Genomic DNA, 144,179 nt, shown 5'->3' with positions numbered 1-144,179 from the left:
GGAAAATTATGCAGATTTTTCATCCATTTTCTTGTCATGATATAGCCTTCTTTACTGTGGTCCAACTTAGATAATGTAATACATAACTGATATTTCAAATACTGTTTTTTAATAAGATCTAGTGAACAGTTGAGTAATGTGCTGTATAATATTATATTTTTCTGTGCTGTATACTACCTCTATATGCTGCCACATTGATCGACTTTCCCCACAGGAGTAACCAGAATTTCATTTCACTTTAAAGGTGTCTCTGTTGTGTCAGTGATCATTTTTAATGTGTGTTTCTTACTGAATTAGGGTGAGTCAGAAAACAGTACTACACATGATATCACAGTTACAGTCCTGTCTGTTCCCCCCCTCAGGCCTGATGTCGCCCACCCTGGCTCCCACTGCTGCCCCAGCTCTGGCTCCAGCCTTGGCTCCAGCTCCAGCATCGGCTCTGGTGCAGAACGACCTCCTCTCTGAGTCGAGCTTTGACGCCCTGGGCTCCCTTACCTCTCCGACGCCACCCGTACCTGCTGCAGCACCAATAGTTCCAGCTGCAGCAGAACCCGCAACCGCCACACCGGCTCCCTCTGGTGGCTTTGACGCTTCAAGTAAGAGGATCATGATATGATATAAATGATATCTTTTCCTTTTTTTGTGTAATTTATGAAATCTGCCTCATTGTCATGCATTCATTGGAGAATTTCAAAGAGTATTTTGTTCATGTTTGCACAGGTCATCTGCTCGATGCACATTCTTCCCTGGTTCATTAAAACTGAGCAATCTTAACCATGACCTGTTTATCTCTTCCTACTGAGAGCTTGACTACTGCATGAATGACACACTGACATGTGCTGCTGTCACTGTCCTGACATACAACGATTGTTTCTGCTGACTGCTTAACTCCTCAGTGCTGCTGCCTCTCTCGCAATGACTTTTCTTTATCTTTTCTCTTGTACTTTTCACATTTTCACAAATGCTGTGCTTTCTCCACCTCCTGCTTACCCCACCCCTCTCTGCAATCTTTCTTTCTTATTGCCACATATCTTTTCTCCTCTGCTTTTGCCCTCTCCGTCTCTATCCACACCCCTTCCACTCTGCTGGGTCATTTTTTGCTTCTTCTAATCTGTACTTGGTGAGTTCCACCCGGCAGTGCATTGAGCATGTGCAGTTAGGACAAGTCTCCCCCTCTGTATCTTTGCATGTTGCAGTATGGACCCTGATTGTCTCCTGCATGAGACAAGACCTACTGTACTATTGTTTATTTGCCCTTGGTCTTTTAGAGCAGTGGCTCTTATAGTAACCACATTTCATCAAGGCGAGACTGCAGTAGAGTCTGCAGGTTTTATACATTTTATATCTTAATATTTTTTTCAAGTGGCCTATTACACCTGTGACACCTCTTTAAAAAAAATGTTCACTTTATCTCATAGTGCAGTGCTTCTCAACCAGGGGTACTACCCCAGAGGGTACTTTTTCGGGTTGCCAGATGGTACATGAAAAAACTGTAGAGAATTTTTTCTTCTTAGTTGTTTTCTAATTCCTTATACTGATTCAGTTGTCAGTTAGTCAGTCATTTTCCGTAACCGCTTGTCCTTGTAAGGGTCGCGGGGGGGCTGGAGCCAATCCCAGCTGTCATTGGGTGGAAGGCGGGGTACACCCTGGACAGGTCGCCACTGATTCAGTTGTAACACTTGAAAATATGCTGTGATGACATGACAACTAGCAACTAGCAAACTTACAGAGAAGTCTAAATATCTAAAGAGTCTTACCTAAAAGTAATGGATAAATGGCTGAAACAGTTTGCTTGAACTTAAGTATAAATGATTGAAATAGTTGGCTAGAAGTAACAAATAAATGTTTGATTAGTAGCTAATAATAATGGATATATAGTTAAAACAGTTACCTGGAACTAAAGGATAAATGTTTGAAACAATTAATTAAAGGAGAGTATGGTTAAAATAGTTAGCTCAAAGTTATGGACAAATGGTTGACATAACTGGATAAAGGTAAAAAATAATCAGCTGAAAGTATTAGCTGAAATTAATTGAAAAAAAATAAAAATAATGAGCTGAAAGTAATAAAAGGTTGATATTATTGTCGAAAAGTAATGTATAAATGGTTGAAATAATCATCTTAAAATAATTGATCAATATTTGAAACACTTAGCTATAAGTAATGTACAAATTGTTGAAATACTTGGCTAAAAGTAATGGATTAGCAGCTGAAATTATTAGCTAAAAGTGATTTTTAAAAAATGATTGAAATAGTTATCTTTAAGTAATGGACAAGTGGTTGAAAAGAAATAACAGGGTATGTGGATAAAAAGAATTATTAGTTGAAATGTCTGTCAGTCCCATTGATAGCAGTACAAACACAAACTTGATCAAACCAACCTAAACCCTGTCAGTTCAACTGTACTGGAGTGAAATGCTATTTTTTAAATATTTAATTTTGTTAAATAACATCCACTTTAACATAAATTCAAAGAACACATTGGAACATACATAAGACAGGATTGGAGGCCACTGCTTTAGCGAATACATCCTCAAAATATCTTGAACACAATACTTCCGTAGAGGTTAGTTTGAATGAAAACCTGTAAACTCTTTGGTCTTGATGACACCTGGTTTAAAACCAGTGTTTTATTCCAAAATCAGCCAGTATTTATGTTCCTGAGATGTGACCCTGTAAACTGTCTGAGCAACTTGCCGGTCAGTGCAGTTGCTGTGGTTCTGCCCCTTTGAATGCTCAAATATATTTACAGGACAGTCATTGTGCATGTGATGCCCAGCTGACGTCTGATGCCGTCACAGCTGGATGTTCCCCTTCACTGTACTGCCTGTCACACATCTGCCGTCTGCTCATGTTAGATCTAGATTAGGGATTTGCAGGTTTGTAATCCGTGTTGTTTCTCTGCTGTCCTGCCATTCTCATCCTCTCTCCAAGTGTTTGACGGATTAGGCGACTTGCTGATGCCTGCCATAACGCCACAGAGCACCGGAGGCAGCACAGGTGGAAGCACAGCAGGAAGCATGGGAACTCCCATCGCAGCGGGAGGCATTGCAGCCGTTCCCCCCGCCACCCCACCTCCTACCAAAACGGTCACAGGAGACCTGGACTCGTCACTGGCCAATCTAGTTGGAGGTAGACTGCAGCGTTGATTGTCTAGGGGCTCAGTCATTTCTGTTTCTATTAAATCTTTAAAGAGAGTATTAACTTGTTTTTCTTGTTTTTCTTCTGTTTAGACCTCGGTGTAAAGAAAAAGTAAGTGCATTTAAAGATGTAAATTCTATGCATAATGCTTGTGTAGCTTAAACATGTACGCATATTGAAATGTATGTGAATTTATGAAACAGTAAATTAGTTTTTGAAAATTAAAGACACTTTTTAAATTATTTAATCATATGATAAAAGCGGTGCAACACTCTGAAGGCTGATCAGGATCTGTAGGTTTGAGCTTCACAAATTCAATTTTTATTTCTTTTTTGGCCTTGTATTAGATTTTATTATATAAACTGTTCACTTTTAGTTTGCATCTAATTCATTTGTTTTGAACTCATTTTGGGGAAGTGCGGTTTTGTTAAATCATAGCCACCAACTACATCCATCTGGATGTTTTCATGCCTTCGTGCCAGCAACTTGAAATCTAAAGAACACCCTGAGAAAATTTCTACTTATTTTGCACACACTGATTAGAATTTGGTGGTCAAAGGTCAAGGTCACTGTGACCTTGCATCCATCTCATTCTCTTGGACGCGATACTACAAGAGGGCTGTCAGGGAACATCCCTAAATTTGGCACATACATCCACTTGGACTCCAGAATGAACTGATTAGAATTTGGTGGTCAAAGATCAAGGTCACTGTGACCTCACCAAATATGTTATTAACCATAACTCAAGAATTCATACGCCAGTTATGACAGAATTTCACATCTATATGTAATGGATTAAAATGATGAGGTTATGACATTTTATATCCAAAAGGTTAATTAGATTGTGACATCATAAAGTTCTCATTACTCAACATCACATCTCAGCAACAGCAGAGGAGACAGTTGGTCAGACACTGAACTGTTGACCCTAATTTTGGGTGTCCACCTTGAAACTGTGCTGATTGTGCAGATCATCTGTGCTGCTACGGAGAGATGTGTGAGAAGCATCCATGTTTTCACAGACATGAATGTAAACTATAAATTCAACTTGACTGATTGGCAGAGACATACAACAACAAGGCATTGATTCTTGTTTTAAGCCAGGATCAGAACCTACATATTCTGTGATGAGTGTTAGTTTTTGTTAGGATTTCTTGGGAGCAAAGTCTTCTTATATAAGCAAATGATAGTAAAAGTCCTGGAATTTGAATCTATTTTAAATAAAAGACTGTTGGAAACATCTTCCTGTTGTTAGCACTGCAAGCATTAGCAGTATAATGGGATGGATAGCACAGTGGAGCTTGATGTGTATCCTGTGTTTGATCTTCTTCAGGGATCCACAAAGTGAGAAGAAGCTGACGGGAGGCGCCAACTGGATACCACATGTAGCTCCCACAAGCTGGGCTAAACCAGGAGCCCCCATGGTAAGAACAGCATGGACACCGCACCCCCTCACCATGAAATCACACCTCATCCAAAAGGCAGATTTGCTGCAGACTGTGTTTAGTGTATACTGCCACAGACATATGACTTGGCAAACAACAAAGATAAACATGACAAAAGAGAAAATGTATTGTTAACTATTGTCACTATTTGAAGTTCAGTATTAATCTGTAGTTGTTGTTTTTTGGCAAAGATTTGAAAAACATACAGGCTTTTTCTGATGCACCCTTCTTTCCAGGCTGGTGCCGCCCCTGGAGCTCCTGGGGCACCAGGAGCAGCCATTGTGCCACCAATGAGCGCACAGCCTGGCTTTGGCATGGTGAGCTTTATTTTATGCTTAGAAAAGTATCTAGATTTTAACTGTGAACCTTTATCAGCTTTTGAATCAGCAGGGTAACCCTTGTCACAGTTAACAAACTATTATTTTCCAGACCGTTTTAAAGACAAGTGATGATTAATCTGGATATCAGCTCCAACCATGAGTCTGAAATACACTGGGTAAACAAAATTGTTACATTCAGACTGTTAAGTGCAAAAAAATGTGCCACTGAAACACATTCAAACTGCAATTTTTGACCCCACAGCCATCAAAACATAATAAAACAGGCATTGTATTATTTCTGGGTGTCCCCGATGATATAATTTTTTACCATGTTTGGCATATGGAGAAAATACATGCTATTTCCACTAGGTACTCTGTCAAAATCAGTGCTGCTGCAAATTGTTTACATATCCCAGGCTATGATAATCAGAAAAAAATGAATTTGCATGTAGTATATTGAAAATAATTTTGTGTGTTTTTTTTTCATCTAAAACATAGTGGCATCATGACTGAAATCTGGTATTTACAGGGTTAAAATTCTGAAAAAAAGTAATATTTATGATGAGGAATGGTGTTGGGTACATAAACTCAAGGAAAGTAGAAAATCATATTAATTCTATTTTATAGCCCCGTTTTGAAAAGTACATTTTGTGTGCAGAGCGATTTGAGTGTCTATAACATTAAAGGGTTAAAATCTCTGATTTAACCTTTTCCTACCAGCCTCCTGCAGGAGGGCCTGGAGCTCCCATGATGCAGCCAATGATGGGGCAGCCTATGATGGGACAGCCCATGATGAGACCACCCTTCACTGGGGTGGCTGGAGCTGCACCCGGAGCCGCTGCACCAGGAGCACCGGTGATGAACCACACGTAGTAAAGGCCTAGTGAACAATATGGCCATTAGTCTATACATACAGAAACTAGTTTTATATATACATCACATTTCCCCCACCTTTTTTTCAGCTTCCTACAGGACCTGCAAGCCAGAGCCCCAAGAAGCCCAAGGACCCTTTGGCAGATCTCGACCTCAAAGACTTCTTATAACGCCCCAGGTAGGAACTCAGAACAGTACATATAATACATTATAGACAGAACAGTATCTAAAGACTTCTGGAAGACTTGTGGTGGTTGATACATCACTAGCTGCTAAATGGGTGTTTAATAGAGTAATGCCTCACTGAAGGCAATTTGGAGGGTTTTTTCGGAATGGAAGACGTTGGTAACCTCTGCTAATGTTTATCACTTCATCACACCAACTCAGCTAAGAGGTGGAACACCTGCAGATTAGGCAGGTGATCCATCTTTCCAACCATTCTGCTTTAAGCAGAGTAGATAAAGAATGTATGAGCTCTTTACTTCTCAACGTCCCTTTTCAAATCTTGGTTGGGTTCAACTGTTTCAACTGGCTGCCTTTTCAATCCCATAAAAATGTAGTTTTGTAATTTTTAGAAAGTGCACACATTTTGGGCACAATTTAATTTATCTAAAGTGCATGGAATGAGTGAATTTAGGGTATTGCTAACTTCACTTTTGCAGGTTAAATGGTGCGTAATCTGCTCGCAAAGTATGGTGCAAGAGTGAAAGGAGTTGCATTTAATCCCTTCATTTATCATAGGTGTGTTTTAGGTGTAACATTATTTCACTCAGTCAAAAATTCATCTCCCATTCTCTTTAAAAGCCAAGTGTGACTGCACCTGGTTTTTATAGCCTGTAATGTAGCAAGAGCAGTAATGTCACTGCAGGAAATATTACTAAACTCTGTAGTTATGAACTTGACAGAGGAAACTGAACTAAACTTTTAGCATCTGAAATAATAAAGTTATGCTGTTTCTCATGCGTAAATGTGCACAGTGTTTCTGTTAACGGGGAGTCCAGCAGCAGCTCTGCTCTGATCTCTGCAATGTTCACATATTAGAGAATGTGATTAATATTTTCCTCATTAATGATATATTATTTCACCCACCTGGAACCCATCCACGCGTCCCTGTGTGAGTAACAAGCAGAGTGTACATATGTTGTGAACCCACCTATGTGGGTGCGTCTTACTGTGTGAATAATGCACCCTTTAAATAAAAGGAAAATACTGCGCCTCAGTGCGCCTAAACACACCTCATTTTAAGAGCTACACATCTATGGGCACACAGATGAGCGCAAGTACATTTGCTACTTGTACAACGTAGATTTTGGCTGTGAAAATGACTGAATTGTATTGCACCTTGCGCTGGTTTTTGCTGGGTATAAAATAGGGCACTTTGCATTTAATTGGAATTAATAGTCTCAGAATCGCTTAGACTGTAATGAATCATTGTCAATTCATCAGTGCAATTTGAGAGAACGTTTTGAGTATATGCATGAAGTGCTTGAACCTCTTTTTGTAATCATAAGTCCTTCTGCTGTGTAAATGCAGCATCAGTATTCATGGACAAGAGGCTTTGCATTATCAAAATTTAGAAACCCAAGTGCCACTTGACTGTTCTGTTGAAATGTTCTCTATTTCCTGTCTTCCAGCTGCTTTCTTCTCTGGAGCAGGGCCCTCTCACCTTTTACCTGGCGTCTGTCAACATCTCAGGATGTTCAGCTTCTCAACCTTATAAGAGCCTCTTATCTCCACCCAGCCCATCAACACCCCACCCTTTCTCCCGTGTGATGTCGTAGCACAAACTGTGAAAGTGAACCATAGCGGATTATATTATATATATAAATATATGAGGAAAAAAAATACAAGCGTGTGCTTATGTAGATGTACTAATCTTTTGTCTTAACAAAATCACTCAAAACCCAGACAAAAAAAGTCCACAGAAGTAAGTGAAAGAAAGTGAAGGCGTTTGTGTTTAGATTTCTTTCTAGTGTTGAGTTGAATGATGGATGTGCTTTGGTGTCCTAAGCCCCACCCACCGCCCCATATTTGTCCCCGCCTCCTTGCTAAGGGGGAGGAGCTCTTCTTTGTCCCACTCTGATTGGATGAGAGTGGTAGACGAAGCCCCGGTAGATTTTTGGAGAACCATGTTGTGTGTTGTTTACAGAAAGGTCCTCGTTGATGTACATAGATTTCTCTGGCGAGGATTCCGTCTCTATTCTGTATGTCTGTTGAAGAGAAATATAAATGTGAATCTGACATGAAATTGTAAGAAGTCGTGTGAGTAACCTTCTATTCCCCGTCATCTTTTGAAAGTATTTGGAAACAAATATGAATACCGCTATATGATTAATATACTGTATATTAAGAAACAACTTCCATTGGCTTCTGAATCATACCAGACCAGCAAGTGATCCTTTTTGTTTGTTTCTTTTTTTTTACTTGTGGCTTATTTTTCTATGTTTCTTTATTTGTCTTTTTGTCTAATGTTATTTATATGTTCTGTTTCTGTTAAAATAATCCTCCAGACTGCTGTTGATATTGCTGGCATTGCTATTAAAAACATATCTTACAACTTACTTCCAGAGAAAATACTTCAATTACTCGTCACGGAGGTAAACTCAAACTGTCCCTCAGTATAACTGTACAGGTTTCTTACTGCAGTTTTGACACGCACCCGACTCATGTGGATATATCTGTTGCCTGTGCTTTCATTATAGCTATGACCAGCTCAGTGTGATTGTTTTTGTATTCAGAGTAAGATGTAACATTGTGAAACCAAACTCCATGTTCAGACAGATCAGATCAAAACAAATTATTTTAAAGAATACCAGAAAACCAATGTGGCAGTCCAACAGGAAAGAATTAGGTGGCTTGACTCTCTTTTACAAAAGTAAGTCAGGAACATATTAAAGGTACCCTGCTGAGTATGGGTTTTTTTTCTAACAAAGAAGTTCAGTTTGGACTCAGTGTTTCTCATCAAATAAACTTTGGATGTTTCCTTCAGGCTTAAAAAATATTGTAAATTTATCAACTAAAAAAGATTTCAAAATCGTGGTTTATTGATACATATTAATTCTGAGTACCACAGAATTGGTGTATTTGTGACAGTTTTTTTTAAATGCATGTGTGTCCCTATATGTCATTCTGTGTCCCCTTTCTAAATTTGGTGGATTTTGCAGGTTCGTGAATGGAGCCAGGCTGAGCTCCCCATAATTGTTTTTTATCCTCAGCAGCAGTTTGTGTCTAGTGGGATGAATAATTGATCTGTCGATCGGGTCTTACCTGATCAGATCAATGGATGAGAGAAGCAGCTGCTGTAAGTAAATACAAACTTTTAGACCCAGCAAAAGTCACGTTTCACTTTCATAGTGCCTGACGTTCTACTGCTCCATCTGTGCCCAGAGTACGCTCTGCAGTCCGAGAGTGTAATGCAATGCATAACTGAGTTGTACATATATTTCAACAGCGCTCCTAATGAACAGTCCAGCTCCAAAAATAGAAAATGTATTCATGATGGCAGATGTTTTAATCATAGCGTGCTGCCACAAACAAATGACTGTGGAAAACCCTGGAATATTTGAAACGTTTTCCATTCTTATTACAGTATCGATACACAGGTAGAAGCTTTGCTTTATCACTCTCTCTAATTGTTAATGTTTACTACAGTGTTCATGCTCTTCTCTGCTACTAACCAAAACAAGTAAAGCCATCGTTGTCATGTTGTAGCCTTGTTGTATCTACGTATATCTTTAATGAAACTTAAATTTGATATGCTGAAGGCAATATTTCCCTGTGGAATCGAAAATGTCGTTGGATATGGACATGTTTCAAGGTATTTTATCGGAGTTAGAATTTCCAGCATCATGACAACACTATTTTGGAAAGCTATTTATTTTTTAAAGCCTTGACACCTAAAATGTTTATATGCAAAACGGGGGGCTGCTCATTAGAGCATTGCCCTGTAGCGTTCCCAGTGGTCAAAAACTCCACAGGGTACCTTTAAGTTAATCACCTGTTGCACCCAGTGCTGAGCTGACAAAATGACAGTGTGTATGCCTGCACTGCTGCTTTGACAATATTATAATTGCAGCAAATGAATGAAGTTCGCATGAAACTGCAGAGGCAACCAAACAAAACAACAAATTTGAGAATGATTGCTGTCTGAGCATATTTTTTGTTGATTGCTGACCTTTTGCCCATTGTGATGTAATGTGCACAGTTTGTAAATCCATGGGAGGCCACTGTCTAACCATGATCTTGTTTCCAAAAGCATCTCACTACAAAGCTCCTCTGTGCCCGCAGACTTACAATGGAATCAATATGTTGATACGCGTTTTGGACAGCTGTGTAACAACAGAGGCCTCGGTCGTGTGCTGTAAATCAGGCTGATTTAACACTTAATCTGTGTGTTGTCTTTTCAGTGGACTGAATAAGCAATTGGTTGTGAGAATCTGATATGATTCAGAGAGAAATAATGGGAGATTATTAACATTTTTCATGACTGAATTATTAAAGTTGTATTTTTGTTTAGTTGTAAATTTATTTTATTTACGATGGCCCTCCCCAGTGCATGTAAGCCCTTTGAGGTGCAATAAATTCAATGACGGATTGAACTGCCCATGAAGGATTTCTTTTCTTCTATATCATGAAGATTATAGAAACATCTGTTTGAAGGATTATTTCAAGAATCTATGTACAGCACATCGACATCATGTGTATGAGACCAGATTACCAACTTGGTTAAGTGAACAAATGCCCCTGACCTTTAGGGGTGTGTCATTTGGTTTTGGGCCTTACCATTAATTACAAATTCGTTAGGGAATTTGCACCACTTAAGTACAATACAGACTTATGCAGATCCTGCATTTTACCCGTAGAAGTGTCAAAATATATTTTTTACACTTCATTTTAGTCATTGATACATATTTCCCACTCAAATTACCACAAACTAATTACAGGATGGTTTCCGGGGCTGGGCGTAGAATGACGTGAGTATGTTTTTTTCTTCCTTAAAGCATTTTTTTTCAAGCAAAATTTGGATCTGCAAGAAAAGACAACAGGCATTTCTTGTTCTTTTTTTTTTTTTAAACAAGAAATGTCCGCTGTTGCTTTCGCACTTCTAAGGACGCCTAAGGAAGATCTTGCAGATCAAAACATCACCTTAAAAAAGAGGAAAATGCCTCAGAACTATGGTTAGACAAACAAACTGTACACAACATTTGCATGTTTTTAAGTGGACACTGTGTACTCACACATCTGACAGACACAGAGCAGCTCCTTATGCCTAACAGGCCAACATAAGTCCAATATTTACTCTTCTTTACTTTTTCATTTTTCAGTCTGTCACCTGAGAGAAATCTCTCTTCAGCCATTAAATGCTCCACTTATGATCCCCAGCTTTGTCTGGGCTCTGATATAATTAAAATTTGATATATTTCCGTTGATGTTATTCTATTTACCTAATATTCACTCATAGCATTGAAGATCACGCTAACTTGGCATTGTTATGAATCATCATTAACATCATCATCATCAATCGTCAATATTATGAGGATTTTGATCTCTAGGGGCTTGGTTTTCAGTGTTTCTTTATTGCGTAAGGTTTCTTGTTTTACTCCATTATATTCTCCTTATGTGTCATATTCTGTTTGTTTGTCCTTGTTTATTCCATTATGTTTTGTGTTTCCTGTTTTATTTTGTACATTCACTCCTCATTTGTCATGTGTGGTTTTTACTTCCTGTCTTAGTGTGTTTCCCTGCCTTTTTTGCCTTGATTAGTTTCACCTGAACCTCACTGGTCCTACAGTCCTTTCATCTGTTCTCGCTTTCCCTTTAGTTCTTTTGGTCTTCTGTTCCCTGCCTGTTTTCTGTCACATGTGTCCTGCATCAGCGTCGTTAGTCCTCCCTGCTCCTCAGTTTCTCCCAGCCAATCAGCTCTCTGCCTGTTCTTCTGCCTCATCACCTTATTCCCCTCACCTGAGCTTCTCTGCCCTTTTTCTCCACCTGCACTTCATCCCCTCATCATCCTAGTTTGTATTTAAGCCCTGATTTACAGTTCAGTCTTTCTGGGATTCTTGTTTTGGTCGAGTGATGTTCAGTTTGCTTTTTTTTGTTCTGACCTGGAATAAAGAGTTATCTGTGTGAGCTCCAGTCGTCTGCAGTCTCCTGCACCACCTGCTCCACATTACATGACGACGATCTCAGAGGAACTGCAGAGTCAACCAATAATTCTCTGCTTGTTCATCACTGTGAGTAACATCTTTTACACAGAAAGACACAACACAGTACAGCAGCTATTGTTGGTCGTGCTCTTATAATAATTGTCATCCATAAATGATTAGATGTTAGTAAATATGATATCTTTTTCCATTACAAACACACACACACACAAGTAGCAATCTTGGTTTAATGGTTGGTAGTCTTCAATCTGCATCATTAATTTCAGGTATTTGGTATTCAAAACAGAAATTTTTGGAACATAAACATAAAAAGTAAAAAATATCACATACCAGATTTAAATTTGCTATTATTAACAATATTGCCTTTGCAATCTCATTAACCCTTAGAATTAGAGAAATCTCAACAGCTCAAGTAAATCATTAAATGGTTCAGTCCCATCTTAACACAACTCAAATATGTAGCCTCACATCAAATACATAGTTACAGTACTAGGCTATCAAAATATATTCTGAGAAGTCTTTCCTCCCCCCCGGATAAAAGTTTACAATTCCATAAATTAGCACCACGTCTTCTGGATAAGCACCGATATAATTATGTGCACAACAATGAAACCACATTTCACTGTGTTGCAAAAACAGAGAAAAGATAGCGTGACTCACAAATCAAAGAAAGAATCCTATCCAGGATCCATAAGGACCCTTACTCTAGTTAGACAGAAAAACAGTCGTTTTTTTAAAAAGGTAGTTGTAAAAAACAAAGTTCTAGATATACACAATGCAAAACACCAGCTCATTCAATTAAAATGTTTATAAAAAGTCTCTATATAGTTCATTTATAAAACAAAAGTTACATTAATTTCTTCTGGGTCTTTTGTCAAAGCCAATGCACATGCTCGTCTTTACAGTGGTGGAGAACTCTTAAAAATTTTCTCCTTACAAAATCTAGTTAGAATATTTAAGACGAATGTACCAGGGGGCATATCATACACGCTTTCCAACATTGAATCCATAAAGGTCAAATCTTTTAAAAGAAAGAGTCAAAATAGAAAGCAAAACTGCAGATCTGAGTGATCTGTAAAAACAATACATATTTTTTTTCTCAGTTGTTTTTATAGCAAATAAATTAGAAAAGCTGAAAGGCCACAGTTCTCTAGATGCGCTGACGAGTTCCTGTTGTAGTCAACACTGAGTCTGTATGGCTGTGTGTGTGGAGGTCAGTGTAGCAGGAGTCACTGGTAGGCACAGGAGGTAACAGGGAGGCAGGAGGAGAGGCAGTCATTGGGCCCCTGGTTGGTGGTGAGAGTGGGTGGTGGGGTTGAGAGCAGGTAGGGTGTCCTTTGTATGGTGTTGGGTCTGAGGGTTGGTGTTTAAGAGGGCATCCTGTGTCTTAGGCTACTTGGCACTCACTCGAGTCCCCATGGACCCAGTAGCAGATCTGAGCATATTTGAGAGGTGTTATCCGCACCGCCACGTTGTAATCCTGCTGCATCCCATTCCCATTAACATCCACCCACTGGTGACCAGAGAAAACTCCAATGATCTTCCTCTTCCACTTCTTCTTGCCAGACTCTTTGAGGCGAATGTAGATCCCAGAGCCGCTGGAGCCGGGTTTGGCATCACAGTATTGGTACAACAAATCACTGGACTCCTCAGACACGGAGCAGAACCGGTACACCAGGTTGCCAGGACGGTCATCGTCAAAGCCAGAGAAGTGGATCCTCCCGGCAGGGAGCTTCTTGACCGAGGGGATGACACCCAGATCCATGTGCTTGACTTTTGGAGCTCTCTTCAGCTCCAAAACAGCATAGTCATAATCTGCAGCCAATCCGTCAGACACACCTTTGAACCAGCCTTTTGGCACCTGGGTCTTCTTGACCCCGGTCCACCTAAACGAAGGTTTCCCTGATTCTGCACTTCGCCGACTCCGGCTCTTTCTACCTTTCCCTTTCCCTTTGCGCTCGCCTTTCCCACCATTCTCTTCCTTTTCCTGCACTTCCTCATTTTCTTTGTCTCCCTTTCTTCTTTTGCCCTTTCCTCGTCCTCCTCTCCCTTTGCCTCCTTTACCTCGCCTAGACTTCTCCTTCAGAATGCCAACACGCAACTTCTGCACCCCATCTAGATAATCCTTCCCATCATGAATGCAGTGGGCAGCGGTCAGTACATGTTTAGGTGACACGAGAACCCCGGAGCATCCTGTGGAGATCTTCACAGAAGTAGAGAAGGGGTATTTGGTGGAGAACTGCTTATCAGAGATGGTGAAGCGTGTGTCTGTGCCGTACACCTCTCGTTTGTGGCGGGACCTAGACGAGGTGTTCCTGGACCAGGCGGTCACCTCATTAAGGCCCTGCACATAAACTGAGGTATATGTGCGTGTTCCGTTGTCATAAACCGTCTCATAGGACAGGAACTGCTCCAGGTCGTCCAGAGAGGCAGCAGGGAGGCGACGCTGACACTCGATCCCACAGGTCCCACTCAGCTCTGGGGGAGGGTGGGCCGAAAAGCTTGGGCTGCTTAGCGGTACGGTACGTCTCTTCCTTACCAGAGGCACCTTCCACTGTGGCCAGGTGTACTCGTCATCGATTGCATTCTCCTCAGCAGCTACAGCCACCACAGCCAGCACCGTCACCGGCAGCAGCACACACAGGGGTATGGGGCCCATTGTTAAGTTGGGCCTGGCTCTGAAATATAAAGAGTAAAGACGAATACTTAGAGACACATTGTAATTGAAAGACACAAAGATTAATAGTTATTGAGTACGAAACTTGTTAGCTATGTGTGGCTCTAGGATTAGCAGAGGCACACAGTTAGTTGATCAGTTAGTCCAAAATATTTGTCCAAATATGCCAGTATAGGATTGATTGCCATTTAATATTGTACATTTATGTTCCCTGAACAACAAATCCTTCTGCCTTTTTCTTTTGCACCTACAAGAGGTTTACATTTTTGCTTTTTTACTGAGATGTATGGTAAACTATAGGATGAATTGCCATAACATTTAGTGCAGTTAGTGCCCAGAGGATGAATCTTACAGACTTAAAGGTACAGTTCAACACAAAATCAAAAATACATATTTTTTCCTACTAACTGCAGTGCTGTTTATCAGTCTAGATTGTTCTGGTGGGTTTTGCAGAGTTTTGGAGATATTGGTCATAGAGCTGTCTTCCCTTGACCAAACTACACCCATCAACCTTTTCACTGTGCAGAAGAAAGTCTGCATCTACATCCAATGCACTTAGCACTACTGAGTTTGCCACCATTACAGCCCAATCAAGGAGGACACAATTAATGATTTTTTCATCTCTAGCTGTCACCAGCATGAGCCTCTTGTCCATGAGTATGCACGCTTCCATCTGTGTGGTGATACTGTTGGTGGCTGTGGTTTGGTAGAAAGAAAATAGTTCCTTCATGAAACTGCTCACAATAAGGTCTGTGGATAATCTTGGGTAACCGGGTTATATCTGTGGTCCCGGGTTCCTGCCAAGGGACCACAGATGTAAATTAGCTTTATAGCTAACTGTGGCTCAACAGCTGTGTTGTGCACGGTCCATGTCAAATAAACGAACAAAATAAAATGAAAAAAATGATTGCTGTTGAGTTTTTCAGATGTATGTCTTTGGTCTTTTAAGCACCACAAGCCAAGTGCCATTTAGTTCCATTATATTTGGGGGAAGGCAGACATTTTTTCAGCCAATATTGCCAACTATCTACGACTCACACCAAAACAACCTTGACTGATAAACTGCAGTGCAGTTAAGAGCAAAATAATGTATTTTTGATTTTGGGTTGAACTTTCCCTTTAAGTACCCTCCACCCCCACCTCTAAATTTTCACTCATCACTGAATTACCTCCATCTCTATTAAACGAATTGCCACTAAATTTAGTGCAGACATTCATGGTTCCCAGAAGATGAACTCTAATCACTTTGGTGATACCACCATAAGAATGACGTTTGTAATTTTGAGTAAAAATCTCTCAACAACTACTGGATGGACTGCCATGAAATGACAGTTTTACACACACTGGTGCACACATCCCTGTGCCCCTCAGGACAAATTATAATCGCTTAAGTGATCATCTGACCCTTCCTCAAGTGCAAGCATCAGACTCTTAGCCTTGCATATTTAAGCTTAGCAATCACATCACCATTCAAACATGTCAGCATGTAATTGCCCCACCTTTTAGAATATTTTGATAGTGCCTCAGACCACCTTTACCTCAGTCTCAAAATGAGTTCCACCTGTTTGCTTGTTTTTCTTCTCTTCCATAAAATTTCAGGTTATCAGGTCAAAAACCACCTTACTGCAACAGAGTTTTCACATCATGAGAGCATGTTTTGATTTGTGACACTGATTATTCAGTGATACTTTCATCATTTTCTCACATCCAACATGTGAGAAAACTCAGTTCCCCCTGAACTGAGAAGGTCTCATATCTAATGTTGAGGCCTCAAGGTATAGAAAATATCACCAAAGATCCATACATGGCCACAGGGAGGCAGCGTGGCCCAGAATATTAAAGACATCTAATCATCCAGAGCTCAAGACTATCATTAGAGCAGCTCAACACACTCAATACAGCCCAGATTTTTTTTAAGTGCATTCCTCAAAATGCTCAAGTTTGCAGAAAAGATTGTTGCCATTATGTAAAGAACCACCACACTGTATAAAATATATGAAACATTCCTTTGGAGTTTTTACATTAGCCATGTGGTTGAGTGGAGATTTATGCCCTCTGAGTGTTGCTGGAGGCTGTGGGCAGTGAGGAGGAGAGGATGAACCCTGATCCTCTGAATGGGCTGAGACAGTGGCTTGGGGGTTTGCCACAATGGTTAACCTTCTCCTTCAGTAATGACCATATCTGGTTTCCCTAGCTCCACTCCGCTCCTTGTCATGCACACAGATGACATCAAACACAGAGTCTACGTGGGCTGCAGACAGCCCACTGCTTCTTGCTCCTACTGTACGAGTGTGATGCTGCCAATAGTCCTGATAACCCTATAAAAAATTACAATCTGGGTGAGTTTTAATACATTCAGCAGACCATCACTTAACTACAGAGAAGGAGAGTTAGATTTCGTCAGCATGGCTGTGGCAATGAAGTCACACAGGCAAACACAAAATCATTTGGAAGCCATTTTTTGAGGAGAAGGAGTGCACATCCAACAGTTAATGTCAAACAGGAGTCCAGAGTGAAAAGTCACAGTGATTGCATTCATTCTGGCTGTTTGAGGGGGTTAAATGGTGTGTGACAGACAGGCTGAGATGTGGGGAAGCCAGCTGGAGGGACATTGGCCAGGGGGTTCACAGAGACACATTCTGTTACAATTGGATGAAAGTGCAGCATGAAAATGAGACTGTGCCTGGTTTGGCAAAGCTCACAGGAGACTCTACTGAGAGAGAGAAGGTAAAGCATCACCTGGACCACATCAGTGTATCAGCATCCACTGCAGAGACACTGTCAAAATCCCTTTTTTTTGTTGAAACTACCAACATTACCTTTTAATTTTAGTTTTTTTGCCAGTAAGTGCATTGTCATCCAATTGCAAAGGAGACTATTTGGCTTCAGTTTACCACAAAGTCCAATAAAACATACCCAGTGGCCAACATCTAACCAGCCCCAAACAGACGGTCATAAAGTACAAGCCCACAAGAGCTGTAAAACAGACTCAATAAATGAGGATACAAAAATGACCCTTAAGTTTCTGTTCAGCTTCACGCTCACACAGCCAGACTCAGACATAACACAAATCGAGGAGAAAGCCTACAATTATTCAGCACAGAGTGGAAACTGATATGCTGCCATGATGACTCTTGGTCACAGAAGGCGCTCATTTGGACAATTTTTCCACTGCAGTCAGCTGAAGTAGAAGCAGTGCCCTCTCTATCTATCAGTGGAGGGAGTCACAGGAGGGACCCAGGAGACACAGTGGCCAAAGGATGGCGCTATGGCGCAATCAACCAGCAAACTCAGCAGGGTCACCATGAATTGTCTAGTTCAACTCCATGTTTAATGAAATTGTTTTGGTTTTTTTTTCATTCATTTTGACCTATTTTAACAGTTCTTGAACTCACAGTTCCCAGTGTAACAAGGACGGGACCAGACACTGTTGGTGCTTTTTAAGAAGAAAATGTGCCCAAAAAAGTCAAATTTAGATGCAATTAAAAATGCATTATATAATCTAAGCCCTGTATTTCCTCATCCAATAATAACAAATATAACTTGAAGCATTGCAATGCAATTGAACATACCATAAAAATTAGATATTCAATGAAACGTGAAAAAAACACATCTGTAATATCACATCTGTTACAGCATCGCGACTGTATGTAGAAAGAAGAGCATCAATGCAACATGAGTAAAGTGTCTTTAAGATGTTTTCTAATGCACGGATTAAATAACGAAACTTATTATCATTAATAATAATGCTCAAAAAGCCTAAAAAAAAAGTTATAAATAAGGCATGTAGAGCATCACTTAGGGTACAGAATCCATTTAAGTCCCCTGGGAAAAAAACAAAAAGTGCATCCACAAAAAAAGAGGCAACAATCCAAAACGGAAAGAAATCGATGTGAAAATGAAAACATAAAAATATGACATAAACTAAATAATAATAATAATAATAATAATAATAATAATAATAATAATAATAATAATAATAATACAAATAAAGAACAAACTTCTCATCAAATGCAAACAATGACAAAGGGTTCCTACCTGCTTGCATCCGATTGATGGATACGCCAAATCCGCAATGTATTGTTTGTTTTCCCTGGAAATATACAAATATGATCCCACTAGAAAACAAACTGCATCCCAGACAGTCCTGGTATCAGCAGGGCGACGGCTCCCTTCTCCTCATTGCTCCTTCTGAGAGAAAGTCACAGCCGGGACGCTGCGCTCAGGCTGCACTTGATGCTGAGGAGGAGGGAGGAAAGGAGGAGAGGAGAGGAGAGGGGGGAGGAAAGGGGAGGCAAAAAATCTGAAAAGAACTTTCTTTTTTCACTTGTGACAAAAGCTGTTCACATATGGGTGGGACCAGACCAAGCCATCTAGCTAAAGGCTGAATCGGGTGAAGTCAGTGGTCTATTGAGGAGCAGCGCAGTGGGGAGGTGCGCCAGTGTACAGCAGGCTGAGGAGCAGCCAGCCGGAGGGAGGAGGAGAGACAAATGAAGGGTGCCTCAGTCAATGAGACTGTGAAGGCATTAGTTCTACTGCTCTCTACAATAGATTCACAGGCGTTTCCATTCTGAGCCCTGCGAGCCTCAACATCTGCAGCACTTTATTCTACCAGTCCAGTGAAGTGGAAACACTAGGGATGGATACTTCTAGCATAGTATATCAGTATTCTAGCATATCAGTGTTTTTTCTGTAGGTGAGAACTTTACAAAGCATATATATATATATGAATTTACATTAAGTCATTAATTGTTGCCATCGCAGCATCCTGAATGGACTGTTTTTAGGTGGCTTGGGTGAAATATAGTCATTGTCAACATCTTATGGTTTCAGAATACTACTATACTATACTATACTATACTATAAAATTTATTTTCCTTAGCAACCAAATGTTTACGATTGTCATGGTCTTGCTCTGTGTCCTTCTGAAGCCCTCAGACATTTGCTGAAGAATTTTTGTTGAAGATTATCAGACATATATCTTTAACTTATATTAGTAAGCTGTGTTTTTGTTGACACATTCCATTATTATGAGGATTTTGATCTCTAGATGTTCGGTTTTCAGTGTTTTTGTTACCTGTTTTATTCTGTCATATTCTCCTTGTGTCTGGGTGGTCTGTTTTTTGTGTGTGTGTGTGTTTTATCTGTTTCCTGTTTTATTTTGTAGATTCACTCCTCATGTGTCATGTCTCGTTTTACTTCCTGTCTTTGGTTAGTTTTTTTCTGCCAGGTCCTGATTAGTTTAACCTGCCCCTCACTAGTCCCACAGTCAGTCTGTTTCCCACCTGTTTTCTGTCACACCTGTCCTGCATCAGCCTCATTAGTCCTCCCTGATCCTCAGTTTCTCCCAGCCAATCAGCTCTCTGCCTGTTCTTCTGCCTCATCACCTTATTCGCCTCACCTGAGCTTCTCTGCCTTTTTTCTCCACTTGTGCCTCATCGGCTTGTCAGTCTAGTTTGTATTTAAGTCCTGGTTTTCAGTTCTCTCTTTGTTGGATCCTGGTTTTGGTCCTATGATGTTCAGTTTGCAGTTTCCCCTCATCTGACCTGGAATGAAGCTCTTTTTGCATTGAAGTTGTCTGTAGTGTCCTGCATTTGGGTCCACCTGCTGCACATTACACAACATATACAGTATCTATATAATGAGAAACTGTGAGGGATATTACCTTATATTATATCAAAGTGTTGTTTATTTGAAACTGAAAAATGTGCACAGATGACAGAAATCCAACAACACCACGTCAACTTTTATCTCTGTTTTCATTCTGTCCAACTTCACTCAGGGACACTACAGCAGATTTGGTTTTTTTGAATGATTTCACTGATATCCACTGACAACCTCTGGTTGAAGGACTGCATCTGCCTCCACAATGTAACAAGATGGCATGTGAGATCCACTCAAACAACTTGATCTGTTTAGTCTTTCTGTTATGCAAGGTCTGGGGAAGAAAGCGGGGCCTCTGGCCAGCAGAGGATGAATGCCACGATAACTAGTTGAGGTCTCAATGAGCCAAGAAAAGGCACGGAAAATATGTGTGTAATGAGGGAGAGAAAGGGAGAGAGGGAAGAGGGGAGAGGAAGTGTGATGATACACATCTGGTTTCAGGGGGAATGTAGAGTACAGGATGTCATTTGGATTTGAAATTGATCTTTGCATAATCACTTCTGTCAGTCACTGTGATATACAGCAGACTTCACGCCACTTCTACTGATTTCAACAAACTGGTTTTAAAATTACACCTGTTCTCAAAATTCTCTCTCTCTCTTTCTTTGTGTGCGTGTGTGTGCGTGTGTGTGTGTGTGTGTGGGAGATTGAGCGATAGTGAAGACTTGGGTGGCCTGCACACCTGACCAGCATGTTAGGGATCATGATGGATGCTCATCCACGTGGGTGGTGATCGGACACACGTGTGTGTGTACATTGCCCATACAACTACAAAGCTTGATTTTTCTGAGGAGTATGAGCTAGAATAACTCTCTCTGGGTGTGGTCCCGATTCCTCCCTCAGGCTTCGCGTATTGATGAAACACCTACATTTTGGTAGACTGACCCATTGGTCAATGAAAACACTGTGTAGGGACTGTAAACATACAGCGGTCCCTTGAGTGCATAGACTTCTCTATAGTCATACTCACGTTCAGCATATTAAATTATACAGAAGGCCACACAGACTGTGGAAAAACATTGTTCATGTGACATTACCCATAACTTTCTGAGGGGACGTTTTGAAGCTTAAGTTGGGTTCACCACCCACCGCCATCTTTGTCAAATTACTGGAGCCACAATATCCAAATCATGTTGGCAATGAGGCGGGAGGAGCAGAGGTGGGATGAACAATGCAACCGCCTCAGTTAGAGTATGATAGCTTGAAACTATTAAGAATGCAGTAAACAAGCTCCCACTAAGATCCTGAGGTATTGTGGAACAAAATAACACAATTTGGATGTTTGGAGAAAAGCTATATGTTTTCCTGTTAAATGTCTCAGAGTTCTCTTGGGGCCAGCATCTAGTGGCCATTAGAAGAACTGCAGGTGAAGAACCTAAAAAGCCTTGTTCCAGTCAAGCAGCGTGCTTCAGTTCATGTGATTTCATTACACATTAAACTGATTATTTTTGCCTTTCTATTGTCTAAAGTAGTAGTATACCAACAGAACCATTCCATTTTGCCCTGTGTTTTTGTTATCCCCCTGTTGAGGTACCAGGCACTCTTATCCTATACTAAAAGGGGGAAAATAAGAACACTATAGTTTGCTTATTGGTCAAGAAAGAACTGTCACTCTTGCTCTGCAAGGACTCAGTGCACTAATCTGCAATTTTAAAATATCTTGTCAATTTTGACAGTGCACTTTGTTTTTGTTAAAAAAAAAAGGTTGTTCAGTCGGCAATCAACAAGGTACTGGGGTTCTTCTGTATTGTCAGTGAACAGGAAATACAGTGAGAGATGGATAGAGCAGTGATACAGCTATTACTATCCAGTAACAAACCCATCTTCATTTGAAAGTACCTTTGCGGTGAAAACATGAAACAACAACAACATGAAAATATCCAAGCCAACATTTGTATTTGGGGTCCATGTGGGAAGTAAATGGGCTGAAAAATGGGCTCTATATGGGATTGTCCATGGGTTTCGTAATAGACCCTTACTAATTGCCCAAGTTTACCCAAGTGGGCTCCAGATTCTGGACCCATACCCACTTGGTACTCAAGTAGCCCTAGTGTAACCAATGTGAAGCCCACTTGGGTAAAGCCACCCATCTGGGCAATTGGCATGGAGCCATTATGAAACCTATGGACAATTCCATATAGGGGCCCATTTTCAGCCCATTTACTATCCACATGGGCCCCATATCCAAATATGGCTGGGATCTAGGTATATGTCCAGTTCTAAGGGTGCTTTACCAAAAAGTGTTTGGTGAAAATGCAGCCCTGTGGAGGTTTTGATCTTTTGTAGCACTATGGAGAAGTTTGTATTGGGAGGGTCTTTGTTTTATTTGTCTCGTGCATGGATACGAGGATGCTCAAGCACATGCGCTTGGGTGACAGGATAGACAGTCCTGCCAATTGTTTCACATTATTGCAATGATCTACATCTGACGGCTCAACACAATTAAAGGATCTTTTGAAGGCAGCTGTCAGGGAAATCCGACTGAGCAAAAAAACTGCAGCTGACCAAAATTTCTGACCTGAGAAGAGCCAGATCGTTTATCAACTCATCAGGCGTCGTGGTCTCCCTTAAACTGCACATCAAGCAAGATCCGTTAGAAATTCAGCCTGGTTCTAAAATTAGTTGGGGTCTTTCTTCCTCTGAATACAAAACACTTGTTCCATGTAGTCATGGCAGCAGGTGCAAATAATCTACTGTGGATACAGGGATCATTTTGTTGGTCACATTCTTGTGACCAAATAAGTGAGCTGACAAATGAGCAAATTGTACAAAAAACTGTTTTGTATTATTATTGAGTCCTTGGTAACTCACTCTCCTCCTTTTAGAGGCCACTCGACATCCCAGGACCATAACAAACTGTGACCACTGTTATCACAACCTTCAAAGATGCAGACAGAGAAACTGAGTAAATGTTCCTGTTTTCAGTTAAGTTCAAGGTCAAAGGTCACAGAAGTGGAGTAAAAGAAGAGAGAGAATGAGAGAGAGATGCCTATGGTCTCAGCCCCGTGGCTCCCAAATAGAAAAGCAGTGAGTGATATTTCTGGTAGGGGTCAGGGCTGTGGATAGAGGGGCTTTTGTGCCGGCCGTCACACCCTCACGAGAAGTGCTCCCTTTGCGCTCTGCTGTGGTGGATGGATGCTTATTGGTGGGAGCTAAGTTTCAGGAATTTCATTAGATGTGTTTTGGTGTAGTGGATGAGACCTTGCCCACCTCACAGCAGTAAACCAATGGGTGCGGCTCTTAAAGGGTTTCAGTGAGACTTTCATCCTTGAGCAGTCATCTGCTCTGCTCAAAGTATTTTAAAATGCCACTGTTGAGTTCTCGTTGGGGATTCATCCATGAGATTTGTTATTTTTTAGGAGATGGTGAGCTTGCTGATTTGTGATAGGACAAATTTAAGACACTGAAACTCTATCTGAGACGACCTTATTGCCCTTTTTACTGCATGTAGCAGTCTACATTAAAGGATGCCAACTCCTCTGCACAGACCGCACTAATAAACCAACTCTCAGGGCTGCAATGACCCACAGTTCACTTCCACAGGCTTTATTTTGACAACTGAATGGTCTTTTAGCTCTCCTCCACGCTAAACAGACCATCATTGATATGATAGCACTCTCTACCTCACTACCTCTCTCTCTTCACATGCACAAACATTAATGCAGTATATATAGGTAATTTATATATATATATACTGTATATACACTGTAATGGGACAGTTAGTTACAGGTCTCGCTTAGATCCACATACAGTTTATAACCTTTTTTTGATAGTAAATATTTGGGTAAATGGTTTGCATGCCAGCTCTCAGAGATGAGACTGTATGTGATGAAAGGCTGACTGAAGTCACACGTGCTCCTCTGAATCTCACACGCAAATTAACAGGCAAACACAGTCCAGCTGCAAAGACGCACTTTTGTAGGCAGGTCATAGCACTGCCATCGGTGCTTTCAACACACTTTACCTTTGGGAAAAGTTACATTTCTGCATATGAAATTGAAAATATGCTGGCTTGCTTCCTTCAGGCAATACCTAAGCACCAAGTGAGATATGATATATATGAGAGTGAGAGACAGATTGGAGCGGCATCAGTAGTAATGTGGACATTGCACTGGACTGTCATAGTGATGAGGGAGCAGAGCCTGAAGGTGAGGGTCTACCTGTTGATCTGTACCTGAACCTTCACTTATGGTCATAAGCTTTAGGTAATATGCCAAAAACCTTTACATTGCTGATAAAGATGTCAGAAATTAATTTCCTCAGCAGGGTGGCTGGGATCACTCTTACTCCTCTATTCCACCAAAACTAGTGAAAAAAATAGACTAGACTGTGGTGACGGTCATGAAGCTAATGCTAATTGTAAAGAAAGCAAAACTGTCAGCTACACAAACCAAAGTACTCAACAACAAAAAAATTTTACCCAATAATGCAGCAGGTGAAAAGTCAAGGTTTACAAAAAGCATGAATGTTTGCACCAAATTCCATGGTAATCTATGGGGCACTTTCCTATAAACCACAAATGTAAACCTGTTGTTGGTGCTAGAGGAAAAGTGCCAGTGTCACCAAAGTCGCAAGTATATATCCCCTGGTGACTGTTGAAATATGTACCAAATGTCATGCCAATCCACCCAATAGTTGTTGAGATATTTCAGTCTGGACCAAAGTGGTGACCAGCCGACTGTAAAACAGGCCTTGGAGCCACATCTCTAGCATGGCTACAAATTGCTATGTCTAAACTGTAATTGTCTAAAGCTGGAAAACAAACATTCAGCAAAACCAGCTGCTTTTAGCTGTATATCTTTCCACTGAATTCTTGTCATAGATTCTTTAGATTTCCTGCTTTTAGAAAAGCTAATCAACAAGCTAACAAGAATGAAAAGGAAGCCTCCTTGGTTTGCAGCACTTTGATATGCAGGTTAGCACGCTAGACTGAGCCTGTCCTGTACAACAGATCATACACCTTTATCATCATCTATGACTCTCTCTCTGTGTGGCCTTATGTGTACACAGACTGGCCATAATCCCCTCCTGCAATAAAAACATAAAAATAACTAAAATAGCATGCCTGTATGCACCTGAAACATTCCTTTAGATGATCAACCCATCTCCACTAAAAAACAACAACAAAAAAACTCTACAGGTAGAAAACAGAGTGCCTGTTGCTTTTTTTCACGACTAGTGATGGTATTTGGACTCTTGAGATTTTCTGCCATAATTGATGATCTTGTTATTTGTGCTCCAGTACCCAAGCCCAAAAGTGCATGAAGGAAATGACATTTAGGAGTCGAGCTTCCTTTGAAAAGGAAAACTAAAAATAGGAGGCTCCCTCACTGCTCTTTCAATGACCTTTCTGTCACATAGAGGTCTATGCTGCTGCTATACATACATGGTGGTGTTCTACCATAGATTCTCCTTTAAGCAGCCTTAAATTCATTCCTGGTTAGAGAATCAGCCTGTAGAAATGTCTTCTCTCCTCACCTATCCCACCAGTGTCAAAACATTTAGCACAGCTGAGAAATCTGGGCTTGACAAAGAGGAAGCAAAACAAACATCCCAAATCTCTTATCATGATAATAATGTGTACAAACCAGGAGGGGAGATGTTTTAAACAAAAGTTTGCACAAGAAGTTGGCTGACATGGAATTAGTTCCTCCACTTTGCAATAACTTTAACACCAAACATATATTTTGCAGATTATACAGTAGATGCATCATCAGTGAGGCTCATTTGGCAACACGGGAGAAAGTGGAACCAACAATTCAGGCCTGTTATTGAGCTGCAGATCTGCAGTGTGTCCGTACTGAGATGAAACTGTTTAGACATGCTGAGACAAACACGCTGAAATGTGACATTTATCCCTTACAGAGCTCGTGTTTACAGTGCGGATTTGGACAGAGGAGGTGTTTTCATTTCACAACACGCTGCCAGGGCTTCAGACATGTGAGAGGAGGGACGATACAGGGAGGAAAGGTATTTGTTTGAGCTCGGATGTAGCAGATATTAGTCAGAGAAACCAGCAGATGTGATCAAAGAAAAAACAGCACACGCTCAAATGCAAATACAATCTATGCTGCTGAAGACTCCCTCACAAAAAATCTGATCTGAGTTTATTATGATAAATTATGGACATTTAAAACATACGCTTTTTTGTAAGGGAACACACACAGAGAAACATAAATATGCAAACAAATGCTCACATGTTAGGAATGATTTCATACAATAAGAATGAAGTGAAAAAAGCCTCCGTGTGTTTGCATGTTGAAAGACAGAGAGACTCACATATTCTGCAGGGTCAAAAAGGTTACATAAACACACTGTGTGACTCGGTTAACACACTAATCTCTGTCCTCTTTCCAGGAGAAGAAAGAGGGTTTTGTTGAAGTGCAATCATGACGCCTCTTTGGCTCATTCTGCCAAATGCCATTTCGGAGTTTAACTGGAGAAATTACACTGTGTCCATGGCTGAATCTTTGCTCTCTGATGCCTCAGTACCTCACTGAGTTCTGTTTGGCAAATGTTGACCTGCCTGCTGCACAGCTTTGTTTCCATTCTGCAGTCACTGTGTTCAGTGGTACACCTTGTGTTGTAGGTACAGTCAATATTTTTTTAAAACCAAGAAAAAGACCCTCATGTTCATTCATGCAAGTGGAAACATACATACATACATACACACACACACACACACACACACACACACAACCAGACTTTGTATAAGAACGACACACTTATTGCTCAACACTATTGTGGAAAAGATGCTTTTAAAATAAGTTTATTACTTGTTGAAAGTGGAATTCACCTTACATTTTATGAAAGGAAATTTAAACTACTGCAGCCATTGTGCATGTTTTTATTTTGTTTTCTAAGGGAAGGTAAAAATGTTTGTGGACAAAGTGTTTTAGTGTGTACTTGCCTTGTGTAGCCCACAAATGTAGACAAAAGACACTTTTTCCCTTTTTTCCAACAAGCACATTAAGCTTTTCTCTGTCAGCAATCTAAGCTACATGTCCCTTTGCAACATTCAGCATTTGTAAGTACCTATTGTATGGCTAAGTCTCTATTCCACTTTCAAAACTGAAATATTGTTAGCCTAGCTTGCCAACTTTATCACTAATTGGGGTCCACTCTTCCAAAAATGGCAAGGGTCTAGGGGGCAGTTTCTAGGAATTGAAGAAATTTGGGGCTTTGCCCGGACCTCTGCTAGGGGTCTGGGAGATTCTCCACTGGCGATTTTCTGGTAAACATGCACTATTTTGATGGTTTTTATGCACGCTGGCACCTTTTATTCATATTAAAAGTTTGCGGTCACATCATCTATTTCGGTCATCTGGTTTTGCTTCTTTATTGACTATGCAAATAAAAATGAACAAAACTAACTATGGTGATTTCTTAAAATAAATTAAAAAATAAATAAATAAATAAGAAAGCTAGCCTCTAATAAACTTTTTATACTGAAAAAAGTTTCTTTCATCAAATTCTAAAACATTCTGTCTAGTATAAAGCCAATGATTGTTTCAGTGACTCCATCTTTAAAATCTGTTTTCTGATCTTTTATCAGTTATACTTGACCATGTTTTCAATTACAAGAAACTGTGGAGGCCTTTAACTTTTCTCCATGTCTTTTTAGTTTGCTGAAAAACATAAATCAGGTAGCAAAAAACTGAACTACAATAACTTAAAGAAACTTTTTGCTATAAAAAACTGAACTCAGAAAGCAATACCATCACCACACCTGACACATTCATATAACCTGTTACCACAGTGGCTCAGTCGTACCTTCCTCAGGATATGTTCAGGGCTTCCTCGACTCAAGCCGGCCTATTCTGATCAAGCGCCTTCTCGCAGTACACTCATGTCTACTCAACTTTCTCTAATAATGTAAGACAGACAAGCTGCAGCTTAAAGCTCTCTCTTTTTCCACCTCCCCAAATATCCGTGGGCTTAAACAGTGGGTCATTATGAAGAGTGATCAGTGAAAGGGCCCATTGATTTGGGGGGCAGGGGGAAGGTCATGTATGGCCTCGTAGGAGAGAGAGAGAGAGCGAGAGAAAGCAAAGGAGCGAGGGCAATCATGTATGTTTGGCAGCAGACTTGGAAGTGCAGCAGCGTCCCTCAGGAACCCCTCCCAAAACATCCACCCATTTCCTCCGCTGGTACTGAAGGTGCTCAGCAGGCCCGACGCCTCTCACCTCTTTTGTGTGTGTTCTGTTCAGGGTCCAAACAACAACTGTTATAGCTTCATAAAAGTACCTAATGGGAGGAAATGTGGTTGTGGTTCAGATTTTCCTCTACCAATGATCAAACTTGAGATCTATGCTGCCAGGCTTTTGAAAACCTTGGGGGATTGTGGAATGGTTAACTATGGGAATGTTTGTTCTATAAGTCTGTGAATCCACTGCGGAAATAAACCAGAGTTTATTGGTCCAACACAATGATGATTAAATAGGCTGAAAGGTCAAAATGCCCCGGAGGTTAAGGCAGGTGCGCACCTACACGTGAGAGACTTTTTCACCTCAAAATCTCGTATTACATTTGCACTTCGACCTTTGTGTCTTTTCATCCATTGGCTCAGGATTTTATAATCAAAATCTACTGTTCCCAAAGTCTCATAAACATATGTCACAGCAACAGTAGCTTTTTCAACAACCAAAGAAAGAAATCCCACATTTCTATTACTTATTTACAGAAAGTGACACTGCTCATTTTAGTCAGGCACAGATGCTCAAAAGGTGTTTTGCACCTTACTTCTTTCTCGATCTATAGTATTAGAATTATGTATTAACTTGCTGATGAATTAAGATATTCTGTCCTTTTATCATGCTGTCCACTGCTCATATGACCAAGGTTCCCCTTCTGAAAACAACAATATTAAAATCGGGCAAACTAAATTTCAATAACTCCTTGTAATTGTTTATCTTCTCCCTTTGACATAGGAATGTAAATTACCAAATACATAAAGAAATGTTTAAATGCTTTTACAGTCTAAAACATTGTCAATATTGATGAGTCTATGCTCTAAGTAGAAAAGTGAAATTATTATTATTATATGGAGCTCAAAATAAATAACTTCAAGTTCAATTTTCTTTGTTTGCTGTATTTTTTCTACTGAGCAGGATTGACAGCTCTCTTAGGGGTAGTTTTTTTTATACGGGGTTGTATGAGGTACTTCAGTTGACACATGCCTAGTTTAGAGAAACAGACAGGAGTACAGGAGTGTACTTTTATTATATATCCATTTATGCTGTATTCAAAGCAAAACAAAAACAGTAATTTTACGTCACAGAGCAGCACAGTGAGTTGCTGGTCTACTGCTGCCTTGATTGGTTTATAAGTTTGTGTTATTGTTTGACTTTGACAATTGAAAGTTTGAGTTTGGGTTTACCAATGACCCAGTAATATAGACAAACTATCCAATCAGGGCAGTAGTAGACCAGCAACTCCCATGTTCGGCAAAGTAAAATTACTGTTTTTGTCAAAAAAAGTCTGGTGGTTTTGAAGAGAGCAGAGATAAGACAGCCCTCCCTCAGAGAGGGCTGTCTGATTGCAATGTAAAGTGGTAAAATATTCTAAATATAGCATATGCTTACACTAATATTGATCTTTTTAGGTGGCTAAAATATGTTTTGCTGCTGTCAACACCATTACTTTATCAGATTCTGTGATGGTATACCTGCTTCTCCAAACTGGGGGCACATTGACCGACGTCTTCTGTAGGTAGGCAAGGCAATGCAAAGCAGCTTTATTTGTATGGCACATTTCATACAACAGGGCAATTCAATATAAAACATGATAAAGGATACAGATTTACAATAGAAGAGTAAAGAGATATGCTATAAAAGGTAAAATTATTTACTAAATTAATTACATTTAAAAAAATAAAAATCACTATTAAAAACAGCAAAAGTGCAGATAAGAGAGGCAAAGATATAAAGATTATTTGAAATTATTTAAAATCAAGTTCAAGAGGTTATACACTGACAATGGATACGTATACAATCCCACTTCAAAACTTGAAACTATCCCTTTAAAGAGCTGCTAACTAACCATGTAATCCTTAAAAACCCATATTGCTCAAACCTTCAAATGCACGCACTCTTCCCTATAGTTTATACAGGCAGATTTCTATGCAATCAGAAGCTATGGTCTACCCTGTCCGTAGAGTCTGGCTGTAATTACATTTAACGACCACGTTTGTGATTCCTTTACCATCAGCTATGGTGCAGGAAGTACGGCCAGGTGTTGCTGTCAGTGTGCCGCAGAATAAATGGAGGTAAGAGAGAAAACCATGTGTTTGTGGGTGATTTGATTCTCAGTAATTGTATTTGTCTTTGTCTGCTGCCTCCTCCTCTTCCTGACCAGAAAAGCCCCACAGGGATAAACAAGAGTCAAAACACAGACTAGAAGAAGAAAAAAAGACAGCTGTGTATGATGCAGACTGCATGGATCCAGATCATGCATTAAGACAGTTCCTCTACACTGTTTGTGTGTGTGTGTCTATGTGTTAGTCAGCACCGCGTTATTAACTGCAATAACAGGAGATTACCTCTATAAAACATCTGGTTCAACAGAGTCATGAAAAGTTGATTAGGAGAGGTGATGAGATGAAATAAAAGACCGACTTTGTGTGTAACCTCACTAGTCAGCACATGCATTTCATAATCAATCATTCTGTGAATATTGCAACTATTTATGGCTGCAGGACCTTTTATTTTACGTCATTACATCACCAGCAATAATAGCTAGGTTTTATCTTTCATTATCTGCAGAGCCTATGAGATTGCAGCAGGTCAGCTCGACAGTTATCCCTGTCACTCTCATGGCCTCAACTGTGTCTTGTTCTCATTCTCTCTTAAACTGAGATCAAACGTATAAGCATTTGTTTGTCCCCAGTCCAGCGCCATATTGTTTCCTGTAGAAAAATTGACAGGCTTGCACTACTTCTCCCACCAGTAGGAGCATTTATTGGTCCAGTGTGCTGCAGTGCATTCTGGTAGTTGTAGGGTTTCTAACTCTTGTGCAAAAGCAAATTCCAGTGTCTTTTTCCTTTGTTTTCTCTGACCATAAAACTCTGATTTCAAATGTATTTGTCTTTCTACTGCATAGACAGCCCAGTTTTATGCAAAGCATTCTCACAGCATTCTCTTTTTCTGTCCTCTGATCTTGCAGTAATTTTTTAGACAAAGTACCTGCAAAACTAATGACATTACTCATGGGATAGTTTGCACCTGGCTCCAATTTTGTATGCGTTAGCATCCTAATAGCCTATTGTAAAATAATAAGCTGCACATGGTACCTGCTAAAAAGCAGGACATTAACATAGTAAGCATGTTAGCATGCTGACATTAGAATTTAGCTCAAAGCACTGCCATACCAAAGTACAGCCTGACAGAGCTTCTAGCATGGCTGTCTCGGTCTTTCTCTTTTCATCGTCAGGCTGTCAGGAGTAGCCTTTCAGCTGTTGCAGCCCAAGTAGGCATTATTTATTTGTTAGCTAAGGGGACATTGAGGTGCTGGGGTATAAAGGATTACACAAAAGGCTTGTAATACTCATCTCCTGAGGGAGCCTTTAATATACACTTGGTTTTCTAAACACCTGTTTTATAGTAGACCTGTCCTGGGGCACAGGAAATCAGGCTGTTGCATTTACAAGACCAGTAGCTGCACTTTAACTGCAGTGAACAGAGGAGGAACTGGGCACGGACAGTGATAGCCACTGCATATTAACAGATACTGAAAAACATTTTCAAAGACATCACAAACAGAATGCATTGTTTTATTGACAAATGATCGACAGGCAGTAAAGTGTTAGCTGTTGGATATTAAAAAACATTTTAGAATCGGAATGTTCTCTCTCAGTCTGTACAACACACTGACATTATCACCAGGTGGATACCTTCCTTGACAGCATCCAGCTGTTCCAGTGCTCTGATCACCTTCACTGGGTGGGATGATGGTGCTTCCAAAGTCTCCCCACATTCCTAATTCCGTCCCTCTGCCAACTGGCGTCAAGCCTGAACCCGAGCAGATGTTTGTTATCCAGATTAGTCTTTCAAACACAGAATTAAAATGTGATAAACAAGGTGATCAGATGGAACTTGGTTTTGGTCCCCTTTATATGGAAGCGCTTTGGTTGGAGACATTGATCAATATCAAATGACGACATACACAAAGCAGCTGCTACTACTACTTCAACATTCCCAGGGCTTCTTTAGAACCTTCGCTATCAGCCAGTGATACCATTTTCCATTTTACCAGTGTCTGGTGTTTGAAAAATATGCGTTGATAATATTAAAGAGGACGTTTGAAAGATCCTTTGTGGGTCGCTGCTACACATGCCCATCCCAAATTGTCAAATATCGCAGCTTGGTCAATGATGGTCACATCTACATATTACGTGCTAGGTATCTTCTTGCATGTGCTGTTGATGTTCCTGGACACGTGTCAATTTAAGCCTGTTAAATTCATTGTGCCCTTTTACAATACACTTTCTTTGTCACAGGAAATGTACAGTGTCTGCTTGTTAGATGGATGGTCTTTTTCAAAATAAACTTCAGTGTTAGTAAAACATGTGTTTACATTTATTTCCTTGACAAACACAGGCACATGGTTTAGAAAAAAACATCATATGGGAAGTGAACAGTTGGCCTCACGGTGGAAGTCTGGGGTTTGTTGAGGTCCAGCTCCTTATATTTTGACAATAGAGGCAGTGCTTCAAACTGATGCTGTCCGGCGACATATCATATTACCACAACATGTGCCATCCGGCCATGTTATGAACTAAAACGTGGCTTTTTGCATCAGGGTCTGACGCCACCCAACACCATCTAATTCAAAAATCATATCAGAACGGGCTAGTTTTTGAGCCTAGAAAAAGGTTAGTTTTAAATTCCTGAAAAACTGATATTTTGGAGGTAAGGTGCACATTTTACAGGAGATTAATAAATTACAATAGACTTTACAACCAAGCAACTAGAAATCATTGCCCAAAGACTTTTTGTTATATTGTTAATTTTAAATTTTACCCACTGCTTCCATATACAATGTCTCAGCTTCTTACAATGACTGTTAGTGTCCTAAAAAAACACTTTTTTTTTGGCCAAAGTTAAATAAATCACGAGATTTTGGTTTGTGCTGTTTTTTAGTTGGCATAAGGTTTTATCACCAATCAGAATTTCACAACATTTTAATCAAAATGTTTTTGTGTGTTATTTACGAACATATGGCTGTGTTCCACTAGCAATCACACAGTTCTGATGAGTTTATGAGTTCACAGAGCTCAGCTGTTTCTGTGCATTTGGCTGCAGCAGCAGTCTGATGTTGACTCAAAGTAGCCTGTCGCTGAGTCTGTTGGCAAAGTGAGCCAACACAAACCCCATCTGACCCCATGGGACCCCATGTGAACCTCAACAGCAGTTGGGGCCCTGTGTTTTCTACTCCTACAAACAGGTGCCCAAATGCACTGGAGATGATAATGTATTTTCAGTGCAGCTAAAATTACGTTTTTTGGTCATCCAAAACATCTGCAGAAGACTTTAAGCCTGAAGTTTCTTATCATACTGTACCTGCTGTTTTAATACACGTTCAACAGTGCACAAGTATTGCAGAAAAGACAGAGATAACAATCTCTCCACTAATAGTAGTGTGACAGGACCAAACTGACACAAAGCCACAGGATAACATGATTTATGTGAGGATATGATGTGTAAATGCAGCAAGTTCAGACATATTCTCCACACTGTTAGAGAGTAGAATGACTGTAGGGGTTATAGATGGCACGAAAAGGTAACTAAATCCACATGCAAGTGCTGGAAACCTTGACAGTCTCATATACTTTAACACGGTATGAGGACCAAGGAGCTAAACTATCCCTCATACTCTCTCTAAGCTCTTATCTTCTCTGTTCTGCATGCACTCAAGATGACTTTATCTGTCTGACCATCTTTACACACCTCGACACGAGCTCGACCTTGACATAAAATCACTCCTCACATGTGTTCACTCAGGGTTCAAACTCCCTTTATCTCAGTGACACACATTCACAGGGAGTCCTTTGTTTTAAAGGCAAATATATTATCAAGTAAATCACCTGAAAAAGTGAAACTAGTCTGTCCTTGTAAATGCCGGTGATTCTGCAGGGACATAATTTTCAAACCAGCTGGTTTTAAGGTACGGCTGTAGTGATTTTGGAGCCGCCACTTCATTAACATGAGGTATGTGGAGCAAGGGTTAAATAACCGTTCTCCCTCTCCCAGTATGCCATGTTATTTCTGACTGTCATACTCTCTGCTGTCTAATGTTGCATAACTCTGCTCCTGACACATGAAGGCTGAAGGTTGACCTTGGTTTCAAATAACCTCATGCCTGTCAAATCCCTCACGCACACACCGTGTCCTAAAGTGATCTTAGTTATGTGTTTGTAACAAATGTCAATGAGTCATCAAAAACTTGGGGAAAATTTGCCTATCATATCAATCAAAAATGGTAAAATATATTAAGTGTTTAATTTAGACCTAAAAAATGTACGGTAATTCCTGAGAATGCTGATATTTTTGGTGTGTTTGCTTCAATACTACATATAATTACGTTAAGGTAAAAAGTTGTTTTTGTCCTCTCTTCATTGGGAAAATAATCAATATGAATGAACTTTTCAAAGATAGTGGTAGGTTATATAAGGTATCTCAAATTTACCTTAGTCATACAGACACAAGTTTACTACCTTAAAACCCCTTAAACTTACTTAAAGAATAAATTAAAGTATTCATTTTCAGCCAAGATTTTCATGATCTGGTCAGATTTATTTTATTGGATTTTGTCAAAACATGATGAACATTTTAACATTAATATTCTGGTAGTCTAATCAATACACAGGAGTCTTTAAAACCTCTCAATACTTATAAAACAATCCCCATGAATAAACCCAATACCCCATACTATAATACTGGTTAAAGTGATGTCCTTATTGATATTTAATAGTCATTTAATATAAAAATGAAGGCATAAAAAAACCCAATTGTTCTACATTTCTGTGTTCCTTACTCCAAGAAAATCACCTTAACCTCTGATTACTAACTTAAGTGTTACTTTTACAACTTTTTTATGGATCTCTGTTATATTTCTATGAAGAAAATGTTGCCAAGAAAAATAATTTTGAAACACATCGAGAACCCCTGCCACACTCTAATGACATGTTGAGGTAAAATGGGACAATAAGGTAAAATGGGACAGTCAGGTTTATTTGTTCTTCAATGGTTAAAACAATTGTCCAACTTTTCTGCCATGCTTGTCCTGTTCATTTGCTACCTGTTTCCCTGGTGCCATATTGTCTACAGTGGATGTGTTTTTGTGGTTGCACACAGTTGCATAACTCATGCATTATGGCATGTGCTAGTCTAAGAGCATGCTGGTTTCACTTCAGAAAAATGAAATGTTTTGCCCCATGTTACCTGAATGTATTAAAAGCCCCTTCCCATAAAAAGTAAAGTTTATTTGTGAAAATAATCTGATTAATATTAAAATATATAATAAAATGGAAGATCCTAAAACCATTTTTGTTGTTGTGCTCTCATTGTATGAGCTCCACATCCTAGTTAGATTGTCTCTAACCAATAAAAATGATTGTTTCATTTGTTTAACAATTTAACATGTTCAATAAATGGCTGCTTTTACATACACTGTAACAAATTTTCCTGTAAAATTATGGTAAACTACTGGCAGCTGTAGCATCCGGCTGTCATTTTACAGTGTCACTACTGTACATTACTTCAACAGGAATTATCTTGACATTTATTACAGTATTCTGCAGTAGAAGTTGTGGTAAACAGTGTAATATTGTCTCCCAAAAGCATCCACATTTGAAAAAGAAATTGTAGATTTTTGTTAGAATTTGGTTGTATTTTTTTTTTTACAGCAATTTGTTTCAGTGTAACCAAAGATGTAAGACCTTTACTGTCCCATTTTCCCTGATCCCAGTAATCACCTGCCTCCATCATGCACCTGTTGTCTGGTGAAAGTACAGGCAGGCACGTGACACATGACAGGACCTTACTGTAACGATGAACCAGTATGATAAGGACACTCAAGCTCGTCTTAAATGAAGTGAGTGAACAGTCAGAGAGCGACTACAGCTCAGCGGTCAGACCTGCGCATCCACTTGTTGAGTTCACAACAGTTCACCGTCGCTCTATTTAAAGAGGCAACAACATGGCACGCGCTCTGGTCAGACGGGAGTCGGTGGAAACGGAAATGCACAAGTCCGGAGACACAAGAAAAACCTTCGTTTACACCAAGAAGAGGGGCTACGATGTTACCCGAAATCCCCCGCTGAACAAGGTCAGTGTGGGAACTCGGCTGTGTGTGTGTTTTTAGCTTGTTAGCTTGTTTCCATTAAAGACGGGGGTTGACAAGCTAGCTGCTGCCTTCAGGCACTGTAGGAAATATGATAACTGTGAAAACTCAAGTGTCAATATGAGCGAGGAAAGATGGGAGTGGTCTGCAATAGCATAATTAACGAGATTTAGCTGACTTTTATTGTGTGAAAATGCTCAACCAGTGACAAGTTACAGGCTTACAGCAACGTTTTGCTAATAAGTGTTTATAGCTCATGTGAAGGACTGACACCTAGCTTACTAAAGTGTGATTTCGTCACACATTTCGTGACGTTCTTCTTAAAATTACCACAAAACAATAACTATCAATATATTTAAGATATGTGTTTTCAATTTTATTTCATCCACAAGTCTTATTTATTATGTATGTACGGCTGGTCTGAGCCTTTGAGAAGCAAGTGAACCCAACATTAGCCAGGAGGTTTAGGTATCAGCTTTAGACGCGGTTATATTTAGATTTAAAGAGACCAAACAGCATTGGCACACAACGAGGGGCTTTTGTTAGTATTGCCCAGTCACGTATGACTTTACAAAGACTGTGGCGGTGTAGTAGTGCATTATTTACATGATTTATGGCGACTCAGGCCCATCTTCCCTCAGTAAATATGTGATTCAGCATATTGTGACAAGCTGCTGTGAGTTCACTGTGGATATCTTGAGAAAGATAAATCATGGCAGACCCCGTAAATGCTTAAGATTAAAGCTTGTTCTCACTTTCTATTCTTAGTAAAATGAGGAACAGTGCTGGAAGTTGCTTAATCATGAAAGAAAAATGCTGAGTAGCTTTCCTGCAGATCATGAGATAAAGGGAAGACAGCATGTTCTTATGGTTGGGAAATGCTTCTGAGATTTCTAATATGATTACTCTAACTGGTTGTTCCTGTTGAATTAGCCTGATGTATTTTTTCCCATGCTTTTAAATCCTTAACAAAAGAGCATCTGGCAGCCGTTGAGCCGTTCCAGTGTTTTCTCCTGGTTTGTGTGGTGGGATGGGGCCCCAGAGGTCAAGCTGTGGTGACAGGGTCTCTGTCCATGGTGCTGACTGACCATCAACAAAACTTGCTGAATTCAGGGCCACGCTTATGTTAAGTGTGCCCTACGAGCAGAGCAGGGTCTGACTGCTCTTTGTCAGACTAATTTTAGCACACTTGAGCGCTCTATTTTTGCCCTCTGAGAAGTTTTCTGCTCTTGGAAGCAACAGGAAAACAATGTCTAATCTTTGAGGGATTCTAGTATATTTCACTATGGATTTGCAGGTCCAGTTGCTATATGTTTTAAGTTTAAAAGCTGCACCACTCTGATAAAGGTTGCAGTCAGTTCACCAAAGTTGACTGGTGTAAACAGTGAGCTGATAAGTGAGACAGTGGAGTTCCAACAGGCCAGTGTGTGTGTGTGTGTGTGTGTGTGGAGTGAGGGGTGGCAAGCTGGTGGCTGCACAGAGGCCGGTTTGTTAGACGAGTTAATAACTCCACTCCTGAGACTGCCACATGCCACACATCAACTCTGTGTGTTTGTTTTCATGTGTGTAACTGTGCATGGCGTGGTGGGGTGAGGGGAAGCGGGAGCACAGATGCATTATGAGTAATAAGGACAAATTAGGGAACACTTTGTAAACTAGGTGGGTTCAAATGTCATGTTTTGTTGTGAGAGATGGCATTTAAGTTTAAGTCATGTAATCGTTCATGCTGTGTGTAGTAACATAAAAAAATTGCATTGCAAACTGCATTAAAATTTGGAATAAGTTGCAAAAATGGTCACCTCATGTTGTGTGACACTTAGCAGGTCTGTTTGATTTCACTGTAGCACAAAACAGAAGGAGATTCTGTTCCCATATAGCTCAAATAGAGCAACATCCTCTTTTGACATTGAGTAATATGGTTTATGGGAAATATGACCCTAATTTGGAGACAGAAAAGCACAAGAATGCCAAGATTTCACAAGTAAATTCACAATGACGCATTCTGCAGGTCCTGCAGAACCTGATGACTTTTGAGCATTTGTGACAGTGGATTGAGTTTGTCATCTAACTACATTGTAAGGTTATCTGCCATCTCTGTCACTGTCTGCCAAAGTTCTTTCACGTCAGTGTCTAGATTCATTCAAGGGCAGCTACACTATTATGTATTTGTATCATTACGTAGCTTTCAAGGAGTGTTCCTGATGTATTAAAACCATCAAATTCAAATGTTGTATGTATTTGTAGGCCCTCAAAATGCTGTTTTCTCAAGCCTTTCTAAAAACTTTTTTCCTTGTGTCATGACCTAAATTTCTGCACAATGTTGTTGCTACATTATAAACCTGCACACTGCTATGGACAACACGCTAGCTTGGTTCCAGAAGTGACACAAAAGCAAACAAACTAAAAAGCAACTTTCAATGTGCTGTAAGTCAAATTTACAGTTTCTGTCTATAGATTCTGGTGGCTTTGAGGGAGCGGAGTTAATGTCTCCAGTTCCCTGTTGGAAAGAGCTGTCTGATGGCAAGGTCAAACATTAAAATAATCTAAATAAAGTGCTTTTTGATAACAGCTGAGTGGGTGTTTAAGTTTAATAAACATAGAAAAGAATGCACATGGACCATGGTAAAAACTTAAGGCCTTAGCCTACTGCCAGTGTTAAACGATATTCTGTGACCAATCAAATTCTATGGCCTGTATCGTTACAATTTGGCTTCATGAAATGCAAAGTGCATTGTGCGAGAAAAAAGAGGGAAATCTGCAATGTATTTACTTAAATTTTCTTGAATTAGAATGAAAATTATTTCCACTGTGTTGTTTTTACTCCTGCAGCTGTAGTGCAGTCCCCCAGTGAAAAGCAAAAGCTGTTTTCCAGTGTAGAAAAAGGAAAAATGAGTCAGGGCTAATAATGTCCCAGAGCAGTCATTACAGTGTGACTCAATATGTCACTACGCTCTTTCAGCACAGTGGAATCTCTGTGGTTTAGGTGTAATAATGACTGAAATACCAACAATACATATTTTTGAAACTAAGATGTTCTTTCATGCTCAAGAAACTACCCAAAAAAGAATACATTTGAAAGGGATATGAAAGGTTGAAGATTTTTTTAAGGCAGATTTGAAACTGAATTCAGATTTGATAATATGCTACCGTTTTTTCCTATTAGAGCCATTAACTACTTACTACTTATTTACTAATTGTAATCGTGTATCTTCAAATATAGCCACAGGATATGTCCTGAGCCTGGGCTGTTGATTCAACGCAGCAGGTGTTTCTCATCATAATGTTTTTTTTCAGAATGCTTCAGAAAATAAGCAGCATCAATGTTCATGTTAATATTGGCACCATTTGATCCACTGTGGCTTCATGTTAGAAAGCTTTCGTGGTTCAGGGGGATAGTTTCTTCTGATACTGGCCGCTTTTTGAATTGCCACCTCGAAAACCCCCTTTGAATTTATATAATTAAGTTTTAATACGATCAAAGAACTTTTTAAAAATTCATATATAATCTCTTCAGACTGAGGTGATGCTGTTTGTAACAGAGGTCAGTCTGGGACCTATAGCTTCAACGCTTAAACCTGACCCAGTAAACTGTTTGTTTACATCTCAATTTACACCTTGAGGCTTTGAATGGAGCCAGTGTACAAGAGGGCTCATAAAGAGGGCTACATAGATTGACCTAAATTCATGTGAAAGCACGACCGGTCTAGCACTTACGATGTTACACTATATTTTGTCTGTTTTAATAAAGCTCTGTTGACAACTTGACCTCAGGCATTTAAATCTGGAGCCTTCGATGGAACAGTGACATAAAGTGCCACAGAGACACAGGAATATCATTTTACTCACAGTTTTAAGACGAACACTCCCTCATACGTTTTACTTACTCGTTTCTTTCTCCATGTCCTTAGTTTTTCTTCTGAGTGATGTTAAGAGTGAATGTTACGAGAGCCACAATGCTTTGTTCCTCTGTTTACAAGAAGTCTTTTTTTCTCCCTTTTAAAATTGGCCATCCTAAATGAGCTCTCAATTTGTGCTGTAACATTGTTTTGGAAAAAAAGTGTGGTTTTATAAGATTAATGACATGAGAACAAAAACTGGGCATGAAACTTTCAGCAGCAAGGATCTGAGGAGCCTGCTTTGACAGTTTTTACACAGCACAGTAGTTTGTCAAATCAGACCTCTAAGAAAAGGGTGAATTTCTAAAACCATGGTATTTTTTTACAAAAGAAAATTAAAGATCTTTTTTTTTCAGGCCTTTTATTGCCTTCCGGACATTTTTGCGGGTCCATGAATGAAGCTCATCATGAGTTCTTTTTCTCAGCAGCGGTTTGAGGAGCTTGAGTCACAGGATGGATAATTGATCTGTCAATCCGATCAGAGCTGATTAGATCAATTGATGAGAGGACCACTGTTACATTTTACCTGCTTGTATGACTAACCTCCATTCTAAAGCTGCGATTAATCTTTTAAATTCTTTGTAAATGTTTTCTTTAAATGGGTTTCAGTCTGAAAAAAAAGTCTGAATCTGATTAAGTAATGGTCCTGCTCAAAAAAATACAAGATCAGTATGTGGCGGTAGATGTTTTAATTGTGTCAGGCCGCCACAAATAAATGAATGTGTGGGAAACCCTTCATTCTCATACTAAGTTATTCTGCAAAGCAGGTATTTAGCTTATCCTGGTTGGTGGTTGTATCTGATCAACCTGAGCCTCTCATCAGTTGGCTAAAGTGACCCCAAACACAGGCTCCCTCACACAAACACAGGTTGGCGTCACAGTAGAAAAAAAAGGTTTCTTATGCAGCCCGGTGAACCGTCCACTGTCAGCCCTGTACATGAACTGGGGCGAGGAAATTAGAGGAGAAGGTAGGAAATGACTGCTAAAGAGTGTTAGTGGCCAAGTACAGGCAGGCTTCTGTGGCTCAGGCAGTGGCACATTGTTGCCCTCCTTCTGATTTTAGCGAGCCCCGGGGATGAGGTATGTTTACCTCCCTCAGCTGACCCACTTCACCTCTAACAGGGGCCAGTCACAGCACAACCTGCTAATTGATGCTGAGGGATGCAGCGCTGAAAGCAGCCTGTCCTCACATCGACAGGCTTCGATTTCCTTTTAATCTCTCCACTCTCTCACTTATACATGAGCTGATGCCTGCACACACAGCTTTACCTCACTCTTTGGCTCCCTCCTTCCTCTCCAGAGGTGGAACCGGATATTATAGGTGTGTTTTGTGTGTGTGCTCACTGCGCAATAAAGAGATGAAATGGGGTGCGAGGTGTAGAAAGGGTTCTCTGTGGCAAGGAAGAGAGTGCTGGCCACGCTCCACAGACGTCCTCTGTCTCTCCGCTTGATCACACATTAATGAAGCATCTGTGTGAATCCTGGCCCTCAGTGCGTCTCTCTGACGGTGGTTCCGCCTGCCACGGCCTTGAAAAACAACAACAATAACAACCTCCTTAAAAATGCTCTTAGCACCCAATCAGGGATGCTGTTTCACCTCAAACACTGAACTGAGCTGTCGGTGTGTCGGCAGCAAACAGATGCCCATTCACTGGCCCCATACTGTAGGGGAAGCAAGCGGCAACTCTTATGCTAAAAAATGAAGGCAATGCGGAAGTGCCAAAAACTGCAGTACATCAAAAGGCCACCTGAGGCTCACTTTAAGAGCAAGTCAATCCCCATAGACAAACGTTAAAATGCCAACCTTAATTGCAGAAATACATGTTTACAGCCTGGTCCCTAATTTATCCATTCTTGACTGTCCAGGGTGCAAATTTTTACATAACTCAGCCGTTTACATTTATGCAAGGCTTAATAACTAGGGTGTTTGAGTGACAAGTGGATACCATCTGTTCACACATTGCTACTGTAGTTGGTCTGGTATTGTAACCGTAGTGTAACCCCAGTTTCAAAGTATAGTTGTTTTCAGTTCATGAAAGTTAGCTGTAATGTTTGGTCGCCTAATAAAGTGGTATTGAGCCTTTGGTTGTGCAAAGATGCTGGGTATTGAGTTTTTTCGGTAGTAGTAATCCTACATTTTGTTTTAATGGTTTAAAGACTGTATTTTGCTGGTGAAAATAGCATTTGCATTAGCATGAACACAGTTAACCATAGCTGTAAATGGACCATGCTAGGCAGTAGTGTAGTGATAGCTGATGACCTGGATGCATTACTTGGTAGATGGGTATGTTACTGAGGAGGAAGTGGGTGTATTTGCCTGCATATTCTAATGACTTTTTGGCTGATAGGTGGGTACACTATAAATGGCCGGGAAAAAAACGGTGGGTATACCCTGTATACCTGCATATACCCTCCACTACACCACTAATGCTAGCTAAGTTAGCAACTACTGTTAGGGTTATCTTCATGGGTGTATTAAGAGAACTGGATACAGTGTTGAAGGCAGTGCCGTATTCATTCCTATTATAATTGCTTAGTGGCTCATGAATCCAAACTGGTCCAACTGTAGCATTTAAAATGACCCAGATGCTCAACACTATTTCTCCTCTGTGTGGCTCATAGAGCAAGCGCTGGAGAAAATTCTGATGGCTGAGTGCGTCAGAGTGGCAAACTCCAGCTGGCCAAGCATCTATCTTCTCGTTTAGTGCTCTGCTAAAGGGTTAAAATGATGGATCTAGTCCTGATAGTGAAACGAGCCACTTTGTGGGGGTAATGGCACTCACAACAATGTATGATTTACAGACTGATTAACAGACATCTCTTTTGCCATGTTAGTCAAAGGAAAAAAAGTATTTCTGGGCTGCAGCATTTGCAATTACATAGTTTGGCCACTACAATATTGGCTTCAAAGCCTGGCGCACTTCCGAGGGGCCTGTTTATCTCTGCCCAATTCTCCAAATACTATCTCTTCTGGATCTATGTTTTAAGATGTTGCTGGCCAAACCGCCAAACTTCAAAATAAGTGACTAATAACTAAGGCTTCAAAATGGGAGTCTACAAACCAGTGGATGATGTCACGGTGGCTATGTCCATTATTTTATATAGTCGAGGTGAAAGTGACAAGTGCAGTCAGTCAGAAAGGGTGGAGATTTTAAGAGCTGCAGCTCCCCTCCAGTCTGTTTGTTGACCTTTTTTACAGTTTCACAGCAACTGTCTGGCAGGCTGCTGTACTTGTTTGCACAAAAACATCAAACCTGACGATAGTGAATAGTAGACTCACAAAAACTTGTTTTGTAATATAGCAGGCCCCTGAGTGAGAAATGATGTTGTCAGTCATGCTTTTAGCGCTAAATCCCAAGAACTCATATTGAGCCCCTTGATTAAACAGTAATGTTTTGTTTATTGAGGTTTTTTAAAATCACTCACGGTATGCATCATTTGAGCCTATGAATGCTGAATAAAATGGAGAGCCCGTGCCCAGACAGCGCTGCAATTGGATGCCCCATTTGTAACCACAGGCTCCACACATGACATTGCAAGATGGCCCTTCAGATAAAAGACAAAATGTAAGAATCTCTGTTCTCAGTAAGTGCTGAACAAACACTGTATCTGGTTGGGCATTGAGGATGTGCTGGTATGCCAAATGGCGATGTTCCTGATAACCTTCTGTAGCGACTGGAAGTAATTAGGCTCTCATGTTAGACTGACTCTGGTTTGGCTGCTTCACTCATGGACTGTAGCCCCCAGAAAAGATTTTTTTTCCCTCACCGGGTTTGCATTTTCCTTTAACCAAGACCAACGTAAATAAATTTAGCAACAAACGAAGAAATGAGAACAAATATGCTTAGCTCTTAATTCCTAAATGGGAATATTTCTTTATCTTTGTGACTCTCTGAATCCTTCACTTGGGGAATGTGTCATGCTTTGTTGGTTGCTCCACAGCAACAGATCTGCAGAGCTTTCCATGTGAAACCTAATGCGCTCCAGCCGCTCTGTGTTTCTAGCAAGGCCTGATAAGGGTTTTATAACCGTGCATGCACTCTAACAGAATTATGTCACAATTGGTAAAAGGTGCCAGTGAGAAAGCAGCTGGATGACCTGGCACTGACTTTACTCAATGCAGTCTGGAACTTTGGTTCCCACTGAGTCACCATGTCAGCACGACACAAGGATAAAGTTCTGCAGAGTCAAGACTTATAAAAGCTTTGTGCTGACAGTTTTCTGTGGTGGCGAAGCATTACAGCCATGCTTTATTTGTGCTGCTAGCCAAGTTTCCCATGAGCCTTGGTAATCTTTTTACATTTATCAATCTCTTGGCTTTCTGGACCTCATCCATTGTCCCATCAACATTTCACATCTGAGGGAAAAACCTCTGATGGATATTTGTGATAATAGAGCTGTGGTTTTTATGTCAATATTTTTGTTATTTCTAAACTGGTTTAGATAAGGAGTAAACTATGAGCCCCTAATGATGCTAATTCTGACAAATGTCAAGCTTTATCCCGTTCATTCCCCAGTCCTTAAATAGTTTAAATTTCTGGAAATACAGTTCTTAACTTTTTTTTTTTTTACTGTGAGTTAGATAAGAAGACCACATCAACTCTCCAAAATAGATATGAAGCTAGAGCCAGTGTGTGACTATCTTAGCTTAGCACGAAGACTTAAAGCAGTGACACCTCGTGTTGACAACATTAAGTCACTACACATTACTCCCTGTAACAGCAACTTTTTAACATTTTGGATTTTAAGAAATGAGGTATCACATGTTAATTAGTAAGTTGTAGGATAAAGCAAAGGGCAGTAGAGTTTCAGTCAAGTAGTGGTCCATCAATCCCTTTTTTTCCAGACTAAAATATCTCAACAAGTAGCCTATTACATGGAGTGTTGTAGACATTAAAGGTCCCCAGAAAATGAAGCCCTTTGCTGGTTCCCTTCATTTCCTTTAGCACCACCATGAAGTTGATATTTTTAGTTTGAGTGAAATCTCTTGATAAATACTGGACGGATTGTATGAAATTTCCCCATTCCTACAAAGTGAATGTTATAATTTTGGTTAACCCACTGACATTTCACCAGGCAGTTCCATTAGGTCAAAAAATATGAATGCAGTATGTCCAATACTTTTACGTTTTACAACCAAAACCTGCGAAACCAAAGACATTCCCATCATTTTCAGTTGTTCTTTGTGTCAGTGCTAATTATCAAGTCTTAATTATGCATGTTAACACGATTAATTAAGATATTAAATGTCAGCATGTTAAAGGGTAACTTCAGTGTTTTTCAACCTGGACCATTCTTCCTCAATGTTTCAATGTTTTTGTATCTGAGTGACTAATGGAGACAACAATATTTGAAACTGGTTCAGTATTGAGTGAGAATGCAGCAGCCAGCAGTGTCGAAGTACAGCTAAAGTAACCACTCAGGGCATGATCGCTGGTCAATTAACGTCCAGAAAAAGTGTTTGTTTTTGCGACTGACTTACTCAGATTATTATTATATGTGTCTGACAACTAATGAAAAGGATCCCTGGATAAAGACCTTTTTGATAAAGAGTAACATCCTAAACTAAGCAGTCACAGCCCTGAAACCTTTATCACTTAAACTTAAAATTACTTAAAAAAAGTAATTTTATCAGAGTAAAACACACTTCATTCAATGACGAGCAAAACGACTTTTGTTTTCATTAAAAATAGGTTAAAATATGCTAGCTCTAGGCACATCAAAATTACTGTTTATTTAAAAAGAGTCTGGTGGGTTAAGTAATAGCGATTTTGTGATTGTATCTGTTGGTGTGTTTTTTATTTATTAATTTTTTTCATCTTTCTCTTTAACAAAAAGGTCTGTCTCTGTAAGATTCTTTCCATAAATGGTCAGAGACTTAGAAAAATTTAAAAAAAGGGTCCGTTAGTGGCAGAAACAAACACTGAGTGGTTATAGCCTATTGCAACCTGTTTCATCAGAAAAACATGGCAAAAATAGGGTTGAGGTTAAAAAATACCAGAGTTACTCTAACTTTGTCATTGTGAGTACCATATAGCTCAAAGCATCACTGTACTTTAGTACAGCCTCACAGAGCTGCTACCATGGCAGATGTGTGTGGAAAAATCAGCTTCGTTGCTACTCACATTTTAAAAAAAATCTCAATCATGTGTGAGTAACTTTTCCAAAAACCGTGGCACAGGAGATTCTGACATCACTGCAGTGTTTCTGGGTGGGGCAAAAATGATGTGAAAATGCTGGTTGTGTGAAGGCTGTTTAGAGCGGGATGACAGTGGTTATGTGAGGTTGAACTCGATGATGTTGGCAGTCAGATTACAAGCCTTCGTTTAACTGAGCAGTGAAAATGGAACAAACCTTTCTCTGTTCAGACTTTCTGCAGAGCAGCTGCACTTGTCAGTCCTCCTCACTAGGTGGACCGCAGAGCTCCATGCATATGTGTGTGTGAGTGTGTGTGGGGGGGTTGTCCCAGGTGTGGCCAGGTGTTTCAGGTTGACCGCACGCATTGCTGGTGACCAGACATTCCTCTGATGGACTGGAGTGGATCGGGCAGACAGAAAGAAAGTGCACCCTCGTTCCCCTCCAGTAGCCAACCACAGCTTGAGCTTTACACACATACAGACAGAAACACATACTCCAACATGTCCATAAACCAGTTTAAAAAACATTTTAACCTGCAGCCCCGAAAGTGCTTTTATTAGTGTTTTCTTTGGGGCTGGCTCAGAAGAGTGTAATTTGATCAGATGGTCACTTCAGCTGTCTGCACACACACATGTGATTGTGATGCTGTTTATTCAGCAGCAGGTCCTAAATAGCTCTGCCTCCTCAGCTCACCTTTGTGTGTTTTTGAAAGGTGGTCCTCATTCATGGGAGGACAACGGAGAAGCCATTAACTTGTCCCAGACAGAAAGCAGGAGACAGTCTGAGCCTCATCACCTTCCTATGAAGCTCATCTCAAGCATCCCACCTCTTTCAGCCTCTCCTGTCTTTTCCCCCTTCTCTTTTCCTCAATGCTGCTTTTGTCTGTTATTTTGCTGGAGGTCCTGCCATGTCTTAGCAGCAATAATTTAAAGGAGTATTTTGTTTCAGCGTTCTGCAATGTTTTGGATATAGGAACACGAAGTAGTACATATAGTATTCCCAAGATCAGAGAGATGGTTATCATTAGGACTTATGCTGTGTTGACTTACAGCCCCATAAAAATGCTGTGGAGGTTTACATTAATGGACTTTAATGGTGTGATAAAGAACCATAAATCTGTTAGTTGATGGGTCTGGTCACACCAGCATTTTAAATCCATTAATTCCAGTGGATTTCACTAGAATCGCTGGATTTGCCTGTGGGGAAAAAGTTAATTCATGCAAATTTTTCTCTCAACTTTTGTGGACTTTGTAATGATTATGTGCTGCTGACAAATTTTAAGCCATTTTAACGGATTTGATCTTTGATTGAGTTGAGAGCTATTGGAGGAAGCTGTTGTAGCTTGTCACAGCATGGTTCAGGATGTAGAGTGGCTCTTTCTCTCTTTTTCTCTCCTACAGTCAGCATGTTGGAGTATCCTTGGGCAAGACACTGAACCCCAAACTGGTCCTAATGGCTGTGCCATCGTAGTGTGAGCGCATGTGAATTTTTAACTGACGAGGAGACCATCATTATGTAAACGGGTGAATATGGCATGAAGTGGAAGAAGTGTTTCGAGTCTTTGGAAGACTAGAAAGGAGCTGTTATTAATTTATTTATTATTTTTTATCTGTAGCTTATCCTATTCAGGCTTGCAGGAGGCTGGAGCCTGTCGTGGCCACATTGGGCCGTAGTTAAACACTGCACTACTGTGCCGCCCAGCCTTATATCAGTGCAAGTCCATTTATCATCGCATATTAGCTCTGCTGCACCATAAACGTTCCTATAGCTTCCTCTGTCGCTTGGTCAGTAGATTGGTCAGTTGGTTGTTCAACAAAAATCTCCCCACCCACGCACAGTTCTCACCCTATGAGGCTAAAATTTGGTGTCATGTCTAGTGTGTCTGTGTGTGTATGTGTAGGTGTATGCTTGTAATTATGTCAAATGGCTCAAAGAGGGAAGTGGCAATGAAAGTGGCCTTTGGCCAAAAGGCACATCATTTCCAAATAGACTCATTTGCACAAAATTTTGTGGAAAGACTAGTCATGAGCAAAAGGACAGCTGCATGAAGGCATAGATTAATGCACATATCTGGTTGCAGCTATGCAAATTTGGACTTGTATTTAATCCTTCTCTGTTGGATTACTTCATGAAAAAAGAATGGCTTGCAGAAGTTATGAGACAGGGCCTGATGGTACAAATATGTTTTCTGAATAAACATATTATTAAGAACTTATTTTGCTGTTGCAAGTTGACTAGTGTGTTGCAGATCTGATTAGCATCTCATCAGCTATGGAGGTGTAAAAACCAGCCCTGTGAGGTGTCCCTGGATCCCCAATTTTTAAACCACTTAGACAAGTGGATGAATTTTTGCTGTGCCACTTGCTGTTGTAATGAGGCTCAAATCTGCATTTTCAACAGGTTTTAAAAACACTCTTACCAATATCTTTCCCTTGACGCCAAATGCTCTTATCACCAACACAAACATGGATGTTTAAAAAAAACAGCAAACAACTAGCTGTTTCTCTCTGATATGAGGAGCTGTGCCCTTTATCATTGACCATGAGCTATAGCTTTACTGGTGACAGTGTTATGGCCCTTCCCTGTGTTTTAAAAGCTGTAATGTTTGCTTTGTAAAGTTCTTTCCTTTCACATTTTTACTGTCTGGGTGCATTTAGAGAACCAGTTGCCGAGTAGGTGGTCATTTTGTCACAAGAAATTTCTGTCGTCACAGAAACAAGCAGTGACAACAGGAAAGCACGTTTCAATGGAGCCTTTATGTTGTGATGCACCCCCCCTTCAGTCACAGAGGTGAGCAGACAGACAGAGTCACTGTTGTTTTATTAAAATCTTTAAGAGGATGCTATTCTCCAAATGCAAAGTGAGTTGTAATTCACCTGTTTGCTGATTTTTAATTATTTATTTATATATATGCTTGGCACTCTTATCTGTGACTGCAAAATCATTCAGGAATTTTGAGACAGCCTCTGGAATTGGGTTGGCTCTCTGTGAGACCACAAACAGATTAATTGGAGATTTCCAGTGCCAATATGATAGTTCAGTCAGCGGACACTTCACTGTGCAAGTCAGGACATCTTGTTGTTTTCTCCGTTTTAATGGCCTCTCTCAACATGACTCAGCTGTGGAGCATTTCTAGATGATTGCTCCAGAGAAAGGACAGTACAAATGTGTCTACATTCGAAGAGAATCACAAACACCTGTAATGTCAGACAGACATGGCTGTCGAAGCCTGAACTCGGCCAGTGAATGCTGAAGCACCCCTTGCCGAAAGTGAATTGGCTTGGAAGGCTTGGATATTTTCCCGGCAGCACTCAGGCTCCTAAGGGACCTGGATTGAGGAGCATAAAAAGGCTGCCTCAAGGGGATTGGCTGCGTTTGAAGAACCCTGCGTGTCCGCTACCTCCACCCACTCAACACTGCCCTCCCTGAGTCAACAGCGGCTCGGTTTCCAAGGCTGTTTGACCAACAAGCATGTCTGTACATTCACAAGTTGACACCTCCTGATTTAAGGAGCCTCGTGCTTTCATATTTGCTCAGCATAAGGAATTTAAGACGCTCCTTTTGGTCGGCCTCAGGGCTTGGTGTAGCTAGGTGGGGATCATGACTCATGAAAGTGAGAGGTGAGTTAGAGGCAGAGTCACTGTCTGCTGTCTAATGGCAGATTAGGACAAGAGATGCGCTGTTGTAGTTCATCTTGAAAGATTTTCAATAGATACAAAGGAAGCCAGGGGAGTTAACGTCTTCAAACACTGTTTCTCAGGTCTATTTCTTGTTTTGCCAAGATTGCTACTCTATTTATTATTTAAAAGAAAAATAAAACAAAAATACAGCTTCTAAAATCAAGCAAAATGTAGTGCAAGTAAATCCAAAATTCCATGTTTAAAATATGTTTATATTGTACAGGAAATTATATGGCAAAAATACATCAGTATGCCTTCTGTTTCTGCCCAGTAGATGCATAACTACAGTAAACACACATCAGTGGCACCCATACAAAAGAGAAGGAAAAAACAAACTAAAAAAAAAAGAAAACGTTGCCTTTTAGCATCCATGTATCTCTGGTACTAGTCATTAGTTAGCTCAGATGTTGCAAAACAAACACAGACAAAGAATCCTGTTATTACTGATAAATACATTGTGTTACTGCAAATACACAGAGGGAATACTGTAACATTATTACAAAACACAGTTCTCTATCAAAGTTCCCACCATGATGTACATAGGAAGTTTCTCTCTGTCTGCACTGGAACCTAATAATAAATTCAGATTTCTATCAGAAATAAAATAACACACTCAGAGGACATTCCCTTTACAAAAAATGAACTACTTTTTCATCATCATCAGCAGCAGCAACCCTTACTCAAGTAAAAGATGTGCCAAAATTATTTCCTGTTGCTCCCTTAACTCTCAGTAACCACATAGTCAGAATGCAACAACAATTGTCAATTTTTTGTTGTTGTTATCTGTTTTTTTTTTTTTTTTACCTGGTTATAGTAGTTTAAGTACCCAAAAGTGACTGCTAATCGCTGCTGAAGCTCATCATATGGTATTGAGTCTTACATTAGCCAGAAAGCCTTTTTTTACCATTGGAGAATCTCTGGGTCTAAAAGTGGAGTCAATTAGGATGCGCCTTACACCGCCATTCTTTCTAATGGCCAGCAGGGGGTGGCTCTACTGGTTGCAAGAAGAGGTCTGAATGTGTAGAATATTTTGAGAAAATGACACTTCCTCCAACTGGATTTATTACATGAGTAAACATTTTCCTAATGGGTAATGGGTTGGCTGTTGCTAGTATCATGTCTTCAATACATCATGATGTCCATTTTATAAAATATAGTTCCATTTAGAGAAAATAGTTGATAAGTAAAGTTGATAATGCTTTAGGGTGTGGCTACCTTGTCCTTGACATGACTCTACCACAGCGACGTGACAATACATATACCCCCCAAAAAACCACTGGTTAGTCAGATCCACCTTCTTATCCAAATATGGTCACTTCTGGCTTCAAAACCCAGGGTAGCAACAGACAAATTGCCCAACCCGAGACTTCAAAACAGTAACCCACAAACCAATGGGTGATGCCACGGTGGCTACGTCCACAACTTTTATACAGTTTATGGTTTTGTCAGAGGCAAACTGTTATAAGTTAAGCAAAGTCGGGTCATTGTTAGTGTATGAATCGAGTGCAATGTCTTTTTTCAACAGGAAAACACTTCACTGTTATATAAAGTCCGTTAATCAAACAAACAAAGAGACAGGCCAAACAATTTTTCTCATCCAAAAATGAAATGAAGCTTAAAAAGCCGACACACAGAGTTCTGTTTCTGCCTTGATTGCTCCTCATTTTGTTGTGAGCATGCTTTTTCTCAGTGCTGCCATCTGACAGCATTATTAGCAGTGCAGTGCAGACATGTTGATAGAGAAAACACTAGTTATCTTTCTGATTAATGGTGTTTGGCCCCCTGAACAAAGTGTGAGCGCCATAGTCCTCGGTCTGCTAATGACTGAAGTTGTTTAGGAATGGGAATGCACATGCAGGCCCTACACGGCACATTTGTTGGGAGGCATTCATTGGGAAAAGCTTAGTCAGGCAGTAAGATCCTGAGAAGAGAGGGATCAGAGCTGATGTGTGCTCTTTTTCCTCCTCCTGAGAGGAAGGGATGGATTTAAAGGGCTTTATTAGCAGGGCAATCCTCTTGAACCCTGCTACGGCTGCCATTCTAGCAGGAAACAGATGGGGGGCATCTGGCCTTTTGCTGAGAAAATCTACAGGATTTGGACACAATAGGACAACCTGGTAGTCTATAGCTCCACTGTGAATACAAAAATATTCAGAAGTAGGAATTTACACAGGCAACAGGTTGATACTGTTTAGCCATTTAGCTTCATATTCAGGCTTAAAGGAATACTTCCCCCCCAAATAAACCATTTATATAAATTCTCAATATATCCTCATACAACTGCTCATATAATATCTTGCACACAAAACGGTTTGCATGATATCTGACAAATCAGCAAATCAGCATAAGTTATTGTGGTTAGTATTAGAAAAGAAACATGGTGACAACATGCCTTAAAAACTCACACTTTTCCTGGTCATGTCAACGCATTGGTCATGTGATCACAGCCTTCCCAAATATGTGGATTATACACAAAATACTAGCTCATTATTACATAGGATATGTACATTTTGTTGCATTACTTTTGTTAGAAAAACACTGTAATAGTGCATGAGAACAGCCTGAAATGACCTAAACTGTGTAAAGCTGAATATCTGAAGAAATCTTGCATGCCTCCACAGCAAATGAAGAATTCAAAACCAGAGGAAGTCTTGATGAATTGAAGTCATAGGGTCTGTGTTAAACACTAGCAAAATTATATTAGAACATCTATTTACAAACGTTCACAAAATTCGTGCAGTAGTCTATTTTCTAAGTCTGATTTATCAAGTCGTATGCTCAACATTTCTGATACAGACAGCCCTTTCTGACAGGGAACTGACATGGAACTTTTCTATGCTCTTGTCAGGGACAGACCCAACTGACAAAAACAGTAATTTTACCTCGCTGAACACAAAAGTTGCTAATCTAACACTGCCTCAATCAGTTAGTTAATTTTTTTTTTTATTACACAAACAAACTATAATTAGTAAATTCAAATGATCAAGGCTGCAGTAGAGCAGCAGCTTCCATGTGTAGTGAGGTAAAATTGCTGTTTTTGTCAATGGAGTCTGGCCTTGAAGTGCAAAGGCTGTCTGTTTGGGAAGTACTGAGCACAGGACTGGATAAAAGAGACCTTTATTGTACTGCATGAGTTGTGTTAGAGTTTTTAATCAGATTGTTTGATATAATTTTGCTGTTGTTAAACTTGGACCGCTATGACTTTAATTCATAAAGAATGTTCTTAAGAATGGTCTCAGTTTTTTAATTCTTCATTCACCATGGAGGCATGTAAGACAAACAAAGTCAGTGTAACAGGAGGTGAGTAATTGATATAAGATATATGAGGTAAAGCATTCTATTAACAAGTCAGAATAATGGCAATCAGTGTAATAGAACCAGCAAAATTGCTATTATTATTCAGTGTCACTGGCTTTCAAACTTTTACTGAACTTTACCTTTTATTATCTTTTCCTTAAAGGTAGATTAGCCATTGTGAGATATCTACTGTATCAAAGTGTAAGCCTTGTCAATCATAAGAACAAAAAATATATATCTATCTATACTGACTTTGAGACAAATGTTTGTTGAACTCATTGGCCTATTTCCAGAGGCATTGAACAGTCTGCACGTTGAGGCCTTGTTTCCGTTCTGCTCTATAAATTATTAACGGTCTCTTTGTGTGTTTCATGTGACATTGAGGCCCTATACATTCCTGTTTTTTTCTGTGCCTTTTATGAAAGATGGAAATAGCAAATGCAATGATTAGACACGGGCTATAAATTCTAACCTTCCTGTATCAAACTACCTAATACCTCAAACAGGCTCTAATCGTAGACATATGATTTACTGTAGATATATGGAACGTTTTCAAGCCTATGTCCCACTTTTAAGTAATGTCACACATACAAGGGGTGCACAGTATTGTGCATTCTTTATCTATAATATCATAATCAATGTATCTTTATTGCATTATATTGTACATTCAGCGTACACTCTCTGACTTGGGTCGTCTCTGGGGAAGTTCAGCCTCGGCTGTTGTCTCACATCCTGCTTTGAATGACCCGTTTGTCTGGTGCTTTATGCAGGTGGTCTGGTGTTCCTCCTTCTGGCAGGTTTATTGAGCTCAGTGTGCAGTCCTGTCTGTCACTGATGGTCCTCTAACATATGGAGGAGAGGGACAGGAGATAATGAGCTCTCTTTGATTGCCTCTAAGCCACAACAGGATACAAGCCATTACAGTACGTCATTATGTAACAGTTCAAAAAACAAAAAAACAAAAAACAGCACAACTCCTCATCCATAAGACTGTTACTATCCATGCTAATGTATATGTACCTACGATACCTGCATGGATATTTCGTGAATTTCATGCTAAATGTTCTACCAAGGGTCATACTTAAACTGGATCTCTGCATGCACCATGGTACCCATTTTTTGCATGCAGGTGGTACATCTTCACAAAGATTTCTAACGCACATTGAAAATAGCCCCAGGTTTAAGACAATGCCAATCACTTAACTTAACCACTTAATGAACTTTTACACTGAGAGGTCGATACTCTACCACAAACAAGCCACACAATCAAGTTTTCTCTTTTTCACTATAGGTAACGCGCTGTCCAATTTGGCAACTTGACTGTCAGTGACAGGTTGTTTTTCTTATAGATCAGATGTAATGGATGATAACATTTATTATATGCCTTCCTGCAGCAAAATGAAAGGTATTTTTTCTGAAGACATTTTGACATATCACAGTTGGAAAAAATCGGGTTTTAATGATGAAATGAACAATGGCTGAATTTCATTTGGCTGCTTCTTTTACAGGATCCTGGATATTATGCATGCTGGCTTAATCTCATGACATACTGGGACACTTAGATAAAGCCATCTTTAATGTTAATGGCAGTTTTTGATGCTGGAGTTTGCAAATTCTTGTGTAATAAATCCTGCTCTAGTTAGCAACAGATGGCACAGAGAAGGTGGGTGAACACCGCTATCACTGACTTTTTTGGGAGCAAATTTTACTGTATACTTTTACACTTGCTAGACATTGATGGGAATGCAATTCAGGTTTTTAGTTTTAAAACAAACTAGAAGACCAATTAACATTTTGACCTGATGATGGCACAAGATGAAAAGTTAAGGGATCAACAAAGTTATCACAACTTATCCTGAGGAGCACATGAATGTTGAAACAAAACTTCATGTCAATCTATCAAATAGTTTTTGAGACAATTTGTAGCCACAAATCAACCTGCTGGTGGTCCTAGAGGGAAAGTCAAGGCAACGTCAAAGTCGTTAAGATTCATCGTCTGAAAACCATGAATGTTTGTAGTGAAAGTTTATGCCAATCTGTGCGAAAATGTGCTGGTGGTGCTACAAAAAAGTCAGAGCTGAAATTGTTACATCTTCTAGGAACTATGAATGTTTGTTCAAAATGCCCAAACAACACAATTTAATCGACAGACAGACAGCCCTACATTACTATCCCTAAAGCCGCACAGTGAGTGTGGCAAAAGAATGGAATATTGCTATAAAGTAGCACTCATTGAGTTACTCATTTTATTGCCCTTTCATGATCTTATATATTTCACTGGTGCAATACAACTGATACTACAGCATTCCAAAATCAATATTTGACCTAATAGATGGGTCAAAAAATACATTAAAGCCTGTGAGTGTAATGATTTCCAGATGTAATGACATCACATCATTTTAGGTTAATGGCTAATTGTACTTTTTTTTTTTGAGGGGTTAAGGTTTTGGGTAGTTCATACATTATTTACTGAGGTCTACATATCTGGTTTTCTTGTTTTTCTGTACAAGAAAAGCTTTTGCACATAGGCTAAAGATGTTAAATGAAATGCAGAAACAAAAGTGGCATCTCTCTCTCTTTTATGTGGTCGTTATGGCTTTTGAGCAAACGCTTGTGTTACAGTGAAGTTGTTACAGGAGATTCATTGTGGTCATTTGTAATGGAATTTCCACCAGAGAAGGAACTTCCATTTTGACACAGTGGACCGACCTTAAGGTAGTTCTGGAGTGTCTCAAGGTTCCCCTTAGTACAAACAGTCTCTCTTTCTCACTGTCTCTAACACACGCAAATATGTGCACATGCAGTCATGCATACAAGCATGCACATACAAACTAATGTGCACCAGGGTGTGCAGGGTTTTCCATTCTTCAGTGCTACACCTGCAGGCAGGGGCCATAAATAAACCATCCATTCACTCTCTGTGTACGATTAGAAACATTTAGGAAAACCTTCAGTCAGTGACAGAAAACCCTAAAAGACCCTCAAGTTGGCTTTGTAAAATGGTTGCATCTCTTCACTGAGCTTGTTACTGTGTGGTTTTATGCCTTCGTGCCAACAGTACTGAACGTCTGTGTGTACATCCGTATGTCCCACTGTCGTGAACTCAATATCTCAAGTACACCTTTCAGGAATTTCTTCAAATTTGGCACAAGTGTTCTCTTGGACTCAGCAGTGAAATGTTTAGATTTTGGTGGTCAGAGGTCAGGGTCAATCTGACCTTGCATCTGTCTCATTCTCTGCGTGATCTCAAGAACGCCCTAAATGAATTTTTTCAAATTTGGTACAAACGTCCACATGGACACAACCATAAACTGATTAGTTTGGTGGTCACGAGTCGAAGGTCAAGGTCATTGTGACCTCAACTTTTTGAATTTCGCACAAAAGTGAGATTTGAGAATGATCTGTTTAGATTGTGGTGGTCAAAGGTCAACTTTACTGTGACCTTGCATCTGTCTTATTCTCGTTAACATGTTATCTCAAGAACATCTTGGGCAAATTTCTTCAAATTTGGCACATATGTCCGCTTAGACTTAAGAATAAACTGATTACAATTTGGTGGTAGAAGGTCAAAGGGTAATGTCACTGTGACTGACCATAACTCAAGAATTAATACACCAATTCTGAAAAGAAATCCCCACAAATGTTTAATAGGATATAATGATAAAAGAATATTTTTTTTCTCAAAAGGTTAAAGTTCAAGTTCACTGTGACATCATCACGTTCTGCAAAAACACTTTTCAATTTTGTCAGTCACTGAGGTGATTTGCGTGAATCCATCCATGTTTTTACAGACATACATGTAGCTGTAAGTGTAACTTGACTGGTGCATGGAGGCATAAAACTACAAGGCAGTAATTAAACTTTAGGTCAGATGCCGTGTCATCTTGATGAAAAATTGAAAAGGTGCCAGACGAAAGATTTTTAGGGTAATGCTGTTGCACCTGTCATGTGTTGAAGAGAAAAAAACAGTGAAATGCATCAGAGGGCAGAGGGCAGCAAGCGTATGATTCTCTGGCATGTGTGGAGCTCTGAAATTAGGGAGTGTGTCTGGGAGAGAAGGGTCATTTGAAGGCCTTTTTGTTTGCTTTTAGGGTGTGCATTAGTGCTTCATCTCCTTGGGAAATGAGCACAGACATCTCTGACCTTCATTGTCACGTTGCTGCTTCAGACTGTAGAACTCCTGAATGTTGAGACTTGGAATGTTCAGTTCTGCTTTGACTGAAACGTAGCAAAGCAAACGTCTAACCCAATCGTCCTCTCAGAGTTTTCTGACACACTGTGTACATTCTTTGAACTTTACAAGTGTTTTGGTAGTCGTGAGCTTATGTTTGTTTTTGGCTTTCAGTGAACATGTGCTAACCGTGTGTCAGCCTAACCAATCTGCTTGCTCCACTGAATAATTGGATGTGCTTCCCTGGCTCTAGTTTTAGAGGGATCACTGATCGAGAGATTTCCAGAGCAAAGCCACAGAGATGATTCTATTTCTCATGCTTGTCCCTGATTTAAACATAAGATCTGAGGACTGTAAGCAGAGGACATTTGTAGGGGAGTGGGTCAGAGAAATCAGCAGTGCTGGATGTGTATAGATCTAACTCTGTTTGACAACACTTTGATGAAAATAGCTGCAAGTACACTGGCTGCAGAATTGGCTAGTGAGGTCAGGTCGCAGCGAAGGGGCTCAGGTTTCTGTTCCGCCAAAGTAACCTCGGGAAATTACTTAACCTCTATACTCACTCCAGGGACACCTCCACCTGGCTGCTGCTGCTGTACAAGCAAAAAAGTGAATTCTTCCTTGGAAAATGTACATATTTACAACGGTGTTATAGAAGTAGAAGTGTAAACTGTTGGAATGCACATAATGCAGTTCATTAGGTTGCAGTTCATACTTCTCTGCAAAGGTGCAGGTCTTTTTGAATAGTTTAAGTGGCCACAAAGTGCACAGTGGCTGTAATGTTGTTACAGTATAGAATTTCATTCAGTTTAGAATCTGTAATGTGGTATGATGAATGACATCTTTATGTACGCCACAATGATGGGTCCTGGTATTCCTCTGTATTTTAGATGCTCAATTTAATTTCATGTTTGCTTTGTACCATTTACTAATCTTACTGTAAGTATTCAAATAATATTGTAGTTTGCAATTTTGTACAAACCAAAAACCAGGCCAACAGATGTCAATTAAACTGCCAGTTTTGACCTATGATTCACTTTTTTTTCATTTATTTATTACTATTATTATTGTGGTTTAGTATAATGACAATTCGTAGGTCACATTGTTGTGAGGCCATATATGAGCTGCTGTGCAGCCGCAGCAGGATGACTGTTTCAAGATAGATGGCCTTCTTATGTTGCTGCTGTTTCCACTTGATTGCTGTTGCCTGTGGAATTGATATAGTGTAGGATGACTGCTATGTCCATTTGGAACAATGAGTGCAGTGATGCCATTAGACTTGCTTCCTCAAAATCAGGAAAGGCATTCCTGTGAAGCGTGGGCCCAATATGTAGCTCTTTAAAAAGATGTGGTTTAAGTTTACCATGAAACCCGCAGAATTTGCCTTTTTGAAACCAAAGAACATCTGTGGACCTTCTCCATATGGGTGTATAATTGAAATGATTGACACCCACACTGATCCCAGGACCCCCCAATGTATGTGAGATATCCCATCATCCAGTGCACAATGATTGACAGCAGCCCTGCTTTCAATCGTGCACTCTCTCCTCCCTTTCTGTCTTTCTAAGTGGTTCCTAGAAAAGAGAGAGAAGATGGACAGAGATCATTTATAAACAGGGAGGACAAAAATTTGTGGGCGCACTGTAGAGTTAAAGGGGACAGGTCAGCAGTTTGAGCTTGGGGGTCAGTTTTGTGTTTGACAAGAACCAGTCCGTGCTTGCCTTCATTCAGATTCATGACTGCTGTATGTTTTACAGATCAAAAGCAGAAAACCCCAGCATAAACCCCACATGCATGCACATACTGGCATGAATGAATGCATTCATTTTCTCTCCCACTTTCTGTCTTTCTTGCCTTTTATCACTCCTCCAACACACACTTACTCACTCGCTCTAATGTAAAATGTATGAGAACTCATGAGAACACATCATATGTCGCCAAACTGGGTTTGTCACCTGCTGCCTCCGCAGTGCACCGGAAACCACTAAAGACCTCTGTAGAGATTTAACACCTGCTTCATTTCTCTCTCTTTCCATCTCTTTAAGAGTTTGACCAGAAGGGCTTCATAAAGGCCAAAACCAATATTTGGGATTGAAGCTGTTAATTACATATTCAGTTCCTGTAACTTTAACATTTTCATGCAAGAAAGTGAAATTCACCAGTCATTGATTGCAAAGGTTTATATGGCACTGTCCTTGACCAGGTCACCATAATGCTCATTGACTTAAAGGGGACCAATTATTCTTATTTTCAGGTTCATACATGCTTCATTGTTCAAAAAACACTGAATTTTCCTCAAACTGTCTGTGATGGAACATTTGTATTCATCCTCTGTCTGAGATGCTCCGTTTTAGTGTCTCTTTAAGCCCCCTCCTGAAAATGGCAAGTCTGCTCTAAATGGTTAGTGTGTCTAGGTCTTCCGCATCGGCTGTCTTGGTGTCTGCACTGTCATTGTAACCAGGAGAATGACTATAACAGAGAATAGCAGCATTTTGTAGCTTGTAAATCACCTGTAAAAGTTTCTAAGCCAAAATCTTCACATCTGGACATGTGTGAGTATGGTCCAAACGTAGGTAGAAATTAACAACATCAGCAACCAAGATTACTGACGTTAGCATGTAGCTTCTAAGGATGAGCGGGGACCTAGCCAGAAGTTATTTTAAAAGTGAAATTTATATATGTAGATCAGAAGTTGCTTTATTTATTATGTATTAGAAATCTATTTATAGAACAGCCTCAAGATTAAGCCTCAGATAATTTTTGATCACAAGATTAAGAAGTACAAATACGGACTTTGACACATTCTAAACAGATATTAATCTTAATCGTTAAAACTGATATTTTATTTTTCATTTTTATTATCTGTACTGGACTCTTGTATTCATTCAAGAATTTGGTCCGACCCAAATAGCTACATGTAGCAGTGTATATAATGCATAATGCATAATCTTAGGTTTTTGCCTATAGGGATTACTTTTACCCACACTTACTTCTTTACTTGAAACTCTTTCCATGTTACTATGAACATCTGACATTGTAACATTATGTATGATAGAGAATAAGAAAATGAATAGGTCTACTTTAAGCCTTAATAAAAGTCCTCTGTCTACCCCAAAAAGACCCTAATCTCTTCTCCTCAGTTCCTTTTCAGTCTCTCTTCCCCTGTCCTCCACCCTCCTGTGTATCTCTCTCGCATTCACTCATAAGCCTTTCCTCTCACGCCTCTCTCTGTCACCTCTCACCTCCCAATGACTGGAACAAAAAAATGTCCTGATGATATTTTATGGTAATCTTTGAGGGGACGCTTCCAAACCTCCCTGCTGTGGCTGGATGAAAACAGCGATACAGCAGCCCTGAGCTGGCTGTTTGAGGAGTCAGTGGGAGTCTGTTCAGCTGGGGCCTCACTCTCACAGCCAGAGAAACTGGAGCAGGATCTGGTTGGTGTCAGGTCTCCAGTTCAACTCTCCTGGGCCTTTTTAATTTACAGTCATCTATCAAGTGTTGCTTCCATGTGAAATCTCTGGACATCTTCAGTAGCAGTCTCATTTTTGTGCACGGACACTGACACAAACCAGAAACTTTGGGAACTTACTAAATTTGCATTAAAGGAAAAGCACCCTCTTCTTGTATTATACCAGAAATGAGGATTGGTCCTGTGGTACTGGTGTTAACTTCCAGTTTTAATGTAACAACTGCACCATTTTAACCAGTTTGAGTAATGTTTGCTAACACATAACAGTGCCCAGCAGTCTTTGGATATTACTGAGCCTTTAAAAAATGACACAACATATTTGAGATTTAAGACCTCAGTAAATACTACTGGGCAACACTTTCATCTGGCTTGAGTCGAGCTAAGACGGTGCCAGTTTAAACCGCTGCAACGTTTTTTCTGCAACGTTCTGACAGTTTTATCTTGTTGTGAATCTTAAGTCTGAACCAGACTTAAAGGTCATAAAAAAGTTTTTTAATCAGCCATCAACATGAACACACCACATAACTTCAGTGGTATCAGTAAATGTAGTTGTAAATGAGGTTTGGGGATTTGGAAAATGCTCCCCATAGCCTGCTGATTGGTCTGATACATATCTAACTAGACTTGATTGGTTGTCATTTGATATTTTTGACACAGCTTGCATGATATAGACTCAGCTATGTGATGACAGAGGACCCATAAAGCAGAAACACCTGCCATGATTTTGGGTCCATGTGCACAGCTTCATATTGCTATCCAGTGACTTCAACACAGGTTAACCCTTTAAACTCAACAGTAGAAGAAGATTGACAGTGCCTGGATTAGTCTTTTTGCTTATTGTGATGTATTTTTTTTAGTATCTTATAATGTATCATGTCCTCAACCTCTGGAAGGTTATGCAGGTCAATTTTTTAAAAAAACAGACGTTTTTCATTTGATTTTACAAAATAAAAACATATTGATGCAAAACATTTTTAAGTTTAGAAACATAAACAACATATTTCGTCACACTCCATGAGTTATTTGAACTATATTTAGTTTTTGGGATATGCTCATTTTTATGAGCATAGTGCAATTGTGTGATAGATTCATCAGTCATTCATGTGGTGCCACCATGCATTTTTGTGTGGTTTTGCACCACACGCAGCATAGTATAGTGACATCATGAGCATACAAGGTGATAATTCAGAAGACAGAAGAACTTAGCTTTCTGCTGCAAAAAGAATGGATGCCTCAGCTATTATGGTTCTTATTTTAGATATTTTTAAACAGGCTCATGCAAACAATGATGTTTTGCAGCCGTCCTCGGGATGTCTGTTTTTAAGGGTTGAACACATGTTCAGGATCAGCTGTAAAAAATGGCATGTAAATCTGAAGTGAAGAAGTAGGCATGGAAGAGGTCTAGTCATCACTGATGAGTGTATCTTTCTGTGGATAGAGTGCTCATAGTGCTTTTATTGGTTTATTGCTTCCAGAGCTCTGTAGATTGCTAGCTTGTGACCTAACTGTAATGGGATGCTCTTCTTTTGTGAGCTCCAGTTTTTGACTTAAACAACTAAAACAAGTTTAATTGTACCAGACAATCTTGTCTGGTGCAGCTTTAAATGATTCCTCTGCTTATAGCTCAAGCCACATCTCTCTCTGTCTTTCTCTCTACGTGGCAGAACCAGAGAGAGGCTGAGCTCAGTGTGGTGCTGGTAAGCGGTCTGGTGCTTTTGCTGTTATATAACGAGCCTGGTCGGCTGGCTGATCACAGAACTAAAAGAGCTGTGAATACTGGCCCGGTCTGAACTGTCCGTTACATCCAGTCACCCCACTAGCCAGAAGCTGGCGGCCTGATCAGTTTTTCTTTGACCTTCATAAAAGAGCGTCCCCGCCTCTTTCTTTCTTTCTTTCCCGCTCTTTTCTTTGTTGTTGTTCCTCTTCACCCTGCAGTTTCTCTCATCTTTGGGTTCTATCCTCTAATCCCAGCTATGATAACTGTGGGATAAATCTGTCATTCCACCGGGGTATCCACTCTCTTACCCCCACCAGCTGTTTTTACAGCGTCTAGACACACATGCCGAGATTGATCAAACAAGTAGACGCTACGGTGTGCTGCTGGACAATGAGGACGTCGTTGAGTGTGGGTCTTCTTCTGCGGGAGGATTAAATAGACTCACTGCTCATCTTTGTGTCCTGAATCAGGGTTTAGAGAGGCTTTGCGTGTACGTTGTGTGTGTTTATAAAGCATTAGAGAGTTGACCTACCTGTGTGAACACTGGACACAAAAACAGGTGGTGTGTATTTATGAAGACTTGGCTTAAATCTACATTAATCTCACTATTTTTGCATTGTGTGCATACGTGTTTGTAGGCATGTATGTGTGTGTGTGTTTATAAACAGTGGAGCAAGGAAGCATATGACTCAGTCTTTCCTCCGGCTGTTAGCCAGAGACTCCCCCAGTGCAGGTCAGCGTCAGACAAACCGGTGAACTCATCAGGCGTCTTCCTGTGATAGCAAGTTTTTAATTCACTTTGTGCTGACTCTCAATATTTATTGGCCTCCTGCATGAGCTTTGGTTTCCATGTGGGCTTACTTTGCATGTCTGGGGCACATTTTGTATTCAGGATTGAGAATAAAGATGTTTACTTGGGCATGTCTGAACCCCTGAGGCACAAAACATCTTTATTTTCAGGCCATTTCCAAATCTCTCTCTCTTTGTTTTCTTTTCTTATAATAACGTTAACTTTATTTTTTGCTGATTGCAACAATTGATTAATTGAATTGCTACTGTATGCTGCACATCAAATGGTAACAAGCTTTTGCTGGAGTCCTGGAGCAGTGTGGGGAGAACAGTGGGCAAAAGTGTAATAGTGGGGTAGAGTAGACGGTGCTGGTGACGGTGTTTATGGGAACCTCAGCAGTCCCGTGTTCCCTGTTTGGTCAGCTGCACGGACGGTGTTGGTCTGAGGAGCTCTGACATCACCAGTGGAAGTGAATCCATACACACCAGTCTACAGTGTAGCAACAGGGTGGGCAAACTCAACTGCTTTAGATTACTTTCTCACAGTCCTGTTGAATGTTACGCCAAATTTAGCCCCCCACAGTTTAACTTCAAAATCAAATTTTATATTGGCAACCAGTTCCATGTTTTACTGCCAGCACAAAGGTTTTCCACTCTCTGGCCTCCAGCTGCTGACATATGGTACCATTACACTTTCACTTAGTTACAAGCAGGCTTGCAGCAGGTAAACCACCCATAACATTCAGGTTGACAAAGTTTATTTTAAAAATCTGCTGTACATGCCAGTATAAGTAAGAGTTATGTGAAGCCAAGAAAAGTAAAGGAGAGTTTCTTTCTCATAGTTCTGTGGATCATCAGTGACATGACCTTTCTTAGAAACCAGTTTGTTCGTGAAGCTTTCTGCAGTTTAGAATCTTTAAATGTTTCTCGAACATTTGTGTCCCGAAAACACCTGCAGCACAGTGTTGATCTTTGTTTCTCCATGATCCTGCCTGAAGCTAAAGGTGATTCTCTAGCAGAGGTGTGGACTCAAACAAAAACCACTTGCAGCTCAACTGTGACTTTCTTACCATTGACTTGTGACTTCTCTTGGACTTTTTCTGGGATTGACTTGATGTCCTCCCAAAGACTAAAAGTTCTGAAAGCATGTGCAGCAAATCAACTCTTTCTTTTTCTGACAGTGGATATACTTTGAACAGAAGCTAATAACTTTGCATAGCATCTGGGAAAAGGGGTGTTTGGCAGTGCAGACCATTAGACAGACAACTGATGACACCTTGATCTCCGAACCCATCGACTATCAGTCTGATGACTATGAGCCTTGTAAATAACCAATGTTCCTCTTTGCCGGCCATTTCAGCTAATCTCTTTAAGCAGCTATCTGCATATAAATTCACATTAAAAACATGTATAGAGCTAAATTGTCGCCGGACGATAGCCAGTGGGTTTCAAGAGCGCATTCCAGCCAATGTTTTCCGCCTCGTCACACAGACTGCGCTACTTGTTAATACTGCTTGTCAATACTACTCGAACTACAGACGAAGACCAGAATGCCTCTGATACCAAAATCATGTCTGTTGCTTGTAGTTTCTGCATACATATGCAGATATCTGTTTATACAGATGAATGATACTTCAAACAATTACATTACGATGTGAAGACTTCCAGATTTTCCACAGGGTTTTATAGTGGAGGCAACCTGTCTCTTCTGAGATAAACAGCACTGCTGTTAAATTCCAAAATTACTATTAAATTGTATAAAATATGAAGAAATTTTACATATTGGAAAAAGAAGAGATGTCTCTCTAAAACAGCCAAATAAAACACCCCAATGCCATTTCCTTTTTGGTTGAACATGTGAAAGAAATTGGTTTTTGATTACTATCTTCAAGCTATTCTGAGAATGGCATAGGGGATGTGGTGCACTTAGCACGCCTGTTAAACAGTTTCATGGGGTAAATTCTGACTCCGCTGTGGTCAGCAATATGCAAAACATACAGCTCAGAAATCGTAAATAACGGTAATAATATCAAAGTAATAATGCGTCAATTCATGAAGACATGTATTGAAATGTAATGACATTGTTGAGGGGCACACAACTTGTTTAAGACTCAAAACACAAAGATTAAGACTTGAACTTTACTTTTGACCCATGAGTATTGGCTTAGCAGGATTATTTTCCTGTATTAAACTGTTGATTAAAGGCCTGCTTTAACACCTCTTAAACCTCTTTATTGCTTTTCAGTACGACTGATGTGGTTTACCTGCTTTTACTGTAACCGGCTTCCCTTTTACTTTTTTACTTTTCCTTTGTTCTGTTTTAACCTCATAAAGAACTGGAACATTTTGTATCAACTTGCCTCATAAATCTTGTTAACTTTACCTGAGTCATTAACTTCAACATTAAGGAAACACGTAAAAAAAAAAAAAAAATAGCTATGCTGGCACAGATACAACATGAATGCAAGACAGATAAATGAGGGGAAGCTGGGTTAAGTTGGCTATCATTATACATCACTTTCAGCAAGTGGTTTTACTGATAAACAAGTCATACAAGAAGGCCATCTCTTGTAGTGCTCCATCTCAGCCTCTTATGAAAAGAAAGCCCTCCCTCTCCCACACAGCTTTGAATAGAGAAGTGCTCTGTGGCCACACACATCTCTGCCAGGCCGTATCTCAGTGCCAAACATTTGAGCCCTCTCCCTGTTGAAGGCCTGTGGGCCTTTGTCTCCATGTCTGATCTGCGACTCCGGTTGAGAGAGGCTCAATAGGGAAAGACCTCCCTATCGTGTTAGGCTCAGGTCTCTCTCAATAGGGGTTGTTTCTTCGGGAGCAGAGGACATTTCCATTGAAGCTGCAGCTCAGAGAACACGGGAGAAAAAAAGGAGCGGAGTGAGGAGTTTTATTTTGGAAGTAGGATTTGTGTGTTGGAGGGTAGGGAACTATGAGTAGGAAGGTCCCCTCCTCTCGTCTTATCTTAGAATCTCACAAGCTGAATCAATCATGGTTTTGTGTGAAATTACGTCATTTTTAAGTTTTCCCAGAAAGTGGAAAGGCTTTTGAGAGTTTTTGGTTCGAGTTCGTCTTTGTCAGCACGTTGACAAAAATGTCCATCTAACCAGTTATTTAGTCTCATTGTGAGTCGCAAAACCAGATTTGTTGAAAAAGGAGAGAAAAAAATACCACTAAGGAAGACATGATTTCATTTTCTTCCACTGTGCAAAAACATATTTTAAGGAATGTTCAGTGCTTTGCTAATACATGTTATATGATCTAAGATATTCCTTAAAGGTGCACTATACTGAAAACAAAACATTAATATGGCAGCAAATAACAGTTTGCTAAGCAAACATATAGTGGAAACATGGTTTCTTGATCATCAAGCATCTCTGTTCTGGTAGCTGGGACGGCCTCACATGTCTGTTAGTGCCTATTGCTGCATTCATGTAATTTCAGAAGGTTGTAGTTTCTGAGTTGGGGAGTCATTATTTCATGTTCATGTGCTTTGAGGTCGTAAAGTGGGAACAACATGGAAGCTACAAAGAAGACGGGTTACACTTTAATGCTAAGAGTGTTTAAACAAGAGCTTGATAGAGGTCTCCAGTTTATTCTTATTTTTATATATCATTTAATTTTTATATATTTTATATAGTATATTTTCATATCGTGTGTTTATATGTATTTATATACATATAATCAGATTAAAATCTCATTAAAATGCAATAAATAAATAATAAACAATAAATGAATGATAAACAAGCAATAAATAAATGCATAAACCATATGTATGCATTCATGACATCAAGTCAGCAACTACTAAAAGTACATGAGCATACATAGCTACTAGGAACAAAATAAGGAAATATATATATATATTTTTTACCCTCAGTTGCTGACTCTGTTTCCATGCTTTCCGCCATTTATGCTGCCCTGAAATGTCACACAAACAACACAACTCGGAAACTCGAATATTGTCAAAATTACCCAATTTCCCACTTGTAATTATGTAATTTTGTGTTTTTTACACAAAAACTTAAATATGAGAAAACATTTCAAAGGAGAGAAGTGCTTGAGAAAAGTATCAAAACAGTGTTAATGTTGTTACAAGAAGCCTCTGCCTATGGGTAAACGAAATCAAATAGTGACATTAAGGAATTTCACTTCAGACTGAGGAAAGGTCCTTCTGTAATGAAGGGAGTGGCTCTGCTGTCAGACTGAGCTCTGTGTGGTTGTGGCAGATGGAAATGAAAAGGTTGAGGTAGCAGACTGTTTAAACTTCCAAACCTTTCCTCTGAAAAGTTGCAACAAACCCACCCTTTGAACTCCCTGGGAAGCTCTGAACTGCATTTTATCAGTTTCAAAGAACTTGTACTTTCATCTGTCTTGTTTGGGCATCTGGCGAACTAATTAGCTGTTTCCTCTCCGCTGAATGTTTAGGGGTGGGCATGGCAGCAGTCCGAGGTTAAGGGGTGGTACTGGCCAGTGGGGAGATTGCAGGTTTGGGTTGTTACCACGGCTTCTGGAACATGGAGCTGCGGGCATCACATGTGTTGGCACAGGGTGCGGGCACTTCAGATGTGGTCAGGGACATGTGGAAGCTTTCTAGGGTTTATCCTGCCCAACCCAGTTTAGGGCTCCGGAGGGGAGAGAGAGCAGGCTTTACAGCAATTCAAACATTGGAAACCTGTACTCAGACAAACAAACAGGGATGCTTTGTGTGTATTTGAGTGTGTGAGTGCATTTTTGTTACATTTAAGGTTTGGATATGTGGGTGGGTATATTTGTCACTTTACTTTGGCTTTGAAGAATTTAAATTAAACATAGTGAAGAAAAAAAACTGACATTTGTTCTATTTCTGATAGATCAATCTCTAAATGTGTTTGCATGTTTGGCTTGTTTAAAATCACACATCCTACGGACAAGCCAAAGAGACTGTTAAGGTAATCAACAAGGATTCAGGATATGTTGGTGAAGATTCTCAGTCATCCAGGTTGTGGCTTCCGAATTCAAGTTCTGAACTGACAAAGACAAAGCCTCTTGGATTCATTCATTCAGTCATTGTCCGTGGCGGGCTATACCCTGAACAGGTCTTCAGAAATGTCTTCCAAAAACTCAAGCAAGTCCAGATGCCTAATTTGATACCTAGAAGTATGTACGTATATAGAAAATGTTTTGGCTCTAGGGGAGCAGAACTGCTAGATTGAATTTTAGGGATATTTTATGCTAAACTAAAGGCAAAAACACATCAGAGTTTAAACGCACCACTTCAAATGTCCTTCAAAGCTCACCCATCTTGGATCACCATTCTTGCAGTATATTTACCCTGGCCTGTGTTGAGACAGTGTCCTTCCTTGATACCCAAGAATGCCGACTGACGGATCCGTTGACTGAAAGAGTCAGCAGACAAGGACCTTGGGTTGGAAGAGATTGGCAGCTCTATTTACATGCTGAGGACAAGGGTGTTGCAAAGCCAACATTCAAGTCAGAAGTCAAAGAGATGTCAAATTTGGCGTCAAGGTTCCCACGCTTTCCCAGCCAAAGTCTACGAACCATGCACCGCTAATCTTTTTTGCCATGAAACCCCACCAACCCCCTGCTCCTTTCTTCCTCCGTCGCCACAGCCCGGCCCCAACCCAACCAGCCGTATCTTCAATCATAAAGTCACTCTGCAGGCCAGGGTTTCCCCCTCTGGATGGCCAAACTGCCTGCTTTTTTCTGTGGGGATGTTAATTGGTCATTTTGGGCGCAGCTCCATGGATGGTATCTATTTCACATGTGACACTGGCAGCCTTTGAGGGCTCGTAGAGCTGCGTGGGCAATTATTCTTAATGAGGCATGGGGCACTTTCACAGGTCTTTTCATCGATGTTCACCAGCTGTGTTATACAATAAATCTATTTTATACATTTGCTTCTGTAGACCACTTGACGTAAAGTGAATTGATCCATTTGATAAAAACTATTTTTGACAAAACAAAAAAATCTTATTGAAGAAATGTCCTAATTGACTAAACTTAAATAACTCTTGGAAGCTGCAGAGAGAAAAGCCTTTGCACAAGAGACAAAGAGAGAAAGGCATTACAGTATATAAAAGTGTTTCTCCATCTGTGCCTTTGTGTGTAAATCTGTAAATAGTTTAATCTTGGTGTCTGGTGGTGTAAAGTAACTAACTAGGGAGCAATATATTTATTACTGTTACTATTATATTTTTCGGTTCGTAGACTTTAACTTCATTTAGTCATACAATATAACAATAAAATCACGGGGGCTCACAAGGAATACTTTTACACTCTAGAGATATATGTAACTTAAAATATCTAACACTGGGACTAGACAAATATGATATATTCTGTTGTGTTGTGCACTTACAAACATTTTCAACAATGTTCAAACCCAGACACATATGTAATATTAATCAAGAACATGGTGTTAATGTAATTTGGTTGCTTTTGACCGTCAGTAGCGTCATATGCTCTTTTGCATGTATCAGGGCTGTGTTTGTCTGCAGAAGCTATCATGAATTGTCTTTTTATTCAGTTTAAACCACTTTTTTTTTCAATAAGCATTTTCGATCTTGGTTGTTTTTATCCGGATAGATAAACCTTTGGATGTCTAGCTTCTAGACGTAATCAGAGAAACAGGCTGAGTTAAATTTAGTGGTAGCTTGCCTCCAGCCCCTGCCATGCCAAACAGCATAAAAAACACAGATTTTTACGTTGAAACTGCTTTGTTCTGTGTTTTTACCGGTTTGAATTGCCTGGCCTAATTGTTTTTGAGAGGAAGAGACCTCTGTAGATAATAGAGCTACCTGTTAAAACCTCCTGAACAAGAAATTGACTGCAATGACGACGTCACTCTGATTTTTGTTATTATATTCACATTTGCATACATTTTGCACATGATACTGTCTGTGTCTACTAATGAAAAATTAGTGCATACCTGTGAGTTTTTTGTGGGCTTTTTTCAGTGTCCAAGTGTGGGTTTTGTTGGGATCGAACAGCTCTGACACAAAGAGTACAAGAAGAAGAATGCATCTCAGCTAATGAAAGAGCAGCGTGAGCCTGTATGAGGAATGAATCTCATTTTATAGCCTCATAATGAGCTCAGTTTTCCTCGCACAGTATTTTAAGATTCTTTTCTCCCATGTGTCCCTCATGGTCAGCTGTGGCAGACAGCAGAGCGAGCAGAGCAGTGGCGCATCGTGGGCCAGCTGCTGTTCCAAACACAAACACACACGGAGTCAGAAGTGAGCAGCTGGCTCTCTGAAAAATAGAAAATCTTTTTTGATAATTGGGGAAGGTTGTAATTCTGAGCTGCTTCTGTCTATTTGAGGTCCGTTAAGTACAGACTGCATCGAGCTTCAGACTGGGACTCAGACTTTAGTGTCTGAAATAACCAGGGTCCTTTTTCCAGTTATACTGTAAACTAAGTAACATTGTTTGTTATGTTATGTTCTCTGTTAACTTGTGATACAGTAATTCCTGATAGCTTGTAGACAGTAAACACAAAATCCATTTCTTAAGATGTTCTGCCAAAAAGGAAATAGCATGTTTTTGCTAATTTCCTTGCACTTTCCCCTCCTTTTTAGCATCATTACCCTCAAGACTCACTGAGATTGAATCTAAAACCAACACTTAGAAAACAGTATGCTTTTTTGGTTAACAAAATGTAAGACTAATAAGATCTGGAAGAGTGTCTCTGGTCTGATGTCTTTTGTCAAGACCGCCAAATTTTTATTCCAAATGTCTTATTCTGTATCATATGCTTTTTTACTTCCCTCCAACAGTGCGTTTCGTGTGATCAAGCACATTTTTCACAACCTCAGAGCTGTTTTAACACAACCAGATATACAGAAAGTGCCGGTGGCTTGGAAAAGCTGCAAGCATCTGTGGATGGGATCCAAATCAGAGACGTTTATAGTTTGGCTTTGCTTCTGTCTCAGTAGGCAGCAACAGTAGCTGGCATGTTGAAGCTGAGGCTTCACCGGGTCGCTGGTCTTTTACAGACTGAATGGAAGTAAAAATGGCCACCATATCATGCCCCACTTGCAGAGAATAGTAGAGAATACTGTTCTGTTCTCAGTTTCAACATGAACTCAATGCTTGTTGTGGTTAATTCAAAGAAAAATCTTTTCTATCTATAGCTGATGTACCTCAGTCTCACACTGTCACCTCTTTCTAATGTCTCATCAACATATGACACATCAGTGAGATCATCATCCCCTCTGTGTAAGAACCTTGCAGGTCAGAGGTCAGACTCTTCAGGATAACAGCCATGACACTAAACGTGTGCATGTTTTTCAATATTCCCATTCAGAGGTCAGGGGTGACCAACATGAAAGCCTGAGTAAAGGTCAAAGTGACACAGGTTATTAGTCTTGACCTTGTCGTGTGTGTTGTGGAGGATGTGCGTTGTTGAAAGCGGACATCACACCACAGTGTGAGCTAGCAGCGGACTGGTTGCGAGGGAGCCCCTCAGAGAGCAAACACTCTGGCTGAACAGAGGACGTGTTTGACACACCACCTCTCTCATCACTCAGGAATGTTTGAACAGAACAGATTGGTGAATTTTTTCCCAAATATGCAATTGTTCAAAGTTCAGACTGAGTTTTCAGAGGGAGCGGTAAATACCAAGAGTTCAAAAGGATCGACCATGATTAAAATGCTTAAAAGCAAGAAATGAAATATCTTAAAATACGTCATTTTATTGTTTGAAATTTTATATCATCACAGTTGAAACAATCATGACAGACGTGTAGTCCAGGTTAGAAGTTTACTTTTTCTGATGTCTGAACTGTCCAGATTCAAGATTCTCTACTTTAAGCAACAGCTAAATATTTTGGGAAAGACGCTTATTTGCTTTCTTGATGATTGTTAGATGAGAAAATTGATTCCACTTCCATATCTATCTGTTAGAAAGAAGATGGCTCGACTCAGTATTAGGGGGAGAACCCACTAGCTTGACTCAGTCAGTATCCCTAAAGCTCACGAATGAGACTATTATTGGATAAGGTACCAACAACTTGTCCCTGTGACCAACAGTCAGCAAAACCTTTGCCAGGTGACCTTCAACTGCAGAAAAGGACAATTATTGATCTTTATATCGTGATTTTTTTTTTTTTAATTAATGACGGCTTTTAATTTGTTAAACTTTACCGGAACCTGAAAAGTGGAAGCTTCACAATTTCTTTTGGCTTATGTGGTTAGCAAGATATTTTCATGTGAAAGAATGGGCTCCAACATGGAATCTCAGAGTCTCTGCTGGTTGTCTGAAATCCTGACAGTGATGATGGGGCTCCAGGAAAAAATAGTAAGATTAAACAAATGAGATTTACGAGCTTTAGAGGTGCTGGTAGGTGGATTTTGTTATTGTTGGACAAAGTCATGGTTGCTTTTTCCCATGTTTCCAGTTTTAATGCTACAGTAACCAAAGCTGTGTCCTGGCAATAGTTTCATATGGAGCGGCCAAATATAAGACCAGTACTGACTGTCTCATTTAACTCTCGGCAAGCAAGCAAATATGCAAATTTCCCAAAATGTGGAAATATTCCTTTTTGTTTCAGGGAGCTCACTAACACAAGAAACCTCAGCACAAAACATGACCACACGAAAGACAGTGTATTAGCAGTCAAACTAGAGACGTTTTTTCATTCATCACCATGGAAGTAGAAACCAACACTTGTGCAATCGATCTTGCTTCAAATGGCTTTCTTTTGCAACTTCAAAGAAGATCACTTGCAATGACAGATCCCAAATCACCGCAATATGCCAAATGTGACCACCCAAAACACTCCACAGTCCTGGGTCTTATCTCAATCTGTGAATAAGACTTGAGAATAGTAGGGTTACTGACTCATACACAAAATCAGTTGTGAAAAAGTTGTGGACACAAGTGCATAAAACTTATCTCTACTTAACTATGACTGAGAGACAACCTGGTGGTCTTTGACTGCTCTGGATGTGGTTGTATATGTTAGATGTTAGAGGATAACGGAGCTGGTTTGTGTTCGCAGGGCATGGCTTTCTCCCTGGAGGAGCGTCTCCAGCTGGGGATCCACGGCCTACTGCCTCCCTGCTTTATCAGCCAGGACGTCCAGGTGCTCCGGGTGCTCAAGAACTACGACATGAAAAAAGACGACCTGGACAGGTGAGACTTATATACATAACACAGACGGAAATCTCTAAATAATACCTTCTTATCTTGTCTTACATCAGTAAAGTTAAATTGATTCCCCAGAGGTTTCCCTTGCCTCTGTGCACACTGAGAGCTCCTACATCTGGAAGCCTTCAAAACACAAGAGGCAGATTAGCGATCAGCCCTCAGAGATCTAGATCTGTCTCCCAACACCATATTTTTTACCAAACAAATCTCCACGCTCCTCTCTTCCCACCCCCATTTCTCCATCTCCTCCCTGTTCTCCTCCACAAGTGTTTTTATAACCTCCACAGCGACCAAATGAAAACTTCACTTCAGTTTTGCACGCTCCATTAGATGCTTAGGAGTCTTAGCTGTTAGCATTATGTAATGAATCGGCCACATGCTTACATTTCAGTCTCTGATCAACAGTATCAGGCCTTGGACTGCCTGTTTACTGTTTTGAATTATATACAGAGCGCTGAATATTATCTGTCTGTGAAATTGCCTCTTATTCCAGTCTCCACCTCTCAGTCAGCCGTTCCATCAGCTGTCACTCCCAATGTCAAGGATGAGTGAGTTGCTTGTGGGACGGGATATAGGGTCAACAGGAACTTCAAGGGCTCCTTAACTGCCGCCTCATTTTCCACCATAGCAACATCAAGAGCTAAAAACAGTCATTATGAGCTTGTCATTGCCATTCCCATGCCCTCTCGATGTCACTGACACTCTGTCTCTGGGCCCCGAGCGCGTTCCAGCTTTGGGCTTTGGTCCTGTGGATTAAGGACTGCTATTTGCCTGCCCTTGCTCAAGCCGGCTGTGTTTACTTACAGTCTGTTCCCCCAACTCTGAAACCTTCTTTGGTATTTATTGCAGGGACGCAACCCATAACCCATTCTATTTTAATCAGATATCGAGACTCTAGACATTTGTTCTATCTTTGGAATTTGTCGTGTTTTTGAACTACAGTGACAAATTTTGGCAAAGAGAGCACATGAGTTTATGATCTGAGATGATGGAGTGATTTAAGTACCTACTGTGACTGTGTCATCAACAGAGGAAATGGATGTTCAAAGGTGTTGCCAACTAAAACACTGCAGTTTATAAAATGCTACAGCTAACCTCATATCCACTCAGGTTGTTAGAAAGCAGCAACACATTTAAAATGAGCCATCTTATCACTCGCGTTTAAGTAGATTAAGAAAGAGATAGATTATGTCCTAGCTGCTTCAGCAGGTTGACTTTAAAGGAAACACTCACTAAGTCAGCGAGGATCCTGCTTTATAAAGCAGTGTGTACTGTAAATATCCCTGTTTCCTGGGCGCGGGCAGTGCACACGCCTTTTAAGGTTAAGAAATCTTCCTTAATGTCTGCCAGCATGAAATCAAACAATGGCGCACTGCTGTAATATGTTTAGATTTGATGTGGGGATTTAATTATAGTTTTGTTTGCTGAGTCAGAGGCACTGATTGACAGTGAGGAGTGAAGTCATCAGAAGGTTTGCTTTGTGGTGTCCTTAATTAAAATTCTTAAATGGGCACCTCACGTATTTTACAAAATTCGTTTACTAGTCACAACATGCTTTCACTCTGCCTATGAAAGCAGTTGAATAATGTTATTGTTATAATTCAGTGTCTAAAATCTATGGCTTTGAAGGAGTTTTCTAAAGTCTGAGAACTGAGAAAATCATCAGAATGTATATCAGGAGGTAAAAATCAAGATGTCTCCCTTTGGTTACAACGAACAAATATATATATATATACATATTTTTTTTTTACTGTCAACAAAACTGACCATCATTTTGTCAAATAATTGATTTATCAATTGGTCCATAAATGTCTGAAAATAATGAAAAATATCAATAACAATTTTCTAAAGCTGTTGTTAAAACACAGTTAATTTACCCAGGAGACAGGGGTTTGGGTGTGGTGTAAAACCAATATGTATGGCTAACCATCTTTTTTTTCTCGCCCTTCTGACCATGTTATTTTGGTGCCTAAACCTAAAGAAAGTGAAAGTGAAACCTAAAAAACTGGTAAAAGCCATTGAATAGGTGGAGCTTCTGAATATACTATTAGGTGAAGCAGGCCCTTACTGACCCATATCTATCTGTGAGGCTTGTAACCACAGATAATGGTCATTTAATAGGCTAACAACATACCAATTGGGTGATTTCTTTTGTTAAATAATGACTTTAACAGTCATTCTTTTATCAAAATAGATCTTGACTAACTGAGCAATTTTCTGGTAGTTGACCAAATGAACAGCTCTAATCTCATCTTCAACTGCATGCATCTTTAACCTTATTTCATAACCTGTGGGGATTCAAATGACAGAGTGTAGTGCTCATCCCACATAATGTTGTAAATGATTAATCATTAATATGACTTAATATACAATAAGAAAAATTACATTTACATTGTTTTATAACAATGTTTGTCTTAACTCAAAAAGAGCGATGGTGTACTGACCAGCAGACCTCGTCATGTCCACCACTGATACAAGCTGACAACAGATTTCTTTTCAGCTCTCTGCCACATTTCATCATCTTCCTTAGTGGATGGAGTTTACTCAGTTTCATGGAGATAGCACAGTTGTCATCACATGGCCTATCTTCATGATGACTCAGTAAACTCTATCAGCCTAAGAGTTTGACATGTGGTTGAAAGCTCTGGAAAAAAGAATGGTACTTTATTTGTGTGAAACTTGCCCAACTCTTAGTGAACTTTCATACAAAAACAAATTTTCATGGCAACATTTTTTTTTCACCATACAGTAAGGCATACAGAAACCCTTCATTTGATAAATTACATGTGGCAGAAACTAATGTGGTCCACCAATGTGAAAACAGTGCTCCTCAAGAGCAACTGTCACCACCGTGCATTGTGCAGCTGCTGTGGCCTAACCTATAGCAGGGAGGGCGTGCATGCTTTTTATCCCCTCAACAAGAGGCACCTTGTACTCCTGGCTTTATGGAAACTTCTCTGATTAGGAATAGAGCCCTTTCTGGCGTGCTCTGCTTAATTTGGGTTATATGCAAACCCTCAGTTCCCGGTCAACCTACAGAACAAAGAGCTTGTGTAGGCTATCTGAAGGGCTGATTTTTATTCTGTGTATTTTTCCAATCATTTGGAGCACAACTCTCTGACCAGCTCTCTTTCAAGTGTTTCGTTGCAGTTCCTCCAAAAACACACAGGTTTTAACATCTGACTTTAATAATCCCCTCCTCAGTTCAGCAGGTATGAGTCCTCAATATGTTAAAGATTAACATGCTGTGTTTTCCTCCCTGCTCCTCCCTGTCACTCCCAGATATGTGTTTCTGATGGGGCTCCAGGACCGCAATGAGAAACTCTTCTATCGGGTGCTAATGTCAGACATCGAACGGTTCATGCCCATCATCTACACCCCAACTGTGGGCCTGGCCTGCCAGCAATATGGACTGATATTTAGAAGACCGAGGTGAGACACACTCACAATGTTGAATCATTTAAATTTGATTTTCAAGTTGCAGCACAAAATAAATTGTTTTATATCCCGCAGCTTTTAACAGGCAGTAGGCCAAGTGGAAGCTGGTTTCCCTCTCTGTTTCCACTCAGTCAGTCTTTCGCCACTCAGTTATTAAGCGTTTTATGATATCAGTTGTTGTATTTTGTTTGTTGTGGCACTACCAGCCAGTATTGGCTATCCCTGGCTGTGTGGTGCCAATATTCCATAATTGTCTGGTTACTCGTTTCCACCAGTGAGAGCCCACTTGTTTGAGATGTTTGTCAGGTGACAAAATGTGGACATGCGTTCATTGAGGGTGGAAGTAACCGAGCTGCCTTTGCTGTCGTGGCATCTCAGTTTTAAACCCACGCAAAAACACTGAAGGTCTTTTTTTCTTTTTTTATGATCAATTTTTTATTGCTTTTTCATGGCAGTATTCAACATATATTCAATGCTTTGTCTTTACATTTAAGTCTGTAGTGAACAAAGAAATTAGCATTTTGAAAATCATATAGCTGCTCATTATATAACCCCTGGCTGGCTCAGAATTATACTGATGACTAGACAATAATGGCTTGTCAGTTTTTGTCTGATGAGTTTTTTTAATCTGTCATTCCAAAAAAACTCCCAAAAACATTACACATAGAAACCTTGCACAATGAGTTTTTAATTAGTATCTTATCATGCTATTTGTTTTGAAATTTAAAAAAATGAGACAACATGCAAAGACACATTTGCTCCCTTGCTTCTCTCCACTTAAGGTAAGTCCCTGTCTGTCACCACTCTCTCCCTGTCTTTTGCATTTGGCACCGCAGCTGCATGAAGGGACTGAGCTGTCCTCCCTCTCTGTCTCCACACTGTCTCTCTCTGTCTGTGTGCAGTCCACCTTCCCTTCCTTGTAATCATCGCCCACCTTTATATTACTATCTGACCAATTAAAAGGTAGCTATCTAAGTTATGAAAGGATACTGTGCACCCTGTTCCTCTGATGTGCCCCACCACCTAAATTTCTTTTCTGCTTCTTTGTCAAACAACTCTCTTACAGCTTTTTATGGATGCAAAATATGCAGAAAATCAAACCTGTTCTGAAAACCTAAAATGACGGACCAAAGTTTCAGTGTCTCTAAAGGTGATTGGCACAACATGAGGTTGTATTTATTTTTAGATGTGGGATAAAACTCATTGTGCTAAGGCCTTCAATGCATTTCCATTCACCTTTTTTATGCACATTTTTAATTTGCGCATTACAAAATCTGAAAAGAAATGATAATTATAGAAAAAAAGACTAAAACACTGTAAAAATAAGTTTATGTGCTTGGCCAAGGTGGGAAAGTTGGTGTGTTGATAACAACAAAATGCAACAAAGTGTAATGTGTTCTCTCTGATTGCTTGTTGGATAAAACTTGTGTTCTTATCCTCGTTTTTCAAATACCAATGCTTTCTTGGACTTTCAGTGCATGATACTAACACCAAAGGCACTGAGGTGTGTGAGGTGAACAACATGGCTAGGTTAAGAAAAATGCAAATTATATGGGGTTAAAATAAGTATGTAATGTGACGTACATACATGAAGTGAGTGATGTCAATACATGATGGATGGACTTAAGTTAATGTCAGGTTCAGATAGCACTGGCAATTGGTTTCATACGGGACACAAACAATGATCTCCAGGTGAAAGTCTGTATTTGTTTGACCCATCCACCTCCCCTCACTCTCACCCTACGTGGTATTTATCTCTCTTTATAGTGCGTCAGTTGCTCTGAGCATGAATTATTGCCATGGATGGGTTTACATTGGAGTTGCAAGAAATCATTGCATGTTTGTTGATTAGAAAGTAATCTTGACAGCACACAATTTTTACATCCACACAGAGGACTGCAGACTTAAACCTTAATGTGTTTAATGCTTTTGGAGCTGTCAAAATTTAGAAACAGTGTTATGAAGATGAAAACCTCCCATATTGATATGAGCTAATTTCATCTGTTGGACGGGTCAGAATTCTGATCCTGATCTATTTTTTACCCAAACATCTCTGCTTTTAGTGTCAGTGAATGCACTCAGTTAGACTTGGCCATCAGAGCCAACTGATAAATCAGGCTGCAGATATGGCTATTAAATGATCAGGTTGACATGCAAACAGCAGGCTTTTTGGCTAGTTCTTGTTTTTTTATATCAGAGGCGGGAGTTTCATGATCTTTAGGGGGACATTATTTTGCCTAAGGCTCTATTAAATGGACAAACTTAAAAACCTTTAGGTCTAGAAGCATGTCTACTAAAACTGCAGCAAACTGTCCAATGATCTGATGTACTGCAATGAATGAAAAGCTCAAGGACTCTTAAAGCATTTGTATGTGACTGAAACTTGGAAGTTGCAGTAGCTGTTTCAGCTGGACTTTAGTTAGACAGCTCAGCTCGAGACAAACCACTGTAAGCTGCAGAAATCAGTTTAGGGTTCACCTTGAGTGGATCTGGCTCTGCTCCTAGCAGACAGCCGTTCATTGGTTTCCTCTCCTCGTCTACTGTAAACACACTTTCACTCTGTCTCACACACACACGCACACCTTTCGGCTAGTATCTGTTTCCCTTCAAATAGGTTCATGAGGTCCAAGTTTCTCCCCATCTGACAGCAACACTCCCTAAGCAGTTACTAATAGATATTGAGTTGATAGGGCTTTTATTCTCAGTGCTGCATTCAGGGCTGCACTCTGTTTGACTTGGCCCGAGCTCCCTGCATTTAACCTTACTTAGGTTGGTTACAAGTTTTGGGTTTGTTTTTACTCTAATAAGATTGATAGGAGAAGGACCACCCTAGTCAAATGCCCTAGGCATGCTATTACGATCACTTACTGCTGTTAGCTCCAATCACTGACACCTTTAAGAACCTTAAAGGATAGATAGAAGCCAAAAATCCCCAAAGCAACCTCCTGTGGTTAGCCAGTGTTAGTAGCCAGCAGAGGTGATGGTCACTGGCTGAAATTTTAACAAATAAGTTCAATTTGGAGAGGTTTAGCATGATACAAAAAGTCTTGGTAATTACTTTGAAGTGGTGTCGGTCAGCCTCAGTATTTTTCCCTATCGTGCATCCACTCTTCAGCTGTGCCAGAACTTCCCAAACACTTATTTCAATGATTGCTTTATTTATATTACCACCATGAATGTTTCTGATAAGCTGTGAAACCCCAGTTTTCTGAATTTTGCCCAAGCAGTTCTATTACAAATACCTACCTTGGGTACATTTAAAATAACCCTGGTTTTCCCATGCACACAACTTTGTTTTCCAACAGCTCCCCGTTTCCCCATCCCCACACAACTATGTGGAAAATATTCCTAGCATGCTTCTCTTCCTCTCACACTGAGCTGGCTGGAGGAGTCATTTTATACACTCCCTCAGTCTCACGGCACAGTGGGCCAGGACGTGCTGCCAGAGGCCCCAGGATTGGGAGTTCGGCCTCTAGGAAATGTGCATCAGGGGGTCATTTAGCAGAATACACCAGGGACACAGCCAGCTGTCTTTGACAGATTCAGGTTTTCAGCCAGGCTGTTTCTTTCTGTGATACAATGCCTGACAAAGGGGATCGGGTTGAGACCAGGATAGATATGAGTCTGCATTTATTGCACCTGTACATCATCTCTATGTCTTCAGCCATGCTAGTGAGGTGGTTATAGGGATAGGGATGTCAGACAATCTGTCCATCTCTCTGGTCCAGAATGAAATACCTCAGAGCGTGACAGTTACCAACTGTAGTTATGCCCTGACTGTTCTGCCAGTGCCACCATAAGGTTGGCAACTTTGTTTCATATGACTTTTCATCAAGTACCACAAGCAAAATTTTCACTTGTGCTGTGAAATAATCCTGGCACCTGAATGGATTGGCATTGAATTGAGTACAGATATTCATGGTTCCCAGAGGATGCATTGTTATGACTTATAGCTTCTAGTCTGTGGGTTTAAGTGAAATTTATCAACAAATGTTAGAGGGATGGCCAGTAGAGTCTGAATTACTGGGTTGTTTGATCCCCCTGATGAAGACTTGGACCCCAAAGAGGTAAAAGAAAAAAAACAGTAGGTCTGGGGCTATGTCGTATCCTGTTTGTAATCATAAATTTTTAAATATATTTCTTATATTTTTGCGAGGAAGAATTTTGTAATACAATTTCACATTCCCCATAAATGGACCCCACCATTTCTTTACCTTGACGTTAGTTGCCTCGTCTCCCTCCCTAACTTGTATCATTGCAGAGACTCATCAACGTTTACGCTTGCATGTGTCATGCAATAGACTACTTTGATGATGTTCCTGTTGTTGTGTGTGGAGGTCTGACTTGCTGGCAGTTTGGGTTTATTAGAATACTAAACTGGTGAACCCTGACTACCGTGTGGTAATTGCCCAGTGAGCTGGTGTAATGGATTGGATTTATTATCATCGTCATAGACTGCAGACATTGCATTAAACAAGCAAGATACTATAAGGATGGTAAGACTTCAGTTTACTCTAGCACTGGATTTCTTTTGAGGCCTGGAGGAACAGTTGTCCCAACAATTGTCATTGTATAATTCGCCCTCTGATTGCCAGTAAATTTGGCTCTTCTTCTTGTTCTTGTTCCTCTTGTTCTTGTTCTTCTTGTTCTTGTTCTTGTTCTTTTTCTTCTTGTTCTTGTTCTTCTTGTTCTTGTTCTTGTTCTTCTTGTTCTTGTTCTTGTTCTTGTTCTTTTTCTTCTTCTTCTTCTTCTTCTTCTTCTTCTTCTTCTTCTTCTTCTTCTTCTTCTTCTTCTTCTTCTTCTTCTTCTAATACCTGCCAATCTAACGGCATTCCCAGCAGCCTCAGCTGGACTCAGCAAACATGCTTAACTAAGATGATCAATATAGTGACCATAATAATACCTGCTAAAAGTTAGCTTGCATGCATGGTCAATGTGAGCATGTTAGCATTCTGACATCATTTAGCTTACGGCTGTATGTAAGTACAGCCTCACAGGCATGGCTACAGACTCTATCTTATTTTATGTATTGATTTTTTTGGACATATTGTTTTTTTTTGTTTCACATATTAGTAACAGTCATATTGTCATCTTTAGTTACTTTTAGAGTAATCAATTTTTTTCATTTTTAAAAAAATTGTACTTTTTAGGATCTTGATGGATCTACGCATAGTCAAAGTAAAATATCATTCTTTTTCTCAATCCTATGCAAAGAACATTTTACTCCCCAGTATTCCCTAGAAATGGCTGTAATGGATTACTGATGCCACTGTGCATGCGTGTCTTCCAGTGGGACCACCATAGCAGAGGATTAAGGCTCTAATCACTGGCTCTCAGGTATAAAGACTTTCTGTGTGGAAGCAGCAGCCTGTCCTTGTCTTGCCTGACTTTACCAGCTAATCTGCTCCTTGAAGACTAAACACTCTGACACCAGGTTCTGTACCAGCGGTCAAAGGTCAAGCTCCATTAAGTGTCAAAACACGGCTGATTCACTGATCTTTAGATGGAGCCGAGGCAGGAAGGAGAGCTGGAAAAAGGAACACATTCACATCATCAGAAGATTAGTGGACATGCTTACTTTTATTGGTTTGAAAGCTCATGAGTCCACACAGTGTTAAGCTTAGAAAGTTGGTCTGTCTTCATCACACAAAGTTTCTGTTTTCACCATAAACATGGGTTGTGTACTTTGTTTGACAGCTAAAAGTGCTCAGCTGTGATAAATGATAATGTTTTGTAGCAGAAAAATGATCCCAAGTATTGCATTAAAGTAATTAGGTTTACTTCATTCACTTCCAGTGTCACTGTACTAGCTGTGGTGCACTATTACCGAGTGTCTAAATAAACATGTAAGTGGCTCTTTAAAAGTCAGTCTGCTTGTTCAAGGAGCTCTTGAGGAAAGTGACAAACCAATCCATCTTGCGGATGGAGATAGATGATCATCGGTAGCTATTAGTGGATTCCTTGTTAAGGGTCAAAGGTCAGCAACTCTGCTACGGCAGCTGTCTGACAGGAGCTGGAAAGTAAGACATAGGCATTCTTAAACTCCCCAGAGAGAGACAAGGGTAGAGACCAGATGCTTTCTTTTACTTCTGCCATCTCTACTTTATAAAGGCCCTGGGTCTTGCTGCCTGTCTTTTTCATGTGAACTGCTAATATCATGTTGTGAAAGGGCTGTAAATGTGATTTTGGGCCTGTTTACACCTATTATTAACATGCATCTTGGCTAATCTGATCACAAGTGGACAGATCTAAGTCTGTCTGTTCACACCTGGCATGAGAACGTGTCTCCACTTGAGTGACTTCTTGTGATGGGATCTCACTTCCAGCTTGCTAGCTTGGTGACTGTCATGTTTGCAGGTTCATTGAAGGAGAACACCTGAAAAGTAATGCTTATTAAGTTTCATCAGACCACAAAGTCTGCAGCCAAATATGTATACTTGCTGCGTAAGACAACGTTTTTTTGGCCGTTAACCCAAATTTACAATATTTTTAACTATAAAAACCTGTATCATCATGATTGCATAGTTTATGTATCATGTCATAATGTATGTGTGTAAGCGTAATGACAAATTAAATCACACAAATTAAAGTGATATTTATTTATTATCCACCACATAAATGTTGTACTGTAATATAACCTGTATACAGCTGGACTTGAAACTGAACTGCAGGAGGTTATAAAGGCCTAATGAAAGGCATCAGATGAAGCTGCCTCGGCCACCTCTGAAGTGGCACATGCTGGATGATGAAGTGTTCCAACCTTGCAGATTAGGGGCTTTTGAGCTGTGATCTCACCCTTTTTAGGCCCACACACAGTGCTTCACTGCAAGTGTGTGAGAGAAACTATTTCATCTGGATTGATGAGCATCCAGGGCCTGTAGAAAATAGCCTCGCCTTCTGGATCATTAACCCGCACATGATTATTGAACCACATTGAACCCACGTTGACCTGCTTAAAACTATGAATTAGAAGCAACCACTTATTCCACATAACTCGAGTCCAGAGAGAATTTCATGATTATGACTGATTGCATGACTTTTGCTGATGTATTTGTTTACCAAATTGTTGCTCTTTGGTTGACCATGAGAGAAGCTCAGAGTATGCCTGTATTGAATGGGAGCAGCACTGGAGAATTAGGGAGGAGAGAAATGGTTTGGAATTACACTGACCTCATGAGGAACGTGGCAAAACATTTGGGATTAATTCCACCCCGAACTTTGAAGGGACCTTGTTCAACAATATAGAGCTCATGTCCGAGGAAGTTTTAGAGCCAGTAAAAGCAAAGAAACTTAAGGGCAAAGTAGACTTAAACTCCAGTTTTCCTGCAGCATCCCTTAATATAATAAATTAATGTATCTGCTAATACCCAGCATAAATCCACAGCAGTGATGCAGTTTACTGTGTAAACATGGAAAGTAATCAAACTAAATATATGTTTTAAATAACTGTCTACTTGACTAAGGCTACCTGGCTGAATTATCTGTGACCTGCAGTACCGGAGACCATTGCTCATTCAAACTGCCTCAACTTTCCATGACTTCGCGTGGTTTAGCACGACCGGAGAGCAAGGTGGTTGGATTTGGCTCTTAAGGAGAAAATTTTGAAAGTTTGTTCCATTGTGTCTCTAAGAAACAACCATGAAATCATTGCAAACATATTCGTGTAGGTTTTTGGTTGGTCTGACGCCTGTCAGCCTAAAAGCCTCCCTGGCAGTCTCTGTCACTGTCTCACCTCACCTTGGACATGTTTGGCTTCAGTCAGACGCATGTTGGTCAGCATCCAGTCAGGGTCCGGGAACTCTGTGGTTGTTAGGTCCCAGCTTCATCAGCTGACGTGCTGTCAATTTTAACTTTGGGCAACTGCTTTAGACAGCATGACATAAACTCTGAAAATCGTGTGGCAGTGTTTGTACGTATGTTTGTTGTGAATGAAGCATTCTATTGAAGCAGCATGAAGCAAATAAGCATCAATATTTTCACATCCCTGTTTTTCTCTCTGACCACTGTCTGATTGCTTTTAAGTCCAAATGAAATAAATACATGGTGTAGCTCTGTACCATTTGTCATTCTGAATCATAATTGCATAAAGCAGTTCCATCAGTATTTTATCATTGTCAGACAGCAGTCTGCTTCACACTATATATACCTGCAAATGTCATTTTGGTCAGTTTAGATGGTGTGGTCCTCACTCCTCAATACCATAAAACACAGCAATGCCACAGGTAGATGAGGCGAAACAGAGTTAAGAAGTAGGAACTACTTTTTTGATTTATCTTCATAAAACAGTTTGTATAATATCCAATTAGAATCCACACACCACAGTTTGTATCATATCCTAAGAATTACCGCCCCATGAATGATGTTATGTCCTGAATGTAAAGTGATGTTATTAACTCAACACTATGGAGTTAAGGTTTTGGCAGTAAAGTCACTGTAGTTAGGTTTACGAAAAGAAAAAATTTGAGGACATACCTTAGTTCACACAGTTTTGAACACCAGTCTCCTGTGGTTTTGTAACCCGATTTTATGACCCGTCTACTACCCTAACCTTACTCTTGTCAACGCATTGGTTGCATGATCATGAACTCTTGTTACACATAAAATTGTCTTGTCCTGCCTCATGCTCCTCTTCAATGTTTATCTCATACAGTAGCAGCCGTTCTCATTCCCAACATGTCGAACACCAATGCTTTGTTAAGACCCTTCGCAAACATAGCCAGTAGGTTGTCTGGGTGATACTGACATCGAGCATCTTTATGAGACACAACAGCTTTTCAAGTAACTGACATAATCTCAACTGCAGCAATATTTGAAACTGACAGCAACCAGCGTAGTATACAAACAAAGGAGTTTAACCCAGGAGAGAGCTTTGTGTCCATTCTAATGTCAAAAGTCAATGTTATTTTGTAAACACTTTATGTTTCTTACTTACAGATATCACGTAGTTACATCACTCACGTTACATAACTTCTATCTACTATCAGCCATAATACCATAAAAAAAGTATTTATTTTAACCCAAAATATTATCTTTTTTTTTTTAAACCTAACTAAGTAGTTTTGTGCCTAAAGCTTACTGTGACTGTTTCTCAATGTTAGCCACATGTCATGTTTTTTCACCCAGGAGACCACTGTATATCACATACAGCACAGAATGGTGCCCCATGCTTTGGTATGAATCACTGATAGGGCATGACAAAGTGTCTGTATTTGATGGCCTTGGAATGAGAACAGGTTGACAGTAGACCTACAAGCAGACAAGCTAACAAGGGTACCAAAAATGAGCCTTTCAACACCTTCATTTGTCTTCATCAGTTACATAACCCTTGCCTTGCGGGTCATAGCAATTAGTCAAAAGTCTGGGGTTCATCCTGCAACCTGTCCATTAAAAACGTACAATGACACGCCCCACTGATATGAAAAGCAACATTTCTAATACTCCCCTGAATATCTTATTTTCCTCTTCTTAATAATGTGATTTCAGTTTGACTTCACTGGAGCTGCTGAATGATGCATTAATATGAGACTCTCCTTCCCCACCAAGGGCAAAATTACAGAGTACAGTTCTGTTTGGCGACAATCCTCACACCGTCTCCAATGGTTACATCTTGGTGCGCAGTAGTAATATTTCACCAGCCCACGGTGGAAAATACGACTTGCTGATCATCCCATGAAGCTTATCTGACACTCGGAGTGAATCACACTCAGCCTGGATTGTAGTTTAAAACAAACCCAAAGGTGTCTGAGCAGCATGCAGCAGAAAATTCATCCAGCATATGTCATAAAAGTTGGCAACAAGGGTAGGTCCTTTCTTATGGCTTTAATGGGAATTTCACTGTGCATTAGATATAATAGGGAAAATATATAATGAACAAAGTTTAGCACGCAAGAATATTCAACCTTAATGTAAAGTGAAACAATGGCCAAAGCTTCCTCTGCAGTCATAACCTGACCTAGTCTGGCTGCAGCCTTCATCGCCTGGCCTTTAGAAGTATAGTGGTTGAACTGTAAAACCCAGAAGTGGGCGAAGTTGGTGAGTTAAATACGATGCCTTATGGAATAACCCTATGTTTGCAAAAGTTGGCCGCTTCCACCATTTTGTATGTATGCACTCTGTATGTTTTAACAATGTTATCTTTTCTTTACAATTACTTCTGCAGGGACCCAATAAATCCTTAAAGAGACTTCAAATTGAAAGAAAACTAAATCATTTCTTACACACCTGTCAAGGCTGAAATGCTTGGGTGCCAAAACACATGTTAGAAGTGACTCTTCAAGAGCTAGTGTAGGAGGGCTGCCAACTCCTCACTAGAGTTGTTTTATGCTGCTGGCCTCATTCCTGCGTGATTCTGAGCAGCCAGTGTGATGTAATGCATCTATATGTATGTGGGGCAAATGGAGAGTCAGGCATATTATCAGAGGTGGAATCTTGATATGTGGATACATTTCTGGCCACAAGTTGGATATTGCCAACGGGGTCATTATGATTTCCATTATCGACATGCTGTCCAGTAGGCTCTGCTACACACAGATACAGAGTGTGAGGAGAACAATAGCTTTACCATAACTTTGGATGAACTGCCTTCATGCCACAAAAGTTCCAAAATTCCCAGCTTTTCATTTGTGAAAAAAACAGGGAGGGATTCCCCCACACTCAATTTTTATTACAAAAAAATATTGTGCATGAAACATTAAGAAACAGACATAGTGTTTATATTTAAGTGTCAAATATGGAAAGATCAGTGTTACCTGAATTGCACTCACATACACATACAAACCACTACCATTATGCATGGAAAATGCCTCAGTAATAGTTGAATGCAGCTTTGTTTCCCCCTGCATTGAATGGAAATTCCAAACCAAAATTTCCCCGAGTCACAGCCCAACCTTTTGGGCAGAGAAAAGTCTCTGTTGTTCTCTTTCCGTTTCAAGTCCAATGTAAAGCTCATCTTATGGTCAGATGGAATGATGCAAACATTACAAAAAAAAATGCACCAATACACCAAATCACTCAGATCCGAACTGCTGCCACCACTTGGTACTCTGATGAAGCTCAGTGATGTTGGCCTGATGAAACTGCTTGGACTGTGTTGATTAGTGAAGAAGATGGAGCTTGACAGTTTGTAGTGACTGACTCCAAGTAACCATCTGATTTATTATAGCGTCTGTTTTTCCAGGTGTGGCACTTTATGCTTCAGTCCCAGATGCATTTGTGTTTTTTCTTTGTAACCAAAATTACCATGGGAGAGAGGGGGGCGTACAAGAAAACTTCACAAGTTACGTCAATTTATGTCATGTCCTGTGGTACAGTGGTAAATTAAAATATGGGTAAGCTTTGAGCACCAGTCCAAGTTTATTTGGTTTTAGCTGTTTTATCATTTTTGTGTTATATATATATCTTGTCACTAAAATCAATTTATGTGGTCTGTCTGCCATATTACTAATCATAAGAATAGAAAAAAGTTACTTTTTAAAAAGAGATTTTAACATTTCATGTAGGAAAAAAGTGACACTGCAGTCTTTTCCTAATCTGGTTTTAAGATTAGGGAACCTTCGTTTGGATGGTTAAAATTAACCTCCTGGGTTGAAAAAATAATCCCTAGATGGAAGTGCCAATAACTGCAGCTCCTCTAGTGGCCACTTGAGGATATTCCCATAGTGCCCCACATTAAAATGCCCAACTTTACATATAAATAAATATGTTCAAGTCTGACACAAAAAAGGGTTTTGGTCTCTATAGCTAATTTCAACATTCATGGCAACTGTGTGTGTGTGGGGGGGGGGGGGCTTCAAAACGGGAGTCCACAAACTAAATGGTGACAGCTCTGTAGCTGCTTCCATTATGTTTACAATATAGCGTTAAAATATCAACTTTTATTAAAGAATAGTTTGACATGTTGCACGTGTTTATTTTCTTCCTGAGAGTTACAGTTGATGGATGCCACTCCATTGTCCATTAAGTTTAAGCATCAAGACTGGAAGTAGGAGGAAACAGATAGTTTGGCTCTGTCCAAAAGTGAATAAAGAAAAAAAAGATCCTTTATTAACACATTGAATTTCTTTAATTTAATCTGAATGTGAAGTATGAGCCACATTGGCTGTTTGTCTTTGCTCCCACTCTTAATTCTAAGCTAAGCCAATTGCATCTTGGCTCCTGCTTAATGCTTAGCAGACTGACACAAGCTGTATCGATCTTCTTATTCAACTAGAAGTGAACATGCATATTTCCCAAAATGTTGAATTATTCTTAGTAAAGACATTTTTTTAAACCCAAATCCTGACCTGTCCATAACCGTAACCAAGTTGGGGTTATTTGTGCCTATATCCGACCAAACTTTAATCAGCTTACATGTGGGAATTTATAAAATATGTATTCTTTTATTTAGTCTGAAGTTATTTTATTGAGACTTTTCATTTTTCTTGGAATTTTAAACAAAATGAAATAAGATATTAAATCAATGGTCATTTATTTGGCAGCTTGATGGTTTACAATCTCAGTTTAGCAGACCAGTTTTAGTGTCTCAAACTAGGTCAGCCTCATGTTGACACAAGACACTCCTCTCTGACAAAAGCTGAGTCAACAAATCAACGATTAATCACCATCCAACTGCACCAATTTCATATCTGCATTTAGATAAGTCCGATTTTTCTGAAAGTACAGTATCTGACTCTAATATCCCCTAACGGTTCTGCTTTTTACTTGTCAGTTTAAAACCTCCTTCTGATAAGTTAATGGATGTGGTAAGAAAGCTCTAAAAGCTAATTTCTCTTTGTTTTGACAGCCCTATCAGCTCTCAGTTTAGCTTTGGCTGTGAACACTTGTAGTCCTGTCATGCATTTGGCACATTGCTAGAAACTTGAAGATATCCATCTGCACTCAAGGGCTGTGTGAGTTGCTGAATCAATCAGGAGGCTTCCAAACTATAAACATGCTCCACAAATATAATTTCATTTCATAAGGCATATTTTCTGGCATGCATAAAAGAACAGTACAACAACAATAAAAGAAGCGGATAATGTTTGTTTTGCCATTTTTATAACAGCAAAAAGAAGTGAAAACATCTGTCTGTCTATTGTTTAACTTACGCCTGGTGGATTTAAAACCCTGCGAGCTGAATAGTTTAAATTACAGAATATAAATTGTTAATCCAGATTTATGTAGACTTTGTAATGGTGAAAATTTTTGAATTAATCATGAGAAATCATATTCTTATGTTCAAAGAGACTAAAATACACAACACGCTTATTTGGCAAGGGAGTTAAGATTATTTATTCAGTTTTTAATACAGCAAGCTGTGCCAGCAAAACTGCTGCATAGTTTGTTCCATGCAGATAAATAATGCCTCTTAGCTGATAAGAAATTTACTTATTTGAACAACAAAAGATTAATTTCAGTGGTCTTGCAAAAAAACTATTTGATCCCAGCCAATATACTGTATTTACATTTGACAAGAGTGATTTATATAGAGCATATTTTGGCAAAGCACGCTGTATTTTAAGGCAGATCTCTGAAGTCTTCCTGCTGTGTTAGGGCATTCATATTTCCCCTCGTATGACGCACTGTCTGAGGTCAAGTCTTTCACCTTAATGTTAAAATGTTTAAGTTATATAATAGCAATCACAAGTGGTTGTTGATTATTATTGTACATTTTAGTACTTCCACAGAGTATGCATGGTTTCAGTGACAGGACCATAAATAAACACAGTAGTTCTTTGGGTAAATTGACCATCTGGATGTTACGGATGATCTCACTGTGAGATGACTGGTTTTGGTTGTGTCGTAGACTAACTCTGTCTGACCTCTGACCACTCCTACAGGAATGGGATCTGAACTCAGGTGACTTTTTGACTCCCTTTCATCTGTTTTCATTACGTGAGACTTGACCTCTCCCCTGGCATCCTGAACATTCGCTTTGATTTTGGCCTTTGCATTACATCAGTGAGCGCTACAGCTCCAGTTTCCTTAATAGAGAGTTGAAAATTGTTGCCTACAGGGCAGTTTAACATTCTTCTTGTATGACAGATGGAACAATTTCATTTTAATTAAACAAGATAGATTAGATATACAAAATAAACATAGAATGAATTTGACCCTCTTTGAACAAATGAATAATATATATGTATGAAGTAATAATTAATAACCTTGATTATTGTAAATGGTGTGGAATGATTTATTATGTAAATGTAGTAGTGTACAGTGTTGATATTTTGTGTCGAGGTTTGTCACTGCATGTCTGCATATTTAATGGCGGGGCTTTGACTGACAGCCTGGTTTTGGTATTGCAGCCATTTATGCGATGTATCCTGAATATTTTACACATTTTCTGAGGAAATTAAATTATTTTTGGAGCAAAGGACATGACCATGATCACCCCCCAACCTTGGTTATTAACATTACCATAATGATGAAAGCTCCTAACCTTAACTCAAAAAGTCATTTGAAACCAAGCTATGGTGGTGTTTCTGATGTTTCTAGCCTTGACAAAGATCTTTCCCCAAATCGAACTAAACTGATACCATAGCTTACTAAATGGACTTCATTGTCCAGGTTGAGCTGGTACCCAATGCCACAGGTTGTCAGGTTCTCCAAAAAGAGACTTTTATCCAGGTAAATGAATTACTTGAGTATTCCAGAGAATTACAGAATATTAATATAAATGTGAAGGCCTGCTGGATCGTCTTGCAACCTAGTTAAATGGTCTTGAGAGCATAAAATGCACAGTAAAGTACAATTGCATTGATATTCTATTATAAAATATCATGGTTTTGGCCCCTCACTTGGTGTCATATAGTGCATGAATTATCTCCTCTGCTATAAGCCATGAAGAATTGGAAACTCTTAAAGCATTTCTCCATCTGTTTTGTAGTGGACACTAGTAGCTCGCCTGCCACCAACCCAGACATGCCTGAAATTGAATACACATTTTTCTGTGGATGTCAAAGAGAATACAATGGACCATAAATCATTATCATCCTTACAATGCTCAATGATTTTACAATGCTCTCTTTGTCTCCTATTGATCTTTATGTCTTTTCTTCTTGAAAGGATGATCTTTTTGGATTTTAGGGGATATAAAGTAAAATCTTGTAGATGCATTGTGCGATTTGTACCTGACCACTGTTACAAATACAAAGCAGCATTTGCAACAGTGACTTGCACAGTTGCCGGCCTAGGCAAAACCAATTGCTTTAAAATGTGACTTTGCAACCCTCAAGAAACGTCATTGGCATGCCGCAAATATCAGAACATGTGTGAAAAGGGGAATGAGTGGAAAATCAAGTTGCAGAGGGCTGAAAGTCCTCAAATAGCCAGTTGGGTTCATCAGGTCTGTGCCTCTGATCCCTTTAGCAGGGCCCTTATGCTGGAATGGGGCCCTTTTCTGCTGTTTGTTGCCCCTTGAGTTATGTAAGGCTGGCTGAGAGAGAAATTGCACATAGTCTGGACACTCGATTGTCTCTCCTTTGCCCAGACAGCTACAGTAGACAGCAGGCTTTGAAACCCCAGAATCTCACACTGTCTGTTTGCTATTTTCATCACCTGCAAGTTGTGTAAAAGGTTCCATGCCTTATTCTGTTTTGTCTTGCCCAGTTACCTGAAGTGATGAAAGGCCGATCAGATTGGCCAAACTGTGTTCATTTTGGCCTCTGATTTTCTAGAATTTCCCCCTTTTCTCCAAGTCTGGAAAAGCTTCACAAGGGAAGATTAGTTGTTGTTTGGAAGCCCCGGCTGATTTCAGTGGGCTGCAGTGGAATGACGTGGGGGTGGGTTATGGTTTTCCGAGGCCAGGGACTGGAACTGGTTCTTGCTTGTGTAAAAACACAAAAGAGAGGGTGATTCAGGCGTTGAATACTTGTAATGTGGTGGAATCCTGTCAAAGTGTGAGCGTGCCATGGAGGGTGGGAGGCAGGAGAAGAAGAAGAAGAAGAAGAGTGCATTGTCTTCAGAGAGTCATACTCTACAGAGAGAGGAGGGTGTGAAGGGAAAGGAAAGAGAAGGGACTGGAAACAGAATTCCTGCACATCACGTTTCATTTCCAAGTGATGAGAGCTGTGTGTTGAACAAAAATTGCTTGTTGCAGCTAAGATGAATTCCTAGAAGAAATACACAAAAACACCCCTTGGAAATAATGCAAAAAATACAGAGAACTGAAGGCTTATATGTGCTTAGACATAGTCGGAGGGATGGATTATGGTCTGGATAATTCTGTTGAGCTGATGCTAAATTATTCACCCACTATCCGCATCTCTTTGTCGTTTCTATTTATTTTCTTCTTTTTGTGTTTACAGAGCACTTTTTCCTTTTCCCAGAGGTCTGTTGCATATTTAGTTTCCTCGATGATCATCTTTTCCATTGCAATTAGTTATTTTTAAAACAGGCTGAGTATGCGTCAGCTCAGGCTGCCCCATGAACATAGTTATTGATTGGCACTGCCAGACCTCCAGTTCTCATTGAGTTTTATCCTTCTCCTTTATTGGTTTAGTCAGATGCTTGGATGCTTCATGCGTTGCAGCATGAGTGTGTTATTCGTGATGCCAACAGCTTCACTCCTTTGGCTTTGCATGCTTAATTGCCGTGGAAATGATCTGTATGAACAAAACTAAGTGTAAACCCGAAGCAATAAAAGTGACTTGCTTTCCTGTTAAATGGATATTTATAGGTATAGTTATAGTTTGTGCATGAACTATCACTTTGTAATCAAGTATGAATGTGAAAAATGATTGTCTCCATTTAAAATAATACTTTACTGGAAGATAAAACTCTTCCTCTCTTTCCATGGAAAGCCATTAGCTTATTAAATACCACTCAGGGAAGGAAGCAAGAAAGTTGAAACCAGCGGTCTCATTGCTTAAATACTGTGCTGTCAGTCCTTTTCTACAGCATGTGGTCACATACCACATCCAGTCATAGAAATTACTCTGTCTCCTTATGAATGTACTATACAGTATGTGTGTGTATGTGTGCATGTGTTGGTGATGGGCTGTCTCACTTGATGCTGTGCTGGTCCTCAGAGGACACTCAGCTGATATGATGATTGACAGACGTGTGTTGAACCCAGACCAATGTCTTTACGGTATACTGACAAATTAGCTATTGACAACTGTCAAGATAAACCAAACATGGGTGGTTACCAAGATGTAACCACCCATACATACACATATAATACATATAATGTATAAAGTGTTGATTATTGTTCTGCAAGTACCCAAGTATTGGAGAGCTACTTTGAATCTGCAGCTAGTGAAAAAAGCATGGCACATTTTTCATTTACACAATTAACAAATAAAGTTTAAAGTAGGAAAAATATATTGATGCATTTGCCTGTGCTACCACACTGCTTAGTGAAGGAAAGATCTCAAAACTAGCAATTTTACATGTTTATGAAAGTAGCTATGCCACAGTGATGGCAGCCCTGCAACATTAGATAGATGTATTCTAAGTCAGACCATGTCCTGCCTTAAACTATGTTCCCTACTGTAACTGTCTTTACAATTGCCCATTTGGTTTGTTAAATCGAGATTGATCAGCAGAGCAAATGGCATTATACCGGGGAGATACACCAGGCTGCTTACACAACTCCATACATGCTTTCGCAGCTTAGTTTTTCAAACGAGGGGGGTGTCCTTCATTGTAATTAAATACTGCTAATATCAATATTTTGTCAACCGTCTTTTGGCAACAAAATAGTAGTAACGCCCATCTGGTCCAAGTGTGACACTGAGAGGTGGTGTGATCAGGTGCCTTGTTCTGACAGGCTGAGAATATTTTAACTTTTATGCACATCTGAATAGCTAGAAAAATGTGACACGTGGTATAAGACAGGAGTGTATGCCAGGCATGCTGTATCATAGTTCTGCACCAATAATGATTTAAACAGAAATATTGTGTATCCAACTGATCAATCTTTTATCACACCTCAAAATCTGTGGTTAATTATTGTGAATTTAACTCTTCCTCTTTGTTTGGGACTATTTGAATCCTGACCAAGTGGCAAACAGATTAATCTGTTTTAATGAAATTCTAAATGTCAATCTCTTATTATTGGCAACTCTGTGTTTTTGTTTCTGTTAGAGCCTGTTGAACTTCCCATTTTTAATAAAATTATATCTCAAATATCCTAGCAGCTGGTCTGGCAGAAAGATCCGGTGTGTTAATTTTGGAGTGATGCTCCTAAATTAACCTGTTTTGAAAAGGCATGGATCTCCATGAAGGAGTTTTCCCACCGTATATATGTTTCTTTTCCTACAGGCAAACTGTATCTCAGATGTCTTTCTGCTTTTATATATGATAAGTTTCATACTGTGTTAGAAGTTAGTTGGTGTATGTTCATAGAAAAAGCTCATTTCATATGCCATGCAGAAAACTTTGTTTTTGGGGAACCTCTTACATGTCATTGGTTATTGAGTGTGTGCAGCACTACTGTAGTCCAAGAGAATGACCCAGGATAACATCACTTCAGAGTGCTAAATGCATCTCACAATCTGTCCATGTGAGAGACCGTTGATGTACAGTTACTATCATACTCCCATCTTAGCATGCAGCTTTACATGGCCTGCGCATGCTTTCTCATTGCATAACCTTCAACATACAGTGTGTCAACAGCTCTGGGTAAATGAGAAAGTAATTAGTCTAACAGTAACAGTTTTCTGGGGTCAATACCAGCTCCAGCAGGCTGATGGCTGGAACAGGCACAGAGATGATAGAGTATACGTCTATGTGCTATTTCCTTCCAGTGCAGGTGAACTGTGAAGTTTAATGTCGGACTATTATACAATTTAAGATTGTAAACAATGTAATTGTTCTTGGTCTTATGTGAACTAAATATTTGATTAGTTAGTTGATTTATTGTATTCATAAATTATGCACCCAGTGGACAGAGTCTTTGTATGTGGGCTCCCAAAGCTCTGACGTGACCTTTTGTCGCGCAATAAATACAGCTTAAGGCCATAGCTTGTGTTGAAGGGCAACAAGTTTATATTGCGCCATGCCGAAAAAATACATCATGCGTTAGGAAACTGGGAACAGGGAACTTTCCATTTTTTCTCAATATAAAGGTTCAGGTGCTCAACAGTCCAGGGTCTCCATTGTCATATTGTGCACTTCATTATGCGCCACACATTTTCAGTGGAACACAGGTTTGGACTACAGGCACACCAGCCTAGTACTCTTTGACTTCAATGTCACACTGTGTGTAACACTTATAGAATGTGGCTTGGCATTGTTTTGCTGAAATAATTGGGACGTCTCTAGAAAACATGTGAGGATGGCAGCATATGTTTCTCCAAAACCTGTATGTACCTCTCAGCATTCATGGTGCCTTAACAGATGTGCCCATGATGCCATGGGCACTAACTGGATTCTCCTAATCTTTTGATGATATCATGGATTTTAGATCATGAAATTCTAAATTCTTTGCAACTGTGTGTTAACAAAATCTTTCTTTTAAACTGTTGGACTATTTACCCATGCAGTTTTTCATAGTGGTGATCCTTGCTTGTGACTGACTGAGTCTTGTAAGGATGCCTCCTTCACTTAATACCTAATAAGATATGATAATCTGTTACCAATTTACCTGTGGAATGTTCCAAACATGTGTTTTTAGATCATTCCACAATTTTCCCAGTCTTTTGTTGCCACTTTCTCAACTTTTTAGGAGTGTGTTGCAAGCTTCAATTTTAGAATGAGTTTATATTCACAAATAAATAATACAATTTATCATTTTGAACACTGAATACTGTACTGTATTCAATTGAAGATACTGTAGATCTAAATGGATTTGCACAGCATCCCAATTTTTATAGAATTGGGGCTGTAGACCTGCTATTTGTCAAAGTGACATTTCAGAAGCCCTTGCAAAATCTTTGTTTTTTAAGTGAACAAATTGAAGTTACACACAAAGAAAACAGGAATAGTTTTCTTCACTTAGCTGACATTTACCACTTCCGTCCGGGCAGAATCACACTCCAAGGTGATGGCTACATTCAGCTCCAATTAGGGCCTTTCAAACAAATTTAGAAAATCAAGGAGAAAATTCCGTCATAATCTTTCTCAGTGGACACCAACCATAAAAACTTGCTTGTCGCGGCAGATTTGAAGCTTAATTAGTTGGAGACATCTCATAGCATGACTCTGACCTTTAACACTATTTTCACAGTCTTTTCTCAATGATTTGTGTCCACTGTGTCAGTTGAACCTTGTGTGGCTTGCTAACTGATGGCGTCAAGCAAAGCAAAGCAAAGATTAAGCTTATGCAGTGGGGGTGAAGAATGGTGACTGGTGGTGTTATGTGTGGACACGGGTCAGCGATTGGAGGCCGGCTTCCTCATGGAGCTCAGACTGTGTTTTGGGGTCATGGTGTGGAAAGCAGCTTTTTCTCCTGCTGGCCCCTGTAGCCTTTCCACAATCCCTGGGGTGTGTTTTGTGTCGAGCTGCAGGTCAGCGCAGGGGCTGTTTCAGGCCATCAGGTTGTTTTCTTTACCCTCTCTGTTCTCGCCACACTCTCTTACAGGAGGAGCCAGACATGGCAGCTCAACTCTTTGTGGTCCTCCTCTCATCTAGAAAATACGGCGACTGCTATTCATTGTGGTTATTTCAGCAGCAGCAGTCTGACACACATGCACCTAAATATTAACTACCCAAGCATTAACATGAGGAGAAAAATAGCAATCTCCAGATGAACTCATATCCCAGTACTTCATTCATAGGTGGATTAGTGGATGGTGGATTAGTTCATTTATCTACTGCAAAAAAAAAAAAAAAAACATCCATGAATTGAGTCAGCTGTTACACCTTAACACCACAAACTCAGAGTGCATGAATAACCAATTGTCAAGCAAGTGGCAAGGCCTATTGGACACATTTTTGAAAGTAATAGTTTTGGAGGTGTCTGATCTGAGAGGGCAGTGGGTGTACTCCTGACAAAAGAACTGCTGTTGTTGTATGTGCAGAAATATTGATTTCTCCTTCAAAAGCAGTCAGACTGCAAACAGACTGAAATGATTCAGGACGTGTGCTGGTTTTGCTTTTATGCTATAGCAACAACCAAAAAAGCATCAGATTGCAGAATTTTTCATTGACCCTCAAACCAAATATTAACTCTCAACTTGCAGTAACCTCTTGAAAAAATTTAGACAAACCAACATGACTTCATTTCTCAACAATGTTCTCACACCAAATACTCAAAACACATCTCGTTCTCTCTCTTTTTCTATTAAGTAGTCTCCCCCGCTGTCTAACTTACACACACACACACACACACACACACCCACACACACATACACACACACACACACTAGCTTTCATATTATACACGTCCCCGTGACAGCTGCTGTATACTGTCAATGATCCATTAAGCAATTTCAAAATTCTTGCTCTGAAAAGATCATCATCATCTTAACAGACTGATGATGGATTTAAAACAGCACGACTCTTGACATCATGAGATACTGTAGATTAGCTCTTTGCTGTTCTGGGTACTGTAGATACGTGATGGAATTTCATAGAGGAGTTGGGATGTGTGTGCGCGCATGTGTATGGGTCTGTGTGTGTTTCTGACTGTTAAAAGCCATAACCAGCACTCTTGCAGCTCTACTTCATTGAACTACTGGTCAGGATCAAAGTTCATGAGGTCGACTGCTCCTCTGCAAACACAGATTGGCAGAAAATGAGAATAGGAGGAGGAGAGGATTAATGGTAAGCTGAACCTGACATGTTTTTGGTAGCCTTCATGTTGACAGAGATTAGGCATTACTGCCTGTCTGCTTTGATCCAACTCATAAAGTTGTTTTTCAGCATTCATATTGTGGGGCTAAGCCCCCCCGCCACTGCTCCTTATCCCAAAATGTCTCATATTCTTGCTGCTGGCAGTAGCACATGTTGTCCCAGCTTCAGGTAAACACACACACAGCAGGCTGCACTTCCCCCCCTTTTATCTCCTCTTTAATACACATCTAGTGTGTAAAGACAAACCTTGTTCAGTTCCCCACAGCCCATTGCAGTTGTGCAGCGATTTTTGGACTCTTTAAATATTCTACCCTTGCAGCACTTACAGGTTTTCATGCACAGGTGTGTTCATGGGTAGCTGTATGTTTATGTGCATCACTGTATTACCAGAAAAGTTAGAATGTGTTTAAAACACCAGATGTCTGTGGGTGAGTGACCTGTATGTGACCTGCTGAGCTCTTTGTACTATGAGGACCATGTCACTGTCAATGTCTTTCTCTTTCATTCCATGTTCTCATCTTTTCTCTCCTTTTGTCTAATGTTGTGTTGAAACCAATGATTATTTTCATTTTTGGTTCATCCATTGATCATTTCTACAATTATTCTATTAACCTTTTAGTCAATTAAATGTCAGAAAACAGTGGAAAATGTCCATTTCAGAGTCAAAGGTGATGTTGTTCAGTGTCTTTTTTGCTGTTGTTGTTGAACCAAAACCCAAAGATATTCAATTATCAATAACATATGACAGTGAAAAGACACAAATGCTGACTGTAGGGAAGCTGAAATCAAAGAATGACTTGATGATTTGACTTATAATCAAATAAATGTTATCATACTATAAATAAGAAAATTATAATTTTGTTGAGGGGTATTAGACAATCCCTACTCCTTTTTGTATTTGTGAAAAAAATTAGACAGGATTTAAGACTACAGATGTTTATATAGGTAATTAAAAACTGAAATTCTTTACAGATTATGTATTTGGGCTACTTACTGTAAATAACTTGTGAAAATCCATAGCTCCTTTGCTTAATTTTTTCCAAGAATATTCAGTGGTCTTAGGTTATAAAATTGATATGCAAAAACAATAATAATGGAGAACACAAAAACAACATGACTTATGACAAACGATTGTAAAGAATGTTGCTGATTGATTTTCAGTTGATATACAAAGTGATGAATAGACAAATTTCTTTATCTTATGTTTAATTTTTGAGATTTTTAAAACCACCTCTGTTGTCATGTTAACAAGATTTTGGCTCTTTTTTTATGCCAAAATGCAAAACACTCTTAGTAAAGATAGTAAAAAATATCAAAATGTGTGACATCACTCTTGTTACTCTTGCATTTTGTGTCCAAGAGCTTATACTGCCTATTTCAAGGAGCAGTCTCCCTGTTGTGTAAATAGTGAAGCCAAAGTGAAGGGTTTTTCAAACATGAGCCGTTAGCATACTTTAGTGCTTCTAAATGCCAAAATAGCTGAAAAGGCACTGTCAAGTTTTAAAAAAGGGCCAAGATTTTGCATGCTTATCCAGATTTATCAGAGATCAGAGAGGACACAGTGTTTACCTTTGGAAAGCAAACATGCCGCACCCTGGGGACACTGGCGTCTGTTGCCATGTGTGAGCTCCTCTACCACTTAACTGGAGTCATGTGGCTAAAGCACTGACCACCTGCCCGTCAGCACAACATGAACACCCCAACTCACAAAGGTTTGTAGTTCCCCAAAGAAAAGAGGTCATAAGAAGACATTTATTTTGGGGAAAATAATTCATTCTAATAATTTTCAAGAAGCTTCATACAATAGCTGTGATACAACTGCTGATATAGTGTTATGTAAAGATATAGTGGAATAATGGCATCCTGAGCAGAGAATGAAGTCCAGCTACCTTTGTATGCGTTGTAATGAAAGCTTCTCTGTTCATTGTGCTAGATAGTTTGGCTGTCATGCATAAGTGCATGCCAGTCCCGTGTGTGTATCTAACTGGTTAATTTGCATTTTGCACTGCACTCATATGACGGGTACCGCTGACAACGGGAATGCAGTGGCGTGACACGTAGAACCCAAGTTCCATCTTCTTGACACCTACTCTTCTGTTACCACTTTTTAAACTGGTAGCCCTGTTAGCTGCTAGCTGCCATCTCAGCCACCTTCATGTTGAGGGCTATGTGCAGACAACCTCAGAATCATAGCTACACTCTAAATATTGTAAAGAACTCCTGTATGTTATTTTACTGAAATGCATGTAACAGAGGGTTACTGCTGCAAGAGAAAGAGTTCAAGTATCTCAGAGTATTGTTCACAAGTGAGGTTAAAATGGAGCATGAAATTGTTGTGGTGAAGACAGAGCTGAACCAGAAGGTAAAGCTTTTGATTTACCAGTCCGTCTATGGTCCGACCCTCACCAATGTTCAAGAGTTTTGGGTAGTGACCAGAAGAAAGAGATCGCAGATACAAGTGACTGAGATGAGTTTCCTCTGAATGGTGTCTTGGCTAGGCCTTAGAGATAGGGTTAGGAACTCAGATCAGGAGCTTGGAGTAGACCCACTGCTCCTTTGTATCGAAGAGGATCACCTGAGGTGGTTTAGCGACTGATCAGGATGCCTCCTGTTAGACGAGTTCCAGGCTTGTCCAACTGGAAAGAGGCTCAGAGGCAGACTCAAAACATGCTGAAGAAATCATTTATCTCATCTGTCCTGGGAATGCCTCAGGGTCCACCAGGAGGAGCTGGAAAGTGTTACTGGGGAGAGGAATGTCTGGAGTACTTTGCTCAGCCTGCTGCCCTCCCAACATGGCTCTGTAGCAGACAGCAATGGATGAATGGATGCCTTTTTTTTTTTTAAAGATCATTTTACAGGGTTTTAGTGTGAAAGGGGGAGAGATTGACAATGACATGCTGCAAAAAGCCAGAACAGAACTGTAGCAAGGACACAGTCTTTGTACATGGGGCGCCCACTCCACCAGGTGATCTACTGGGCACCCCACTGCCATGAAATTTTGCACTGATGTTCATGGCAACCAGATGATGAAGCCAGCCCACTTTGGTGATCACCTGACTCACTGTGAGGGTTGACATTTCTGATTTTGAGTAAAATGTCTCAACTACTACCGGATTGGCAAGAAATTTGGTCCTCACATGGATGTCCCTCTCAAGATAAACTGTAGTAACTGGTGATCCCTCAACTTTTCACATAATGCCATCATCAGGTCAAGCGTCTAAGTTGTCCAATACTTGAAAGGTTATTAACATTCTCAGTAGCTTCACTTTGTGTTGCTAGTGCTTGCTAGTTATCAAATGATAGCATGCTAATAAGCCAAACTAAAATAGCAAAGATGCATGTTAGCAGGCAGATATTACCAAACCCAATCCAAGCACTAGTGTGTCTAAATACAGGCTTAAAGAGACGCCATCATGGCTGCAGACCTGAGTTTTTTCCACCATGGTACTGGTGTTAAGTGGAAACCCCTGCTGACAGCGTACCCTTCCTGATCCCTGATTTATCAAAGCATTTTAATGTGACACTTTTATGTCTTTCTCTTCATCTCACTGCATTTTATTCTTGCTTTTAACAATGTGTCACACTGTTTGCATTTGACATTTTTCCCCATTGTTTTCTTCCACAAGCATTAATCTGGACTGTAGTTTGACTTTATGAGCAGATTCTTACAAATAGTGATGTTTTTACTGCCACTGGCACATGGAGGAGGTGTTGCCCCCTAGACTATAACCAGATGGGTGTGTTGGGTAGGAAAGACGCCGCAGCTGGACCCCACGCAAAGAGATGATCTCTTTATCCAGGGATTGTCCCGCAGGGAAGGACATTGACGCAGGAATGGAAAGAGGGAGGGTTGGTGGGAGGGGTTGTTAATAAGATGAATGAATATTTGAGGAGCCTCAAGGGTCCAAAGCAAACTCTCTGCAGAGGCCCCACGATCCAGGCTCAACATTAAAGTCCCAGGTGCCATCAGAATTCAATAAAGGAGAAAAAATGCTGAAATAGCAGCTTAACTTCAAACAGTCTCTATAGGTACAGCTTGAAACTGTTTTAACCTCAAATCTCAGATAAGGTACTTTTTTTAGTAGAAAGTGTTCAAAAGTTCATTGAGTTATTGCGTTGCCAGTAGTTGCCAATATCGTATAGTGACATTTTGTTTTGTTAGAGTTGGGCATCACATATCACTTGGGGGAGTGAGAGCGCAAAAGACAGTGGCCATGGTACCCTGTTATGTGATTGAAAATGCAAAAAGTGTGGTCTCTTTCTCTTCTGTCTTTCCTCTGCTCACAGATGGTTTTTTCCCTTTGTTTTTCTTTATTCTAGGGGGCTGTTCATCACAATCCATGACCGAGGACACATTGCTACGCTGCTCCAGAACTGGCCAGAAAAGGACGTGAGGGTAAATGAATTCACTCACATAGCAGCATGAAGCCTCTCATGAGTATTACAATACTTATGTTGTTCCAGTAATCACACATCTCAAAACTCATGATTACTTAGTCTTGTTATGCATGACTGCATGAAAAGCAGAACATAACAATGTATTGGAGAAAAAAAATGCCTTTGCTTAATGGTCTTTTCATGGGATTTGCTAACAGTTCAAAGATATAGAATAAGATTTTCCTCATCCTTTAATATATACACTTTTAGCATAAATTTGTATTTATTTTTTATTTATTATTTTTTTGAAAGGACATCAAGGTATACACACAGGGAGAAACAAGAGGATACAAGCAACACATTTCAAAGTGCAGTGTGGATAAGTAAAATAAACAGGAAATAGAAGTGCAGAACACACCCAGCAACAACACATATTGCTATTATGTTGAAATACAAAGATAATCTCTATTTATTCCCACAAGAGATTATCGAAACTGCTTTCACAACTTTAGGACAAACTATGTTGAGTGATATGCAGCCACAAGTATTATGATAACAGTGAGAACTTACTTTAATATAATCCTTATTGTTATTCAGGCACCATAAAAACTTTGCTTTGTGGTTTGGCTTCAAAAATACTGAAGACTGTTACTAAACAGTACTGATGATATTTTTTTAACCATGTAGAACTTCTTTATCTGTTACTTTGTGGCATGATGTACATTTCTGCAAACCATGGATATGTTAAATTTGTACATTTCATACAAATCAGCGTTTTTAAAGTGATGCACTATATGAGCTGACTTTGTCATCTGGAGTTTGAGGGGACTGCGAATGGCATGAGAGTTTGGCCAAGCAGCAGACCACTTTTGGGGTCCATCAATCAACAAAATTTGTTGTTTTTTACAGTCATCTCTGCATTTTCAGCAGCTTTTCAGCCATTAAACTGTGTTTTTTAGTGACCTGTCATTATTTCAACAAGAGATAGTGCCACAGAAAGCTGCTGTTTTTTACTGAGACATTGCAGCATTATCTGCCCTGATAGTAAGGGTAGGACTCACCGCATGACATGATTTTATCACTACACTTAAGTCATCGTACAATATTATTGCATTTTTAAATGCTGTGCAATATACTGAGTATTGTGAAAACACATAATGTGTTATATTGCTTTTTATCACCTTTTTTAAACTGCAAATTATGTCTCCAAAGAAATTTAGCTAATAGATAGTCTAATAATTAGACTTTGACTTTGACTGGTATAAGAAAACCTTTCACAAACCTTCAGTCATGAAATTTCAGCAAAATGTTTCTTGTGGACTGAAATAGCAAAAACCGATACTTTGCATCTATATATTGATATAATAGTGCGAAATATATTGCAATTCTATGCTGTACTGAGTTTTTCACCCACCCTTTTTGGGATAGTGCCATGAAAAGCAGTTGTCCTTTACGGAGACATTGCTGTGTTTCCTGCCAGAAATGTGCCACAAAAACCAGGTATTTTAAACCAAAACATGATCTTTCCTAACCATAACCAAGGGGTTTTTGCCTAAACCTAACCATACATTAACCACAGCACTGATGAAACATTAAGTTTCAACATATCTTCTATGTAATAATGCACAGACATAATGTATCCAGTGTTTACAGAAATGTACAATGCAAACATTTAATCTGAAGATCCGATTGGAACAGAAAGTAGCGGAAATTTAGACTCTCTGTCTATAGTTAAATTTCTCAGCAGAAGAATACATTGCTCCACATAAATACTTTGCAATTATTAGTTAAATCTGTTAGCTTTATTAGGCTGACATTTCATTTTAATAAGAAACACTGTTTTTATTACTAAAAGATCATCTTACAAGTCATCTTACACCAGAGTTTCAAACAATGACAAATACAGGGAATGTCTGGAAGTTAGAAGATTTTGGTATTGGTTGTCTTTACCCGCTGTATTTGGCCTATTTCCCAAAACCTTAAAATATTCCTTTAATCTTTTGTATAAAGCAACTATGTGCAAGTCATAATCTAGTCATATTTAGAATGACGAAACCAGTAAGCATTCCTGGCATGTCAAATATACCTGCAGCTGTGCCACCTGTTCACAGCTGTCAACAGCAGGGCATTTACCTCGGCGCTGACATGCTGCCTCTCATTATCAGGGTGGTCTTATCGTAAACTCACCTGATGTGGCCTACTTTTAACATTTCCATAGAGAGAGGGCAAACGAGAGCCAAGGTGGTCATCCACTGATATGCCTTGGCAGCCTTTCTGTCACATATTAACAAGTGATAGGTGGGGGAGAAGAAGTTGTTTATGGTAATAAGTATGGTCATTATAGATTTTAAACATTCAAATGGAAAAACTAATGACACTTTTTAAACCTGTCAGATTGTGGGAGGCTGTAAAACTGCTGTGCCAGAGTTATCTGCGTCACATTGATGATGGAAAAAGACATACCCAGAGAATTAGGAACATTTAAAATTAAACACTTCTGCTGGTTATATTAAGTGTTACACAACTGATTTGTTTCAGGCTGTGGAATCAGCCCAGAGGAACTTATTTATTGCTAATGAGAAAAGTGAGTAGTGAGTGGAGAGCCAGGAGAATGTAGGGGGGCCTGGCTTACATTGAGGGGAAAAAAATGTGCTTCTGGGTAGCAGGATGGACTTGTTTTGGTAAAGAAGGATGAAGTTTATGACACATGGAGGCAGAACTGCTGCCTTATTTATTGTCTCATTAAATTGTGGTTAAATGTGATGTAAAATCTAATTATAGAAAACATGTAACAGCATTATACAAGGATTTATATAGATGAGATGGTTGGTGAGGCTGTTGTAGTACTGTACTGTTTATGGCTGACAGTTGTGTTCACTGACAGGCGGTGTGTGTGACGGACGGAGAGAGGATCCTGGGGCTGGGAGACCTGGGCTGCTGTGGGATGGGCATCCCAGTGGGCAAGTTGGCCCTGTACACAGCGTGTGGAGGTGTGCTGCCACAGCAGTGCCTTCCTATCATGCTGGATGTGGGCACAGACAATGAGGTAAGAGCTGAGGACTAAATATAAGTGACAGATTATTAACATAACAATTGGCAACTTACATTACATCGAACACTTTATTATCTTGGTTTAGCCTGTTCAAATGCCAAAATATGCGAATTAGCACTAGAACAAGTGATGCAAGGACACTGGGACCTCTGTAGGGGGTCCAAATTTTTTTTCTGTAAAAAAAATCTGTATGTTCTTGCTTTTTAATGCAATCTGGCACCTAATTAGCATTCAGAGTATACGCCTCAATAATTGAAAAATTGAAATGTGTACTGAAAAAACTCTTGTTTAATTTCAAGATGAAATATGAATTGTGATGTTACAAATATTAGCAGTTAAGTAAATCAGTAAATCAGCATCCGATTTGAACTATTATTGAACTTCGTCAGTTTCTTATCCTGCATCAGAAATGGAGTGGGAATGGCATCTGGGGCTCCAGCCTTGAATGTGTTCTCAAAAGCTCAGAATCTTTTAGGTTATATTATACCTTTAACTTTGTGTCATTTAGATAATTATATATGCCCATATCCTATCCTGTCCCCTAAAGAAATCTAATATAATTAAAATGACTTATGGAAATCAGTCATCCAAAACATTTGTTGTGTTATATTTTCAGAGTGATGAAGAAAGTTGGAGAGCAATAAATACTAATCAGGATGTAGACATTACATTTGTTTTTTTAAATGAGCAACTATTATGTTCTTTACAACTGATGTACAGGGGTTTTTTTTGCAATCTATTACCTCAAATGGCTTAAAAAATCATGCATATAGCTGCTGTATGGGAAATAAATCTCCCAGGATACACCTACATTTGAGCTGAGCCCCATATTACAACATCTGTTTCTGTCCACCTGGACATGAAAGCTCTGCCGTATCTACATTACTCTTCCTGCTGTAGCTTATTTTACTGAGCACTGACCATTAGACCCCCCCACCCCCTCCCTCCCACCCCCGTGTACACACGCGCGCACACACACACACACACACTCACACACATTTTGACATCCTGTTATATTACAAAGACTTTCACACATTCCTCACAGAGGAAAATGTCAGTTTTCAATTTATTTGTGTATGTGACAGGCACTGGTCTGTCTCATTCTGTGCACCACATTGCCATTATTCATTTCTGTTGTGTTGTCAGCATACAGATATGTCAAAAACAAAATAAGAGCGCTTACTACTGTGATAGTTGGTTTTGACACCCATGTGGAAGTTTGATGTAGTCGTTAACTGATTCTTATCAGATGTTTGCATGCAACACATCTGATGCAAATATGCATGCATGCAGTAAAAAAAATAAAAAGGCAACTTTTCTGAAAGCTTTAGTAAACAAACTGTTCTTCTTTTTTACCTCTATTTCAGAATTTTGGAAACATTTACAGGCTAGTACCTCAGTTCTAACCTTTAATCAAGTTTAGTGAAACTAAGACTGTAAAGGGAAAATCATTTGCTTTTTTTCCCTCTCTCGTCTCCCACACAGAGGCCAGAGATAAAGGTTAGCTTCAGAGCAGCAGGGGCTGGTAGAGTGTCTGTCAACTCAAGGTGGATTACATTAAATTAGATGAAACTCTAATCACCCCTGTGGAGAAATTAGGTCATTATAGCCCCAAGGAGTAATGATCGAGTATGCTTGGTCTTCCTGCTCACCTCTCAACTCTCCTGCCCCAGACCCTTCAACTCAAAATATTGCTCCAGCTAATGGAAGAGCCATGAGTACATAATGGCATGTGCCAGCAGGGAAATGCTCCTTATCCACCGTAGCCAGGTAGGCCTTGCCTCAGAAATCAGCCAAGAAAAATAACACAAATCTCACACTTTACAACCAGGAAACACCCTTTATATAAGTGAGGTAAGCAGCTCCATTGATGGATGCCAGCTGGGAAAACACCTCTCCCCTCTGCCAGCCTGTGAGAGCAGCAGCCAGAGCAGACCTAGAGTTGCCCACCTATGATCTCTGTTCTCTATGGCAACGTCTCTAAAAGATGACTCAAAATCTGGGCAGGGCGGCACGTGTGTCTGTAGCCTTAAACAGACTAAGAATAGTCCGTGTGCATGTCTATATATACACAACTTTCGGCCTCGGCTAAGGGCGTGGCAACCTCAGATGCTTGTGTGCCCAACACAGCTTAGCTTAGCCTGTCAGGAGCTCTACTTCATCCTCCAAGTCTGTATTCACATGACTCAGTCCCTGGAGTTGAGTTTCAGTCCAAGCACAAGTCTCAAAAGGATTAAGGATGAGAGATGTTGCTGGGGATAGATGAGTTTGCAAATAAAATTAAGAAATTTAAGTAATAGAACATATATGGAAGAGTCGTTGGAGCCTCTGTGGCAACACGTATATCTAATACACTCTTCATCAGAGTTCCCATCTGAAATCCCTTGCATTATATCAACAGAAACACTGCAGCCTTCCCAGAAAGTCCATAAAATACATATTGTGTTGCCACATTTGTCCTCCTCCTGCCATTGGAACTGAATTAAGAAAGCAAAATCTTTTCTCAATCTGCCAAGTCCTCCACCTCAGCTCTTTATCTTTATAGACCTTCAGTATATACTAGTTCTACCTTTTGACCGTGTCCTGTACTGGCACCGTGTCAGTTTCCACATTGACTTTACTGCTCCATTTGAATGATTTTGGGTAAGGGTGATAATACCATCTGCAGATTGGATTCTTGGGCTCACAGCAAGAGTTTAAGACATTTATGGGCATCACAATGCAACTTTAACAAGCTGTCCCATAGAGTGATTTGTTCCAATTGCTTCAGTCTGCTTTATATCTGCTGCCAAGATAGGGAAAGAAGAGAATCACTTTTTAATGTGTGTAGATGTGTGTAGATGTGTGTGCATGTGTGCGTGTGTGTGTTAGTGACTATTGATGAAGAGCTTGTTGCGGCTGAGATGGTGCTGCTGGACTCTGGCGCCTCTAGGAGCAGCGGCTCTACCTTTAGCTCTCTCCGGATGTCTGAGCTCCTTGCCCTACTTCTAAAGTTAAGCCCAGACACCCTGCTGAGGAAACTCATTTTGGTTGCTTTTATCTGCCGTCTAATTCTTTTGGTCACTACCCAAAGCTCATGACCATAGGCGAGGTTTGGAATGTAGATGAATCTGTATATCAAAAGCTTTGTTGTCGTGGCCAGCTCCTTCTACACCTTGGAGGTCAGATGCAACACCCTTGCCAGACTGCCTGTCCGCCTCAATTTTACCCTCACCCGTGATTACGTCCACAAGATACTGAAACTCCTTCGCTTGGGGCAGTAAATCTCTCCCAACCCAGAGGGGGCAATCCATCATTGGAACCATGGCCTCTGACTTGGAATCAATGACTCTCATCCTGACCACTACACAATGCAAACCACGCTGCATGCTGGAAGTCATCGTGTGAGGAAGCCAACAGAACCACATCATCTGCAAAAAGAAGAACTACGACTCCAATGTCCCCAAGCCAGACCTTTTCCTCCTCCCGGCTGCGCCTTGAGATCCAGTCCATGAATTTCACAAACAGAATTGTTGACATGGGACAACCGCAGAACTTGAATAGGAAAACTGGAAACTGAGAAAAGAGACTTACTTTATATTGATCTTCTTAACTCGAGGAAAGGAAGGCTTTATTTTACATTAACTACTGGTCCATCAGCACATAACAGAAATATGACAATCTTGCCTGCATACACACACACACACACACACACACACACACACACACACACACACACACACACACAGACAGAGAGAGAATATTACTTTTTATGCAACTTTAAAAGAAATAGCTATAAAAGAGATTTTGCTGTGCCTGGCCCGGGCCGACTTTTCCATTTTTCCATTATTCTAAAGAGATGACAGGCTAAATGAGTTGTAATGGGATAAATTGGCTGTCTCTCTATCTGTATGTGTCTTATGTGTAGTTCTTCTGGACTCGCTTTATGTGGGAGGCAGGCTAGCCTACTACCCCTCGGTTCACTGCCTCACTCTGCAGCCCTGACTGTGAAGGCCTGATTGGAGCAGATGGAGGTGGGAGGCTATGAGGTAGTGGTAGTTCGAGCTAATTATTAAAATGACTGTTATTATAGGATTATATTTGTCCTTGAGTGGATATGGGGTAGAGTGGGAAGCAGGCAGACATCCAAACAGTTGGGCAGGCAGAGCCCCCCAACCCCACCCCCCGACCAAGACATACTTGTTTTTGTTTTCTTTAAACAAATAGTTTGACATTTTGGAAAATTTACGTACTTGCTCTTCTCATCAAACTGTTGGCAAGAAAGTGAATTAGCTTATATCCCCCCAAATGTCACACTAATCTTTTATCAGATCATGAGGAGTCCCAGTGCCTTAAAATGTCTCTTCTTAGACATTTAGAAAGAGAGCCATTGTGTAGTTGTTATTTCTTCTGCAGAGGAATGTGGTAGCAGTGTAATCTTGTGTGAGAACCAGTGACCTTATCTCTTTCATATGTGCAGTACCTACAAAAATAACACATGTATCTGCAAGGAAAGAGGCAGAGAATCACACACACAGCATAAAGAAAAACAAACACATGTGCAGGGAGTCCAGTTGTTACTCCATCATCTCGCTATCTTCCTGGACTGTATCTGTCAGTGCATCCCTGCGCCTGATGTCACCTGGAATAACCTCAACACACACTCATGCTGAAATCAGAGCCAATGATGTCATCCAGGACAATATGCTGTTTGTGCATCTGTACTGGGTGGGCTTTCACATCCCTAGTATGGGTGTCTTTACCACAGAAAGGTCCAGGCTGTTCTTGATCTCTGATCTCATTACACAGCTCTTTAAATTATTTTAAATAAATGTTGCAGTCGCAAATTTCAAACTTAAAACTGCATGTTAAACTACTTAAACTCCCTCATTAAAAACCCAGCACAACAAAGGAGTCAAATATGACTTTATATTATTTTCCTGAAGTCCAGCAGCCATTAGTTTGGAAACATTTGCAACAGTGAAAATGGAGCTTCTGTTTCTCTAGCAAGCATGAACTATAAAGCCATACACGAGGACTAATCCTCTCTGAGAGAAAAGGGGCTGTACAACACAAAGGACAGCTTAGCCAATCAACAGTAGATAATCTGGGACAGAAAGACAACTCATGTCAACAGTTCAGCGCAGTGTCAACGAGGTCAGCCCAGTTGAAACTGACTCAGGACTGTCCGAGCCACATATTATGCAGATCTTTCTAATTCACTTTTAATGGGATATTTTGAGTAAAACAGTAAAACTAGGCAGAGCTGGTTATATATAAGCAAGATAATGTTCCTGCACTGCCTACTTCTCACCTAAAATGTTTTCAAAAAACATATTTTAGTGCCTTGTTTAGCTGTAATGGTGAGAGTTTGTAAACAGGAAGTGGGTGCCATATTGTTCCCTGCAAAAGACAACGGAGGCTGAAAAAACTGAGACCAAACAGTAAAACTAAGCAGCACACATCAAATATATGAACCAGGATTCTAGTACTACATGGCCTATTTCTCAAATGATTTCAGAAAAATATTTTATATTATATTTAAACTGTAATACAAAATCCTTTGTTACCATTTTGTCAAATGGATGTGTTCGCATTACTTTAACTACTAACGGGAGCGTTTGTTGGTCTTGTGAGGCCCAGTGCATTCTGGTAGTTGTAGGTTTTCTGTCTCTTCAGCAAAAGTGAATGTCACAGTCCCTTTTCTCTGTTTTCTCTTGCACCAATTTCAAAACCTTAGTTTTATTAAAAGTGAAATACTTCTTTAAAGGCAGTTTTGTCACAGCAAAAATAAAGCGGACTCGATTATAAAACAAAAACTCACCATCAATAAATGGCCCATTAGTTGAAAGTAAAATCCACTGCAGGGGTAACCAACTTTTCACAAACAATATTTATCTTTCTTCTTGCATGATCTTGCATCATTTCGTGAAATGACCACCAAAAGCTCTCTCTGATATCAATCCACCTCTCGTTGGGATGACATGAAAATGTTTTGCTTGTTTTGGTTACTGTTGTACTTGGCCACCTCCAACCTATTACTGCCCATTAAAGGCTGGCCAGGAAATGAGTTGTCAACTTCAAATAAATATTGCCTTATATAAAACTTTTGAGCTGTTCTTGGACATGGCAACTCCTTGACCCTGCCATGGAAAGGCGGTTCATCTTAGTGGCACCCTCTAATTATCCATCTCCAGAAGTAAAGGTCGCCTGTCCCAATGAGGCATGCCAGCACTCTGGATCAGTTTCTCACTTTTTGGGATCAAAATATCCTGTAAGTCAAGGAGTTTACAGAAAGAATAGAGTATAGCGCATAGATTTGAGTCTGTCTTCCTTAATGTGTCTAGGTAGAAATCTTCAGCGGGTTATACATTTAGACCAGCCGTGTTACATCATGCAGGAGCAGCCAGTCAAAGATCTGATGAAATATGTGCTGATACCCCAAAGCAAAGGCTATGCACAGTCTATTACTGCTAGGTTGCATTTACTTCCACCTAATTCATCAGTCTCACTCTCTCTGTCATTCTCTATGTCTGTCTCTGTGTCACACATGGCTCCCAGCAACCCCTGCTCTTAATTTTGTCCCTTCCCCGCTCTATCCCTCTCATTCTTCAAAATACTACATACAGTTTGTCACACATTTATATTTTTCATTTCAATTCATCCTTTTCCCAGGAACTCAGTGAACTTCCTTTAATTTTTCATTCTTCTCTCACTTGCCACTACAATAGTAACCCAGTCAAAATACATAATTTTGACGTAATCCAAAACTCTGAAGCACAGTGTGGCCGAAATGTTAAATCTTGCCACAAATTTTTAACAAAATACTTTTTTTTTTTTTTTATTAAGGCCAGATTTTAGTTGATTTCAGTGGAGTTATGATTTGCTGTACACTGACATGTGTGACCTGATGTGAAAGGAGGTGTTCCTCAACACTTAATAATCACACACATGGGGCAGGTCTAAAGTCAACAGAGACACAGGATGTGCTCTCGCTTTTTAATTTTCAGATCCTGCAATTGTCAAGACTGGACAGAAATCTTACACACAGTTTCTTACTCCCTGTTTCTTTACACTCTTTATGAGCATGCAGGCGATGAACAATCAGACACAAACACAGACATAAAACAAATATAATAGTTTTATTTTAGTAATTGAAACTTACACAATACTGCTGTTCTCATTAAATGTTTTATACCTCTGATGAAATTGTCCCATAATTTTTTTTCTTTTTTTCTTACGTTCAGCAAAGGGTAGTCAGTTATGTTAAAATTTGTTAGCTTGTATGACACAGAGGGGTTCATTGTAAATGACTCAGCTCTCTGAATGAGGTTACTGAGGTTTCACATTAAAGATAAGAAATAATACAAAACAAACAAAAAGTCCTGGCTCTAGCCACTTACAGGAGAACATTTTTTTCTTGGCACCAGAAGGAGTTTTGAATAGTATGAATAAATAAAATGACATCACCAAGGTTAATTTTACTTAAAGATTTTATATTTGTAACATCAAGCCTGTGTTACAAGCTCGGGCCAGTATGATGGAAAGACAAGTGGACATTTACCAGGCCAAGATTGTTTAATGAAAAGACACTATAAATTAGTTTTTTGGGAAGTGTAGGCTCCTGTGTGTTAGAAGCTTGGCGCATACTCAGAATAACAAGCATTATTTTCACCTCTGTTACACATTGATTGTTATTGGTCTCTTTACAGCCCCCCAACTTTATAGAAATGCAATCTTAAATGGCTGGAGTACAATTTAGTCTACAGACATAAACTTAAAGCTTTAACTATTTTGTTACTTTCCTGAAGAGAACTTCTCAATTTGGTACCAAGTATAGCATAAATAGGAAGTGTTGTTCCAACTTAATCTTCGCAAATGTTCATCATTATTCATATTCAAAGCCATAAAGGTTGATATTAAAGTCTGAATGCATGTAATTGCTCACAATTTGAGAAATGAGTGTACTGTTTGTAATTTACTTGCATCACATTGGAGAATTTCTGGAAATTAAGGTTTTACAGGGGAACTCCATGGATTTCTTTTTAGGGGCAGGGGAGTACTACTGCATAACAGAAAAAAAAGTATGTCTGATAAATTGCCCCAAGTGATGTCACTTGAGTCAGCATCAGTCGGTGAATACTACAAGAGTACTAAAAAAAAAAGTTGATATGGAGTTAGAAACAGGTGCTCTTACCAGACCTCTGTTGCAAACTCCTCATCTCTGTTTGAAAGCAAATTGTTTGGGGCTACATTAGTCGCTACTTTCATGACTCCCCTGAATTACTAAACAAACTGTGATTGGTTGAGATGCATTGTGGGTAATATAGGCACCAGTTTTTGACAAGAAGGAAAACACGTGGATTAAAAAAGCCTATTTCACTTGTTAAGCTGCATCAGTTTTTTCATTTTTCATCTTTTTTCAAAACGGTCAGTCGTTAAACAAGCCATGTTATAAGGAGTGCAATGCCAATGCCACTGGAATACTCTTGAAAAATTCCTCTCGTAGATATGTTAAGTAATCAATAGTTGCCCAGTGCAGTTTTAAAGACAAAAAAAAGTTTAGATGGAACATTAAAAACAACGTGTGCTCTCCCTCTTCTCGTCTTCTCCTTCGGTCTTCCTTTTAGTTTCATATTCTGTCCTCTCACCTGCTATTCTGTCCTCTGTGTGTTTTTGCAGATGCTGCTGAAAGACCCTCTCTACATCGGGCTGAGACATAAGAGAGTGCGAGGCCAGGCCTACGATGACCTGCTGGATGAATTTATGAAGGCTGTGTCGGACAGGTAGGATCATATCAACCTTCAATTGATCATTTGCCTGCTTCCCGTATGCGGCCTGTTATTGTCATTTTAATATATACAGCACATGGGGCTCTTAAACCAAATATGTCAAGCAGTTTAGCATCATCGGTGTGTGCGGTGTGATGGGATTCAGGGGTCTGGAATTTCAGTCGGAGATGGTTCGGTTTTACCATCTTTAAACTAAATTGTGGTTGCCAGTACAACCGAATTTCTGCTTACTGGCTGGTTGGCAACATGAGCCTATTGAAAAGTGATCAGAGAGCCTTGGTAACCATCAGTGCTATTGATTTAAGTGGCATGATTCTCTCCAGACGGAGGAGGGCTGAGAGCAAAGCTAACCAACTATTCAGAAGTTAAACTGTCAACAGCTGAACTGACTCTTGGCAGTATAGCAATATCTATTTTTAAACTATCCACAATCATCTGGCTTGCTTTTTAGTCCACACAAACACTGCCAATTGGTCAAATTCATTTTTTAAGGAATGATAGAGAGCTTCTTTAGTTGTAGAAAACAGCACATTTTAAAAAGCAATACATGATTAATCTGAATGCTTAGTATTTACTACTTAATTCACTGTAGAAGTGAACTCTGAGTAAGAGTTACAAGAACAATGGTCATCTCCTCAATTGCTGACTGTTGGGCTGGATGATTATTTTCATTATTGATTATTCCGGTCTTTATTTTCTTGATTATTTTAGCAATCATTTTATCAAGGAAATATCAGAAAACAGTGAAAAATGCCAGTGTAATTTCTCAGAGCCCACACTGATGTCTTCAAATGGTGTGTTTTATTAGACTAAGCTTTCAAAAATCCATCAGTTTGTTATCAGAAAAGCATCAAATTCTGTTATGTTACATGAAACCAATAAATGTTTGGCTAGTTTACTTTAAAAAAATGACCAGAACAATTTTTGATTTTTGATTTCCAAAATAGTTGCCAATTAATTTTCTGACCATCGATCTAACTGATAGAATGCTCATTGCGACCAAGCAGAAATGTTCAGAGCTGAAAAATGAAGCCAATATGAAGTGCCCAAAACTACAGTTCCTCTAATGACCACATGAGGCTGACTCCAAAACAGGGCAAATCCCCATAGACCCGGTGTTAAATTGCCTAACCCTATTGCAGAAATAAATATGTTTCCATGTAAAAGATGGTTTTGGTCTCTGTAGCTAATATCCCCCTTCATGACAATTGTACAGGAGGTACATTTTTTACATACCTTGCCTGTTTACTTTTTATTAAGGCTTAAAGCTAAGCATATTTAAGGGTGTGACACTAAAATATGACTGTCTGTGAGGGGTTACCAAAGTCTATGAGTCAGATCTACCCGTCGCTCCAACCTCTTGTTGAATTGTGGTTACTTCTGGCTCCAAAAAAAAGCAAGATGGGGGAGGCCAAAATGCATAGGCTTTAAAATGGCAGTCCACAAACCAATGTGTGACATCATGGTCGCTACATTTATGATTTTATACAGTATATGGTTGCAACTCTAGTAAAGAACTGTAGAATTCTGGTCTTAATCATATCAAACAACCCAAATCTTTTCAGATGGCGGTCCCTGAAAAGTTTTTTTTTTTTCAAATGGTGGCCCGTGACCTCATATGTGTCAGTTAAGGGGTTCTTTACATGAAAAAGGAGGAAGGAACCACTGGCTTCCAGAATATACTGAGCATGTTAACAGAGAAGCTTACAGGAATAGACCTCTGGTTTGTGTAAAAATCTGTATATCTGTATATATAATCTGTATATTTTGTCTCTGTGTTGACTCCAGTGTTCCCAGTCAAGGGAACGCATCCCATCATATCTTCCTCAATTACACTGGATGCATAATTCAGAATTGTGATGTCATGTGGACATGCTAAACCCTGTTTGATTCATTAGTGGATCACAGTGAGGAGACAGCTTTGGCTTGTTTGACTCAGAGGCACAGTAAGGCATTGAGTGTTTGATATTCCATATTCATTTGGGTTTCATACACTGATCTTATCTTTGCCCTCCTCTCTGAGCTGAAATTAGGTGAGTCATACTGCTTCCCTTTGGAATTTATTGCAGTACTTTCCTCAATGAGACTTTTGTATACCTTGCATGCATGCCGACACATATGTTTATCTCTGCGTCCCTGTGTGCCATGAAGCCATCACAGCCAGACACACATGGGCCTGGTTAAGACTCGACCCAGAGAGTCCAGAGTCCAGTAGGAGAAGCCGGGGTCTGGGCCCCCTCCAGCTGGCAACAGGAAGCCATGACTCTAATAACCGGGTGGCTTCTCAACTACAGGGAACAGCGAAGCTTTTTTCCCCAAAGGAGCCAGATTGGCGGAAAATGAGTAATTATGGGCTCAGAGATTGAATGAATGATTACAGCTCTGCAGTCCTTTAAGTAATATCCATGCCTAGTTTTCTAAGAAACTAAACGGGAACTAAAATACTCCAGATTGACTCGTCATCAATAAGCAGCAGGAGTCTGGGGGGATTTTTTTTTAATCCACTGTTCAAAAATGCTCCTCAGATAAAGAATGGTTCATGATGCAACTGAGCGTTTGATGTCTAAGGCGACTGCTCCTGGTGATAATCAGCAGGTGTTATCTAAAGCTTTTGTCTTCAGACAGAAATGAATTATCCCCTAATCTCATTGCTCCTGCACACACCCATAACACAAGGCTCTGCAAAGGTTTTGAACTTTTAATTTTTTTTTGCCAGTATTTTTTGTCAGGAAAAACACCATTTTCATCACACTCAATCCTCAATATATTCTTGTTGGTTTGTGCACATTCCTCTTTGAGAATCCTACTGCATGAATCTCATGAGAGGAAACTGGAGGGATGTGCAGGAAGTGAAAACTCCACACAACTGCAGTCAGTAAGAGAAAAGATGTGTTTTAGTCGCACAGCAATAAACCATAAGATTTTAATGGCTCCTCACCAGCAATAGCCGTGGCTGGAGGCATTATGTTTTTGGGTTGTTCGTCCGCCCATCCCATTCCTATGAACTTAATATCTCAAGAACTCCTTAAGGGAATTTCTTTGAATTTAGCACAAACCTCCACTAGGACTCAATGATGAATGGATTAGATTTTGGTGATAAAAGGTCAAGTTCACTGTGGCTGCCCAAAACATGTTTTGGGCCGTAACACATGGAACGTATTTTGAAAATTTCACACAAATTTCTAGAATAAATGATGACCTTACGACATTTCATATCCAAAAGTTCAACTTCACTGTGACATCATAATGCTCAGCAAAAAACATTTTTCTGACTTAGTCATTCTGATATCTCAGGAACAACATGCCACTTTTGTCAGTATTCAATATGGCATAAATGCATATGCTTTTGGTAGCGTGCAGTTTTTAGTATACCCTAAAAAGATTCCTTTTTTTGTTGTTGGGTTTTGTTTTTTTTGGGGTTTTTTTGTTTTTTAAAAGTAAAAAGTTCTCTACCAGTAGCCACATGGTCCATTATGATTTTTGATGCTTTCAAATGTTTTGATAAGATACATTAAGTTATCTTATTATTTTTAAGTCAGCAGGAGTTCTTTATAAAGTAAAACTGCAATAGGTATTGGGATAAATAATGTTAATACTTTGATGCTTTTTATATCAACAAATTGAAAAGCCATTTACACATGCAATAAATGATAGTAACTCAATGTACACATGTTTTTTTCTGTGGGTCCATTTTATTACCAGCTCTAACAAGCTAGATTAATAATTCTGAACATATTTTGTGTTTCAGCAGAATCTATATTTTTCTCCAGTGTTTAAAAACTGTAAAGTAAGTGTAAAACATTGTGGTTTTTATGGCAGGTTATGTTCCAGACAATTTCTAGGCCAGGTGCAGTTACTCTCTGGAGTCTTGCAAGAAACTATAAAAGAAGGAAGGCTCATTGCGTCACAGTATTTGAAGTTTGCACTGGTGCCACTTCTATTGAAGTTAATGGAGGGGGGATGACAAGTCCTACTATAACCCATCATGTCTGTGCTGATCTCCAAACAGATAAGTCTTTGTCTAGCAGCTGCATATGACATTAGCTCAGCTTAAGCCCTGTTTGATCCAAAGTACTTACATCATGATATGCATGACCAGACGGGGCAGGTCCGACCTATTATCGCTGACCTGATCTTTTTTTAGTTTCCGGTTGAGTCCTTTAGTTGTTGTTAGGTTGCCAGGCAATCAGCAGAAATCTCCTCATACAGCCAAGAATTAGTCTGGCACCCCTTCCAAAACAACAATATGCTGTTTTTACAAACAAATGAGATATTAATGTGTTAATTAGGGATTGAAATAGTTTAAGAGGTGCTAACAGGCGGATTCTCTTCCCCTTGGATGAAGCTTGGCTAGCTGTTTCCAGTGTTTGTGCTAAGCTAAGCTAACCAGTTGTTGGTGGTAAATGTGGGCGCAAAAGCGATAAAATATATTTCCCAAAGTGTCAAACTCTTAAACGGTACTTAGAGGATTTTTAGACTTTAGGTTGGTGAAATTAAATAATTTTTTATATCAGAAATGATTGTTCAGTATTTGATACAGAAGGCTCTAATCTGAGTAGCATGCAAAAAATACACAAATGCCCTTCACCATTTTAAACTCTTGGCACTGAGACAGTAAGGAACTGAGAGACAGACTGATGGCTGGATGAAAGGACCAACAGAGGAGAGAGAATGCAGAATGCGTCTTTGTCTTTAATGTCGGCTCAGGGATTTGAGAAATAATGTGTGCTGAGAGACACTGGCTCTCAGGAGAGAGAGGGGGCTGGGGATTTATTAAGGCTCAGCCATGAAGCCATGAAGCCCTGTAGGGACTGTGGTAACAGTCAATGTGTGTGTGTGTGTGTGTGTGTGTGTGTGTGTGTGTGTGTGCGTGTGCGTGTGTGTGTGTGTGCGCAAACACATATATACATGCTAGTTGGACAGCTGTGTTTGGACAGAGCGCCCTTGTGTGTGACCTTCTTTGCAGAGGTCCTCCTTGGTATTGTATGGGCGACTAAAGACTTACTTCTCCTCTGCTTCTTGCCCCCCCCCCCCCCCCCCCCACCCCACAGTGTTGGAAGTATGTACGACATCCACCTACTTCCTATTAGCTGGAGATTCAGATTTCATCGAGTCTCAGATGAAGCCAGATTGTGTTTCCTGAAGGAGCTGGGTCACTCGTTAACTCCCCTGTCTTACAGATTGGCCCAGACATAACACCAGGGTCTGAGTGATTCGCCACATGGGAAAGTGTCTCGTGTCTCATACTCTTTTTCATACAATCAGACATTAATAATAATGTCACAAGGAGTTTTTCTCAATATATTGACTGGTCTGGCACTAAGCATCAAGTTAGTACTCTAGAAAACAATGAGTTTAGGTATTTTCCTTTCTTTCCGCTACAGGTATTGCAGTGGCACATCATAAATCACAGCAAAATAAAAGTTTTAAGGACAAAGGGGCTCTGTGTTATGCTGCATTATTTTCCAGATAGTTTAAAAAGCACCATGGCAGGAAAGGTTACCGTCTCCTCTGCAGGTGTCTTGTCTGCCGGTCTGGTCATTTTCTTTTCCCTGTGGTCTGCAACGAGAAAATTACTGAAATCAAAACACCTTCATTGGTATGATAATTATATAGTATGTCTATATTTGATGAAGGATAGATGAATACAAACACTGCACTATTTTAGAGAAAGAATCTTGCAGTAAGTGATGTGATGTGCCAGTACAACTTCACAAAGGTGGATCTTATATCTTCTGAAAATGCACATACAATGGTTTATATGACATCTCATGAATTAGCGCTTCATGAAAAACATAATATAAACTTAACATAAAGTTTTGTAGGATAGCTTTAGGAAAAGAAACACCAGTCTCCTGGGGGAAAGTCCTGTGTTTTTTGACCCATTCACCACCCCACCCTGCCTCCTTACATAGACTTTTATCTCCCTCTTCTCTCTTATTAGCACACTGGTCGTGTGATTGCAGCTGTCCTGATTGTATGGGCTATATACAAATTGTGGTGCATTACTTCTGCAGGTAAATGTTCAAGAAGTGTATGGAACAGGCCACTATAACTAAAACCTATTTCACATGAGAGATTTTGACTTGTGTTTATTTCACTGGTCTGATGTGGGTGGGTTTTAGCAAATTTAAGTAAGAATGTGATAACGTGTCAGTCAAATCTAATCGAGCCACAACCACAAAATCTTGATGAAGCAGATTAGCTGACTTTTTGGGAGTTTGATTGTTATTTAGTTTGTAATACAATGATAAGATTATAGAGAGATAGTTAATATTTGAAGCAAAGTTTTCTTTGTTGACCACTTGGGGACAACAGAGGCAAATTGTAGACACAACACTGCAGTTTCGTGTTTACGTATTCAGCAGATTCAGAGCAATATTACATGTTTGCGGCTGCCTGATATGTGCCCAAAGTTTAATATTTGGTCTTCTTTTAGATGTTTTGCACTTCACCATCCACAAAGACAAATATCTATCTCAAGCTCCTAAAGCCTTCACTTCAATATTGACCAAGTAGTTGCTAACTTTGTCTGTCTGCTGTTTGGTGCTGAGCAGATGGTGTACTGTGGGTTTTTGGTGCTTTTTGTTAAAACAGCTGGCTGAAAAAAAAAACTACATTATAAGAGGGAGAACAGTAATTTGCAGGCAAGGAAGCCAAAACAATTGGCTAAAAGATACTAAAATGTTCTGTAAATCTGAATCGACCTGCAGAGTTGAGAAGTAGCTCTCTGTGAGTTAGCACTAAGAGCAATCACATACAAGTCATGATCTGTTATTGTTATTTATTATAACCATTTGCCATAAAGAAGCCTATAGATTGCAGTGGAAGCCAGTAACTGTGATTTAGTGTGTTTCAATCTATGCAAACTTTCAGCCACTTTGGGCAAGTCAAGTAAACCTTTATTTGTCTGCAGAAGGGCAATTGTGCAGCAGTGAAAAAAGCAATAACATAAGAACAAAAACACACACAAGGCAATTTAATGCAACATGTGATAAAAAGTTTTTTAAGAAAAATTAAAAAGTAAATATGTAAAATATGAATTCCAATATATATTTACCAAGCATGGTTGGGTGCTCAAGCTTATATTACCCTTTTCTGTTGGAGTTAAGCAGTGAAATGGCTGAGTGTAAAAAAGATTGTTTGTATCTGTTGGTTTTGGCTTGTGGGTATTTGAAATGGAAACCAGAAGCCAAGGTCTGAAAGTCAAGGTGCCAGGAGCGTCAGACAGGTTGGTCATGAATGAATCAGTAAGTAAATAAAGTCTGTGAGTGTGCTGCTGTCCAAACTGCAGCTACAAAGTTGTTTGTTGTTTCCCATTTTTCCCCAGTTACCACATGCAATCACAAAGGTCATAGCTACCACAAAGCTGCATCAGGCAACTTTTATGAGATTCACTTTCAAGAGACAAGCTAGGATTTATATTTCTGCTCACAATCTGAGTCATCTAGTCAACGGTATCAGAAACAAGAGTTTTTATTGCCACAGTTTTACACCCTTAAGCAGGTGTAGGCAGGATTGTTCTTGCCAGTTCTCTCATCCTAGTGAAAGATGTGAGTGCTTTCCCACCAGGCCCTTTTTGGTCTCAGAAGTCACTGAACAGACACTGCTGTTGACAAAGCACTGGACAAAGAGATGGAAAGTGATCACACTGCCAAATCTCAACAGCAGGGATACACCATCTCTTTCTTTATTCACAACAGCCATTAGAAGGGGAACAAAGTTGCTGTTTTGGCAGTGGAGTTTGCAATATGACCTGAACTTTGTTTTGAGCTCAGAATTGTTATGCCCTCATCTTATTCCACCAGATATAAAGTAATTATCTCAAACATTTTTACATAAATGTATGTGAAGTCACTATCTGTCCACAAGTTTACACAAAGGTGTAGCCTATAAGTATATTTATTATGTATGACACTTGATATCAAAGGTTCTCCTCTAACACAGGTTTTTAGTATCAGATGGATCCATTGGACCCAAAAACTATGTTACTGTTTATCAGTATTTTGACATATATTATAGCTTAAAAGGTCCATTCCCTTTTTCTATGGGCCCAATGTTTTGTTTCCCTATGAAAAAATAATTTTGAGTAATTCATATTTAAAATCTTTTTACAGTGTTTTACTTGTGTAATTTTCAGTCTAAACATTAAAACTGTATGGTATAATTATTTGATACCATAAGTCATTGCAATATTGGCACCTTTAAAACATTTATTTCCACTTTTCTTGTGTGGTTACCCAGTGACAGTAATCCCACTATTCAGCTGGCAGGAGGAGCATTGTACGATTTTGGCGTTCCATTCAAAGGGGCGTCAAAGAAAGACAACAGACTTTTAGACAGAATAGGGACAACGAACATAAATGGCCTCCAAAAGAAGCTTTGTTCTAGGCAAAGCACACACACACACACACACACACACACACACACACACACACACACACACACACACATTGTCAAAAATACTCCCCTCTATCTTTATGGCTAGGGCCAGAGACCAAAGAGCTTTCTTCATTGGGAAGATGTTCCTTTCTTTCGGCAGTACCACAACCACAGATAGTCACTCTGTAGTTTATTTTCGGTGGATGCCCATAAAAATGCATGTGTTCACAGCTCAGTCATTCTCAGATCTGTGTCAGGAGTTTCTGATCTTTCTGGGCTATTATTTTAAAATTAAACAGATGTTTGATGGGTGACATTGTTTTTTACTCACTTTTAATTTGAAGCCTTCAAACCAAATCCTTTGTCGTTACTGAGAATACTTAATAGCATGTGAGAGCAACTTCTGCAGAGGACTACACTCCCACATCCATCTTTTTGGACTCTTGAGCTTCCTGCACAGGCAGCCTGGTTTCTGCGTGAACTGGTGTGACCTCTCCAGTAGCGAGTTGCACCAAACCATACCAGAGGGCGCTGCGTTGGCAGCGGAGCAACGCCACATCTATCCTCGCCTGTCGCCTGTCTCTGTCTCCCTTAAAGGCTGAACACAATGAAAAGTTTATAGCTCCCTTCTTGGCCTCATTATTCCTCCTCTTCGCACAAGCTCTCGGTGCTTTAGTACTGCTCGCTGCTTGATAGAAAACACATTTCCCTCCTCAGCGCTACTGCCGTGTTGGCAGTAAGTCAGCGGGGCTGTCAGTCTCTGTATTAGGAATCAGTGTCTTGCAGTGTGGCAGAGGGAAGGATAAACAGTGACCCAGCGATGGCACTCTCTCATCAGGACATTAAGTTTTATTGTAGCTGAACTCAGTTGCTTCTTATCCTGCATTTCTTTCCTGCCTCGCTTCCGCTTACTTTCATCCTCCTACTGCTGAATGTTTAAGCAGTTTAGCAGCCGCTGTAACGAGTGGGAAAGAGCTTTGGTGAATCATACAATAACAGTGCAAACAAGAATCCTTCTCCTTATGAGGTGGGGTTTTATGAAAAGACTGAAGAAGTAACAGACAGAGAGAGGAAGATAAAAGATAGACAGATGCATGAAGAATAAAAGTGTGACATCTCCCCCTTCTTCTTCTTCAGTTAACTGCAGAGCTGCAGGTGTTGGGGGGGGGGGGATTTTCAGGGCAGCTTGGCCTGTTTGCTTGGCCAGCTCCCAATTTCTTCCGTCACTCACTGAAACATGATCCCTGGTGTTTTTAATACAGGTTTCAGACAACCTCACCCTTTCCTCCCATTGTTTCTAGCTTAATAAAAGTTATACTGCTCATCTTTACTTTCAGACAGTCACACCATTGAAAAGACATTTGTGTAGCTATTCCAGCTATCTCCTGCTTTTGTCATCGTATTGCAACAAGTTGTCTGTTTTTTCATTTTGCTCTTTATGCAATTTCACCAAGTGCGAGAATTTTCCTTAAACATAATATCTTGAATAATTTAAATCTCTTTGACTGACCGTTTGCAAAACCCCACCATAAACACTGATTGTCCAGTCACAGTTTGTCAACTGTAACTAGGTATAGCAGGCCTGTCAAGCTTTGGATTTCACCACATGCCGAAAAGGTTTTCATAGAGTAGTAATAAGAGCGATATTCGGTATATCAAGAGCTTGACAGGTGGTCTTTATTTATTTATTTATTTATTTATTTTTACCTTTACAACAGCAATAACCAGAGGCAAAGGAATGATTGAAACAGTGTGTTTATCTGCTCTATTTCAAACTGTAGATACTGCTGTAGTTTTAGATCTAAGCCAAAAAAGAGTCCCATTCAGCACAACCAGTGTATAGTGGTCCTCCACTGTCTAGAAACCAATCCTACCATAATTTAGAATTAGCTGGGTCTTTTATGGATTTTTGGAGGTTAACACTCCAGCAGCCAGCAAAACTCACTGTCTTAGTTACTGTAATTTGTTACATTCACTTACACGGTGATTCATTCTCCTAAAACACTTTTCCCAAATCATGAAGTTTGCGTTTGCTTAGTTTGTTAGGTAGCCAGAGCTGATCAAATCTGGCGCTGTAGATGTCTTCAGTAATATATTGTAGACTATTGATTAAGAATTTCTTCAGCACCTGTTCTGCTGTTTGCTTTTCCGTCATCTTTTACACCTTCACCAGGTCCTTGCTTTTCCTCCAGCTGAAAGCCTGTCTTTCATCTTGGAGAGCAGCAAACATCCAGTAAATTCCTGAGCAAAAGTTCCACGTGTTAAAAGGCATGTGAACTTGGGATTCCTTTTTGTCGCTGCTGAATCTAATTTCCAGTCTCATAATGCTTGCCTCATGGGTTTTTTTTTTTGTTGTATGATGTTTTGGTAGGAGGTAGGAGGTGCAGACTTCTGTATGTTAAAGGTGGTCTGACAGCATCTCGTAAAATTGAACACAGCTGCTTTACTGGAAGACTGGGTGGGCTTCCTCTCCTTCAGATTTGGTGTTTTGTGATTCTACTCTTTTGTGGAGGTTTGACCTTCCTCACAGAGACCCATTGTGAGGTGCTGTCATGAAGTTGGAGAAAACAGGTGTCAACTTGTCACTTGGCCATTAAACGAAACATTGCACAAAGTTCTGTGGCTGTGATTTTCACTTTTGATGTGACTTCTGTTGAAAGAGATAATTCCTCTCTGTTTATTGAAACATTTTTAATATATCAATGCATATTCAGGAATTCCAGCAATTGTTTTAACTTTGTGCAGTAAGAAGCCAGCATCACTTCTCCTGATTTCTGTCCTGTGCTTTATAATGTAGTGGGAGAGTGCCCCCCTCAGGAGACTGCTCTCTCTGTATGTGTTCATTTGTGTGTTTGAGTGGGTGTAAAAGTCTATTAGAGGACTCTTCACTTTCTGAAATAACTATAGCTCAGTTTTTCCCCTTTTCTGTCTCTTAAAGTTCTCTATTAGTACAGTCAGAGTTAATGCAGCTCTCGTGTTTACAGGTATGGAATGGACTGTCTGATTCAATTTGAGGACTTTGCAAATGTTAATGCTTTCCGGCTGTTGAGCAAATACCGCAACCAGTACTGCACATTCAACGATGACATCCAAGGTAACTCAACGACAAACATAAAGACACACACAAACACACACACACAATCTTCTCTGTTCATTTAACCCATCCATTCTTTTTCTTGCATAAGAGTACAGGATGATATTAAAATATGAATATTTGTGTGAATAAATCTTGTTTTGTTTTTTTTTTTCAAGAGAGCTTAAACAATATTTTCATCCAACCATCAAAAATAGAAATAGAAAAATAGAAATGTAATGTGTAAGTTGTACATTTGATTTTTGTTTGAGAAACACCTCACTCAAGTATTTGTACTCACTTAAGTAGTTTGTTTATCGGTCTGATTTTACTCCCACAAATAATGGCATCATTGTGCACATCCAAATGTACTTTAATACTATATGAATAACTGAATGTTACCTTTTTCATGAACCTATTAGGAATGTAGCCAGACATAAATATGGAGTTGTAAATAGGTAGTTAGAGTGTAGTAGGTAAAAAACAGTAAAAATGGAAATGCATTTCTTTTTAATGTGTACCCCTAATTTCATTCTATGGGAGGATCAGTAAGAGTATATTAAACTGTGTTTTTCAACGTACTAGAATTTCTAACGTTTATACCATATAAAATGTCAATATTCAATACCATTTTTGATACCAAAGGGAAAAAAATGACATTGAGTCGATAAAATATAAACGTTTTTATTTGAAGATATTACTAACAAGGTTGGCAACAACAACTTTACTTGGTCAGTAGCACATAACATCAGTATGACTGTAGTTAACATTAACAATAAAAGAGAGCGAGAAAGTGCAGCTACCAGTGTATCGATACTTAATGAGTATTGAAACTGTTTCAAGTATTCAGAATCAATACGTATTGCTAATTTTTTTTACAGCACTACTGTGTGTGTTGATATTGCTCTATAATTCTTTTTTAGGTACGGCCGCAGTGGCAGTAGCTGGACTCCTGGCAGCTCTCCGCATCACCAAAAGCAAAATGAGCGACCATACCATTGTGTTCCAAGGCGCAGGGGAGGTATGTGCAGCACACTGAAATTGAGATTGATTATTTGGCTAAACAGCAGCCACTGTGGCCCAAAGAAGTCATCAGAAGATAATGACTAATTGAATTCCCCAAGGTTGTTTTAATCAGACGGTTAAAGACATCGATGTCCAAGTGGTATAGCTTTTCAATGCTGACCAGGAGTTGCAGTTACTCATTCCATATCAGAGCTTTAATCCATACTTTTTAATGAATACTCAAATGTATATATATTTTAAAAACATCATTATGGCAGTTAAAATGGGACCACACACATGCAGCAAAATAAGAGTCTCCAAGAAGAGCACAGCAAGTTTATTAATTTATTTTGAGATAAAACCACTAAAAAGTTTATCTGCCATATGCCAAAATGTAGCGATAGTTTAGCAAAAGACGGAAAGTCAGGAGACTGCCTTAAAAATGTCAGCAATATCTGACAGCAATATCTAGCCAGCTACAACAAGAAGCTAAAGTTGGCTAGTGAGTGTATTGACCTGAGCATGGATCAGCATTTTCTGCTGATAACATCCGTACTTCCTTTTTTCACAATTAGTAAAATGGAAAGGAACTACTGTGATTTTTGTTCAGATATTCTCTTAGTGAGGTGGATGTGATTTTGCATGTTATTGGCATGTAAACCCAAAGCTGCCAGAGCCGGTATGGAGATGTCAGGATACAGCTCCTCTCCCCCTTCTCTGTTATTTATCTAGTTTTTGTCTTGCTCCCAGGCAGCGATGGGGATTGCTGAGCTGATCACCATGGCCATGGAGAAGGAGGGACTCACTAAAGAAGAGAGTCTGAAAAAGATCTGGATGGTCGATTCCAAGGGTCTCATTGTCAAGGTGTCTTGATAAAACACTGCTCATGTACATGGTGTAAATATGCTAATCCAGTGTAATTTGACATCTATGGCTGACTAGAATGCGTGGTCCCTTGGGAGGTTAAAATCATAAATATCACAGATTGAATTTATCAGAGCTTAAGAATCTCTAAGGGTGGATTTTCTTAAGCAGTTTGACATCAGAGTTACCTCCACATTTAGGAAGAAACATTTCCCATGGTTCAGTAATTTATACAACAGAGGTCTTTCCTAGGAATCACGGCAAAAGGCCAGCATAAACACCTGTTACACATCTGTTTTGTCCACCATATCCATTTTTGTCATCCCTCATTCCTTCTGTTATCTGTCCTTGCTTTCTCACTGCTTCTTCCACTCTACCAGCAACTTCCTTTTGTCCCTCTCCCCTCATCCAACCTCAACTTTTTATATACATTTGATATCACCTCCCCTTTTCTCTCTCTTGTTTCCAGCTGCACTTACAAGGAATCCTGCATTCCTTGAGCAATAAAAATGTTAGAGAGCAATGACAATGACTCAAACATAATGCTGTTTTTTGTATTTGTTTGTTTTGGGGGTTTTTTTTACAGTATCTGGTGTTTTAACATGGTTTCATGTCTTTAATGCCTTTTTCAACCATCCTCTCCTTATCCTTAGGGTCGAGATCACCTGACCCATGAGAAGGAGAGGTTTGCTCATGAGCACCCACAGATGAAGAAACTGGAAGATGTGGTTCGGGAACTGAAACCCACAGCGATCATTGGTAAAACAAAGTCTTAATGTTTTCATAAGACATCCAGCTGGCCATTCTGATGCTTTGTGTTGAACAGAGGGTCAGGCTGCATCGTGTTTGATCGATAACACCTCCGGATTGTATACAAGGGTTTATTGAGTGAAAGGACTGATGGTAAATTTGTGGGCTTGAGTAAGAATATAAAGTCATGTTGGGAATGCTGAGGATGAGCCACAGAATTTTTGTGCTGTGATTAGAGTAGAAAGACTGAATGTATTGCACATTAATGGCTTTCTGTGTCAGGCGTGGCGGCTGTTGCCGGAGCCTTCACGGAGCAGATCATCACAGACATGGCTTCCTTCAATGAACGCCCGATCATCTTTGCCCTCAGCAACCCAACCAGCAAAGCAGAATGCACTGCTGAGCAGTGTTACACACTCACAGAGGTATAGTACTCACTCAGGACACTTTTTATTACTGTCATATTCTCATACACAGCAATGAGTAATTTAATTCTCTATAATGAATGAGTGAATAAAAGTAATGATAGTAATGATATCGATGATACTAATACCTTAATGTAAATCATTTGTTGCAGGGGCGGGGCATTTTCGCAAGTGGCAGCCCATTTGACCCCGTCACCCTGCCTGATGGGAGGACGTTCCACCCCGGTCAGGGAAATAACGCTTACATCTTCCCCGGTGTGGGCCTGGGTGTCATCGCTTGTGCCGTCCGAAATATTACTGAGGAAATCTTCCTCACTGCAGCTGAGGTAACACACTGACGTTTATATATATATATATATATATGTGTGTATATATATATATATATATATATATATATATATACATATATATATATATACACACACACACATATATATATATATATACATATATATGTGTGTGTGTATATATATATATATATATATATATATATATATGTATCTTTGAGCAAGATACTGGACCTCAGATTGCTCCCGATGATTTTTCCATCGTCGTGTGAGTGTGTTCAAGCAAGTTGCATCTTGTGTGTGAATGGGTTAATCTGACGTGGTGCTGAAACAATTTCTTTCAGAAGAATAAAAAATGCTGTACAAGTGCCTGACAGCCCTTTATTTTTGTTATGAATTTAATTAATACATAAATTTGTTGTATGATCAGACTTGTGATCAATTACTCATGTTATCACTGAACGTCTACTAGTGCTCCTGATGATTCAGTAAAGGCGTATCTTGGTAATGTAATGAATTCCTGGAGCCTTTCATGGTGCATTATTGACAGTGGTGGAGGAAGTATTCAGACTTTTTTTCTAATAAAAGCACACTGTTAAAAACAAAAAAGCAAGCAGGTAACAGAGGCAGGTAACAGACAGTTTCCAACTATGACGAACTTACAGTGAAACAAAGGAAGTGGACCAGTATATGTAGTGCTGGACTGAGAAAGGGACTGAGATGCAGGTAAAGAGGCCAGACAGCCACAGAGCAGATGAGAGAAGTGGAAGCAGGTGAGTAGATGGGTGGGACAGTCAGGTGATGGAGAAAGAAGCAAAGTCCAAGGGCATCTGGTGGATGGAAAATGGCAATGAAGGGGGAACAGGAGATATGAATGAAGAGTAGGGGTGGGCGATATGGCTCAATATAATTTCACAGTATTTCAGGGTATTTTTGTGATAGCGAAATTCTTGATGATTGGACAAAATACAGAAGAATATTTTATCAATTTCAAACACATAGAACCTTAACAAATTAAGTGTTATAGTTTTAAATGTTAGTATAAATACAACAGTTTGCCTTTAAGTTTTTGTCATAGAATTAGTTGAGAGTAACTGAACTCGATCCTGCAACACAAGTCTCATATTTTGATAATCTATCGTAACATATTTTGTATTTACTGTTTAACAGGCTCTTGCTCACCTGGTGACAGACAATGACCTGGCAGAGGGAAGGTTGTATCCTCCTCTCAGCTCCATCAGGGACGTCTCTCTCAAACTGGCTGCTAAGGTGAGAGCTCGATGTGCATACAGTAAAGAACAGTTGTAACGTACAGTAGCTCTATGAGTCTAGTTTTATGGGAACTTGAAAAACTGCAAAAACTTAATTTCCCCGAACCTGTTTATTACAGATCATAGAGTATGCCTACGAGCACAACCTGGCCACACTTCGCCCGGAGCCATCCGACAAAGAAGCGCATTTGCACTCACTGACCTACAGCACAGATTATGATGAGTTTGCTGTGGACTCGTACTGCTGGCCAGAGGACAGTATGACTGTGCAGTCATGCAAACTTTAACGCCCTGGTCAGAAAGACAAAATGAGCCCTGGTGGACAGCAGTAACTACTGATAATGCAACATCATCACCAGAAATGATTTTGGGAAATAAAAGAGGCTGTGTGTAGAATTTTCTCATTAATATATAACTGTGAAATTAATGATAACAACAAAAGTAGAGTTATTGCATTTTATGTCTTGACGTCCTCCTCTCTGGTAGTGAAAAGTAGTTTATAAAGTAGTTAATTTTTAAGTCACTGAAAGGAGGGAAACTGATAAGTTGTGGAACACAAAGCAGTTTGCAGAACTTATGAAATATTGCACTAATGGTTGTTATCACATTACATTTTACAATAATATATTTTTGGAAAGTCCTTCACAGGTTACTTTTAGTTGTACTGTAATAGATGGTTACTTTATGACTGTGTCAGCTACGATCCAAAAACTCTTTGTCTATTAAAAATGGTTTTGATTAATGTTTCCATGTCTGTCTACTGCATTAATCCTGCAAGAAAGTATGAAGTGTTGAACTTGAATATAAAAGGAACTTTTATAGAGATAATAGAATATTTAAAGTAGCTTTCAAGGAGTTTTTCACAGAAATTCTGTGCCTGATGTCAATATTTACAGTGACACAGTAGGCCGATTTACAGATTTGTGTAAAAAAAAATGAGCAATATTTTCAAAATGTCGATAAAACACAATTGCGAGATGACTGTGTTTCCAGTGAGTGATGTTATGCGACTTCTCCGGCAATATTATGCAACTTGGCGATGGTATTAAAAACATTAGCAGGTTTATTTCTATTGCAGCGACCTCACTAGCTGTCATTATTTGCACAGGCGACGTAGGCATGTTATATCAGCAATGATGGAAAGACAAGCTCCTTATTCGTGGGAGCAGCCGCATATGAGGAAATTCTGGGAAGCGAAAGTCCACAATTTCACAGAGGAATTGTGGATTCAAAACTTTCGAATGTTGCGCTCAACTTTTGAAGAGTTATGCGATGCAATTATACCTCTGGTAGCTCCTGCTGCATCATGCCCAAGGGAGCCATACAGTGAAACAAGTGTTTCCACTGCAGTTTTGCGAAATATGGCTTTTTCAAAATGCCTGAAATACCATCTCATGCAAGCGTAAAAACTTATCTTATGATTCATGGGAATTTTTTCGAAACTGAAATGTTTCCATTTTAATTTCAATTTTTGCAATTTCAGGGTTAATGGAAAGCCATCTACTGTGGTATCATTGCAAGCCAGCACACATAGACAAATGCGTGTTGTTTTAGTTCATTTTTATCATCAACTTTTAATTAGTATGTACCATAGTACAATAGCAATCTACATTATTTTCATTGTCATGCAATTATAGAGGCAAACAAATGCATAAAAAGGATGGTTTGGATTATTTGAAGTAAACATGCACTTCTGTGAATGGAGCAGCAAAGTAAAACAAGTCTCTAAAAAAAAATCAATATCAGATTATGTGTAGACTATATTAAGAATATTTTCACCACTTTACCTCACTGTAAGACAGCCCGCTCTGGCAGGAAACTAAAGCTGTTATTTATCCCCTTAAAACCACCAGACTCCTTTGACAAAAACAGTCATTTTTAGGGCTGTAAACTTCTGGTTAGTTGATAGGCTCTTGTTTGACCACATTTTGTTACTTCAGTAAGGCCTTGTGTCCACTAAAGCATTTCTTTTCCCATCATGCTATCATAAATAACACATGGAAATAGGAAGTATGGCAGTGACGTTTACAATGTTTGAAACGGACGTATCCTCTTACCTGAAGGGAGTATCAGCGAGCGTAAAAGGAAGATCTGTTAGAAATCCCTGTTTTTGGATTGTCTTCTCTTTTATGTGTGATTCTGTGCAATTTTAAATGGTCTGTATACAACATTCAGAGCATTAATATACCAGTAAAACAACCATTTCATGTAAATTTATGATATGATACGGTCGATGATTTGGCGACGCACAAGTTGGTGGTTGTGAGACCCTGGTCATCAAATGGGACACACACACACACACACACAGATGGGAACCAAACCTTGGAATTCAGAGCCAGTTTATTTTTGGTCAAAATGCCCATAATGTTTTAAAATTAGATGCACAGACTGGAACAGAACATGCTCCTTGTTGGTGGAAAACGTATGTGTAGTTCTTGTAGTGAGATGGGATGATATCTGACTGTGTAGACCAGTCTACTTGGTTTCTCTGCTGTTGCTGTGCTTTCTCTCTCCAGGGCTGCAGACCTGATGGTGAGTAATCAGCAGGATGGGATGCACCTGCAGCAGTGTGCCACATGCAATATAAGCAGAGTAGCTGCCAGTCTGTTGGCTAATCTGCCCTCACCAGACGTCTTTGCTTTGCCATTTGTCTGCTTTTCTGTTGTTTTTGCAGCACAACACTGATGCAGCACATTTTACTGAGTTTACAGGTTCCTGCTCTCTACTTTTTTGATTGGGGTTGATTGTTTTTTGTTTTTTTTTTTAGAAATAAATTACTTCAAATGCAACTATACCTAAGTATCACCTATTTTGACTCCCAGACAGCCAGGCTGTGACACCAGTGATGGTTGTAAGGGGGGGATGTATGCTAAGGTTTTTTTATCTAAGCTGTTTGTATTTGCATTTTCTCCTCTGCAACTGCAATGGTGTTCTTGATTCATGGACACGATAGCCTTTAATTTAGCTGGAAGAACAATAGCTGGCTGCAATTATTCATATGTCTGGCAAAATGGCACACTAAAATTAAGCACGTTGGGAATTTGAACAAATTAACTGGATGTTAAACCTTCAGGGATTAGTTTTTTCTCCAGTTGGGCTCATGACACATCAGTGTTGAGGTCCATGTCTATTATTTCCTCCGGATCAGACCATTTAATGTCCAATCAATAACTCCTGTGAATGTACTGTATAGACTCTTCCTTTGACTGGGGAGTAACAAACTTGAAAATGTGGTTCTGAAATACATCTTAAAGTGCTCTGACTCCCTCAAGAGGCCAACTTTTGTCATTGCAATCTAACAAGCAGCTTCATTTTCATCTCTATGTTGAAATGTGTGCTGCTGTTTGTTTGTTTTTTTAAGTGTATTTTATCAGCAGCTTTTAAGAGGAAACATGCTGGTTTTTGTTTTTAGTGTCTGATATTTGATAAAGGATTTTTTTTAGATAGGCCAATTTTTTTATAATGTACATAATTTTTTTGTTAAATAATTTTAAGTGTTGTTAGTGTGTCAGATGCTAAAGATAATACTTTATGGTCCATTTTTAGGGAAATTTGTCTTGCATTCACAAGTTCTAAACAATCAATAGAGTGACATAAAAACAAAAAAACGTAGAATAAGAATATACAATAAGCAACCATATGCCACTCTGATGAACACTGTTATGTGACAAACATATCCACACTTCAGGGTGCTGGCTAATATGGATTCTACTGAGCTAAATTAACTATTGATACTTAATCAGTGCATGTACTGTAATTCAATCGCAATCACATTATTTTAATTTTAATGCAATTATAAATTATACAAATGCATCAATAGTGGTATATTTAACCCACAAAAAAGAGCCATACACACATGCAGTAAGTGTTGTGTACGTGCAAGCCACAATTCAAGCAGCAGGTGAATGTCCAACAGTGCCTATTGTGTGTCTGTCCGTTGTCTGATTGACACTGAGGATGATTTTTACATTAATTAATCAATCAGTGGCCAGACAGTCAGTACCAGAGGCCTTGGCTGGCCTGCTGCCCAACCCAGTCTGAAATCAATAGAGAAACAAACGGACCAGTCAGCATTCAGAGTTGAGCGTCTCGCCTCCGGCATGATTTGGGGAGACAAACATTTGTTTTCCTCCTTACTTCACCCTCCCTTTTATTCAGCCCTGCAGCAACCACCACTCTGTAATGATGGTCAATATGTCTCAATGTCAACACCATCAGCTGTCTGGGCCATAAATGATAAATCAGTACTACAACACAACTTTCCCTTGGTTGTGTGGACAGTGTTGGGGAAGCTACTTCGAAAGTTTGCATGTTGCAAAATACTTTAAAGTGGAAGCTGTTGAACTAAAGCAAAACTAACATGGAAGAAAAAAATGGAATAGGTTACTCTTTAATTTTCAATCAATAGTTCACAGAAGCGTAGAGGAATGGCAGCACAACGCTTCGGTATCAATTAATAGTTGGAGTAAAGTTTATTATGCAGTTCTCTTAGTGTTATATGTTGTGAATGGTCGTTCAATTTTTTTTATGGCTCCTTTAAAAAGTCATGGAAAAGTTTGGAAATTGTCAATAAAAATGTGTGGGAATGCTGTATTAAATGTTAAACTCAATGAGACAGAGTTGGGGCAGAGTATGGTTGTTTTTTGTTTTGGCTGTCCTGTGGAGTTTTTCAAATGTCACTTAAGCCCGCTGGTTTTTAGGTCTTGCTCTGCAAATAGGAATGTTTTTGAACTACCTGCAATGTACTTCAAAATGGAGTTAACCCTTTGAAACATAAGCTATATGGCTTGATTTCATTGAAAAAAAAAACATGGAAAGAAGGAACTGAGGGAGTTAATAAGAAAAAAAACAAAATTTTGCAAAAAAGAGAAAGGTTTAAAAAATGAAGACCAGAATATGTTTTTTTTTTCTGTAGCCTAATTTTAAACATATAATTATTAATACACCATTTCTTTATATTTTTCCAGTTATTTGATCATTTTCTATTAATTCTATCTTTCTTTTTTTTAAACTCTAATGTTAAGGTCATTTTTTGGTCAACTTTTACTGATTTGTTTTTTTTCAATTTGCTGTTGATTGCCCCTTTTTTTTATGTTTTTGAAAGATAGCGAACCAATTTTCAAAGCTTTAAATACTTGTGAAAGGTGACTGCAGCACAGGAAAACTGATATCGATCCAGGTCTCATAGGGTTAAATTACGAGTGTAATTTGACATGTTGTTCACTACTCCCCAACACTCTGTATGAGTTACTGTTTATTCATTAGCTATCTATTTTGCATATCCATTCATTACTTTTGGCTCAGTTAATTTTCCATAACCTTGATTCACAATATGCAATGTTCAGGTGTTATTTTCAAATAGTATTTTCTCAATTAGTTGATCTACTGTACATCTTTCTGGCAACTTGCAGTACTAGTACCTCTGGTCGAGAATCAGTTCAGTAAAAATCTGCTGCAGCATCACTATATCACTATCTCATCTCCTCTCTTCACCCTGCAGCTCTCTGAGGCACCTTGCTGGTCGCAGACGGGCCGGGTGACTGGCAGCTGTAACCCAACATCACTTTGACCTTGTTTACAGTCTCACATGAGATGGCACCTTGCTGAGACCTTGTGATCAGTGCCAATCAGTATATTCCCTGAGGGAATATCGCCTGTCTACCCATCCTCCCTGTCGCCTGTCTGGCTTTAAGCCCAAAAAGCCTTTCCCCCATCTGCCCAATCACCACTGCACACTCTGCACATCCTGCCTGCATTCTTGTGCATGATTCAGACAGCACTATTCCTCTCAGATCCCTTACTTTATGATTTATTTTACTTTGTTAAACTTGACCTTGAAGAAATACTGCATATATTGTGACAATTCTGACTTTAATTTTGTCCTTGATACCCTTTGCTGAAGTATGCAGGTATGTGGATGAGAGCGACCTCCTTTAAGAGACCAGCAGAGGGTGCTCTGACATATTGTTTGAGCAGAGATCATAGCCCATAGTACATATTTGTCAAAAAAATGATTTGAATGCACACATTTGTCTATTATCATCTTTCCTCGCCAGCACATTTTCCTCCATCATTCTCCTATAAGTCTGCTGCTACCTGTGCCGCTCATGAATTGATATAATGACACAATAATCAAGAGAACTAAATCACTACATTCACTCTGATAATTACAGCAAATTTCACCAGCTACATCTTCATATAGATATAATAGTTCACACACCTGTATTGTTCTTGGTCTTTGTGCGACTCGGCCAGTGAATGAGCATCATTGCCTGAGATGATGATGATAGGTAAATTGGACAAAAACCTATGTGGATATTATAACTGTCTTATAATGGGCTAAATGGAATAAATGACATTATGGTAACATTAGTTACTGCTGGTCTTTTCTACAGAAAATGCCATCTCTGATTATTATATGTTGCAGTCACAGGGACGTTCAGACTTAAGATCAAGGACGAAGATATGGTCAAGCAAAGCATTTTGTTAACTTTTGACATGAAGTTTTACTAAACCAAGATATATTAAATGAACAATATTGATTTTAGTGAATTACCTCTTCTCAGCTGATCAGTTGCAGTTGTAGAATCGGAGTGTAACTGGAGTGACAGCTTTATTGTATGTTGTTCCTAAATGTAGGTTCCAAATCCAAATGATGGTATATGTTGTAAGAAACCCCTAAAGACCTAAAGGTCCAGTGTGTAGGATTTCGGGGGATATATTGGCAGAAGAGGAATACAAAAAAGTTTTTTTTCGTGTATAATCACCTGAAAATCAAAGTCAATGTGTCTTTATCTTAGAATGAACCATTTATATCTACATACGAGGGGTGTCTTGGTCTGTGGAGATCATCATGTTGCTCCACCATGTTTCTAGACTAGATAATGTTCCCAGAATAGACAAACCAAGTACTGGTTCTAGATGGTGCCATTCGATTTTCCACGTTTTCATGTCAACCACTGTAATTAGCAGCTTTTGCAAAGAAACTATTGAAAAACCATGTTTTTCTTTAAGCTGTTTGCTTTATTTTTCTTTATTTTTTGCTCTATTTGCTTTATTTTCAAAAAATCTTGAACTATCTTTAAGTAGAACTTACACTTACAATCACACACAGAAGTAATTCTCGCTACAATATGATACATATATTGTAATAACTAAAGAAAATTTAAGAAGACATTTTTTGTTTCACCAGTCTAGCATGTGGCCCTTCAATTGCAAAGTGGCACTGTAATCTGCAAGATATCAGTTTACCCTTTAAGGATTTCATACATCACAAAACGCTGCTGCTTTTTGTCCTCACTCACAAAGACCAATGTGTGTCCGTGCTGAAGGTGGCTGCAAGGGGAGTTGAAACATATTGATTGCAGAGTACAGTGCAACCAGTAAGTATGACTATAATACAACCAACATTCAACTTTTCTATGCCCCTTTGAAATGAACCTAGTCATGATGTTTTGCTGTATGCTGGACTGAGAGGATCACCATACGAAGGCTGCATGAAAGAATAAACTAGTATACGTCGATTCCAATTTTCATGACTGTTTTCTTTTTATTGACAAAGTTGTGCTTTGTATGTATTCAGCAGACAGCTTCATCGCAGCCACCATATCAGAAAAGCAGAGCGCTGGATGAACAGACATGACTGAAATCTCATCATGCCTCTGTTTCTTGCTGGTATTGTATGGACACTGCCTATTACCTCAGAGGTAATAGGTGGAGGTGCAGAAGTTTTGATGTCTGCTCTCAGGGAAGCTGAAGCAGTCATTTAGGCTGTTATTACTGATGCTTGACTTCACTCAACTTTCACACAAAGTTGAGTGTTTGGGAGTAGCTACATGTGATTAAATTACAACATAAATGCAATTATAATCAGTCACAGCTACAGCTACTGAGAAAATGATTCAATAAATGACCAATCATGCAATATGATCATATGATCAGACAGCATGTATTAGCAATTATGCACTTTGCTGCCAGTGAAAACAGTGGTTTCAGTTGCTATTGTTGGTGGCTATTGCTTTTTTATTTTCATTTTTTAATTTTTTTAATTTTCTTTTTACATTCACAGGCTTGAAGTTTCTGTATGCGATATTCAGAGCATTATTATAGACTCAAACCATTATTTGGTATGTAAAGATAGAGTGGAATAATGGTGTCCTGAGCAGAGAGTGAAGTCACACTACCTCTCTGTGTGTTGTTATCTGAGCTTCTCTGTGTTATAATCTGAGCTTCTCTGTGGTTTGTTGTGGTAAACTGGGCCAGCTGAGCATGCATGTCAGTGCATGTGTGTATACCGCTGGCTAGCTCATCTGTACTGCTTTGCACTGCACTCATGTGGTGGTTACTGCTGATATCAGGACATCATTGTGCAAGCATAGCACCCACCCTCTGGTTTGTTAATTTGCAAATCCCACGATGGCAGAGGAATAACCTGCTCTTCTTTCCCTTTGAGCAACTAGAAATTGTTGCCTTCATTGGTTGGGTTGGTTAGGTTATGCGAGAGGTTTGGGACTGGTTAGGGTTAGGGTAGAATGTCAGGGTAAGCCAGTCAGAGGCAGAGTAAGGTCAAGTAAGATGGGCCATTTCTACACTGTCCTAGGATTCTCAAATTCGCTTCCGGTTCACCCCTTGTTAACATGGTTAGGTCTGTGTTTAGCTTTGGTCGATAACTGTGTGCGGACAATTTATGTGATTTAAATTTCACACAGAGCCTTTTTAACTCTTACACTCGAATGGTTATTTAGGGTAGACACTGTTTCACCTCTCTGAAGTGTCTCTGATCAGCATATTATGAGTTTTAACCCTGACCTCTGACCTCTCCATGGCGGCCGGTCAGTAAGCATAAGGCAGGATCAGTAACACTGACATCACAAATAGACAAACATTATTTTATATAGAATTAAATAACTTTTTTTCTTCTTTATGTTATGCAACAAATTTCAGATTCAAATTAAGAGAACCTACTGTACTATAACATTACAAATATCATTCATATTATTTGTGGTGTGAGACAACACAAGTTCCTACACTAAGTGACCTTTATTTTCTCAGCAAATTCAGTGCCCTGCTTTGCTGGTGGTGGACTGAATGAGGACAATTATCAAGAAACCACCTCTGTTCAGCAGCTTCATACTGTTCTGCTGTTCCCATGAATGATTCTGTGAGTAATTCAGAGAGACACCTCTGTTTCGCAGACAGTTCGTGAGGGCTGCACGTCGCACAGGTTTTAGCCTGAGAGGCAGTGGTGGGCGCAGGTTTCAGACAGCCTGTTGTTTCTCGGGCGGGTACCACGCGCAGATACCAAGCAGGAGCGCCAACGCCTTGACAACTTTTCCATAATTAGATGAAGCCTTGCACTCAGCGTGGGGATTCTTGCACTGAAATCTAACGTGACATGTGTGATCACGACCCAAAGTCGTGTTTAATTAATTTTTGTTGCAACACAGGCTGCACAGACATCATTCCCTGCAGCGCTCATCACTGAAAAACACAATGTTCAACTAAAATAGGCCACTTTGTAAGCAAGTATATGTAGGTTTTTTGAGTTGAACCTTTATTTCAGACAAAATTCAACAAGTGACAAGTCCAGATATTTTGATTTTAGGACAAGGATACTGTTCGCCTGTCTAATAATTAAAGTGCCTAGAAATTTAACATGTTTTAGCCTAGTTTAGTTTAGCTACACATCACGTTGCCTTCAGCTGTTGAGCATGTCTTTGCCGCCTTTTGAATGTCGGCACATGCTAGCCAGGCTTGTGCTTATTATTCTGCTGTAAGCGCCAGATGGATCAACACATGCTGAAAATATTACAAGCAAGACATTTGCATGTGACCTAAATCCCTCACTTCTGCTTCACCATGCAAACAAGTCAGTCCAAAGACATTATTTAATGACCCTGGATTGGACCATTTGCACTGCAGAATATTTTTTCCCACACACGGTATTAAAAATTGTAGAGGATTGTTGAATAGCAAAAAATGCATGTCACACTCAAAATAAGTATAAATGCTTTAAATTTTTCCAATGTTTTGATATTTTTAAGATATTTTGGATGCCATTTACCAAAGGCCTGTAAGGGGTGCATTGGTTAACTCTATAAAAGCTGGAGCAAGACGTTTCTTGTGCTGCTTTTGCAAGCGTTTTCCAAAAACATACAAAAGGGAAATGAGCAAACTGATAAGAAATATAATAATACAAATATATAATACAAATTGCAAGACATTAGCAGATTGAGAAAATTATTTTTAAAAGTCTAGGGAAAATGTCTTCGAGGAAAAAATGCTTAGGAAAAACTATACTTATAATTATTATAATTACATATTTAAATGATGTTACAAAATTATTTTAACATTAAATCACATTTTCCAGGTCATTTCTTTGTGTGTTTTTCAACTTTCTACTTTTTTTTCAACTATCTTTCTTAATTTATTTTCAGGTACGTACTGGTTGTTGATTTTATTTATTTATTTAACCTTTATTCATTTCTTGCTAATTTTTGGGTAATATTTTTTTCTGTTGCTCATTGCCTTCTTCCCATGTTTCTGTAAGCAATTGAGCCAGTTTGTTTTTATTTTTTGTGTATTGTGTATACATTACATGGTCCAAATTAAATAGAACTAATTGACTGACAAAGGAAGGTAAGACCACCATAACACTTGATGGACTCAAGACCTGTATGAGTGCACTGATAATAAGGCTGAATACACTTGGAGCCACACCATTGTCTGAAATCACATTTAACATGCATGTGTTTTAAGACATTAACATGTATGTGTTTGCAACAATAGCCAGGGTTAGTATTTTCTGGATCTTCATTAATTCTGTAATTGCTTGCTGCCAGTGATTTACTGCCAAGTTTAGTGCACATCAAAGCATTTTCCCTTTTTTTCTGAAACCAGATATAACCCATTAAGTTAGCATGCATATTGATTGCATCTTGGGCTCAGTAAGTTGCCTAATTAATTTTGAGAGGCAACAAAAGCTTCTGATTGTTGTGCATATGGAAAATGTATCCTATAGCTTGTGTGCTGCGTGTCCGTCCTGCCATATATGTATGTTCAGTGTGTGTGCAGCTGATTATAGATGAGGACAGCAGAGGTGTACGTGATGGAAATGCAGCCTTCAGTGCTCTCCTTGCCCATTAATAACCAGGTTCCCTTTGATGTGGCCACGACGAGCAAGGTGGCCCCTTTTTTGCATTAGTTGATCCGCCTGCTGTGTTATCTCCTTAACTGCTCAAGGGTCCACCTGAGTTTGTCCACCTGACAGATAAATTAAAGAACCTGTATTATTTTTCTTTTTGATCAGATGTCACTGTGCCCTGTATCATGCCAACATCACACACTGTTCTGACAATGTGGTGCAAAGGTTGTACAGAATGAATACTAAAAGGGTGACTATTTTAAATGATGTTGAAGGCTGGGGGTTTGAGGGCAGTTCCTCTTGTTTAAAAGATGACTGAAAGCTCTCACCAGTGCAATGCAAAAATGTGGTGCATTAACAGGAAACAATCTGTTTTGTCTGTTAATTTTCCGCGTGGCAACTATGCAAACCAAGTCCAGTCTGAATTATCCTGTTCTACTTTCACCCCCAAAACTTTTTTTTTTTAAATAACATGAATGACTTTTCTCCTGTTTGTCCAAAGGAGCTAATTTTGACTACACAACACACGGGAACGTCGTAGTCAGGGAAAAGAGAGACTGATTACTCTGGCCCACAAAGGGAGGGGCCCAGAAAAGGAAAAGCCTGGAAAAGAATATATATATATTCTTTTCCAGGCTTTTCCTTTTCTGGGCGCCTCCCTTTGTGGGCCAGAGTAATCAGTCTCTCTTTTCCCTGACTACGACGTTCCCGTGTGTTGTGTAGTCAAAATTAGCTCCTTTGGACAAACAGGAGAAAAGTCATTCATGTTATTTAAAAAAAAAAAATAGTGGAATCTCTCTGAGGCCCAGAGAGGTCCCTTGCAATAGGATTTGTGCAGTATCCTTGTGCACCAACATACACAGTCATGTCTTTCTCCAGGAAAGGAAAACCGAGGTTCTGTAAAGCAAAGAAAGAAAACAAACTGACTTAGTAAAAAACACATTGAAAAAGTTGTGAGGGAGAGACATGGATCAAGAATGCAACAGTGGGGGATCAATTTATAACATTAGCAGGTGCATATTGGCTATACTGCCATCTTCATATCCTGGTCGCGACGTGATCTCATACCATATATTGTCCTTTATTTGGTTGTTATCAGACGCAACAATGTCATAACAGCTGTTATTGTTTTAACTGAGTCTGTTTGTCGTCATGGCAAAATGTCATGTGGCGCCTATTGTAGCAGGAACTACTGAAGAAGCTGTTTTGAGTATTTTGCTAAGTGTTCATGTGTCTGTCTGTCTGATCACATATTCTCATGTGATAGTCTCACAACTGTGCAAGATGCAGTCATGAAGCTTTACAGATGTGTGGCTGAAATCAAAATGAAGGCTGAAATCAAAGATAGGTCGGCTGTTCACACTTTGGGATGTCGTTATGGCTGCCAAGTTGGTTGGGATTAGTCGACAAAGTCACTGATGATTAGGTTTAGGCAAAAGAGGCACATTGTGAGTTGTAGAAAATACACACACACATCCACAGGAGAAGTGAACTTCGAACTCCCGCACTAAAGTCAGTTGTTTGTTGGACCCATCCACCTCCCCACCCACCCTATGAGTGCATTCATGCTCCTTATATTACATAGTTACTGGCAGCATTATTACCTGATGCTGTCCTTCAGCATTCTAGGTGCATGTGACCATTATCATGTAACGCATCCATGCGCATTGTATGTGG

The 144,179-nt window shown here is 39.6% G+C and overlaps 3 protein-coding genes across 3 annotated transcripts in view; 2 read left to right on the top strand and 1 right to left on the bottom strand.

Annotated features, from left to right (window-relative positions):
- The window catches only part of snap91a (synaptosome associated protein 91a), a 74,879-nt gene extending 66,675 nt beyond the window's left edge, over window positions 1-8,204 (top strand). The window contains exons 22-29 of the mRNA XM_042490761.1: window positions 363-596; window positions 2,935-3,132; window positions 3,234-3,252; window positions 4,475-4,565; window positions 4,823-4,903; window positions 5,627-5,761; window positions 5,869-5,957; window positions 7,414-8,204. Coding sequence (XP_042346695.1) covers window positions 363-596; window positions 2,935-3,132; window positions 3,234-3,252; window positions 4,475-4,565; window positions 4,823-4,903; window positions 5,627-5,761; window positions 5,869-5,949 — 839 coding nt within the window. The 3' untranslated portion in view covers window positions 5,950-5,957; window positions 7,414-8,204. The remainder of the gene's footprint in view (window positions 1-362; window positions 597-2,934; window positions 3,133-3,233; window positions 3,253-4,474; window positions 4,566-4,822; window positions 4,904-5,626; window positions 5,762-5,868; window positions 5,958-7,413) is intronic.
- A 3,952-nt stretch (window positions 8,205-12,156) lies between these two features.
- On the bottom strand, window positions 12,157-18,793 carry prss35 (serine protease 35). The gene is made up of 2 exons (XM_042490086.1): window positions 18,659-18,793; window positions 12,157-14,621 (listed from the first exon to the last, which is right to left on the bottom strand). The coding sequence occupies exon 2, from the start codon at window positions 14,600-14,602 to the stop codon at window positions 13,331-13,333; it is 1,272 nt and encodes a 423-aa protein (XP_042346020.1). The 5' UTR covers window positions 14,603-14,621; window positions 18,659-18,793; the 3' UTR covers window positions 12,157-13,330.
- A 17,568-nt stretch (window positions 18,794-36,361) lies between these two features.
- Window positions 36,362-132,109, top strand: me1 (malic enzyme 1, NADP(+)-dependent, cytosolic). Its single transcript, XM_042490757.1, has 14 exons — window positions 36,362-36,610; window positions 73,796-73,929; window positions 77,227-77,376; window positions 103,423-103,498; window positions 106,364-106,525; window positions 115,193-115,296; window positions 126,669-126,778; window positions 127,681-127,778; window positions 128,513-128,626; window positions 129,280-129,385; window positions 129,659-129,801; window positions 129,954-130,127; window positions 131,259-131,357; window positions 131,479-132,109. Exons 1-14 carry the CDS (start codon window positions 36,482-36,484, stop codon window positions 131,644-131,646), a joined length of 1,767 nt encoding a protein of 588 aa, XP_042346691.1. The 5' UTR covers window positions 36,362-36,481; the 3' UTR covers window positions 131,647-132,109.
- Window positions 132,110-144,179: the final 12,070 nt, after the last annotated feature.

Source organism: Plectropomus leopardus, chromosome 7 (assembly GCF_008729295.1).
Source record: "Plectropomus leopardus isolate mb chromosome 7, YSFRI_Pleo_2.0, whole genome shotgun sequence".
Lineage (NCBI taxonomy): Eukaryota > Metazoa > Chordata > Actinopteri > Perciformes > Serranidae > Plectropomus > Plectropomus leopardus.
This window is presented reverse-complemented; position numbering and strand designations above follow the sequence as displayed.

Bases quoted from the DNA above. Each gene is read 5' to 3' on its own strand.
- me1 (XM_042490757.1), top strand. From the start codon at position 36,482: ATGGCACGCGCTCTGGTCAGACGGGAGTCGGTGGAAACGGAAATGCAC. The intron at 127,779-128,512 runs GTATGTGCAGCA...TCTTGCTCCCAG, and splicing joins TGTTCCAAGGCGCAGGGGAG to GCAGCGATGGGGATTGCTGA. The intron at 128,627-129,279 runs GTGTCTTGATAA...CCTTATCCTTAG, and splicing joins CCAAGGGTCTCATTGTCAAG to GGTCGAGATCACCTGACCCA.
- prss35 (XM_042490086.1), bottom strand. From the start codon at position 14,602: ATGGGCCCCATACCCCTGTGTGTGCTGCTGCCGGTGACGGTGCTGGCT.